Below are 144179 nucleotides of genomic sequence, written 5' to 3'. Positions count from 1 at the left end.
AACAGGAGAAGAGAGTTGCAGGTTGCCCGTGAGGCAGCAGCTGAGCCAGCAAGGTGGTAGCATGGTTGACAGTCAGCATGGCGACAGAAGTGGAAATTCTGGAGCCAAACGTGCCCAGTGGAGACCACCTGCTTCGCGGCAGCCTACTTTCCCAGGAGGTAGTAAAACAGGGCGGCAGTAGAGGTCAAGTTGTGCAGACTGTTTGCGAGAAAATCAGCTACTAGGCGGTTTGGCCGTTTTTCATCAAGCATCCGGAGGAGGTTCACATAGCCACATGCAAGATATGTCGGCAGAAGGTGAAGCGTGGCCAGGGCCCCAATGTTGGCACCACGGCCCTGCGTCAACATATGCTTCACCACCATAAAGCAGACGGGGAGAACCGTGGCTCTGATGTAGTGGTCCAGCCTGCTGCATCACCCAGTGGCACAACGCTCCATCTTTCAGACAGCCAAGGCTCCACCACCTCAGCCGAAGGGAGCCGTGTGTCATACCCTCCTTCTGTCGCTGCAGATTCTCCTGCTCCTCCTACTTTTAGTCATCAATTACGACAACAATCCATCAACGAAGCCATATCTAAGAGACAACAGTATGCGCCCACTCATCCAATGACGTAGAAGCTGAATATGCTCCTGTCCAAGTTGCTAGTGCTGCAGTCCCTCCTTTTTCAAGTGGTGGACTCTGCACCTTTCAGAGAACTGATGACTTGTGCCGAGCCGAGCTGGAGAGTGCCATGCCGTTATTTCTTTCGCGAAGAAGGCAGTACAATCCCTGCACAATTTTGTGGAAGAGAAGGTAGTCCAGTCCTTGAGCCTTTCAGTGTGTACCAAAGTGAACAGCAGCGCCGATGCCTGGAGCTGTAACTAACTGGAAATGGGAACCATGGTGTCTGACAACGGGAAGAAAATCTTGCATGAGCTGAGACTGGGAAGGCTGAGCCATGCGCCCTGCATGGCACATGTGTTCAATCTGGTTGTGAAGCAGTTCCTGAAGAGTTTTCCCCATTTGCAAGACATCCTAACAATGGGAAGGAAACTTTGCATGCACTTCAGCAACTTGTACACTGCAAAACACACCTTCCTTGAGCTGCAGCATCAGAACGGTATCCCCCAACATAGTCTGATTTGTGATGTTGCCACACGTTGGAATTCCCCCCCTCCATATGTTGGACCGACTGTACGAACATTTCTTGATGATCCAAGTGGATAGGGGTACTCCCCTGTGTAACTTCAATGTAAACCAGTGGCAGCTCATATATGACACCTGCCGTTTGCTCAGGCCCTTTGAGGAAGCCACATTATTAGTAAGTCGCCAGGATTATGAGATGAACAACGTCATTCCATTGCTTCATTTCTTACAACACGTGTTGCAAATGATGGCTGGTTGGGGGCACTGGAGACGTGGTGCCTACATCTCACGGCCACATGAGCTGTATGGGGGCTGAACTGGAGGAGGAGGGCGGGGGGCACAGTGGAGCACAGTTTAGGTTTTGCCAAATGGGCGGTTTTTCGAGTAATCTGACAGAAGAGGAGCAGGAGCAGCCAGAGGAGCTAGAGGGTTATGAGGAAGGCGAGACCGAGGACCCAGACACACCTTGGCAATATGCAGTGGAGATGGAGGCAGGGAGTCCCTCTGAGTCACTTGCACAAATGGCACGATGCATGCTCACTTGCTTGCGTAGTGACAGCTGTCACGATTCGGCTTCCAGGTAGTGGATCCTCTGTGTCAGCGAGGGATTGGCGTGGACTGTCACGATTCGGCTTCCAGGTAGTGGATCCTCTGTGTCAGCGAGGGATTGGCGTGGACCGTGCTAGTGGACCGGTTCTAAGAGGCTACTGGTATTCACCAGAGCCCGCCGCAAAGCGGGATGGTCTTGCTGCGGCAGTAGCAACCAGGTCGTATCCACTAGCAACGGCTCTACCTCGCTGACTGCTGAGAAGGCGTGGGACAGAAGGATTAGGCAGAGGCAAGGTCGGACGTAGCAGAAGGTCGGGGCAGGCAGCAAGGATCGTAGTCAGGGGCAACGGCAGAAGGTCTGGAAACACAGGCAAGGAACACACAAGGAACGCTTTCACTGGCACTAAGGCAACAAGATCCGGCAAGGGAGTGCAAGGGAGGAGACTAGATAAAGGCAGGGAGCAGGTGGGAGCCAATTAAGCTAATTGGGCCAGGCACCAATCATTGGTGCACTGGCCCTTTAAGTCTCAGAGAGCTGGCGCGCGCGCGCCCTAGAGAGCGGAGCCGCGCGCGCCAGCACATGACAGCAGGGGACCGGGACGGGTAAGTGACCTGGGATGCGATTCGCGAGCGGGCGCGTCCCGCTGTGCGAATCGCATCCCCAACGGCCAAAACAGTGCAGCGCTCCCGGTCAGCGGGACTGACCGGGGCGCTGCAGGGAGAAAGACGCCGTGAGCGCTCCGGGGAGGAGCGGGGACCCGGAGCGCTAGGCGTAACAGTACCCCCCCCCTTAGGTCTCCCCTTCTCTTTGTCCGGTAACTGCCTCCCCTGGGATGAGGACACCGGGAAAGAATGGAGGGTTTCCTCAACGGCAGGCAGTACAGCAGGAGTGGGAATGGGGAGGGAGGGCAGAGGGCGAGGCCTGGCACGGGGCAGTGTGACACCAGGACGGGGGCCATGGGGAGGCACAGAGGCTTGCCTGATGGGACTGGGAGGGGGGGAGAGGCACTTCCTGTGGCAGGCAGAGTCCCAGTTCCTGATCTCCCCGGTGGTCCAATCAATGGTGGGGGAATGAAGCCGGAGCCAAGGCAGACCGAGGAGGACCTCAGAGGTACAGTTGGGGAGAATGAAGAACTCAATCCTTTCGTGGTGGGGTCCGATAGACATCAGGAGGGGTTCTGTGCGGTAACGCACGGTGCAGTCCAATCTGGCTCCGTTGACCGCGGAAATGTAGAGCGGTTTGACGAGACGGGTCACCGGGATGCTGAATCTATTAACAAAGGACTCCAACATAAAATTCCCGGAGGCACCAGAGTCCAAGCAGGCCACGGCTGAGAGGGAGGAGTTGGTTGTAGGAGAAATCCGCACGGGCACCGTGAGACGTGGAGAAGAAGACTTAGAACCAAAAGATGCAACACCCACGTGAGCTGGGTGCGTGCGTGCGTTTCCCAGGCGTGGAGGACGGATAGGGCAATCCACCAAGAAATGTTCAGTACTGGCACAGTACAGACAGAGATTTTCTTCTCTACGGCGATTCCTCTCTTCCTGGGTCAGGCGAGACCGATCCACTTGCATGGCCTCCTCGGCGGGAGGCCCAGGCGAAGACTGCAAAGGATGCTGTGGGAGAGGTGCCCAGAGATCTAAGTCTTTTTCCTGGCGGAGCTCTTGGTGTCGTTCAGAAAAACGCATGTCAATGCGGGTAGCCAAATGGATGAGTTCTTGGAGGTTGGCAGGAATCTCTCGTGCGGCCAGCACATCCTTGATGCGACTGGATAGGCCTTTTTTAAAGGTCGCGCAGAGAGCCTCATTATTCCAGGATAGTTCAGAAGCAAAAGTACGGAATTGTATGGCGTACTCGCCAACGGAAGAATTACCCTGGACCAGGTTCAACAGGGCAGTCTCGGCAGAAGAAGCTCGGGCTGGCTCCTCGAAGACACTCCGGAGTTCAGCGAAGAAGGCCTGGACTGTGGCTGTGGCAGGATCATTGCGGTCCCAGAGCGGTGTGGCCCAAGACAAGGCCTTTCCTGAAAGAAGGCTCACTACGAACGCCACCTTAGACCGTTCTGAAGGAAACAAGTCCGACAACATCTCCATATGCAGGGAACACTGAGACAAAAATCCACGGCAGAGTTTAGAGTCCCCATCAAATTTGTCCGGCAGGGACAAGCGGAGGTTAGGAGCGGCCACTCGCTGCGGAGGAGGTGCAGGAGCTGGCGGAGGAGATGGTTGCTGCTGTAGCAGAGGCAGAAGTTGCTGTAACATGGCGGTCAACTGCGACAGCTGCTGTCCTTGTTGGGCAATCTGCTGCGATTGCTGAGCGACCACCGTGGGAAGATCAGCGAGACTTGGCAGCGGCACCTCAGCGGGATCCATGGCCGGATCTACTGTCACGATTCGGCTTCCAGGTAGTGGATCCTCTGTGTCAGCGAGGGATTGGCGTGGACTGTCACGATTCGGCTTCCAGGTAGTGGATCCTCTGTGTCAGCGAGGGATTGGCGTGGACCGTGCTAGTGGACCGGTTCTAAGAGGCTACTGGTATTCACCAGAGCCCGCCGCAAAGCGGGATGGTCTTGCTGCGGCAGTAGCAACCAGGTCGTATCCACTAGCAACGGCTCTACCTCGCTGACTGCTGAGAAGGCGTGGGACAGAAGGATTAGGCAGAGGCAAGGTCGGACGTAGCAGAAGGTCGGGGCAGGCAGCAAGGATCGTAGTCAGGGGCAACGGCAGAAGGTCTGGAAACACAGGCAAGGAACACACAAGGAACGCTTTCACTGGCACTAAGGCAACAAGATCCGGCAAGGGAGTGCAAGGGAGGAGACTAGATAAAGGCAGGGAGCAGGTGGGAGCCAATTAAGCTAATTGGGCCAGGCACCAATCATTGGTGCACTGGCCCTTTAAGTCTCAGAGAGCTGGCGCGCGCGCGCCCTAGAGAGCGGAGCCGCGCGCGCCAGCACATGACAGCAGGGGACCGGGACGGGTAAGTGACCTGGGATGCGATTCGCGAGCGGGCGCGTCCCGCTGTGCGAATCGCATCCCCAACGGCCAAAACAGTGCAGCGCTCCCGGTCAGCGGGACTGACCGGGGCGCTGCAGGGAGAAAGACGCCGTGAGCGCTCCGGGGAGGAGCGGGGACCCGGAGCGCTAGGCGTAACAACAGCCGAATTGTCACCATTCAGCAGTGGGATGACTTCTGGATCTCCTCCTTATTGCACCCTCGCTACCGCCACAAAATAGGGGACTTTTTTTTACACCCACTGAGAGGGAGGACAAAGTGACCTACTACAGAGGCATCCTATGTAGTCAGTTGGCCGATGCCTATTGGCTCAATCGTCCATCCTCTCGCAGGTCTGAATTGGGGGCACCCTGCACTTACCTTCCACTGCCATAGCTGCTGGGGAGGGGTGGCAGGAGCAGTACCAGCTCCATCAGCAGCAGCCTGAGTCTACAGTCGCTGATGAGTAGCTTTCTTTACCCACATAGTGAAGCAACTCATCAGCAGCAGGTACACCTGGAGCAGGAAATGAACCAGCAGGTGGTGGAATAACTTGACATGCCCATGCCAACACATCTTTAAAGGGGTACTCCCGTGGAAAACTTTTTTTTTTTAATCAACTGGTGCCAGAAAGTTAAACAGATTTGTAAATCATTTTTATTAAAAAATCTTAATCCTTCCAGTACTTTTTAGGGGCTGTATGCGAAAGAGAAATGCAAGAAAGAAATGCATTTCCTGTGATGTCCTGACCACAGTGCTCTCTGCTGACCTCTGCTGTCCGTTTTAGGAACTGTCCAGAGCAGCATATGTTTGCTATTGGGATTTTCTCCTGTTCTAGACAGTTCCTAAAATGGACAGCAGATGTCAGCAGAGAGCACTGTGGTCAGGACATCACAGGAAATGCATTTCTTTTTTGTATTTCTCTTTAGTATACAGCCCCTAAAAAGTACTGGAAGGATTAAGATTTTTTTATAAAAATGATTTACAAATCTCAGCTTCTCCAGAGAACAAAAAAAACGGAGCACTCACCTCCAATTTGCAGACACAGGTATGACTTTATTGGAAACTCACAGATTTAAAGGACACATCAGGAGGTCGGCAGGAGGGCAGATAGATGGAAGACACATGCGGGGGGAATCTCACATCACAGCGGGCGACAGCACTGTATCGCGCCTTAGCGCTTCGTCAGGCCCCTTGTGTGATCTCACCGGAACAGGTAAGTCTATATAGCTGAACAGGGCGTGTACAAAACCAGGGGAAACATTAACCCTTAATACACCAGAAAAAACATGAACACCTTCAAGTGCAAAAAATATAAGCTAAAAACTCTTACAAAACATTCTCTTGCAGGATATTTGGATGATATATAGAACAATAAAATGCGCATGAGGGATGGACAGGATAAGTTAAGATTTAAAGCAACGCTGCTAATTCATTCTTATCATTAAGCCCTAGAGGCCCGGTGGCATCCAGCCGGAGTATCCACCGGGCCACTTTGCGCATAAGAATAAAATGGCGTAGCACCGGGCGGCGACCACCACCGCCACGACACAGGCGCCCAAGGGGGGGGGGGGGGGGGGGGGAGCGACCCACTGGCAGAGCGGCCCCAATGCCTCTCAAACCAGTCTATGGGCCGCACCCGCCCACAGACACAGCGCCACGGCACCAACGGACGCCGCCCCGCACCACACCAGTGTGAACAAGGTGTAATGGCTCACTTACCTTGCTCTCCCAGTCAGACTGGGAGGCTGCTAGGAGTGAAATGGCCCTACTGTGGCTAATTACCACCTATATAGGTTTGGGCTGAGGGGGTTAGGAAGAGTGCAGCACATGTTCAAAAAAATAAAATAAAAGGAAAGATAGAAATCACAATATGAATTCGAGTAGAATACAGACATAGTGCACATCTACAATCTTGTATAATGATCTGATTGCTTCTCAGCACAATATCAAAGACTAACAGGTTGTTGGTATACATTTTTGATCAAAAAGTACAAGCCCACTCGCCACGTCAAGGCCACCTATTCAGAGTGGGTCCCTAACATCCCCAGCATAAAATGGTGTAGCACCAGGCGGCGACCACCACCGCTGCGACACAGGTGCCCACGGGGGGGGGAGCGACCCACTGGTAGAGCGGCCCCAATGCCTCTCAAACCAGTCTATGGGCCGCACCCGCCCGCAGACACAGCGCCACGGCAGCAATGGATGCTGCCCCGCACCACACCAGTGTGAACAAGGTGTAATGGCTTGCTCTCCCAGTCAGACTGGGAGGCTGCTAGGAGTGAAATGGCCCTAGTGTGGCTAATTACCACCTATATAGGTTTGGGCTGAGGGGGTGGGGAAGAGTGCAGCACATGTTCAAACAAAAAAAAAAAAAAGGAAGGATAGAAATCACAATATGAATTCGAGTAGAATACAGACATGGCGCACATCTACAATCTTGTATAATGATCTGATTGCTTCTCAGCACAATATCAAAAACTAACAGGTTGTTAGTATACATTTTTGATCAAAAAGTACAAGCTCACTCGCCACGTCAAGGCCACCTATTCAGAGTGGGTCCCTAACATCCCCAGCATAAAATGGCGTAGCACCGGGCGGCGACCACCACCGCCGCGACACAGGCGCCCACGGGGGGGGGGGGGGGGGGGGGGGAGTGACCCACTGGCATTATACAAGATTGTAGATGTGCACTATGTCTGTATTCTACTCGAATTCATATTGTGATTTCTATCTTCCCCCTTTTTTTTTTTTTTTTTGAACATGTGCTGCACTCTTCCCCACCCCCTCAGCCCAAACCTATATAGGTGGTAATTAGCCACACTAGGGCCATTTCACTCCTAGCTGCCTCCCAGTCTGACTGAGTGAGCAAGGTAAGTGAGCCATTACACCTTGTTCACACTGGTGTGGTGCGGGGCGGCGTCTGTTGCTGCCGTGGCGCTGTGTCTGCGGGCGGGTGCGGCCTATAGACTGGTTTGAGAGGCATTGGGGCCGCTCTGCCAGTGGGTCGCTCCCCCCCCCCGTGGGCACCTGTGTTGCGGCGGTGGTGGTCGCCGCCCAGTGCGACGCCATTTTATGCTAGGGACATTAGGGACCCACTCTGAATAGGTGGCCTTGACGTGGTGAGTGGGCTTGTACTTTTTGATCAAAAATGTCTACTAACAACCTGTTAGTCTTTGATATTGTGCTGAGAAGCAATCAGATCATTATACAAGATTGTAGATGTGCACTATGTCTGTATTCTACTCGAATTCATATTGTGATTTCTATCTTCCCCCCTTTTTTTTTTTGAACATGTGCTGCACTCTTCCCCACCCCCTCAGCCCAAACCTATATAGGTGGTAATTAGCCACACTAGGGCCATTTCACTCCTAGCTGCCTCCCAGTCTGACTGGGAGAGCAAGGTAAGTGAGCCATTACACCTTGTTCACACTGGTGTGGTGCGGGGCGGCGTCTGTTGCTGCCGTGGCGCTGTGTCTGCGGGCGGGTGCGGCCTATAGACTGGTTTGAGAGGCATTGGGGCCGCTCTGCCAGTTGGTCGCTCCCCCCCCCCCCCCCCCCCCCCCGTGGGCACCTATGTTGCGGCGGTGGTGGTCGCCGCCCAGTGCTACGCCATTTTATGCTAGGGACGTTAGGGACCCACTCTGAATAGGTGGCCTTGACGTGGCGAGTGGGCTTGTACTTTTTGATCAAAAATGTATACTAACAACCTGTTAGTCTTTGATATTGTGCTGAGAAGCAATCAGATCATTATACAAGATTGTAGATGTGCACTATGTCTGTATTCTACTCGAATTCAGATTTTTAAATTACGTCTATTTAAAAATCTTAATCCTTCCAGTACTTATCAGGTGCTGTTTTCTCCACAGGAAGTTCTTTTCTTTTTGATTTCCTTTCTGACTGACCACAGTGCTTTCTGCTAACACCTCTGTCCATGTCAGGAACTGTCCAGAGTAGGAGAAAATCCCCATAGCAAACCTCTCCTGCTCTGGCCAGTTCCTGATATGGACAGAGGTGTCAGCAGAGAGTACTGTGGTCAGACAGAAAGGAAATTCAAAAAGAAAAGAACTTCCTGTGGAGCATACAGCAGCTGAGAAGTACTGGAAGGCTTAAGATTTTTAAATAGAAGTAATTTACAAATCTGTTTAACTTTCTGGCACCAGTTGATTTAAAAAAAGAATTCCAGTGGAGTACCCCCTTTAACCCCTTAAGGCCATTTTGTATCTCTTTGCCCTAACAGCTATATAACAGTGTCAGCAGTTTGGAATGTGAACTGCTGCTGCCAGATTTCCTTTAAATCACACCCCTTACTTCAAAGCCACACACCCATTTACTTAGATCGCATGTCTTTTTTGAACAGGTATCTTAGACTCATTATAAATATGTTGCAAAGCAGTTTTTGGAGTAAATTGAATCTAGGCCTGCTTGTGACATCCTTTTTGTATTGAATGGGTGGCGTACAATTTACTGGACATTGTTAATTTTTTATTAGATTTGTCAAAATAAAGATTAAGCATATTTAAAACATGTGATTCTTCCTTCTAAGTAATAAGAGACTTGCTGTATGTGTGTAATGTTTAGTACTTTCGTGTACAATTTATTATAATTGGCTCATAGGCATTTATTTCAAGCAGTTCATTTCTCTTGGTTTTGTGGTGAAAAGCTTTTTAGAAGTGCTTAGCAAAAAAAAAAAAAAAAATCACTGATTAAACGCTTTCTACTATAATCCAAGTGGATGCTTAAGCTTTACAAAATTGCAGACAGCAAAAGCTTTTGTAATAGCGCAGCCATGTTGTTTTATAACATTTTAGGAGTTGCTTGTTATATGTAAGGAATAAATAAGTGAAGTATTACATTAAGCTGGACAAGGTTGAAAAACTATATTAATATTATATTTTCTTTAAGCAATGTCCAGCAACATTATTAGGGGTTTCTCGTGCATTTGCTTATAAATTAATTCATTCGATGAAAGTCTGTAGAACAGAAATTGTTGTTTTTTTAATAACTATTTATTCATTTATTTTTTGTGGTAGTATTTTTTTTTAACAAAAGGGGCCCTATGACAAGAGAATGGAGAGATTCACACAATGGGATTTTGGAGTTTGATGTCCCCGCTGCCAATGGAGTGACGATTCCAAGGAGGCTCAAATTAAAGATCCCAAGGATCAATGACCCAAGTGAGGGGTGGACAAACAATCATTTATTGTATACTGTAACTCAGTCCCAAAGGACTGAGTAAAAAAAGTCCACTTGTTTTCCCTCACTGAAAATTGTTTAAAACTTAACTTTTATTGACTAAAGAAACTATTTTTATGAGCTGAAAATGAATGAAAAGCCCAGCATCATAAGCACACTGTATGATCTATATACTGTTGTCCATTTGGACTAACATTCAAATTTGGTAATCAGCACACCTGCAGTGTGTGCTGATAATTGTTGCTGATGCTGATATTAAAATTCCTCACTCTGCCCCCCTTGCAGTGTGAGGAATTTTTATATCAGCATCAGCAACAATTATCAGCACACACTGCAGGTGTGCTGATTACCAAATTCGAATGTTAGTCCAAATGGACAACAGTATATAGCTCATACAGTGTGCTGATGATGCTGGGCTTTTCATTCATTTTCAGCTCATAAAAATTGTTCGTTTCTTTAGTCAATAAAAGTTAAGTTTTAAACAATTTTCAGTGAGGGACAACAAGTGGACTTTTTTACACAGTCCTTTTGGACTGAGTTGCAGTATACAATTCCAAGGAGGGACTCGACCAGGAGAGGGTAAGATTATATCTGTTTTATTAACACACAACGCGTTTCTGGGCCGGGCTTGCCCTTTCATCAGACACCTGATGAAAGGGCCAGCCCGGCCCAGAAACGTGTTGTGTGTAAATAAAACAGAAATTATCTTTCCCTTTCCTGGTGGAGTCCCTCCTTGGAATCATCACTCCATTGGCAGCACAGACATCAAGCTCCAAAATCCCATTGTGCGAATCTCTCTATTATCTACACACCAAGCCAGCGTGGGATGTCTGCTGCAGCCGTAATCTACCTCATTTGCTTTGCACAGCCACATAAGGTGAGCGTATACAGCACCACGATTCATTCATTGAAGAATTAATCGGAACTGCACATAGGAGTGTTTTGTGTTTTTTTTTTTTCTCCTTTTTTTTTCTCCTTTTTTTTTCTCCTTTTTTTTTTCTCTATTTCACTATGACAAGAGAAGGCTGCCCAGGGGCTCAACACCATACCAACTATTCACCACTGCAGTAAATTTCTTAGGTGTTGATTCATAAGTTACCTATATTAAAAGGGGTTATCCGGATTAGAAAAAGAGCTGACATCTTAAAAAAACTAAAGAAAAAAAAACAGCCCCACGTCTTTCCTCAGGTCATGTGTGGTATTACAGCTCTGTTTCAATTAAGTGAATGGAGCCAAGTTATAATACCACACACAACCAAAGGACAAGTACGGTGCTGTTTTTGGAAAAAAAAATCACCTCTTTTTTTCTATTCCTAACGCCTTTAATTTATAATCTGTAGACCTTATAAATGGGTGCACAATGATAGCAACAGACATTACACTGGAATTAAAACTGGATGTGCACATGATCTGTAGGGGCGGGGGGGAATGGGCTAGAAGAGCAACTTCCCCTGGTGGGCCCATAGGACCCCAGTCCAACACTTATGTCACATAACAATATATTACATTACAATGAAGCAAAAAGCACACATTTTGATTCATATCCACGATTACTCTGACATACATGCAGTAATAGGGATAACACAAAACACATGGTAAAACTGAATACCATTCTTTAGTAAAAATATTTTATGTATTGCACTATTATTCATACTTCTCTTTTCAGTTTCAATAAATTGGCACACTTATATACAATTCCAAGGAGTGACTCGACCAGGAGAGGGTAAGATAATATCTGTTTTATTACCACACAACACGTTTCTGGGCCGGGCTTGCCCATTCATCAGACACCTGATGAAAGGGCCAGCCCGGCCCAGAAACGCTTTGTGTGTAAATAAAACAAATATTATCTTTCCCTTTCCTGGTGGAGTCCCTTCTTGGAATCGTCACTCCATTGGCAGCGCGGACATCAAGCTCCAAAATCCCATTGTGCGAATCTCTCCATTATCTGCATGCCAAGCCAGCAAGGGAAGTCTGCTGCAGTCTTAATCTATCTCATGGTGTTCTGCCTTGTACGAGTGTTGTGCCTTGCACAACCACATAAGGTGAGCATATACAGCACCACGATTCCTTCATTGAAGAATTAATCGGACCTGCACATTTTTTTTCTCGTTTTTTTTTCTGTATTTCACTATGACAAAAGAAGGCTCCCCAGAGGCCAAACACCATGCCACCTATTCACCACTGCAGTAAATTTCTTAGGGGTTGATTCATAAGTTACTTATATTAAAAGGGGTTATCCGGATTAGAAAAAGAGAGCTGACCTCTTAAAAAAAAAAAACAACAACAACAAAAAAAACAGCCCCACACCTGTCCTCGGGTCATGTGTGGTATTACAGCTCTGTTTCAATGAAGTGAATGGAGCCAAGTTATAATACCACACACAACCAAAGGACAAGTACGGTGCTGTTTTTGGAAAAAAAAATTACCTCTGTTTTTCTTTTCCAAACGCCTTTAATTTATAATCTTTAGACCTAATCAATGGGTGCACAATGATAGCTACAGACATTACACTGGAATTAAAAGTGGATGTGCACATGTTCTGTAGGGGGGTGGGCTAGAAGAGCAACTTCCCCTGGTGGGCCCATAGAACCCCAGTCCAACACTTATGTCACATAACAATATATTACATTACAATGAAGCAAAAAGCACACATTTTGATTCATATCTACGATTACTCTGACATACATGCAGTAATAGGGATAACACAAAACACATGGTAAAACTGAAGACCATTCTTTAGTAAAAATATTTTATGTATTGCACTATTATTCATACTTCTCTTTTCAGTTTCAATAAATTGGCACACTTTTCTAAATATTATTCTTTCCCAATTCGCATGTGAGCTCTAAGATAAACTATAATTGTACACTTGAATTGCTCATGAGTAAATTTTATCACCCAAGTCCATTTTGAAATCAATAGCAAGACTGGGAAAAAAAAAAAAACAACTTTACTTAGTCAAAGCAGATATCAATACATAATTTGTCATTTTATTATGCCATGTGGTTTTCATTCAGCCTAAGACCTCAGAAACCAGAACCAATATCCTCACACAAAAGCTGTTTCAAATTATGTGCAGCAAGTTTTTAAGCACATTAGCAACAAGAACAAGCTGTCCTCATGCTAACTGGCTGCGCTTTGTTCTTCATTGTGGAAAATCTTGCTTTAACTGTTCACTAATTTGATGCAGATCGCTACTGCACCGGCAGCTGCCTTGGCATGTGATAAAACACACAAGAAAACATTATTTTTCCATATAAAATATTAACAGTGCCAAAAGCCACAAAATCCCCTTTGGAAAATTCTTTTCAAATAAGCCAAAATAATAGATGTCTGCACAAAATTACACCTTTCCCTTTCCCTCCATACAATACGCTTTACAAGTGATTGTATTCATGTTTTTGATGAAAGGCTTTAGATGAAGACCAACTTTGAATTTCATTAGAATTTTCTGGGGTGAAAAAAATAAAAATAGAGTTACGACTCAAGGGAACGTTAAATGGGGATTCACCAATGCAACGTGTTACCGTTTAACTTTTAATACCATGAGTGGGTTACATATGAAAACAGCTTTTCAGGCGACGTTTAAATGATTTATATAAATCTTAGCCGTTCTTTGAAATGGGAAATATCAAAGATTGGAGGGAGGAAGATGTGAAGAGCGTTGCGTCTTTGAATTGGAGAATGCAGCCCTTTTTAAGTATTATTATTTATACCTTGTCAAAAGGAAACTTGATAAATCCGTGTGTGTCTTGATTCAACCCAGACATGGAAGATTCATTTGGGGATGGAGAAGTAATGGTGAAATATACTGGAGTTTTGAGAAGAGAGACTGAAGGCTGGAAAGTTATTAGTTTGTAAAAAAGTCAAAAGACCTTCTAACTTGATGTAATATTATCGGACAATTGTGGGTTCTTCATACATGTAGTATAGACAACCTGGTCATCTCTAAGTAGAAATATACAAGCCAGGCAGTAAAAAGTACCAGTACCAGCTTTGTTATCTCTTGCTGTGATAACCAGACACAGTTTAATGTACGGATAGGATCATCCTAGTCTATCACATTAGTAGAACATTTAGGAGGGGATTTATCAATGTAAACAAATCCCCCACCAGTGCACAGACTCGCTGGATTTATATAGAGGCAAACACCTGTACATAAATCCCTGTGCATTGAAGACTGTCTGTGCGTCCTTAAAGGGGTACTCCAGCCCTAATACATCTTATCCCCTATCCAAAGGATAGGGGATAAGATGTCTGATCGCTGGGGGTCCCGCCGCTGGGGACGCCCGCAATCTGTCATTCAGCAACCACCTCTGCGAGCTCTGTGCAGCGCTGGAGGCTCTGAGTGTTCAGCGTGATAACCACGGGGCCGGAGTATCGTGACAGCACAACTCCACCCCTGTGTGATGTCACGCCCCGACCCCTCAATGGAAATCTATGTGACGGGGCGTGACGGGCGTGGTCGTCAGGCTGCACACTCAGAGCCTCCAGCGCTGCAGAGAGCTTGCAAAGGTAGGTGCTGAATGACAGATTGTGGGGGTCCCCAGCAGCAGAACCCCCGCTATCATACATCTTATCCCCTATCCTTTGGTTAGGGGATAAGATGTATTAGGGCTGGAGTACCCCTTTAACCCCTTAAAGGGGTACTCTGCCCCTAGACATCTTAACCACTATCCAAAGAATAGGGGATAAGATGTCTTATCGCGGGGCTGCACCAGGTGTTTGTTTAGAATGCCAGGTGCAACGCAGAGGCTTGTGAAACTTCCTCCCATAGACTTGCATTGAGGGGGCATGGCCGAGACGTCAAGAGCGGGGTGTGACATCACGCGCCTCTTCCCCGCACCGCCAGTCATCCGACATGGAGCAAACTTCCCTCTGTGCACCGGATGTCTTGGGTGCCACAGCTGAGATATAGATAGAGGATAAGATATCTAGGGGCGAAGTAGCTCTTTAAGGACAAAGCTCCTTTTGGCCTTGAGGACACAGTGAATTTTCATTTTTGTGTTTTGGTTTATACATAAATTTGGCATTGTTTATTATTTATTTTGTTAAATGGAAATAGAAGGTCATTTTATTTAGGGGAGGGGATTTTTTATAATAAAAAAAAAAGTTAAACAGATTTGTAAATTACTTATATTTATCTATTTAAAATTCTTAATCCTTTCCAGTACTTATCAGCTGCTGTATATTACAGAGGAAGTTCTTTTCTTTTTGAATTTCCTTTCTGTCTGACCACAGTGCTCTCTGCTGACACCTCTGTCCATGTCAGGAACTGTCCAGAGCAGGATAGGTTTGTTATGGGGATTTGCTACTACTCTGGACAGTTCCTAAAATGGACAGAGGTGTCAGCAGAGAGCACTGTGGTAAGACAGAAAGGAAATTAAAAAAGAAAAGAACTTACTCTGTAGCATACAGCAGCTGATAAGCACTGGAAGGATTAAGATTTTTTTTAAATAGAAGTAATTTAAAGATCAGTTTAACTTTCTGCCACCAGTTGATTAAAAAGAAAAAGTACTCATCAATAAACTGCGTATACTGTATAATGCTATGCCTATTGCATAGCATTATACAGTGTGATCAATGCTCCACTGATACAGCCTTGCTGAGCCTGGCTTCATCATTGGATCAGCAATCCAGCGGCTGAAGGCAGGTAAGGGGACCCTTCATTGCCCTTGTAGCACATTGGCCCAAAATGATAACGTTGCGGGCTTCCGATGAGCTCCCTGGGTTAACCGAAATTAAGGATTTAATACTTTAGATGCCATGAATGGTACTGACCAAGCCATCTAAAAGGTTAATGATAGGCAGCTCCTGCCCTAACTAGCTTCATGGTCACTTAACGCTCCAGGGCTTACATTTTCACTTTGGTGCATTACATCCCAGACAGTATTTATGCCAGATGTCTTATATGGGATAAACTGTATTTAATTTGCCACATAAAATCACACCTTCTCCCTCATAAGCCCTGTCCATTCAGTGAGCACAGTGAAGAAAATGATGTGACATTTTATATTTTTTTCCTATTGTCTCTTACCAATAAATGCCCCCCCCCCCCCAATTAGCTGTAACTGCTTCTCACTCCCTTGCACGACTTTCCCAATGTTTGTAAGTGTGTCTCATTAATAAAAAATAGCAGAAGGCATCTATCGGTGAGTGCTCTGTTATTCTTATCTATTGGCTAGTCCGAATAGCTGTGAATTTGCTAAGTGTAGCACTGCCATATGTCCAATAGGGATTATATGACCAAGGCTGAAATACCATTTCTGAGAGGTAACCTAAGATGTAGAAATGACCTAAGATGCAGTACTCCCAAAAATTATGCAAAATGAGAAATGGGGGAGGAAGTGAAAAGTAACACTCAAAGTGATGTGGTAGCATCCGGCAATATTGCGCGGCTCCCCGCCACTGCGGGTACACACTGGAGAATTGACATGATGCCAGAATTGATTGACCAGGTTCTGGATGAGGAACAACTCTGTAATTATCACCTAGGTCTATTATGACTGCTAGGTGGTATTTATCAAGATTTCCTCATTCATGTTAATGGCTGTGACAGTATTGGCAGCCCTTAAACGCATTTGAAGTTATCTATGCTATATACTGACATCATGTGATTGTTGTTGGACACACAGGCTGACATTTAACATTGTCTTTAGACTGTTTTTTGTGTCTAAAAAAACTGACTCAACAGCTCCACCCCCCTACACTACTTAAAGGCCAATTTTAGGGGCTCCGATTGCGGCATCAGGGTCACCTGGTCACTCTGCAGCAGTCCCTTAAAGGGGTACTCTGGTGAAAAACTTTTTTTTTTTTTTATGAACTGGAGCCAGAAAGTTAAACAGATTTGTAAATTAGAAGAAAAGGAAAAAAGGGGTGCAAGTGCAGCTCACAATTAATGTGTAGACACTGCCCGAGGTCAACAGGGCATGCAACTATACCACAGCTGCAAAAAATAACAAAATATGTATAGAAAAATATTGCCCGGACCTTCCAAGGTAGTGTGATTTGATTGAATAAACAATAGATAACTGGGTCGTACTCCAATAATAATTCAATGGTTATTTATTTAAAATGTATAGTGCATTACTCCTCACAGGGCCCTTGTGAGAAAAAACACATATAATAGATATACAAAATTAGATATACAAGATTAGACGATCTTGAAATGTAAAAATATTATAAAAATATATCACTGGCATATAAAATAGCTCTATATAGACAAATTCATATAACGTCTTTAGGGTATTGTAAAGGTATGGTATAAATGTCCTTTTATGTGGCAATTATAAATCAAAGTGGATACTCTGTTACCGGTCCTGAATGATGTGGCTCTGTCAGCTCCCGTGCCCAGATAGCGGTCAGCGATCTTAGATAGTGCTGTGGCTTTAACTCTCAAGGTCCAGGTGTTATGCGGTAGTGGTCGTCCCAGGCTGGTGGCACTGGCAGGCGCCGATGGTGAATTCGCCGGGAGGCCGTGCGCTAGCGAGCGCCGATGGAAGATTTGTCAGGAGACCAAGCGCTGGCAGGCGCTGGTGGTATCGATCTCCTCACCGCTGGACTTGGAAGCCGGAGACTACACGCTGGGTAGATGGAGTTTGCCTCGTGTAGATGGCGTGTGACGTCAATTTGAGCCGGAGCTGACCAGGTAAAATCAGGACCGGACACTAGTCAAGATCGACTAATGCGTAGGAGATCCACAATGTGATGTATTTGCTCCGTGAGCTAGAGCTTAAGTTCATGGGGAGCATAAATGCCAGTGAGCAAGATTAGTGCATAAGACTAGACGCGTTTCAGGGTTCTCAAATACGACCCTTTCCTCAGTAGTCATGATGGTTAAAAGCAATGCTTGTCAATTTATAGGAGTACGAATCCCATGATTCAACAGTATTCTAAGTGATAACAAAAACATGAAATGGATAATCAAAAGGAATTACCTAGAGAGCAAAAGTATATGTGAATACCGTCAGAAGACGGGAAATGGACATATTGGATTACGTGTATGGGTGAAACTGACTAAACTATTTGTAGAATTGCAATTGAATATCTTTCGCACAATTGCAATGAAAGTAAACGTTATTAATAGAATGGAAATGTAAATAAAATATAAAAATAAAAGTGAGGGAAAAATTAAAAATAAAAATAAAAATAAAATAAAAATAAAAATAAAAATAAAAAATAGAAAAGAAATTAGATAAAATTAAATGAAAACTAAAAGATAAATAAATGAATCAATGATAATAAAATAAATATAAAAATGGAAATAAAAAATAATAGAAAATAATAATAAAAAATAAATAAAAATATAAGTGCGAAATAAAAAGAAAATGTGATGAAGTGAAAATTAAAATGTATAGGTAAGGTGTCATTGTAGAGGATGGAGTCAGTCCATGGGGCACCCCCCCAAAAACTACAGGGGTGATCCCATGGGCCAAGTGCATCCCCTACAGAAATCCAAATAGTTAAAACTGGAGTTGAGTCCCCCTGGTTCTAAAGTTGCAAATTCAAAGATCTTCTTACTTTCAGCCTTGGACATCTTAAGCAGATAACTGCCACCACGCCAATCTTGTTTGACTAGTTGGAAACCAGTGAAGGAGAGAGAAGACATATCGCTGTTATGGATGGTAGAAAAGTGAGCTGATAACGGATGTTTTAAGTTTTTATTTTTGATGTTATTGAGGTGTTCAGCTATCCTCATCTTAAGGGCCCTTTTGGTACGACCCACATATTGCTTTTTACAGCCGCATTCGATTATATATAGTACACCTTTTGAATTACAGGTAATTAGCTCTTCTATTTTCCATTTGAACGTGTTAATTTTAGAACAAATCTCTAGAACTTTTTTAGGGCCCTTAATTTTTATACAATTAGCACATGTTCCACACCTCACAAATCCCTTTGTGTTTAACCAGGTAGTGTTCTGTTTCCTTGGGGGAGCTTTTATGGATGGTGCAACGGTAAGGCCCAAATTTGGGGCCCGAGTATATACTATCGGGGGACGTGATGGTAAGAGTGCCCCCACCTCACGGTCTTGTTGTAACAAATGCCAGTGTTTCCGTATTATTTTTTCTACTTTTTTATAGGAATTATTAAAGGGAATTACCAATTTTCCTCCAAAATCGGCTTCTTTTTTTTCCCTAGTATTTTCAAAAAAAGTGGTTCTGTCTAATAGTTTAATATTTTCAAGAGATTGTTCCAGGAGCTGATCGGGATAGTGTTTCTCCTTAAATTGATTTGTAAGGAGGTTGGCCTCGACCAAAAATTGGTCATCTGAGGTACAATTTCTTTTTAACCTTCGATATTGTCCCTTTGGGACGTTCATTAGCCACCTAGGTAGGTGGCAACTCGAAAACCCTATATAGCTATTTTTAGCCGTTGGTTTATAATAAGTCTTGCAAGTAAGACCATCCCGATCAGCGCTGATAACAATATCCAAAAAATTGATAGATTCCCTGCTAATTGTGGATGTGAAGTGTAAATTATAATCTTGTGTGTTTAAACCTAAGATAAAGTGCTCTAAACTAATCTTGTCACCCTCCCAAATTAAAATAATATCATCAATGTACCGCTTCCAGAGCACCAGGCCTGCGCCAAGATGGGGTATGATGTTACTTTCCTCCCAAGCTGCCATAAAGAGATTGGCATAACTTGGCGCAAACCTGGTGCCCATAGCGGTACCAATTAATTGTAAATAATGATCCCCTTCAAAATAAAAATAATTATGCGTCAAAATAAATCGGATGGCTGAAGTGATAAAATTAATCTGTGATAATTTAATGTGCCCATGTTTCAAAAAGTGTTCGACTGCTGCTATTCCTAAGTCATGTCGAATAATCGTATAAAGTGAAGAAACGTCCAAAGTGGCTAATATGTATTTATTGGACCACTCAAATTTTTCAATGATGTCAACAACTTGAGTGGTGTCCTTAAGATATGTGTGAGTTTTTTGCACAAATGGTTGAAGGAATCTGTCTACATATTGGGACAGGTTCGAGTTGATTGAGCCTATCCCTGACACAATGGGACGCCCAGGGGGATTGATCAGGCACTTATGTGTCTTCGGGAGACAGTAAAAAATCGGCAAACGGTCTAGGGTCCCTATTATAAATTGATGTTCCTTCTCATTGAGGATACCATCTTCCACTGCCTCCTTACAAAGTGACTGTAGTTGTTGACTAAATTCCTGAGTGGGATCGTGTTTTAGTTTTTGGTATGTGCTAGAGTCATTTAACTGTTTTTTACATTCTCGTATGTAATCTGTAGTATTGAGAATGACAACTGCACCCCCTTTGTCGGCGGGGCGGATTGTAACTGTGTCTAATGATTGTAATTCTTTCAAAGCTACTCTTTCTTTCTGAGTAATATTATCCTTCGGGTATTTAGTCTTTTGTATTTTTCTCAAATCATTTTCTACTAATTTTTTAAAAGTGGTAACATCGGGGTCCATAAGGTGTTTAGGATAGAACCATGATTTAGGTCTACACTCGGTATGTATATACTCTGTCTCAGTCGTTAATCGTTGTAGTGGTGTTTTTAGAAAATGTTTTTTTAAACAAATGTTACGAATGTATTTTTCCAAACCAATATAGGTCTGGAACTTGTCCAGTGTGTGGGATGGGGCATATTTCAATCCTTTGTTCAAAAGGGTTTCTTGTGCCGAAGTTAATGTATGGTTACTCAGATTTATAATGGGTGTATTCCCTGATGGGGTTTGACTATTTTTTGTGGAGGTAGAATGGCATGGTCTAGCTCTATATCTTCTACGTAGCCTCTTTTTTTGTTTGGGGTCCCTAGTGTTTGTTGTGTGGGAGGGGCTTGATGCACTTCTACTGATACTGTATGAGTCTTTAATGGAACTTTGATTGGTTGAGTTTCCCTGTGTGTTATTTGATGTTTTTGTTGGTACCTGTTTTGATATGATTGGTGTTTGTAATAATTTGGACGGAAATTGTAAGGACTGTTTGTGTGATTTGTATATGGTCTGTAGTTGTTTCCCTGAGGGGGATTCCTGTAATATGATTCTTCCCTTGTATGGTGTGGTTTCTTGTAATGTGGGTTTGCCTCTAAAAAATCACCACTCTCCAATAGAGGAGCGTAGTGGTTCCTCACAGGCACGTTATATTGATCATTATATGTGGTAGCATTTTGTTTTTGAGTCTGCCAATGTAATTTCTTATTTTTTCTATTCATTATTTCCATCTCTAATTTGTCTAATTTTTTGCAAATATATTCCTGTTGTTTGAAATACTCTGCGTTCTGCTCGAACTTGTCTATTTCAATTTTTAACTGGCTTATTTGTAAGTCACAGTTGTTTAAAAGTTCGTGTCTTCGCTCTATGACAAGTTGGACCAGACCTCTAGAGTATTCCTTTAGGGTTTTATTCCATTTATTGTTAAAAGTCTCTCCTTCAAGGTCACCTGCGGGAGTTTTTGATAAAGTAAGTCCTTTAGGAACAATGCCTAATTCTAACAAATGAGACAAACTTTTAATCTCCCATTGGTTCCTTAAACGCTTGGACATGATCACCTCCAATTTTTTGAACATCTGGATTAATGCTAAATCATTTTGTTCACTTGGTGATTCAAATTGTGAATTATTAAAATTATATCTATCAATGGATTCTTTTTTGCTCTCTAGGTGTGTCCATATATTCATACTGAGAATTATGATTGGAGCACGTTCACTATTTTGGTATATAAAATCAGAAGAAAAGGAAAAAAGGGGTGCAAGTGCAGCTCACAATTAATGTGTAGACACTGCCCGAGGTCAACAGGGCATGCAACTATACCACAGCTGCAAAAAATAACAAAATATGTATAGAAAAATATTGCCCGGACCTTCCAAGGTAGTGTGATTTGATTGAATAAACAATAGATAACTGGGTCGTACTCCAATAATAATTCAATGGTTATTTATTTAAAATGTATAGTGCATTACTCCTCACAGGGCCCTTGTGAGAAAAAACACATATAATAGATATACAAAATTAGATATACAAGATTAGACGATCTTGAAATGTAAAAATATTATAAAAATATATCACTGGCATATAAAATAGCTCTATATAGACAAATTCATATAACGTCTTTAGGGTATTGTAAAGGTATGGTATAAATGTCCTTTTATGTGGCAATTATAAATCAAAGTGGATACTCTGTTACCGGTCCTGAATGATGTGGCTCTGTCAGCTCCCGTGCCCAGATAGCGGTCAGCGATCTTAGATAGTGCTGTGGCTTTAACTCTCAAGGTCCAGGTGTTATGCGGTAGTGGTCGTCCCAGGCTGGTGGCACTGGCAGGCGCCGATGGTGAATTCGCCGGGAGGCCGTGCGCTAGCGAGCGCCGATGGAAGATTTGTCAGGAGACCAAGCGCTGGCAGGCGCTGGTGGTATCGATCTCCTCACCGCTGGACTTGGAAGCCGGAGACTACACGCTGGGTAGATGGAGTTTGCCTCGTGTAGATGGCGTGTGACGTCAATTTGAGCCGGAGCTGACCAGGTAAAATCAGGACCGGACACTAGTCAAGATCGACTAATGCGTAGGAGATCCACAATGTGATGTATTTGCTCCGTGAGCTAGAGCTTAAGTTCATGGGGAGCATAAATGCCAGTGAGCAAGATTAGTGCATAAGACTAGACGCGTTTCAGGGTTCTCAAATACGACCCTTTCCTCAGTAGTCATGATGGTTAAAAGCAATGCTTGTCAATTTATAGGAGTACGAATCCCATGATTCAACAGTATTCTAAGTGATAACAAAAACATGAAATGGATAATCAAAAGGAATTACCTAGAGAGCAAAAGTATATGTGAATACCGTCAGAAGATGGGAAATGGACATATTGGATTACGTGTATGGGTGAAACTGACTAAACTATTTGTAGAATTGCAATTGAATATCTTTCCCACAATTGCAATGAAAGTAAACGTTATTAATAGAATGGAAATGTAAATAAAATATAAAAATAAAAATAAAAGTGAGGGTAAAATTAAAAATAAAAATAAAAATAAAAATAAAATAAAAATAAAAATAAAAAATAGAAAAGAAATTAGATAAAATTAAATGAAAGCTAAAAGATGAATAAATGAATCAATGATAATAAAATAAATATAAAAATGGAAATAAAAAATAATAGAAAATAATAATAAAAAATAAATAAAAATATAAGTGCGAAATAAAAAGAAAATGTGATGAAGTGAAAATTAAAATACCTATACATTTTAATTTTCACTTCATCACATTTTCTTTTTATTTCGCACTTATATTTTTATTTATTTTTTATTATTATTTTCTATTATTTTTTATTTCCATTTTTATATTTATTTTATTATCATTGATTCATTTATTTATCTTTTAGTTTTCATTTAATTTTATCTAATTTCTTTTCTATTTTTTATTTTTATTTTTATTTTTATTTTATTTTTATTTTTATTTTTAATTTTACCCTCACTTTTATTTTTATTTTTATATTTTATTTACATTTCCATTCTATTAATAACGTTTACTTTCATTGCAATTGTGGGAAAGATATTCAATTGCAATTCTACAAATAGTTTAGTCAGTTTCACCCATACACGTAATCCAATATGTCCATTTCCCGTCTTCTGACGGTATTCACATATACTTTTGCTCTCTAGGTAATTCCTTTTGATTATCCATTTCATGTTTTTGTTATCACTTAGAATACTGTTGAATCATGGGATTCGTACTCCTATAAATTGACAAGCATTGCTTTTAACCATCATGACTACTGAGGAAAGGGTCGTATTTGAGAACCCTGAAACGCGTCTAGTCTTATGCACTAATCTTGCTCACTGGCATTTATGCTCCCCATGAACTTAAGCTCTAGCTCACGGAGCAAATACATCACATTGTGGATCTCCTACGCATTAGTCGATCTTGACTAGTGTCCGGTCCTGATTTTACCTGGTCAGCTCCGGCTCAAATTGACGTCACACGCCATCTACATGAGGCAAACTCCATCTACCCAGCGTGTAGTCTCCGGCTTCCAAGTCCAGCGGTGAGGAGATCGATACCACCAGCGCCTGCCAGCGCTTGGTCTCCTGACAAATCTTCCATCGGCGCTCGCTAGCGCACGGCCTCCCGGCGAATTCACCATCGGCGCCTGCCAGTGCCACCAGCCTGGGACGACCACTACCGCATAACACCTGGACCTTGAGAGTTAAAGCCACAGCACTATCTAAGATCGCTGACCGCTATCTGGGCACGGGAGCTGACAGAGCCACATCATTCAGGACCGGTAACAGAGTATCCACTTTGATTTATAATTGCCACATAAAAGGACATTTATACCATACCTTTACAATACCCTAAAGACGTTATATGAATTTGTCTATATAGAGCTATTTTATATGCCAGTGATATATTTTTATAATATTTTTACATTTCAAGATCGTCTAATCTTGTATATCTAATTTTGTATATCTATTATATGTGTTTTTTCTCACAAGGGCCCTGTGAGGAGTAATGCACTATACATTTTAAATAAATAACCATTGAATTATTATTGGAGTACGACCCAGTTATCTATTGTTTATTCAATCAAATCACACTACCTTGGAAGGTCCGGGCAATATTTTTCTATACATATTTTGTTATTTTTTGCAGCTGTGGTATAGTTGCATGCCCTGTTGACCTCGGGCAGTGTCTACACATTAATTGTGAGCTGCACTTGCACCCCTTTTTTCCTTTTCTTCTGATTTTATATACCAAAATAGTGAACGTGCTCCAATCATAATTCTCAGTATGAATATATGGACACACCTAGAGAGCAAAAAAGAATCCATTGATAGATATAATTTTAATAATTCACAATTTGAATCACCAAGTGAACAAAATGATTTAGCATTAATCCAGATGTTCAAAAAATTGGAGTTGATCATGTCCAAGCGTTTAAGGAACCAATGGGAGATTAAAAGTTTGTCTCATTTGTTAGAATTAGGCATTGTTCCTAAAGGACTTACTTTATCAAAAACTCCCGCAGGTGACATTGAAGGAGAGACTTTTAACAATAAATGGAATAAAACCCTAAAGGAATACTCTAGAGGTCTGGTCCAACTTGTCATAGAACGAAGACACGAACTTTTAAACAACTGTGACTTACAAATAAGTTAAAAATTGAAATAGACAAGTTCGAGCAGAACGCAGAGTATTTCAAACAACAGGAATATATTTGCAAAAAATTAGACAAATTAGAGATGGAAATAATGAATAGAAAAAATAAGAAATTACATTGGCAGACTCAAAAACAAAATGCTACCACATATAATGATCAATATAACGTGCCTGTGAGGAACCACTACGCTCCTCTATTGGAGAGTGGTGATTTTTTAGAGGCAAACCCACATTACAAGAAACCACACCATACAAGGGAAGAATCATATTACAGGAATCCCCCTCAGGGAAACAACTACAGACCATATACAAATCACACAAACAGTCCTTACAATTTCCGTCCAAATTATTACAAACACCAATCATATCAAAACAGGTACCAACAAAAACATCAAATAACACACAGGGAAACTCAACCAATCAAAGTTCCATTAAAGACTCATACAGTATCAGTAGAAGTGCATCAAGCCCCTCCCACACAACAAACACTAGGGACCCCAAACAAAAAAAGAGGCTACGTAGAAGATATAGAGCTAGACCATGCCATTCTACCTCCACAAAAAATAGTCAAACCCCATCAGGGAATACACCCATTATAAATCTGAGTAACCATACATTAACTTCGGCACAAGAAACCCTTTTGAACAAAGGATTGAAATATGCCCCATCCCACACACTGGACAAGTTCCAGACCTATATTGGTTTGGAAAAATACATTCGTAACATTTGTTTAAAAAAACATTTTCTAAAAACACCACTACAACGATTAACGACTGAGACAGAGTATATACATACCGAGTGTAGACCTAAATCATGGTTCTATCCTAAACACCTTATGGGCCCCGATGTTACCACTTTTAAAAAATTAGTAGAAAATGATTTGAGAAAAATACAAAAGACTAAATACCCGAAGGATAATATTACTCAGAAAGAAAGAGTAGCTTTGAAAGAATTACAATCATTAGACACAGTTACAATCCGCCCCGCCGACAAAGGGGGTGCAGTTGTCATTCTCAATACTACAGATTACATACGAGAATGTAAAAAACAGTTAAATGACTCTAGCACATACCAAAAACTAAAACACGATCCCACTCAGGAATTTAGTCAACAACTACAGTCACTTTGTAAGGAGGCAGTGGAAGATGGTATCCTCAATGAGAAGGAACATCAATTTATAATAGGGACCCTAGACCGTTTGCCGATTTTTTACTGTCTCCCGAAGACACATAAGTGCCTGATCAATCCCCCTGGGCGTCCCATTGTGTCAGGGATAGGCTCAATCACCTCGAACCTGTCCCAATATGTAGACCGATTCCTTCAACCATTTGTGCAAAAAACTCACACATATCTTAAGGACACCACTCAAGTTGTTGACATCATTGAAAAATTTGAGTGGTCCAATAAATACATATTAGCCACTTTGGACGTTTCTTCACTTTATACGATTATTCGACATGACTTAGGAATAGCAGCAGTCGAACACTTTTTGAAACATGGGCACATTAAATTATCACAGATTAATTTTATCACTTCAGCCATCCGATTTATTTTGACACATAATTATTTTTATTTTGAAGGGGATCATTATTTACAATTAATTGGTACCGCTATGGGCACCAGGTTTGCGCCAAGTTATGCCAATCTCTTTATGGCAGCTTGGGAGGAAAGTAACATCATACCCCATCTTGGCGCAGGCCTGGTGCTCTGGAAGCGGTACATTGATGATATTATTTTAATTTGGGAGGGTGACAAGATTAGTTTAGAGCACTTTATCTTAGGTTTAAACACACAAGATTATAATTTACACTTCACATCCACAATTAGCAGGGAATCTATCAATTTTTTGGATATTGTTATCAGCGCTGATCGGGATGGTCTTACTTGCAAGACTTATTATAAACCAACGGCTAAAAATAGCTATATAGGGTTTTCGAGTTGCCACCTACCTAGGTGGCTAATGAACGTCCCAAAGGGACAATATCGAAGGTTAAAAAGAAATTGTACCTCAGATGACCAATTTTTGGTCGAGGCCAACCTCCTTACAAATCAATTTAAGGAGAAACACTATCCCGATCAGCTCCTGGAACAATCTCTTGAAAATATTAAACTATTAGACAGAACCACTTTTTTTGAAAATACTAGGGAAAAAAAAGAAGCCGATTTTGGAGGAAAATTGGTAATTCCCTTTAATAATTCCTATAAAAAAGTAGAAAAAATAATACGGAAACACTGGCATTTGTTACAACAAGACCGTGAGGTGGGGGCACTCTTACCATCACGTCCCCCGATAGTATATACTCGGGCCCCAAATTTGGGCCTTACCGTTGCACCATCCATAAAAGCTCCCCCAAGGAAACAGAACACTACCTGGTTAAACACAAAGGGATTTGTGAGGTGTGGAACATGTGCTAATTGTATAAATATTAAGGGCCCTAAAAAAGTTCTAGAGATTTGTTCTAAAATTAACACGTTCAAATGGAAAATAGAAGAGCTAATTACCTGTAATTCAAAAGGTGTACTATATATAATCGAATGCGGCTGTAAAAAGCAATATGTGGGTCGTACCAAAAGGGCCCTTAAGATGAGGATAGCTGAACACCTCAATAACATCAAAAATAAAAACTTAAAACATCCGTTATCAGCTCACTTTTCTACCATCCATAACAGCGATATGTCTTCTCTCTCCTTCACTGGTTTCCAACTAGTCAAACAAGATTGGCGTGGTGGCAGTTATCTGCTTAAGATGTCCAAGGCTGAAAGTAAGAAGATCTTTGAATTTGCAACTTTAGAACCAGGGGGACTCAACTCCAGTTTTGAACTATTTGGATTTCTGTAGGGGATGCACTTGGCCCATGGGATCACCCCTGTAGTTTTTGGGGGGGTGCCCCATGGACTGACTCCATCCTCTACAATGACACCTTACCTATACATTTTAATTTTCACTTCATCACATTTTCTTTTTATTTCGCACTTATATTTTTATTTATTTTTTATTATTATTTTCTATTATTTTTTATTTCCATTTTTATATTTATTTTATTATCATTGATTCATTTATTTATCTTTTAGTTTTCATTTAATTTTATCTAATTTCTTTTCTATTTTTTATTTTTATTTTTATTTTATTTTTATTTTTATTTTTAATTTTACCCTCACTTTTATTTTTATTTTTATATTTTATTTACATTTCCATTCTATTAATAACGTTTACTTTCATTGCAATTGTGGGAAAGATATTCAATTGCAATTCTACAAATAGTTTAGTCAGTTTCACCCATACACGTAATCCAATATGTCCATTTCCCGTCTTCTGACGGTATTCACATATACTTTTGCTCTCTAGGTAATTCCTTTTGATTATCCATTTCATGTTTTTGTTATCACTTAGAATACTGTTGAATCATGGGATTCGTACTCCTATAAATTGACAAGCATTGCTTTTAACCATCATGACTACTGAGGAAAGGGTCGTATTTGAGAACCCTGAAACGCGTCTAGTCTTATGCACTAATCTTGCTCACTGGCATTTATGCTCCCCATGAACTTAAGCTCTAGCTCACGGAGCAAATACATCACATTGTGGATCTCCTACGCATTAGTCGATCTTGACTAGTGTCCGGTCCTGATTTTACCTGGTCAGCTCCGGCTCAAATTGACGTCACACGCCATCTACACGAGGCAAACTCCATCTACCCAGCGTGTAGTCTCCGGCTTCCAAGTCCAGCGGTGAGGAGATCGATACCACCAGCGCCTGCCAGCGCTTGGTCTCCTGACAAATCTTCCATCGGCGCTCGCTAGCGCACGGCCTCCCGGCGAATTCACCATCGGCGCCTGCCAGTGCCACCAGCCTGGGACGACCACTACCGCATAACACCTGGACCTTGAGAGTTAAAGCCACAGCACTATCTAAGATCGCTGACCGCTATCTGGGCACGGGAGCTGACAGAGCCACATCATTCAGGACCGGTAACAGAGTATCCACTTTGATTTATAATTGCCACATAAAAGGACATTTATACCATACCTTTACAATACCCTAAAGACGTTATATGAATTTGTCTATATAGAGCTATTTTATATGCCAGTGATATATTTTTATAATATTTTTACATTTCAAGATCGTCTAATCTTGTATATCTAATTTTGTATATCTATTATATGTGTTTTTTCTCACAAGGGCCCTGTGAGGAATACTAAACATTTTAAATAAATAACCATTGAATTATTATTGGAGTACGACCCAGTTATCTATTGTTTATTCAATCAAATCACACTACCTTGGAAGGTCCGGGCAATATTTTTCTATACAGATTTGTAAATTACTTCCATTAAAAAATCTTAATCCTTTTAGTACTTTTTAGCAGCTGTATGCTACAGAGGAAATTCTTTACTTTTTGAGTTTCTTTTTTGTGTTGACCACAGTGCTCTCTTCTGACACCTCTGTCCGTGTCAGGAACTGTTCAGAGCAGCATAGGTTTGCTATGCTTTAGACAGTTCCTGATATGGGCATTAGGTGGCAGTAGAGAGCACTATGGAAAAGACAAAAAAAGATTCAAATAAAAAAGATTTTCCACTGTAGCAAACAGCTGCTAAAAAGTACTGAAAGGATTAAGATTTTTTAATAGAAGTAATTTACAAATCTAAAAATGTAGCCAACCCCTCTAGGCTAGCATCAGTTGCCTGATACAGTGATGTAATGGTAAAAATGATGACTGGATCGTGCTTCAATTATAATATGAAAGTGCAAATTTATTACACAATAAAATACATATAAAATATAAACAATAACTCCTCGAAACACAAGGGCCCTTGTGCCGAGGAAAAAATTACAATATAAAACTTATAAAACTTATACACACACCAATAGCTAGCATTGAGAATTTTTTTTTTTTTTTTTGAGAATTTTTTAACAATGCAATAATACTTTAAATCCGGCCTCCGATATTTCAAATGGGTTAAATGTCCCTTAAAGGTATGGATTCCAATTATACGTAAGGTAAAGTCCCATATAGGATATAGATTCCAAATTTTAAACGTAGAATGGGTAAATTATAGTTACCAGTCTGCAATACATCCCGATAGAAAGTCACCTTGAGTTGAAATGTGGAGTCCACACGATTAGGTGGTACCAGACGCTGGCATGCGTCCTCGCGGCGGTCTGCCTGCCACAGACCAGCTGTAATAATAACCACTTGCTGATGTTTCGCTGCAGATGGTAACCACACGATAAAGCAGGTGCGGACTTCTAGGTAACTCGATGGTGGGTGACGTCACAGGCGCTTGGGCAATGCTGCCTGGAAGATGATTCCGGGAATGGTGTACTGCTTAGCAGAACTGGATCGGAGTTCGCCTTTGAACAGTCAGGTAGCGGTGATGTATAATAATCTTATACCTAGACGCGTTTCTGGGCTCACATGTGCTTTATACACGGCCCTTTCCTCAGTAGGTTTGCATATGCAGGCAGGCAGACCGCCGCGAGGACGCATGCCAGCGTCTGGTACCACCTAATCGTGCGGACTCCACATTTCAACATTTCATTTCAAGGTGACTTTCTATCGGGATGTATTGCAGACTGGTAACTATAATTTACCCATTCTACGTTTAAAATTTGGAATCTATATCCTATATGGGACTTTACCTTACGTATAATTGGAATCCATACCTTTAAGGGACATTTAACCCATTTGAAATATCGGAGGCCGGATTTAAAGTATTATTGCATTGTTAAAAAATTCTCAAAAAAAAAACAAAAATTCTCAATGCTAGCTATTGGTGTGTGTGTATAAGTTTTATAAGTTTTATATTGTAATTTTTTCCTCGGCACAAGGGCCCTTGTGTTTCGAGGAGTTATTGTTTATATTTTATATGTATTTTATTGTGTAATAAATTTGCACTTTCATATTATAATTGAAGCACGATCCAGTCATCATTTTTACCATTACATCACTGTATCAGGCAACTGATGCTAGCCTAGAGGGGTTGGCTACTTTTTTAGTTTTGTTTCCCTTATCACAACACCAGGTGTAGGTGTACAGCCCTCTTACCTCGGCTAGTTAATTGTGAGCTGCACATCCCCAGTTTTTTAACTAATTTACAAATCTGTTTAACTTTCTGGCACCAGTTCATTTAAAAACTCTGCCCAACACAGAGACAGCAAGGATGCCGGAGACAATCTTTAGCCAAAAGGACGACATCCTGTGCCGGGACACTGAATGTCCAATAAGGATTATATATCCAAGGATGAAATACCATTTCTGAGAGGTTATATGCTCTGTGACCTGTATAGCAGTGCTGGAAACTGTACTCTGTATCTGTGGATTACAACATGTTTGCCTCCCATTTCATATAAAAAGCATGAAACATACTAAAAGGAAATAGAAAATCCATATTTTGTGTAGCATGTCTGTGACCTGACCTGGATTATACTATTGCAAAAATAGACAGACATATTGTATATTCAAAACTTAAAATTAGGTGCAGCTCACAACAGAAAGACCGAGGCAATCAAAGCTAAAGCCGGACCCCACAGGCAACAATAATGAATATCAATTGAAATCTATAGCTTATGCCTCTAGGACCTCACCAATGGTGCATAGTGATGTGGGCAATAATAGATTATGACAGCGTTACTCAAAAATTGTTTTTTAATTCAGATTATAAAATATAAAAATATAAAACAATAACAAAATATCATATTACACTGGCACTGTCTAATGGAAATCCCACTGGGCCCTAGTGGGATATCCGATATAGAATATAAAATAAATATAAAAATAAATTAGCGTTCCAATAAGTCCATGAATCTGCAGATGAAAAAATGATAAAATCCGCAAAAGGTGTAGATAGATATTCGGTTTTGTGGCAGAATAAATTTGTAACATAAAGTCAAATGTAACAAAAAGTCAAATGTAACAAAAAGTCAGTGATCAAAATGAATGAATGATACAGATTATCTCTCACCACTGCTTCTGGCTTGATGGATTTTGATGGATGAATCGCAGCCTTATGTTCCTCGTGTGCCCCAATATGGTGAAGGAGGGCACTGGTTGATACATCTCCCTTAGCAGCCCCGTTGGCAGGGGGGCGCAAATAGATATTGCGTACCGTGGGCTCCGATGCCGGAGGAGCATGGCTTCAGCGCTGGGGACCTCGTTTGCTAGCCGGCTTACTACAGATGGCACTGGTCTGGCACTCCTGCCTGGCTGCAACCACGCCATCAATTACATCGCACAGCCTTACCTCCTGCTTCCACGTGGGACGCCATCCCCGGATCTTCCACCGCTCCCGGCGTACCATCACCGCCAGACCCGTTGTCGCTCCCGAGGCGACTGCCACTCCTGCCGGAGTGCCAGACCAGTGCCATTTGTAGTAAGCCGGCTAGCGAACGAGGTCCCAAGCGCTGAAGCCTGCTGCATGCTCCTCCGCCATCGGAGCCCACGGTACGCAATATCTATTTGCGACCCCCTGCCAACGGGGCTGCTAAGGGAGACGTATCAACCAGTGCCCCCTTTCCCCATATTGGGGCACACGAGGAACATAAGGCTGCGATTCATCCATCAAAATCCATCAAGCCAGAAGCAGTGGTGAGAGATACTCTGTATCATTCATTCATTTTGATCACTGACTTTTTGTTACATTTGACTTTTTGTTACATTTGACTTTATGTTACAAATTTATTCTGCCACAAAACCGAATTTCTATCTACACCTTTTGCGGATTTTATCATTTTTTCATCTGCAGATTCATGGACTTATTGGAACACTAATTTATTTTTATATTTATTTTATATTCTCTATCGGATATACCACTAGGGCCCAGTGGGATTTCCATTAGACAGTGCCAGTGTAATGTGATATTTTGTTATTGTTTTATATATTTATATTTTATAATCTGAATTAAAAAACAATTTTTGAGTAACACTGTCATAATCTATTATTGCCCACATCACTATGCACCATTGGTGAGGTCCTAGAGGCATAAGCTATAGATTTCAATTGATATTGTATATTCATATCAGATTTCCTATCACAGACATTACATAGTCATGATCATCAGAAATGCCATATGACAAATATATTTTCCCTCATTCTGTTTTTGAGTCACCTTCTGATCCTGCAGAATGGAGTTGCAGAGACTCCATCTGCCTCTACTCACTTGATCATGTGTCTTACAAAGAAACGGTTAATGTAAATTAAGCTAAAAAGCATTGCCTCTAAAGCAAAATTTCTCCTTATACAGTGTCAAATAAAGACACTATGGCTGGCATTTATCACTGTAGGTGTAAGTGAAGCATTTTTCTGCACTTTTTTGTGTGCTGGTAATGTGTAGTAATGTGTGGTACTTACTTAAGTATTAAATGGTCACAGAGCATTTAATACATTTTGTGCAGGTCACATTTTCTGAAATTTCACTCTTCACATACACCAAAAAGCTAAGCTAAGTCTGGGCTGGTGTAGTTTTAGAGTCTTTGGGGGACATGTATCAATAATGGTGTAGCAATGTTTGATTTTATGTATGTTTTTTGGGGTCAAATGGAGCATATTTGCGCTAAAATTATCACTTGTCGTACACAAGTTTGTAATTTTAGCACAAATGTAGTCCTACAAAAGGCGCAGACCCGAGAATTCCAGGCAGTAAATCTGACTTTGAGACATTCTGTTGTTGTAGCTATTTTATTCATGGTGTAGATTTGCGCCTAAATGAAGGTATTTGCGCCTAAACTTGCGCCAAATCGAAAAGTCGCAATTAATGAATTCCAGACCAAAGAATGATTGTAACTGAAATCACGACTAACAAAGTGAAATCAGGGATTTTGTTCTAAACCATTTGGTGCAATTGTTTGTTGCAAAAAAATGACATAAAGGAAAAATTGCGACAAATCACAGACAAAAAAATCAGGGTAAAAAGCTTCATACATACCCCCCTTTGTGCCTTTTTTGCACCTTTTCACAAAAAGGCGCAGTTCATAAAACCCTTCCATATGATGTGTATTGCCAAAATCAGTGGATTACAACTCAAATTCAGCAGAAATGTGTAAACCAAAAGGCACACTATTCTGATACTATCAGATCATGAAGGATTTGTTATTAGGCAGGAGTCTTTTAAAAGCAGAAGTTATGATTATATCAGTGTGAACATGGCCTTAAAGAAAACACTGTCACACTAGGCAGCGCACCTGTCATACCAAGGAGAGGCACAACTGATCCTGTAAGTTCTTCACAGAGCGATCTTTCTCACATCTGCCCGCCCCGTGCCAGTTGGGTTACTGAGCGGGCGCAGCTTCAGTTTTACACTGAGCGATATATATATATTATTAATTGCCCATGAAAAACAAATAAACCTTCAGCAATGTTCTGAAATTGCAGTAAAAATTGTGTTTGCATAATAAATGCAGATTTTCGTTCTACATTGGCCATTTGTGCAATGTTTACATGCGCACAGATGTTGATAAATGCTGCCCTATATACTCTATTTAACATAAAATTAAATTTTCATAATTTATCTGATTGTCACATTTGCTCATGTATTGACCCCTTGCTTCACACTATTTTATTTGTGTACATGTTCTGGGTACATGAGGCCCTGAGCTTGTTAAAATGTATATCTAAGTAAAGGTTATACAGTATGTGTTTAGTAATAGTGATGAGCGGCAAAGGCCATATTCGAATTCACAATATTTTGCGAATATATGGACGAATATTCGTCCTATATTCGTGAATTTAGCATATTCGTTCACTTTTTTAATGCAAAATTTGTAATGAAATTTGCAAAATGCGCATGCGCAATTATATCTTTCAACTTAATACTTTCCTATTGGTTGCTAGGGATGTTGCTGACCTCTGAAAACTGTATTTGCATGCTTCTCATTGGCCCACAAGCTAAAAGAAGGGAGGGATCAGTGTCCTCTGGAAGTGCCGATATTCGCTAGTTGTCATCTATTCGCTTTCTTTGGACCACAAGCTGGAAGCAGGGAGGGATGATCACTTTTTATTTACACAGTACACATCATTGTGATCTGTACTGTGAAAAAAAAAATATATATTCGTCATAACAAATGTATTTAGCTATATTTTAACTATTCGTGAAATCGCCGATATTCGCAATAAAATTTTTGCTATTCAAATATTCATGCTCAACACTATATATTAACTTGTGATTCAATGCTACTTATTTGCTCTTAAACAATCTATATCGGGTGTATGCTTTCTATGACAAGTTATGATTTACTACCTTAAAATGTTTGCGGGAGTCTGGTAGAAAATGAGAATGTTTAAAATATTTAAAACGTAAAATAAACAATGCTACAATTCAGATATAAAAAACTATTTTTTATTATACTGTACTGACCATAATTACCTAGCAGAAGTAACAAAATGAAGTACCTAAAATAATGGATAGGGGGTGGAAGTCTCTATTATGCAGTTGTGAATCGCCCTGTATAGGACACTCACATATATTCTAGTTTCTTGCTGCTAGAGGATGCTTATTGTTGACAGATTTGTACTACTCACATTCAGTGTTTCTTATACTTACGTTATACCAAGATACAAAAATATATCACTGTGGTTACCAAGTTTCAGGTCCTTTGTGATGTTATCTCTGACATTTGTTTATTTTATTATTATAACTCATTTTATATTATATTTAGAAAGCTTTTAGTAGAGATATCTAGTTAAATCTGACTCATCTAGTTGGTCAAGCCGACCTCTATCACTGATGAATTCTATTTTACCCCAATTCCTTTGTCACTGTATGACTTATTTCTCATTTCAGGAATAACATTAAAAAAATTTAATTTTCTTTTGTACCTTTTGTGGACGATTGTCATTTACAAAAAAAAAACAACATGTCATTTTGAGATATACAGGATGATTGGGAGCTGTAGAACTTGAGAATTTACTCTATTGCCGTATAATTTTTTAAAATTTTTCTATCAAACTTAAAGGAGTACCTCGGGTTAGGGAAATTTCTCCTCTGTCCTTAAGATAAGTGTCTGGTCGCGGGGGTTTGACTGCTGGGACCCCTCAATCTCTTGTATGGCATCCTGGCTCTCTGCATGAAAAGAGCTGTGTCAACCACCGCACAAAGCGCCCCCTCCATGTATCTCTATGAGAGAGCCAGAGTACTGTATTCGGTTATCTCCTGCTCTCCCATAGAGAAGAGAAGGGGTGTGGTTCAGTAGATCGAAGGGGGTTCCAGAAGTCTGACCCCCCGCGATCAGACACTTATCTCCTATCTGATTAAAACTGTGTAATTCTTATACAGTGTAAAATAAGATGGGCAGACTTCAATTGTGGCAGATAAATCACATCTGTAGACAGTCTTTTCTTATTATTGCACCAAAAGGATGTTGCATTAGTTTACGCCGAAGTCATCAAAGCCATGCCCAGACAAAGCCTCTGGTACAGGAAACCCACATCGGGTGTGGGCGGTGTCTCTGCTGGACTTCATGCCTACTGAGGCTTCTATGGTTTGACTATGTTGTAGCTATAGGGAATGTGTCCTGTGTTATTCACATATGTCATACTTACCTTATGCATGCATATCTCTTTCTATGGGACTGGCTATTTAACCATTTATGCATTTATTTTTTTATTTCAGTATTATCTGATCCCTTGTACAGGCCTCTTTTTGTGTATTTTTTCAAATCTGCTGTAGGAATCTTTTGTCTGTCATGTTCAGACTATGTTTTTCATTTTTTTTTTTACATTTGCATTAGTTGTACAAATTGTTTTCTTTATAATTAAGTATTGCTATATATTCAGTTCTATATGAACATTTTTTCCAAATTTTTTGGTGTATATAATGGCGTAGGAACGGTTTCTTGGTGGAGACATCAGGTGGTACTCACGGTGAAGATGCATGTAACTAAATCTGTTTCACGAGAATTCACTAGTGATGAGCAGCAGGGGCCATATTCGAATTAGCAATATTTCACGAATATAAGGACAAATATTTGTCCTATGTTTGTGAAATTCGCATATTCGCTATGTTCGTTCTCTTTTTTTTTTCATGCGAAAATTCGTAATGAAATTCACATAATGTGCATGCACAATTATATCTTTCACCTAAAAGAAGGGAAGGATCAGTGTCCAGTCTGGAAGTGCCGATATTCACATAAATATTCACATAAATATTATTTGCATAAAAACAAATATTCGTCATTTCAAGCATTTCGAATATTTGCGCTCAACACTTGTATTCAGTCACTAGTATTCACATGCAAACTTGTTGCAAAACTTTCTGTAACTCTTCCTCCATATACATGCTGCAGACACATCAACATTCCATGAGTGTTTCAGTCACAGAAATGTCTGCTCTGGTTCTTTTGCATGTACATATACCCTAGATGCTGTACACGGGCACCATGAAAAAAGATATGTGCTGTGATATCTCTTTTCTGTTACAATTGAAGCTGATAGGCAGACACATGCAGATGTGTGTTTAAGGTCTGTAAATGTCTGTTAGGTGATGTATAATGGCCAACTACCTACTCACTTTCCATTTACACTTGAAATTTCCATCAAGCGGTATTGTTTTTTTTGTTTTTTTAGCTCCCACCTTTACAAATGTGTTAATAACCATATGCAAGAAAAGAGTCTAGGTTCTGAGAATCTGCAAACAATGGCACATGATGCTCTAGACTTGTCAAAACCACAACAACCAAGTGTCAGAGCATCATATTTATATCTTTGCAGTAACAAGAGACCAACAATTGAACTAACTTATTAAGCAGATCATGAAACACTACAGTGGGGCAAAAAAGTATTTAGTCAGCCACCAATTGTGCAAGTTCTCCCACTTAAAAAGATGAGAGTCCTGTAATTTTCATCATAGCTATATCTCAACTATGAGAGACATAATGAGAAAAAAAATCCATAAAATAAAAGGAAAATTGTATCTAAACTCTGATCAATATGCTGCCTACCATGTCCGGATCCGTCCCGCCGTTCACCCGTTATCTTCATTATTCTTGATATGCAAATGATCTTCTAACCGTCACGAGTGGGGTTACAAGGCTCCATCTGTCACTGTGACATCAACGCCGCTTGTCCGTAGCACCGCCCGGCTTCTGAATATTCATCCCCTCCCTCCGCCTCTCCCTCTCCTCCCCGCTCTGTAAAGGACTTCACTGCACTGAGGTTGCTTCCAGGTGTACACAGGAATCGGCACATGCAAAGTGGAGTCCTGTACAGAGCGGGGAGGAGAGGAAGAGGTAGAGGCGGAGGGAGGGGATGAATATTCATAAGCCGGGCGGTGCTGCGGACAAGCGGCGCTGACGTCACAGTGCCAGATGGAGCCCTGTAACCCCGCTGATGCCAGTTAGAAGATCATTTGCATATCAAGAATAATGAAGATAAAGGGTGAATGGCGGAACGGATCTGGGCATGGTAGGCAGCATATTGATCAGCGTCCCCCGCACTACCAGCCAGTACCTCTGGTTAGTGCGGAGGGGGGGAAGGCGGAGTTTAGTAGGCATCTTCCTTTAAAGAATTTATTTGCAAATTATGGTGGAAAATAAGTATTTGGTTAATAACAAAAGTTAATCTCAATACTTTGTTATATACCCTTTGTTGGCAATGACAGAGGTTAAACATTTTCTGTAAGTCTTCACAAGGTTTTCACACACTGCTGCTGGTATTTTGGCCCATTCCTCCATGCAGATGATCTCTAGAGCAGTGATGTTTTGGAGCTGTCGCTGGGCAACACAGACTTTCAACTCCCTCCAAAGGTTTTCTATGGGGTTGAGACCTGGAGACTGGCTAGGCCACTCCAGGACCTCGAAATGCTTCTTAAGAAACCATTCCTTCATTGCCCGGGCAGTGTGTTTGGGATCATTGTCATGCTGAAAGACCCAGCCACATTTCATCTTCAATGCCTTTGCTGATGGAAGGAGGTTTTCACTCAAAATACCACGATACATGGCCCCATTCATTCTTTCCTTTACACTGATCAGTCGTCCTGGTCCCTTAGCAGAAAAAAAGCCCCAAAGCATGATGTTTCCACCCCATGCTTCACACTAGGTATGGTGTTCTTTGGATGCATCTCAGCATTCTTTCTCGTCCAATCTCGACGAGTTGAGTTTTTACCAAAAGGTTGTACTTTGGTTTCATCTGACCATATGACATACTCTTCTGGATCATCCAAATGCTATCTAGCAAACTTCAGATGGGCATGTACTGGCTTAAGCAGGGGGACATGTCTGGCACTGCATGATTTGAGTCCCTGGTGGTGCAGTGTGTTACTGATGGTAGCCTCTGTTACTTTGGTCCCATCTCTCTGCAGGTAATTTATTAGGTCCCCCCGTTTGGTTCTGGGATTTTTGATCACTGTGATCATTTTAACATCACAGGGTGAGATCTTGCGTGAAGCCCCAGATCGAGGGAGATTTTAAGTGGTCTTGTATGTCTTCCATTTTCTAATAATTGCTCCCACAGTTGATTTCTTCACACCAAGCTGCTTGCCTATTGCAGATTCAGTTTTCCCAGCCTGGTGCAGGTCTACAATTTTGTTTCTGGTGTCCTTCGACAGCTCTTTGGTCTTGGCCATAGTGGAGTTTGGAGTGTGACTGTTTGAGGTTGTGGACAGGTGTCTTTTATACTGATTACAAGTTCAAACAGGTGCCATTAATACAGGTAACGAGTGGAGGACAGAGGAGACTCTTAAAGAAGAAGTTACAGGTCTGTGAGAGCCAGAAATCATGCATGTTCGTAGGTGACCAAATACTTATTTTCCACCATAATTTGCAAATAAATTCTTTAAAAATCAGAATGTGATTTTATGATTTTTTTTTTCTCATTATGTCTCTCATAGTTGCGGGCAATTCTTTCTGGGAAACATGTGCATCTCCAGGAGGAAGGAAACTGTCTCTTCAGTGTCATACGCAGGTGACTACTCTAGGTCGCTGTCTGATGTGTCAGACAGCAGAACTAGAAACACCTGTGTCACGATGCCGGCTGGCAGGTAGTGGATCCTCTGTGCCAGAGAGGGATAGCGAGGACCGTGCTAGTGGATCGGTTCTAAGACACTACTGGTTTTCACCAGAGCCCGCCGCAAAGCGGGATGGTCTTGCTGCGGCGGTAGTGACCAGGTCGTATCCACTAGCAACGGCTCACCTCTCTGACTGCTGAAGATACTGAAGATAGGCGAGGTACAAGGGAGTAGGCAGAAGCAAGGTCGGACGTAGCAGAAGGTCGAGGCAGGCAGCAAGGATCGTAGTCAGGGGCAACGGCAGGAGGTCAGGAACACGGGCTAGGAACAGACAAGGGAACGCTTTCACTAGGCACTAAGGCAACAAGATCCGGCAAGGGAGTGCAGGGGAAGTGAGGTAATATAGGGAAGTACACAGGTGATCACACTAATTGGAAATTGGGAAGATTGGGCCAGGCACCAACATTGGTGCACTGGCCCTTTAAATTGCAGAGACCCGGCGCGCGCGCGCCCTAGGGAGCGGGGCCGCGCGCGCCGGGACAGGACCGCCGGAGAGCGAGTCAGGTACGGGGACCGGGGTGCGCATCGCGAGCGGGCGCAACCCGCATCGCGAATCGCATCCCGGCTGGAGGCGGTACCGCAGCGCACCCGGTCAGTGGATCTGACCGGGGCGCTGCAGCAACGAGGATGAGGCGAGCGCTCCGGGGAGGAACGGGGACCCGGAGCGCTCGGCGTAACAGTACCCCCCCCCCTTGGGTCTCCCCCTCTTCTTGGGGCCAAAGAACCAGAAGAAAAAAAAGTCAATTTTTCCGTGATGAGGTCCGATGCACATTAGGAGGGGTTCTGTGCGAAAACGCATGAGACAGTCCAATCTTTTATTGTTAATACAATAGATGTAGAGGGGTCTGGCGAGACTGGTCACAGGGACGTAGAACCTGTTGATAAGAGAGGCCAAAAAAATTTTTCCTGCAGATCCGGAATCCAAGGAGACCATAGTAGAGAAGGAGAAGGTAGAGGCAGATATCCGCACAGGCACAGTAAGGCGTGGAGAAGCAGAGTTGACATCAAGAACTGTGTCACCTTTGTGCGGAGTCGGCGTACGTCTTTCCAGGCGGGGAGGACGGATAGGACAATCCTTCAGGAAGTGTTCGGTACCGGCATAGTACAGGCAAAGATTCTCCATGCGGCGTCGTGTCCTCTCTAGAGGTGTCAAGCGAGACCGGTCAACTTGCATAGCCTCCGCGGCGGGAAGCACAGGAACGGATTGCAGAGGACCAGAGGAGAGAGGAGCCGGGGAGAAAAAACGCTTCATGCGAACAAAGTCCATATCCAGGCGGAGCTCCAGACGCCATCCGGAAGAACGCATGTCAATGCGAGTGGCAAGATGAATGAGTTCATGTAGGTCAGCAGGAGTCTCTCGTGCGGCCAGAACATCTTTAATGTTGCTGGATAGGCCTTTTTTAAAGGTCGCGCAGAGAACCTCACTATTCCAGGACAATTCGTAAGCAAGAGCACGGAACTGAATGGCGTACTCGCCAACGGAAGAAACACCCTGTTCCAGGTTCAGCAGGGCAATCTCGGCAGAAGAAGCTCGGGCAGGCTCCTCGAAGACACCACGGACCTCAGCGAAGAAGGACTGGACTGTGGCTGTGGCAGAATCATTGCGGTCCCCATCAAACTTGTCCGGCAGGGACAAGCAGGGGTTAAGAACGGCCGGTTGCTGCGGAGGAGTTGCAGGAGCCGGCGGAGGAGATGGTTGTTGCAGCTGTAGCTGTGACTGAAGTTGCTGTATCTGCGGCAGCAGCTGCTGTGACTGAAGTTGCTGTATCTGCGGCAGCAGCTGCTGTAACTGTGACTGAAGACGCTGTGTCTCGGAGATCAAGTATGCCAGCTGTTGATCTCGTTGGGCGATCTTTACGCCAAATTTGTCCGGCAGGGACAAGCAGGGGTTAGGAAAGACCGGTTGCTGCGGAGGAGTTGCAGGAGCCGGCGGAGGAGATGGTAGTTGCAGCTGTAGCTGTTGCTGTATCTGCGGCTGCAGCTGCTGTATCTGTGACTGAATACGCAGTGCCTCGGAGGTCAAGTATGCCAGCTGTTGATCTCGTTGCGCTATCTGTTGCGACTGCTGGGCGATCTGACGAGCTTGCTGGGCGACCAGCGTAGGGAGGTCAGCGACAACTGGCAGAGGAACTTCAGCGGGATCCATGGCCGGATCTACTGTCACGATGCCGGCTGGCAGGTAGTGGATCCTCTGTGCCAGAGAGGGATAGCGAGGACCGTGCTAGTGGATCGGTTCTAAGACACTACTGGTTTTCACCAGAGCCCGCCGCAAAGCGGGATGGTCTTGCTGCGGCGGTAGTGACCAGGTCGTATCCACTAGCAACGGCTCACCTCTCTGACTGCTGAAGATACTGAAGATAGGCGAGGTACAAGGGAGTAGGCAGAAGCAAGGTCGGACGTAGCAGAAGGTCGAGGCAGGCAGCAAGGATCGTAGTCAGGGGCAACGGCAGGAGGTCAGGAACACGGGCTAGGAACAGACAAGGGAACGCTTTCACTAGGCACTAAGGCAACAAGATCCGGCAAGGGAGTGCAGGGGAAGTGAGGTAATATAGGGAAGTACACAGGTGATCACACTAATTGGAAATTGGGAAGATTGGGCCAGGCACCAACATTGGTGCACTGGCCCTTTAAATTGCAGAGACCCGGCGCGCGCGCGCCCTAGGGAGCGGGGCCGCGCGCGCCGGGACAGGACCGCCGGAGAGCGAGTCAGGTACGGGGACCGGGGTGCGCATCGCGAGCGGGCGCAACCCGCATCGCGAATCGCATCCCGGCTGGAGGCGGTACCGCAGCGCACCCGGTCAGTGGATCTGACCGGGGCGCTGCAGCAACGAGGATGAGGCGAGCGCTCCGGGGAGGAACGGGGACCCGGAGCGCTCGGCGTAACAACCTGTCTGTAGACAGCACTGGTTTAAAGTTTTTGCTCCTTAGCTGTGCAAAATAAGCTTCTGTCTTTGCAAATACTGAGACCAAAATGACCCAGGAGGTCCCCCCCATAGATGACATAACCAGAAATATTAAGTTATTAGAAGGACAGATGGGTAAAAAGTAATTGACAATATCAATAACCATTCATATTTTACCTGTCGCTTTAAAAAAAAAAAAATTGACATGTCCTAGAATCAAACGTGTTGATCATCAATCACTGACCCAGACAATCCCATAGATTGTTGAAAGGGGTTATCCAGCATAAGGGGATTTTAGTAAGTACCTGGAAGACAGTAATGGACATGCTTAGGAAGGATCTGCGCTTGTCTTGGGGCTAAATGGCTATGTTGTGAGATTACCATAACACTGTGGCTAGCTGTTTGTGAACTAGTATTTCCTGTTTGACTTTTCTTTTTTTGACTACAAATCCCACAATGCCATCTTCCTCCCTCCCACACATCAGCCACCCCACCCATTGAAACATAAATGAGCTGCATACATTCAAATCAGTGTGGTTTTCAATCAGGGTGCCTCCTGCTCTTGCATTAGTTGCAGATTGATCCCTCCACCCATTGAAGCAGACAGGCTCCCTGTCATCAGCTGACCAGTGAGTCAGGTCTCGGCCGCATTGCAAGCTGTGAAAAATCTGAGAAAACAGTCATTTTGTATAAATATTGGGGTGAAAATCAAAGAAGAATTTTGAGAAAACCGTCACACACAGGTACAGACACTATATTATGAACTACACTAACTTTACAGCCCCTGTAGCATAGTCAAATAAAACTTTAAATGTAAAGTTTGTCTCTTAGCCAGCACTTTTCTTGGCTTGTTCTAGTGATCGGTTGGGGTCCAGGCACTCAGACCCCTATGGGTCAAAAGTTCTAACACATCAGTACAACTTGTCAAAAGTTTTGTTTTCAAAGTGACAGTGCTCATTTAAGTTTAGAAAGAACCCTAGGGATATCCCTGATAGAAAAGAAACTAAACATTTATTAAATATCATCATAGGCATGCACAGCCTATTGCATAAGAGTGTGCACCCAAAAGTCACACCCCTAACCATACCTAGCCTTCTTTACATATTCCATATTCTTTAACTGCTGTTCATTAAAGGGGTACTCCGGTGGAAAACAATATTTTTTAAATTTAACAGATTTGATCTTAATCCTTTCAGCACTTATTAGCTGTAGTATGCTCCACAGTGAAGTACCCGTTTAACTCACAATGCACATGCAAGGTAAACACTGTTTCATTGTTTGTGGAGTATTGCTTCTCAGTAGAGAATGAATGGAACCCTGATCCATTCCCTTCATTTTGGATGACATTTTACAACCATTCGGATGATTGTGAGGGTCCCAGGGATTAGACCCCCAGTGATCACCTAGTTATCCCCCTATCCTGTGGTTAGAGGATCGTTTTAAAAATGTGGGAATACCTCTTTAAAAGGAACCTGTAATCAGTTTTATGCTGCCAAACCACAGGTTGCAAAGGAATGATGCAGGAATCGCCAGTCCAGGACACTACAAATTATTTTGATATGCTTGGGCATCTTAGAGTGTTTATAGTTTAAAGAGCCACCAGGACCTCGGTAACTGGTCCACAGGGTGGGTCCCAATGGCTGCTTCCTGCTCAGCCAGCTTGAGTGACGCATCTCTTTGTACACAGATATACCATACAGTGCTAGGGAGAGACTTGTCATTCATGCCGAACCGGTGAGAAGCAGCCGCCAGGAACTTCCCTGAGGACCAGTTGCCCAGGTCCGGTCGATAATTTTAAATTATGGTTATTCTGAGATGCCCAAGTGAATCAGAATAATTCATAGTTTCCTGGACTGGCGAAGCCTGCATCTTTTTTATGCATCAGTTTTATGTCCGTGGTTTTGACAGCATAAAACTGATGACAGGTTCCCTTAAACAGTAATAATGATGTCAGCCATTTATCTGAATTTAGGAGGACCTCCTATACTGACAGACTTACAAAAACCACTGTCATTACCACCACAGACCATATAAGTGATTAAAGTGCATTTATATCCCCTATATGTCTAAATCATACCACCACACCATAACTACTATCATTACCATTGCAAACTATAAAAGTGAGTATATTGCAGTTACAGTGCATCATGATAATTTCTTTAATCCACAACTCGTCTCTGCAGAATCTGCTAGATAAGCCTTTTAGGCTCTGCATTTTTGCAGTGCCTTTAGTGCCCCAAATCATAATAATTCCCCCTTGGTGTCCCACTCAGTAGTGGAAAGATTAGTGGGTAGGGGAAGACTAGGTAGGTCTCCCACATTAGGTAGCTGCCTCTATAGGTAATTTTCCTTATAGATTGTTTGTTTCTCCCTGTAATTAGAGCCCCGGGAGATAGTTGCTGTTACGCCGAGCGCTCCGGGTCCCCGCTCCTCCCCGGAGCGCTCGCTACACTTCCCTCACTGCAGCGCCCCGGTCGGTTCCACGGACCCGGGGCGCTGCGTTACCACCTCCGGCCGGGATGCGATTCGCGATGCGGGTAGCGCCCGCTCGCGATGCGCACCCCGGCTCCCGTACCTGACTCGCTCCCCGTCAGTTCTGTCCCGGCGCGCGCGGCCCCGCTCCCTAGGGCGCGCGCGCGCCGGGTCTTTGCGATTTAAAGGGCCACTGCACCGCTGATTGGTGCAGTGGTTCCAATTAGTGTTTACACCTGTGCACTTCCCTATATCACCTCACTTCCCCTTCACTCCCTCGCCGGATCTTGTTGCCCTAGTGCCAGTGAAAGCGTTCCTTGTGTGTTCCTTGCCTGTGATTCCAGACCTTCTGCCGTTGCCCCTGACTACGATCCTTGCTGCCTGCCCCGACCTTCTGCTACGTCCGACCTTGCTTCTGTCTACTCCCTTGTACCGCGCCTATCTTCAGCAGCCAGAGAGGTTGAGCCGTTGCTAGGGGATACGACCTGGTCACTACCGCCGCAGCAAGACCATCCCGCTTTGCGGCGGGCTCTGGTGAAAACCAGTAGTGACTTAGAACCGATCCTCTAGCACGGTCCACGCCAATCCCTCTCTGGCACAGAGGATCCACCACCTGCCAGCCGGCATCGTGACAGTAGATCCGGCCATGGATCCCGCTGAAGCTCCTCTGCCAGTTGTCGCTGACCTCACCACGGTGGTCGCCCAGCAGTCACAACAGATTACGCAACAAGGCCAACAGCTGTCTCAACTGACTGTTATGCTACAACAGTTACTACCACAGCTCCAGCAATCATCTCCTCCGCCAGCTCCTGTACCTCCTCCGCAGCGAGTGGCCGCTTCTGGAATACGACTATCCTTGCCGGATAAATTTGATGGGGACTCTAAGTTTTGCCGTGGCTTTCTTTCCCAATGTTCATTACACTTGGAGATGATGTCGGACCAGTTCCCCACTGAAAGGTCTAAGGTGGCTTTCGTAGTCAGCCTGCTGTCTGGAAAAGCCCTGGCTTGGGCCACACCGCTCTGGGACCGCAATGACCCCGTCACTGCCTCTGTACACTCCTTCTTCTCGGAAATTCGAAATGTCTTTGAGGAACCTGCCCGAGCCTCTTCTGCTGAGACTGCCCTGTTGAACCTGGTCCAGGGTAATTCTTCCGTTGGCGAGTATGCCGTACAGTTCCGTACCCTTGCTTCAGAATTATCCTGGAATAATGAGGCACTCTGCGCGACCTTTAAAAAAGGCCTATCCAGCAACATTAAAGATGTTCTGGCCGCACGAGAAATCCCTGCTAACCTACATGAACTCATCCATCTTGCCACTCGTATTGACATGCGTTTTTCCGAACGGCGTCAGGAGCTCCGCCAGGATATGGACTCTGTTCGCACGAGGCGTTTCTTCTCCCCGGCTCCTCTCTCCTCTGGTCCCCTGCAACCTGTTCCTGTGCCTCCCGCCGTGGAGGCTATGCAGGTCGACCGGTCTCGCCTGACACCCCAAGAGAGGACACGACGCCGCATGGAGAATCTCTGCCTGTACTGTGCTAGTACCGAACACTTCCTGAAGGATTGTCCTATCCGTCCTCCCCGCCTGGAAAGACGTCCGCTGACTCCGCACAAACGTGAGACAGTCCTTGATGTCTACTCTGCTTCTCCACGTCTTACTGTGCCTGTGCGGATGTCTGCCTCTGCCTTCTCCTTCTCTGCTGTGGCCTTCTTGGACTCTGGATCTGCAGGAAATTTTATCTTGGCCTCTCTCGTCAACAGGTTCAACATCCCGGTGACCAGTCTCGCCAGACCCCTCTACATCAATTGTGTAAACAATGAAAGATTGGACTGTACTATACGTTTCCGCACGGAGCCCCTTCTAATGTGCATCGGATCTCATCACGAGAGGATTGAACTGTTGGTCCTCCCCAATTGCACTTCTGAAATCCTTCTTGGACTTCCCTGGCTTCAACTCCATTCCCCAATCCTGGATTGGTCCACTGGGGAGATCAAGAGTTGGGGGCCCTCTTGTTCCAAGGACTGCTTAAAACCGGTTCCCAGTAAACCTTGCCGTGTCCCTGTGCTTCCTCATGTAACCGGTCTCCCTAAGGCCTATATGGACTTTGCGGACGTTTTTTGCAAAAAACAAGCTGAGACTCTACCTCCTCACAGGCCTTATGATTGTCCCATTGACCTCCTCCCGGGCACTACTCCACCCCGGGGCAGAATCTATCCTCTGTCCGTCCCAGAGACTCTTGCCATGTCTGAATACGTCCAAGAAAATTTAAAGAAGGGCTTTATCCGTAAATCCTCCTCTCCTGCCGGAGCCGGATTTTTCTTTGTGTCCAAAAAAGATGGCTCTCTACGTCCTTGCATTGACTACCGCGGTCTTAATAAAATCACGGTTAAGAACCGCTACCCCCTACCCCTCATCTCTGAACTCTTTGATCGTCTCCAAGGTGCCCATATTTTTACCAAACTGGACTTAAGAGGTGCTTATAATCTCATCCGCATCAGAGAGGGGGATGAATGGAAAACGGCATTTAACACCAGAGATGGACACTTTGAGTATCTGGTCATGCCCTTTGGTCTATGCAACGCCCCTGCCGTCTTCCAAGACTTTGTTAATGAAATTTTTCGTGATCTCCTATACTCCTGTGTTGTTGTATATCTGGACGATATCCTGATTTTTTCTGCCAATCTTGAAGAACACCGCCAGCATGTCCGTATGGTTCTTCAGAGACTTCGTGATAATCAACTCTATGCCAAAATAGAGAAATGTCTGTTTGAATGCCAATCTCTTCCTTTTCTAGGATACTTGGTCTCTGGCCAGGGACTACAAATGGACCCAGATAAACTCTCTGCCGTCTTAGATTGGCCACGCCCCTCCGGACTCCGTGCCATCCAACGTTTTTTGGGGTTCGCCAATTATTACAGGCAATTTATTCCACATTTTTCTACCATTGTGGCTCCTATTGTGGCTTTAACAAAAAAAAATGCCGATCCCAAGTCTTGGCCTCCTCAAGCGGAAGACGCCTTTAAACGACTCAAGTCTGCCTTTTCTTCGGCTCCCGTGCTCTCCAGACCTGACCCATCTAAACCCTTCCTATTGGAGGTTGATGCCTCCTCAGTGGGAGCTGGAGCTGTCCTTCTACAAAAAAACTCTTCCGGGCATGCTGTTACTTGTGGTTTTTTTTCCAGGACCTTCTCTCCGGCGGAGAGGAACTACTCCATCGGGGATCGAGAGCTTCTAGCCATTAAATTAGCACTTGAGGAATGGAGGCATCTGCTGGAGGGATCAAGATTTCCAGTTATTATTTACACCGATCACAAGAATCTCTCCTACCTCCAGTCTGCCCAACGGCTGAATCCTCGTCAGGCCAGGTGGTCTCTGTTCTTTGCCCGATTTAATTTTGAAATTCACTTTCGGCCTGCTGATAAGAACATTAGGGCCGATGCTCTCTCTCGTTCCTCAGATGCCTCTGAAATTGAACTCTCTCCTCAACACATCATTCCTCCTGACTGCCTGATTTCCACTTCTCCAGCCTCCATCAGGCAAACTCCTCCAGGAAAGACCTTTGTTTCTCCACGCCAACGCCTTGGGATCCTCAAATGGGGTCACTCCTCCCATCTCGCAGGTCATGCGGGCATTAAGAAATCTGTGCAACTCATCTCTCGCTTCTATTGGTGGCCGACTCTAGAGACTGATGTGGTGGACTTTGTGCGAGCCTGCACTATCTGTGCCCGGGATAAGACTCCTCGCCAGAAGCCCGCTGGTTTTCTTCATCCTCTACCTGTCCCCGAACAACCTTGGTCTCTGATTGGTATGGATTTTATTACTGACTTACCCCCATCCCATGGCAACACTGTTATTTGGGTGGTCGTTGATCGATTCTCCAAAATGGCACATTTCATCCCTCTTCCTGGTCTTCCTTCAGCGCCTCAGTTGGCTAAACAATTTTTTGTACACATTTTTCGTCTTCACGGGTTGCCTACACAGATCGTCTCGGATAGAGGCGTCCAATTTGTGTCTAAATTCTGGAGGGCTCTCTGTAAACAACTCAAGATTAAATTAAATTTTTCTTCTGCATACCATCCTCAATCCAATGGACAAGTAGAGAGAATTAACCAGATCTTGGGTGACTATTTACGACATTTTGTTTCCTCCCGCCAGGATGACTGGGCAGATCTTCTACCTTGGGCCGAATTCTCGTATAATTTCAGAATCTCTGAATCTTCCTCCAAATCTCCGTTTTTCGTGGTGTACGGCCGTCACCCTCTTCCCCCCCTCCCTACCCCCTTGCCCTCTGGTCTGCCCGCTGTGGATGAAATTTCTCGTGATCTTTCCACCATATGGAAAGAGACCCAAAATTCTCTCTTACAGGCTTCTTCTCGCATGAAGAGATTCGCAGATAAGAAAAGAAGAGCTCCCCCCATTTTTTCCCCTGGAGACAAGGTATGGCTCTCCGCTAAATATGTCCGTTTCCGTGTCCCGAGCTATAAGTTGGGACCACGCTATCTTGGTCCTTTTAAAGTTTTGTGTCAAATTAATCCTGTCTCTTACAAACTTCTTCTTCCTCCTTCTCTTCGTATCCCTAATGCCTTTCACGTCTCTCTTCTTAAACCTCTCATCCTCAACCGTTTTTCTCCTAAATCTGTTCCTCCCACTCCTGTTTCCGGCTCCTCGGACATCTTCTCTGTCAAAGAGATCTTAGCCTCTAAAAAGGTCAGAGGAAAAACTTTTTTTTTAGTGGATTGGGAGGGTTGTGGTCCAGAAGAGAGGTCCTGGGAACCTGAGGACAATATCCTGGACAAAAGTCTGATCCTCAGGTTCTCAGGCCCCAAGAAGAGGGGGAGACCCAAGGGGGGGGGTACTGTTACGCCGAGCGCTCCGGGTCCCCGCTCCTCCCCGGAGCGCTCGCTACACTTCCCTCACTGCAGCGCCCCGGTCGGTTCCACGGACCCGGGGCGCTGCGTTACCACCTCCGGCCGGGATGCGATTCGCGATGCGGGTAGCGCCCGCTCGCGATGCGCACCCCGGCTCCCGTACCTGACTCGCTCCCCGTCAGTTCTGTCCCGGCGCGCGCGGCCCCGCTCCCTAGGGCGCGCGCGCGCCGGGTCTTTGCGATTTAAAGGGCCACTGCACCGCTGATTGGTGCAGTGGTTCCAATTAGTGTTTACACCTGTGCACTTCCCTATATCACCTCACTTCCCCTTCACTCCCTCGCCGGATCTTGTTGCCCTAGTGCCAGTGAAAGCGTTCCTTGTGTGTTCCTTGCCTGTGATTCCAGACCTTCTGCCGTTGCCCCTGACTACGATCCTTGCTGCCTGCCCCGACCTTCTGCTACGTCCGACCTTGCTTCTGTCTACTCCCTTGTACCGCGCCTATCTTCAGCAGCCAGAGAGGTTGAGCCGTTGCTAGGGGATACGACCTGGTCACTACCGCCGCAGCAAGACCATCCCGCTTTGCGGCGGGCTCTGGTGAAAACCAGTAGTGACTTAGAACCGATCCTCTAGCACGGTCCACGCCAATCCCTCTCTGGCACAGAGGATCCACCACCTGCCAGCCGGCATCGTGACAGTTGCCCCCTGAAGGTAGATCCTTTGGAGTTTCCCCTGTAGGTAGGTCACCTTCTGTAGGTTTTTTGCCCCTATATACAGGATCCCCTGTAGTTAGTATACCCCTGGTATGTAGGATCATCTGTAGGTAGTTTTCACCTTGTTTGTAGGACCTACCTGTAGGTCTTTAACCCCCTATGTATAAGGCCTACCTATAGGCAGTATTCCCTTCTCTAACTAAGATTAATTTAAAAATAAATAAATAAACCACACCCACCAAGGCTTCTGGGTCCAGTGACTCTTCTATCTCTCCTTGCTCTGCAAGCGCACGATGATGACATCATCATATGCCGGATAACAGAGGAAGACAGGTTTCGGACTTCTATTGAAAGACGGTGGAGCCAGGGGCTCCTCAATCTGTTGGAGCTTTGAACGCCTCTTTTTTAAGCAAAAAGGGACTTATGGATGTGCTTAATGTGTTTATAGCTAAACACAGTGTGGCCAGGGGCGCTTTCGATGTTGTGCTCAGGCACACCCTGAGTGCACACCTATGGATATTATTAAAATTTCAATCCACCAGGAAGGAAATACATTTTGTGTGAATTGTATATTTGTTGAAATCTAATAATATGTATAGAGGTTGTAAATATTTATTCTGTTGTCCACATCTTAAGTCAGTATTTTATTGGGGAAGCTATGATTTTAGATAGGAAGTAACAACTTCATAATGCAAGCAGTTTTGCGGCATAATGAAAGGCACATGCGTGAAGATTTCAATCTAAAACGCTATAGTGAGACATGAACTAATTCTAATTGATAACATTAAACCCACCATCTAGCTTATCCGATTCAGTCAACCCTAGTAATGAATTGCAGAGCTTCAAATTACCCTTTGCTTTTCTTAGCATTTTATACCAGGAGAAGCTCAATTAGTCCACTTGGATGAGTGAGCAGAGGGGTCGCCGCAGCCCCGAGTACTGAAGGAAAATGCTTTATCTGATTGTCTAAAATTACATCCAAACTGCAATTACGGAACAAGTGGACAACTCACAGCTTTCCAGCTTTCGACCTTGCTCTTTCTCGTACACTTGACTGATTTCAGCTCCAGATAATAATACTGGTTAACGATGAGCTATTATAAAATTAAAAATAATCATCCACAAATAACAATTAAATATGGAATACCGCATAATACAGATTACTGCAGGCACATTACTCATGATAAAGGGACACAGGATACTTTCGATATAATAATATATTATATTGCAAGGCAGTGAGCATTTAATATTATGAAAAAATCCGTATTGAAAATATGTTAAAAATGTTTTCTGTTTTACAACTACAATTTATACATTGGGAAATAGTGATGAATTACAAAGAAATAAAATCACATAATGACTGGATGGAACATGTTTTCTACAAGGAGATAAGTGCTATGATCCAAATTAGAGATGAGCGAATTTTTGAGAAATTTGTTTCGGCCAATTTGACGAATTTTCCTAAAATTTTTTGGTTCAGTCCGAATTTATTTGTGGCAAATCTATTAAAAACAACTATTTCTGGCCTACAGAGCCTCAATAGGGGGTGTAGAATACTTTGCCTTACTGTAACACGCATAGGGTGTGTTCTGGGTTAGTGAAATAATACGGTTATTCAGTATGACATGCAGATTAGAGGCGTCACTATTAGAATCACTGAGGAGACCATATGGTGGCTGAATGACACAGCGTGGAGGTGGTGGCAGCATGAGCAGACCATATAGTGCCTGAATGACACAGCAAGGAGGTGTTGGCAGCATGAGGAGACCATTTAGTGGATGAATGACACAGCGTGGAGGTGGCGGCAGCATGAGGAGACCATAGGGCCTCACAATTGAAAAGATTAAAGATATTTTTAACATTTAAATTGAAGATTTCAAATAGATGAACCTAAAAAGTTTTAATGAATTAATGTGCCAACAACATGAGGAGACCACATGGTGGTACATTGACACATCCTGGAGGTGGCGGAAGCATGAGGAGACCATATAATGGCTGAATGACACAGCCTGGAGTTGGCAGCAGCATGAAGAGACCATATAGTGTCTGAATGACCCAGCCTGTAGTTGGCAACAGCCCGGCAAGACCATAGGGCCTCACAATTGAAAAGATTAAAGATATTTTTTAACATTTAAATATAAGCTTTCAAATAGATGAACCTGGCAGTACATTGACACAGCCTGGGGGTGGCGGAAGCATGAGGAGACCATATAGTGGCTGAATGACACAACCTGTAGTTGGCGGCAGCATGAGGAGACCATATAGTGGCTGAATGAAACAGACTGGAGTTGGTGGCAGCAAGAGCAGACCATTTAGTGGCTGAATGACACAGCCTGGAGTTGGCAGCAGCATGAGGAAACATATAGTGGCTGAATAACACAGCCTGGAGGTGGTGGAAGCATGAGGAGACCATATAGTCGCTGAATGACACAGCCTGTAGTTGGTGGCAGCAAGAGCAGACCATATAGTGGCTGAATGACACAGCCTGGAGTTGGCAGCAGCATGAGGAAACCATATAGTGGCTGAATGACACAGCCTGGAGGTGGCGGAAGCATGATGAGACCATATAATTGCAGAATGAGACAGCCTGGAGGTGGCTGGATACTTTAACAGGAACAAAATGGTACACCACTTAGATGTACGTATGTGGTATGCACTCTACTATGCTTAACCCCTTAAGGACACATGACGTTCTCATACGTCTCCATTTCCGAGTCCTTAAGGACACATGACGTATGAGAACGTCATGTGTTTTACCGGCCCCCCGCAACCATCTGGAGCGGAGCCGGTGCCCGATGCCTGCTGAAATCGTTCAGCAGGCATCGGGGCATATCGCCCAGGGGGGTCATTATGACCCCCCATGTCGGCGATGGCCGCAGATCGCTGGACAATTCAGTCCAGCGATCTGCGGCGGATTCCGGGTCAATCGGGTCTCCAGTGACCCGGTGACCCGGAATTATTGGCTGATCGGGGCCGTCAGAGACGGCCCCGAACAGCCAGAGCCAGCAGGGGTGAGGTGGCACTGGAGCCACCTCACGATCGCCCTGATTCGTCGGCCGGATTACCGGCCGACCAATCAGGGCGCCTGCTGCGGGTGTCACTCCCGCAACCCGCTCCGCCCCTCTTCCGGAGGACGTGAGCGGGTGCAGGACGTGCACCCCGGGTGCTGGGGACCCCGATCCCCGGCGCCCCTGTTGGGATCGGGGCCCCAGGAGTAGCGGCGGCGGCAGAGACGACGAGGGACTGACCTGGTGCAGCAAGGATCGTTGGAGGTGAGTGACAGCCTCCTGCTGTTGCTTAGCAACAGCTCCCAGCATGCAAAAAGGGCATGCTGGGAGCTGTAGTTATGCAACAGCAGGAGGCAGACCACCACAACTCCCAGCATGCCCTTATGGGCATGCTGGGACTTGTAGTTTTGCAACAGCTGGAGGCACATTCTTTCTATGGAAAAGTGTACCTTCAGCTGTTGTGTAACTACAACTCCCAGCTTGCACAATCAGCTAAAGTGCATGCTGGGAGTTGTAGTAGTGCATCTGGTGGTTGCATAACTACAACTCCCAGCATGCCCGTTGGCTGTCGGTGACTGCTGAGAGTTGTAGTTTTGCAACAGCTGAAGGCACACTGAGTTAAGTAGCAAACCAGTGTGTCTCCAGCTGTTGCATAACTACAATCCCCAGCATCCCCAGCCAAAGTAGTATGCCTCCAGCTGTTGCATAACTACAACACCCAGCATGCCCTTCCGCTGTCCGTACATGCTGGGGGTTGTAGCTTTTGCAACAGCTGAAGGCACACTGATTGCAAAACACTGAGTTTGTTACCAAACTCGGTGTTTCACAACCAGTGTGCCTCCAGCTGTTGCAAAACTACAACTCCCAGCATGCACTGATAGACCGTACATGCTGGGAGTTGTAGTTTTGCAACAGCTGGATGTTCCCCCCCCCCCCCAATGTGAACGTACAGGGTACACTCACATGGGCGGAGGATTACAGTAAGTATCCGGCTGCAAGTTTGAGGTGCGGCAAAATTTCTGCCGCAGCTCAAACTGCCAGCGAGAAACTACTGTGAACCCCCCGCCCGTGTGACTGTACCCTAAAAACACTACACTACACTAACACACAATAAAATAAAAAGTAAAAAACACTACATATACACATACCCCTACACAGCCCCCCTCCCCTCCCCAATAAAAATGAAAAACGTCTGGTACGCCACTGTTTCCAAAACGGAGCCTCCAGCGGTTGCAAAACTACAACTCCCAGCATGCACTGATAGACCGTACATGCTGGGAGTTGTAGTTTTGCAACAGCTGGATTCCCCCCCCCCCCCCAATGTGAACGTACAGGGTACCCTCACATGGGCGGAGGATTACAGTAAGTATCCGGCTGCAAGTTTGAGCTGCGTCAAATTTTCTGCCGTAGCTCAAACTGCCAGCGAGAAACTACTGTGAACCCCCGCCCGTGCGACTGTACCCTAAAAACACTACACTACACTAACACAAAATAAAATAAAAAGTAAAAAACACTACATATACACATACCCCTATACAACCCCCCTCCCCAATAAAAATGAAAAACGTCTGGTACGCCACTGTTTCCAAAACGGAGCCTCCAGCTGTTGCAAAACAACTACTCCCAGTATTGCCAGATAGCCGTTGACTGTCCAGGCATGCTGGGAATTTTACAACAGCTGGAGGCACCCTGTTTGGGAATCACTGGCGTAGAATACCCCTATGTCCACCCATATGCAAGTCCCAAATTTAGGCCTCAAATGCGTATGGCGCTCTCACTTTGGAGCCCTGTCGTATTTCAAGGCAACAGTTTAGGGCCACATATGGGGTATCGCCGTACTCGGGAGAAATTGCGTTACAAATTTTGGGGGGTATTTTCTGCTATTACCCTTTTAAAAAATGTAAAATTTTTGGGAAAACAAGCATTTTAGGTAAAAAAAATATATATTTCTTTACATATGCAAAAGTCGTGAAACACCTGTAGGGTATTAAGGTTCAAATTACCCCTTGTTACGTTCCCCGAGGGGTGTAGTTTCCAAAATGGTATGCCATGTGTTTTTTTTTTTGCTGTCCTGGCACCATAAGGGCTTCCTAAATGCGGCATGCCCCCAGAGCAAAATTCGCTTTCAAAAAGCCAAATGTGACTCCTTCTCTTCTGAGACCTGTAGTGCGCCAGCAGAGCACTTTTCACACCCATATGGGGTGTTTTCTGAATCGGGAGTAATTGGGCTTCAAATTTTGGGGGGTATTTTCTGCTATTACCCTTTTTAAAATTGTAAAAATTTTGGGAAACCAAGCATTTTAGGTAAAAAAAATATATATTTTTTTACATATGCAAAAGTCGTGAAACACCTGTAGGGTATTAAGGTTCACATTACCCCTTGTTACGTTCCCCGAGGGGTCTAGTTTCCAAAATGGTATGCCATGTGTTTTTTTTTTTTTTTGCTGTTCTGGCACCATAGGGGCTTCCTAAATGCGGCATGCCCCCAGAGCAAAATTTGCTTTCAAAAAGCCAAATGTTACTCCTTCTCTTCTGAGACCTGTAGTGCGCCAGCAGAGCACTTTTCATCCCCATATGGGGTGTTTTCTGAATCGGGAGAAATTGGGCTTCAAATTTTGGGGGGTATTTTCCGCTATTACCCTTTTTAAAAATGTGAACATTTTGGGAAAACAAGCATTTTAGGTAAAAAAAAAATTTTTTTTTTACATATGCAAAAGTCGTGAAACACCTGTAGGGCATTAAGGTTCACATTACCTTTGTTACGTTCCCCGAGGGGTCTAGTTTCCAAAATGGTATGCCATGTGTTTTTTTTTTTGCTGTTCTGGCACCATAGGGGCTTCCTAAATGCGGCATGCCCCCAGAGCAAAATTTGCTTTCAAAAAGCCAAATGTTACTCCTTCTCTTCTGAGACCTGTAGTGCGCCAGCAGAGCACTTTTCATCCCCATATGGGGTGTTTTCTGAATCGGGAGAAATTGGGCTTCAAATTTTGGGGGGTATTTTCCGCTATTACCCTTTTTAAAAATGTGAACATTTTGGGAAAACAAGCATTTTAGGTAAAAAAAAAATTTTTTTTTTACATATGCAAAAGTCGTGAAACACCTGTAGGGCATTAAGGTTCACATTACCTTTGTTACGTTCCCCGAGGGGTCTAGTTTCCAAAATGGTATGCCATGTGGTTTTTTTTTTGCTGTTCTGGCACCATAGGGGCTTCCTAAATGCGGCATGCCCCCAGAGCAAAATTTGCTTTCAAAAAGCCAAATGTGACTCCTTCTCTTCTGAGACCTGTAGTGCGCCAGCACAGCACTTTTCACCCCCATGCGAGGTGTTTTCTGTATCGGGAGGTATTGGGCTTCAAATTTTGGGGGGTATTTTCTGCTATTACCCTTTTTAAAAACGTAAAATTTTTGGGAAACCAAGTATTTTAGGTAAAAAATATATATATATTTTTTTACATATGCAAAAGTCGTGAATCACCTGTAGGGTATTAAGGTTCACTTTACCCCTTGTTACGTTGCCTGAGGGGTCTAGTTTCCAAAATGGTATGCCATGTGTTTTTTTTTGCTGTCCTGGCACCATAGGGGCTTCCTAAATGCGGCATGCCCCCCAAAAACCATTTGTCGCTCCTTCCCTTCTGAGCCCTCTACTGCGCCCGCCGAACAATTAACATAGACATATGAGGTATGTGCTTACTCGAGAGAAATTGGGTTTCAAATACAAGTAAAAATTTTCTCCTTTTTACCCCTTGCAAAAATTCAAAAATTGGGTCTACAAGAACATGCGAGTGTAAAAAATGAAGATTTAGAATTTTCTCCTTCACTTTGCTGCTATTCCTGTGAAACACCTAAAGGGTTAATACACTTACTGAATGTTTTTTTGAATACTTTAGGGGGTGTACTTTTTATAATGGGGTCTTTTATGGGGTATTTCTAATATGAAGACCCTTCAAATCCACTTCAAAACTGAACTGGGCCCTGAAAAATAGTGAGTTTGAAAATTTTGTGAAAAATTTCAAAATTGCTGCTGAACTTTGAAGCCCTCTGGTGTCTTCCAAAAGTAAAAACTCATACATTTTATGATGCAGACATAAAGTAGACATATTGTATATGTGAACCCAAAAAAAATATATTTTGAATATCTATTTTCCTTACAAGCAGAGAGCTTCAAAGTTAGAAAAATGCAAAATTTTCATTTTTTTCATCAAATTTGGGGATTTTTCACCAAGAAAGGATGCAAGTTACCATAAAATTTTACCACTAAGTTAAAGTAGAATATGTCACGAAAAAACAATCTCGGAATCAGAATGATAACTAAAAGCATTCCAGAGTTATTAATGTTTAAAGTGACAGTGGTCAGAATTGCAAAAAAACGCTCCGGTCCTTAAGGTATAAAATGGCCTGGTCCTTACGGGGTTAAAACAGTATTTGTCTACAACACCAGCAGGTGTGTACTTTTGGCTGGCCTTTCACAGTATCTAGGCCCTTAAGTCTTTAACAGGAACAAAAAGGTACACCACTTAGATGTAGAGATGTGGTATGCACTTATAAGGGGAGGACAATAGCTCCAATACACTTAAAATCAGTATGTGTCTAAAACACCAGCAGGTGTGTACTTTTGACTGGCCTTTCTCAATATCGAGGCCCACAAGACTTTAACAGGAATAAAATGGTACTCAACTTAGATGTACGCACAGGTTACACTTAATAGAGGGCAATACGCATTTAGTGCTCTGTTCACCCTAACTGGCTGGCTACTATTAGCTTTTCAGTTGTTGTACACAACAGTGCTGCAGCACACAGTCGCTGTGTACTACACCCAAAATTGCACTCTTTCTCTCAATCTCATTCCCTTCCCTATCAGTGCTTCTAGGCTGGATTTGGGCTTGAGGTGAATCTCTTCTGTAATAAAGCTTTTCTGTGCAACACACTGCTCTCTGTCCCTTTCTCTCTCTGCAATAGAACACTGATGTGCCTGGGAGGTGAATCGCTGCTGTAAAAATGTTTTTCTGTGCAACACACAGTGCTGTCTGTCTCTTACTCTCTGTAATAGAACACTGATGTGACTGGCCGCAAGATGGCTGACGATTATATAGGGCTGTGACATCTCAGGGGTTTCTGGAGTCTGACCGGTTGCATGCTTCATGTGATTCAGGGTCATCCCGCAGACCCTTGTTCCCGCCTTCCCAGGATTCCTTGCCCCATGTCCTCACATGTAGATCTGCCATTTTAGATGCCTGCCCCTAGAGCCTGGACCGCACTAAATGGAGTTTAATGAAGCGCTTCACGCGAAGGAATCACGGCAATATTAGCATTCATTACAAATCCTTATTTTTAGTTGTTTTTCCTGAAATTCGTAACGAATTTGGATTCGTCAGATTCGATTCGCTCATCCCTAATCCAAATAGTGATGGTCACACCACATATACAGTAATATCAGTAAGTATAGACAGAAGAAATTGGCATGAGGTTGACTTTAATAATAGTGGTAAAAACTGCCAGGTTTATCCTTAAAGGGGTACTCCGGTGGAAAACAATTTTTATTTTTTTTTTAAATCAACTTGCTCCAGTAAGTTAAACAGATTTGTAAATTGCTTCTATTTAAAAATCTTAATCCTTCCAGTACTTATCAGCTTCTGTATGCTGCAGAGGAAGTACTTTTCTTTTTTAATTTATTTTCTGTCTGACCACAATGCTCTCTGCTGCCACCTCTGTCCATGTCAAGAACTGTCCAGAGCAGGATAGGTTCGCTATTGGGATTTGCTTCTACTCTGGACAGTTCCTGAGACAAACAGAGGTGTCAGCAGAGAAAGTAAAATATAGCAATGAGAAGTGTATGTCCGGCACTGCTAGGTAAATGTAAGCCCACTATAGACGGGTATATGTGTGAAGTATGTTGCTGTGAAGAATATAGGTGGTGCTCTGACTCTGTTATGTGAACATCCAAAACAATTCACAAAGAGATAAGGTCGGCGACTCACCGGTGATGATCTTCAATCTTTTCTTTATTGATTAATACTCACATCATGGGCCTATCTAGGCCAGATGAAGCACTAATCCGTGCAAAACGCTACCGTTGCCTTCTGTACCCCCCTTCACTGACCCTCTCCTGTAACACATGATGTGAGTATTAATCAATAAAGAAAAGATTGAAGATCATCACTGGTGAGTCGCCGACCTTCATTATCTCTTTGTGATTTGTAGAGAAAGTAAAATGTTCTTACATATAAAATAAGAAAAAGCTGTTGTAAATCACTGTGTATGTAGAGGACAGAAGCTTCTACGGGATCCTGTACTGTACACACAATGTCCCAAAAAAGTAAAATGGAGCTGTCCTACCAAGTGTCCAAAGGAGCAGCTAATTGAAAATGTAAGTCGGGGGACCACTGTATGACCAGGAAAATCACCCCATACAAACATAAGCATAATCACAATTTCCTGCTTATAAAACACAGTAACTAAATCTGTCTCATATGTCCCAGCCTGTTTCCCCCATATATCGTTGCTCACTAAAAGGGTTAATCAGGGGACCCAAAGAGCAGACTCCTGGTTTGTCAATCAGTCTGCTCTGTGAGCCAGGGGCGTGTCAAAGAGCCTCAGTGCACAGAGCCTTGCTTGTCTGTCCACACTTCCTGTATTATGCAAAGAAAGCATAATTTTCACCCAATGCATATTACAAATATACATATAGGGGGAGATTTATGAAAAAATGTCTAGAGGAAAAGTTGCTGAGTTGCCCATAGCAACCAGTTAGATCGCTTCTTTCATTTTACAGAGGCCTTTTCAAAAATGAAAGAATCAATCTGATTGGTTGCTATGGGCAACTCAGCAACTTTCTCTCTGGACATGTTTTGATAAATCTTCCCTATAATGTTATTCTCTACAAAATATAAAATGTTTTGACAGTGACAGTGTAAATGACAGAGGGTACTCCTCTGGAAAACATATATTTTTAACTCCTTAATGACTCAGGACGTATATTTACATCCTGCGCCGCTCCCGCTATATAACATGGGGTCAGCGGGTCGGCCTCGGCGGCCATCTACGGCCGGGACCTGCGGCTAATACCGGACATCACCGATCGTGATCAAGGTTTACCGCTGCGTCTGAAGTGAAATTGAAAGAATCCCGGCAGCTGGTGAAATCACAGCATCCTGAACAGCTTACAAGACACCAGGAGGATCCCTACCTGCCTCCTGCATGTCCAATCGCTGTATGACTGCTCCGTGCCTGAGATCCAGGCCGGAGCAGTTGAGCGGCGATAACACTGATCAATGCCATGTTAAGCATGGAGCTTGCTCTTTCTGAGTGTTACTGTGTAAGAGGGGGCGTGAAAGAGCAGTTTCAAAAACTGTGATTATCTGTTGTGCGGAGTGAATCTGTGGAGTGGGTGCGACTGCCTATAGCCCACATTCATATTTTGGGTAAGTTTTTCTCTTTTGCACATAGTGGGATAACTGTTAGAGTTTAAACACCCTTTTTTTTTTTTTTTTTTTTCTCTGTTCCACCTCTAGGGGGAGGAGGAGTAGATTGGGCACAGGTGTATAAATCTTAGCTTGGGACTCTAATTGAGAGCTTGCTCTTTCTGAGTGTTGCTGTGTAAGAGGGGGCGTGAAAGAGGAGTTTCAAAAACTGGAGTTTGAAAGCAGGAGGTTGAGATCGCTGTGAGTGTTAATTTCTGAACGCACAAGGTCTACAAAAAATTTTTAAGTGTAATTTTGACTGTCTGTTTTTTCCTATACATTTGTGAAATCCCCATTACTAGATGGCCTCTGTTACCCCGAGCGCTCCGGGTCCCCGCTCCTCCCCGGAGCGCTCGCAACATCCTCGCTACTGCAGCGCCCCGGTCAGATCTACTGACCGGGTGCGCTGCGATACCGCCCCCAGCCGGGATGCGATTCGCGATGCGGGTGGCGCCCGCTCGCGATGCGCACCCCGGCTCCCGTACCTGACTCGCTCTCCATCGGTCCTGTCCCGGCGCGCGCGGCCCCGCTCCCTAGGGCGCGCGCGCGCCGGGTCTCTGCGATTTAAAGGGCCACTGCGCCGCTGATTGGCGCAGTGGGTCTAATCAGTCATTCACCTGTGCACTTCCCTATTTAACCTCACTTCCCCTTCCCTTCCTTGTCGGATCTTGTTGCCATCGTGCCAGTGAAAGCGTTCCCTTGTGTGTTCCTAGCCTGTGTTCCAGACCTCCTGCCGTTGCCCCTGACTACGATCCTTGCTGCCTGCCCCGACCTTCTGCTACGTCCGACCTTGCTCTTGTCTACTCCCTTGTACCGCGCCTATCTTCAGCAGTCAGAGAGGTTGAGCCGTTGCTAGTGGATACGACCTGGTTACTACCGCCGCTGCAAGACCATCCCGCTTTGCGGCGGGCTCTGGTGAAAACCAGTAGTAACTTAGAACCGGTCCACTAGCACGGTCCACGCCAATCCCTCTCTGGCACAGAGGATCCACCTCCTGCCAGCCGAATCGTGACAGCCTCCATGTTGGAAAATGCAGTCCAATGTACATCCTGTTCAATGTATGCAATCCTTGAACAACAGTTTGAGGGTGCATATTGTTGTGCGAGATGTGTGCTAGTTGTCCGTTTGGAAGCCCAGATCCTGCATCTAGAGGGGCGACTGGCAACAATGAGAAGCATTAACAACATGGAGAGGAGTCTCCTGCTCACTGAGCAGGCACTCTCGGGAGTAGAGGTGGGGGAGGACAGTGGGACGGAGTTGCAGGACAGTCAGGCAGTTAGCTGGGTTACAGTTAGAAAGAGGGGTAGGGGAAAAAGTGTCAGGGAGGCTAGTCCTGAACTGGCACACCCCAACAAGTTTGCCCGCTTGGCAGATGAGGGGGATGCCATTACAGAGCTAGGAGAACTGCAGCAGGATACCACCTCTGACCGCCAGGGGGGTGTCTGCTCCAGTAAGGAGGGAGGGAGGAGTACAGGGCAGGCCAGACAGGTACTAGTGGTGGGGGACTCAATTATTAGGGGGACAGACAGGGCAATCTGTCACAAAGACCGGGATCGCCGAACAGTGTGTTGTCTGCCTGGCGCACGAGTTCGGCACATCGCGGATCGGGTTGACAGGTTGTTGGGCGGGGCTGGAGAGGACCCAGCAGTCATGGTACATATTGGCACCAATGACAAAGTAAGAGGTAGGTGGAGTGTCCTTAAAAATGATTTCAGGGACTTAGGCCGCAAGCTTAAGGCAAGGACCTCCAAGGTAGTCTTTTCTGAAATACTACCAGTACCACGAGCCGCACCAGAGAGGCAGCGGGAGATCAGGGAGGTAAACAAGTGGCTCAGAAGCTGGTGTAGGAAGGAAGGGTTTGGGTTCATGGAGAACTGGGCTGACTTCGCTGTCGGTTACCGGCTCTACCGTAGGGACGGGCTGCACCTCAATGGGAAGGGTGCAGCTTTGCTTGGGGAGAAGATGGCTAGAAGGGTGGAGGAGTGTTTAAACTAGGGACTTGGGGGGAGGGAACCTACAGCAAAGAGGGGGAAGATAGTGTAGATAGAGAGGTGGGAATTATAAATGTACCTGGGGGTGGAGCGGAGGGAGGGGTTAGAATAGTTAATAGGAATAGGCTTCATAGGAAAATAAAACTTACACCCTTGAATCCCATTAACCCCAATAACATAAAGGATGGAAATGTAAAGTGTATGTTCACAAATGCCAGAAGCCTAGCAAATAAAATGGGGGAGCTTGAGGCCTTGATACTGGAGAAACATATTGATATAGTTGGGGTCACTGAGACATGGCTGGACTCCTCGCATGACTGGGCTGTCAATCTGCAGGGGTTTACATTGTTTCGCAAGGATAGAATGAACAGAAAAGGTGGTGGAGTCTGTCTGTATGTAAAAAGTGGTATGAAAGTCAGTGTGAACGATGCCATAGTGTGTGATGATTCTGAGGATGTGGAATCATTGTGGGTAGAATTACAAAAGGAGGGAAATACTGAAAAAATAGTATTTGGTGTAATCTACAGACCCCCTAATATCACTGAAGAGATAGAAGTTCAGCTTCATAAACAAATAGAGAGGGCCGCCCGGGCAGGTACAGTGGTAATAATGGGAGATTTTAACTATCCAGATATAGATTGGGGTCCGGGGTTGGCTAAAACTACAAAGGGGCGACAATTCCTAAATTTATTGCAGGATAATTTTATGGGCCAGTTTGTGGAGGACCCAACAAGAAGTGATGCCTTGTTGGATCTGATCGTTTCCAACAACGCAGAGCTGGTTGGTAATGTAACTGTGCGGGAAAACCTTGGGAATAGCGACCACAATATAGTTACTTTTGACTTAAAATGTAGAAAACAAAGACAGGCGGGGAAGGCAAAAACATATAACTTTAAAAAGGCAAATTTCCCTGGGCTGAGATCTGCACTACAGGACATAGACTGGGGGGAGGTGTTCTCAAATACTGATACAGAAGGTAAATGGGACATCTTTAAATCAACTCTAAATAACTATACAGCTAAATATATACCAAAGGGGAACAAATATAAACGATTAAAACTAAATCCTACATGGCTGACACATGATGTTAAAAGAGCAATAAACAACAAAAAAATAGCCTTCAAAAATTACAAATCTGATGGGTCAGCTATAACATTTAAACAGTACAAGGAGCTTAATAAAATCTGTAAAAATGTAATAAAAACAGCAAAAATTCAAAATGAGAGACAGGTGGCCAAAGAAAGCAAAACTAATCCTAAATATTTTTTTAGACATATAAATGCAAAAAAACCAAGGACAGAGCATGTAGGATCCCTTAATAATGATAATGGGGAGGTTGTCACAGGCGATCAAGAGAAGGCGGAGCTACTGAATGGGTTCTTTAGTTCTGTATACACTATGGAAGAAGGCGCTGACATTGGCCAGGTCAGTGCTGGTAACACATCATGTAATGTACTGAACTGGCTTAATGTAGAGATGGTACAAGGTAAGTTAAGTGATATAAATGTAGGCAAATCCCCAGGACCGGATGGACTACACCCAAGAGTTCTTAGAGAGGTAAGTTCAGTAATATCTGTACCCCTGTTCATGATATTTAGAGATTCTCTGGTGTCTGGTATTGTGCCAAGGGACTGGCGCAAGGCGAATGTGGTGCCAATCTTCAAAAAGGGCTCTAGGTCTTCCCCAGGAAACTATAGACCGGTAAGTTTAACGTGCATTGTGGGTAAATTGTTTGAAGGACTTATAAGGGATTACATACAGGAATACATAGGGGATAATTGTATTATAAGTGATAGCCAGCATGGGTTTACTAAGGATAGATGTTGTCAAACCAATCTAATTTGCTTTTATGAAGAGGTGAGTAGAAGCCTTGACAGAGGAATGGCTGTGGATATAGTGTTTCTGGATTTTGCTAAAGCATTTGATACTGTCCCTCATAGACATCTGACAGGTAAGTTAAGGTCTTTGGGTTTGGAAATTTTAGTTTGTAACTGGATTGAACACTGGCTCATGGATCGTACCCAGAGAGTGGTGGTCAATGATTCATACTCTGATTGGTCCCCGGTTATTAGTGGTGTACCCCAAGGTTCTGTACTGGGCCCGCTGTTGTTTAATTTATTTATTAATGATATAGAGGATGGTATTAACAGCTCTGTTTCTATCTTTGCAGATGACACCAAGCTTTGTAGCACAGTACAGTCTATAGAGGATGTGCATAAGTTACAAGATGACTTGGATAGACTAAGTGTCTGGGCATCCACTTGGCAAATGAGGTTCAATGTGGATAAATGTAAAGTTATGCATCTGGGTACTAATAACCTGCATGCATCGTATGTCTTAGGGGGGATTAAACTGACAGAGTCACTGGTAGAGAAGGATCTGGGTGTACTTGTAGATCACAGACTACAGAATAGCATGCAATGTCAGGCTGCTGCTTCCAAAGCCGGCAGGATCTTGTCATGTATCAAAAGAGGCATGGACTCAAGGGACAGGGACATAATACTCCCCCTTTATAAATCATTGGTACGGCCTTACCTGGAATATGCTGTTCAGTTTTGGGCACCTGTCCATAAAAGGGACACTGCGGAGTTGGAAAGGGTGCAGAGACGCGCGACTAAACTAGTATGGGGAATGGAACATCTTAGCTATGAGGAGCGATTAAAGGAGTTACAATTGTTTAGTCTTGAGAAGAGACGTTTAAGGGGGGATATGATAAACGTATATAAGTATATTAATGGCCCATACAAAAAATATGGAGAAAAACTGTTCCAGGTTAAACCCCCCCAAAGGACGAGGGGGCACTCCCTCCGTCTGGAGAAGAAAAAGTTTAGTCTCAAGGGGCGACACGCCTTCTTTACCATGAGAGCTGTGAACTTATGGAACAGTCTACCTCAGGAACTGGTCACAGCAGGAACAATTAACAGCTTTAAAACAGGATTAGATACATTCCTGGAACAAAATAAGATTAATGCTTATGAAGAAATATAAAATCTCATCCCTTCCCCAATATCGCGCCACACCCCTACCCCTTAATTCCCTGGTTGAACTTGATGGACATATGTCTTTTTTCGACCGTACTAACTATGTAACTATGTAACTATGTAACTATGTAATGCATGGCAGTGAACAGTGTAAGAGATCAGTGTATGCAATGTCCCTTATGGGGGCTATAAAATTGCAAAAACAAAAAACAAAAAAGTGAAAAAAAAGTGTTAATAAATGTGATCTAACCCATTCCCCAATAAAAGTCAGAATCACCCCCCCCCCTTTTCCCATAAAAAAAAACTATGTAAATAAAAAGAATTATAAACATATGTGGTATCGCCACGTGCATAAATGTCCAAACAATAAAAATATAGAATTAATTAAACCGCATGGTCAATGGCGTACACTTAAAAAAAATTACAAAGTTCAAAAAGCTTATTTTTGGTCACTTTTTATACCATAAAAAAATGAATATAAAGCGATCAAAAAGTCCAATCAAAACAAAAATAGTACCAATAAAAACCAGATAATGGAGCAAAAAATGAGCCCTCATACATCCCCATATGCGGAAAAAATTAAAAGATATAGGGGTCAGAAGAGGACATTTTTTAATGTATACATTTTCCTGCATTTAGTTATTATTTTTTTCCAGAAGTACAACAAAATAAAACCTATCCTTTTAACTGTATGGACCTACAGAATAATACTAAGATGTCATTTTTACCAAAAAAAGGCACTGCATAGAAACAGAAGCCCCCAAAAAGTACAAAATGGCGTTTTTTCTTCAATTTTGTCACAAAATGATTTTTTTTTGCCGTGAATTGTTGGGTAAAATGACTAATGTCATTGGTGGAGCAAAAAATAAGACATAAATTGGATTTGTAGGTGGAAAATTGAAAGAGTTATGATTTTTAAAAGGTAAGGAGGAAAAAACAAAAATGAAAAAACTGAAAAATGGGGTTAAATGGGGTTAAATGAACTGGTGCCAGAAAGTTAAACAGATTTGTAAACTACTGTATTTATACGAAGAATAAAGAAGTCGCACTCACCATCTGGTAGCAGTATATAAATTCTTGTCCTTTATTCACACCGGCAAAGTGGAACATAAAATACGGTCACTTCACGTGGGGAGCGAGAGCAGCCGCTCTCAAAACACGAGGGCACACCCCCAGAGACGACTAGTTTCGCGTCACGGCTTGACGCTTCTTCCGTCCAATAAGGTGTGGCCGGAAGAAGCGTCAAGCCGTGACGCTAAACTAGTTGCCTCTGGTGGTGTACCCCCGCGTCTTGAGAGTGGCTGCTCTCGCTTCCCACGTTAAGTGACCATATTTTATGTTCCACTTTGCCGGTGTGAATAAAGGACAAGAATTTATATGCTGCTACCGGATGGTGAGTGCGACTTCTTTATTCTTCGTATAAATACAGTGATATAAGTTATCTTGGATATAGTCAGCACCTCCACATAGCAGTACATGTCAGCATCGAAGGTCACAGCAGCACTTGTTACACCGTGCATCCTCTGGGCTATTTGGCAACGGTAGTGCCTGGTGCTACACCTGCACTTGCAAATCTTAGATTTGTAAATTACTTCTATAACTTTTTTTTTAATCCTTCTAGTAATTATACGCTTCTGTATGCTCTGTAAGTTCTTTTCTCTTTGAATTTCCTTTCTGTCTGACCATAGTGCTCTCTGCTGACACCTCTGTCCAATATTTTTTTATAGAAGTAATTTACAAATATGTTTAATTTTCTGGCACCAGTTCATTTAACCCCTTAAGGACTTTTTCAGTTTTTTCATTTTCATCAGTTGATTTAAAGAAAAATGTTTTCCAGTGGAGTACCCCTTTAAGTACCTAACTCTGTGCTATAACAAAAAATCAATTAGTAAACAGGGTACTTCGCCTCTAGACATCTCCTCCCTTACCCACATGCATCGAGCGAACTCCGGTCTGTGTCAGATTACAAGCGACCACAGCCGTCATGTCCCCTCCATATATCTCCCTCAGACATTAATTGAGAAGGCCTGACGACCACAGCCGCTCAAAGCCAAGCCCAGACAGCGCTCTGAACATAAGCGTTCAGAACGCCGGGGTGCCAGGCCAGAGATCGAGGGGGGAACCAGCTGCCAGATTCACTGCGTGCAATCAGACATCTTATCCCCTTTTGGATAGGGGATAAAATGTCCGGGGTGAAGTATTCATTTAAGTATATCTATATTTAGTATATTCAATTAAAAGTTAAAGGTTATGTTTAAATTCAGGTTTCTTTGTCCCATTGTCGGCCTCATTTTGGGCAGTATTTTTTATTTTATTCTTACCAAAATCAGGAGTAGAACCAACATAGAAAAAGATGAAAATCTTTCCATTGTAATATATCTCTGTGTCAGTTCGAACCCTGGTTTTGGTAAAAAATAAAAAAATAAGGTCAAAATACTTTGAATAAACACAGCCTAAGGCTAGAGAGGCAATCCATTTATATGTGGCCTTTGAAGTTTAAAATCAAACACCATATTGATTGGGTACTGAGTAACTACTTTAATTCCATGGACTACAAAAAAGTCTATTAGAAGGTAATAAAGCTTGATTCACTATCATTAACTAAATGGTTTTACTGGTTACCCAAACATGAAACAAAGTAGCCAAACCATCTAACAAATCCACCATTAGTAGCGGATTTCCTTTAACGCTTAAATAATTAAAGTGCTAGGTGTTTAAAATAATATATATTTAAATGGAATCATAGTGGGATTAAGCTCTGCGTGGTATTGACAAAACCTCTGAAATTATAATGATTGCGGATGACACTAGAAGGAAATAAAATCACTAAGGTACAGGCTCACTACCATGATTACTAATTGTTTCAATTTACAAGAGAGCAACGTCTACCAAATGGCAAGTCAAAAAGTCATAAATAATGGATGCACAACTAAAAATAAATCTGCTGAAAATAAAATGAAAGCCCTAACTAATTAATGTATGCTAATTGTGTTCTTTATTCCGTCAAATCTACATTGATTAAAAACTGTCATATACTACTAACAGAGGAAAATGTGCAATACATCTATTAACATGCATAAAAATGTGAGCTTAGCTATGATGCATATCAACTAAATGGTTTGCATGCAAAAATATGCCTCCACATGACTACTTTCAGGTAAAAATAGTCTGCATACCAGATTTAAAAAAAAATAAAAAAAATACAAAATTTGGAGATGTTTCAATGTTTAAAGGAAAACTGTCAGATATTTTCTCCTGCACTGTCCACAGTACTGGTGGATAGTGCGGGAGACGCTAATTCCTATGAGCCCTACCTTACCCGGATCCGCCCGTCCGTTCACCCGCAATTGTAGTTTTATTCTATGTGTTTATCTTGCTGTAACTGGCACGGGCGGGGCTTCTGCAGCATAACTGGCACTGACGTCAGCGCTGCTTATGAATATTCATCCCCCAGTTAGGAGCAGTGAAGAGAGGGAGAGCTGGAGGTAGGGGGATGAATATTCATAAGCGGCGCTGATGTCAGTGCAGAAGCCCCGCCCGTGCCAGTTACAGCAAGATGTACACATAGAATAAAACTACAATTGCGGGCGAATGGCCGGGCAGAGTGGCTGGGTAAGGTAGGGCTCGTTTTAATCAGGGTCTCCCGCACTTTCCACCAGTACTGTGGATAGTGCGGGAGAAAATATCTGACAGTTTTGCTTTAAAAGGTTGTCTCCCCCTTTCCCTAGAAAGCCACTAACAATAAGGCCATGTTCACACATCAGAATATCCATGCAGGATTCCACATTGGAATTCTGAACGGAGATTGCACTGCAGCCTGAGCCCTTTTGAATTCAACAGGATTCAGCTGCACATAACTCATAATTTCTGTGCCAGATGTTTTTGATACAGAATTTCTGATTCCGGTGTCGGCAGAAAGATTTAACCTGTCCATTCTTTCTTCAGACTCCGCACAGAATACATAGCCATCTATGAGACGGCGCATTCCCGTGCGGTCCTTGCATCGGCGACACGCCCCCGCTCGCAGTCTTCATAATGTCCACACAGAGATTTTCCATGATGACATTCCGAACATAGCCTTAGTGCTATGGTGGACCTAGCTTGTCCATGCTTTACACCAGTGGCCTCCAAGAAGTGGACGTCCTGATGTCACAAAACTACAACTCCCTGGATGCCCAGACAGCCGTTGGTTGTCCGGGAATACTGTAAGTTGTAATTCTGCAACAGCTGGAGGCACACAATTTGGAGATCACTGCTTTAAACCATGTAATAATACATTTCTGCTGTTATAGGGGAAATGTGTGGTCAGCCATAACTCCCCCTCAGATTCCTGATAGTCTTTCCCTTATACATGTCCTCAATTTATCCCCTATTTATTATCATCTGTTTTTGGCTTTGTATTAAATAATTGCAATTTAACCCGATAACGACCATGGACGTCTATACTCGTCCAATGGTCGTTACCGGGGTATGACGCGGGCTCCCGACTCGAGCCCGCGTCATACCGGCCAGCCCCCAGCTGATTCCTGTAGCTGGGGGCCGGCGTTAATAGCCGACATGCGGCGATCGCCGCAGTCGGCTATTAACCCTTTAGATCGCTGCTGTCAAAGTTGACAGCGGCATCTAAAGGTGCCTGTATCTAAGGGGACTAAAAGTGTAAAAAAAAAAAAAGTTTAAAAAAAGTATAAATACACACACATTAACCCCTTCCTTATTAAAAGTTTAAATCACCCCCCTTTTCCCAAATTCCATATTAAAAATATGTAACCATAATAAAAATAAACATATGTAGTATCGCCGCGTGCCTAAATGTCTGAATTATAAAAATATATCATTAATTAAACCGCACGGTCAATGGCGTACACGCAAAAAAATTCCAAAGTCCAAAATAGCGTATTTTTGGTCACTTTTCATACCATAAAAAAAGGAATAAAAAGCGATCAAGAAGTCCAATCAAAATAAAAATGGTACCGATTAAAACTTCAGATCACGGCGCAAAAACTGAGCCCCAAACCACCCTGTGTGTGGAAAAATAAAAAAGTTATAGGGGTCAGAAAAGGACAATTTTAAATGTATAAATTTTCCGGCATGTAGTTATGATTTTTTCCAGAAGTACGACGAAATCAAACCTATATAAGTAGGCTATCATTTTAATCATATGGACATACAGAATAAAGATAAAGTGTCATTTTTACCGAAAAATGTACTGCCTAGAAACAGAAGCCCCCAAAATTTACAAAATGGTGTTTTTTCTTAAATTTTGTCGCACAATGATTTTTTTTTCCATTTCGCCATAAATGTTTGTGTAAAATGACTGATGTCATTCCAAAGTAGAATTGGTGGCGCAAAAAATAAGCCCTCATATGGATTTTTAGGTGCAAAATTAAAAGGGTTATGATTTTTAAAAGGTAAGGAGGAAAAAACGAAAGTGTAAAAACAGAAAAATGCTTGGTCCTTAAGGGGTTAAAGGGGTATTTCTGTTTAGCCTCTAAACCCTTGATGAAAAGTTATCATACTGTGTAAAATGTTTCTAGCACCTCCGTGTGCCGCCTTGTCCAGTTTTAATGCACAGGATCCACACACATAAGCAGAGGTGTAACTTGTAGCATCTAGGCTTCAATGCAAAGTCTGCAACAGGGCCCCATGTGCCAATTATAATACTGGTCTCTTATGGGGCAGATGTGCTTTGGGACCCCCTTAGGCACCAAGGGCCCTGGGGTGACTGCTAGCTCTGCACCCCCTGTAGCTAAGTCCCTGACAAGAAGTGACATAGTGCAAGTTTTTTTAATTTACTGTTGTCTATGACCTTTTCGAGCATTCCATGCAGCTAAGAGAATAACCCTGATTTACTGTTGTAAAACTGACCTGTTTTGTCGGGTTGTTCGCCAGAATTTGGCGTACTGAACCACAAATGTTTCTGTGCAGAATGTGCGCTAAAAAAGTGTAAAAAGCTGACCAACTCTCCATTTTACTTAGAAAACCTGGAAAAGGGGCATGGCCGATGGTAAAGGGGCGTGGTAGATGAAAAGGGGGCATATCCCAACATTTTTTTTAAATCCCAACATATTTACTAAGGTTCCCAGATAAATGTGGTGGATTTGAGCTCTGGAAAACCCAACAGATCAGAGCAAGTGTAAAAAAAATGAAAATGTAGAGAAAAGAGCAAAACATAGGGAAACATTAGTAAATAGTGTGGAAAAATACATGTAGGGAAATAAAACCCACAAGGAAAACTCCACTCCACTCCAAGATGTCACATGGTCCACAGGAGGGTGTGGCTATGTGGCAGTTTGTGGGTGTTATCCACCTATGACCTGCAGCATAGTCACACACCCCTGGAGACTATCGGGGACATTTATCATTGTTGCTTTGGTAAGTTCTGTAGTCATTTTTTTCTTGCTATTTTTGTGCTTATATATGACATATTTATCATACTATCACAGGGGGTTGATAAATTTGGCTTACATGAGCAAAAACCAAAAAATCACTTTTAAATACCGTTTTTTTAGCACACATAAGCAAAACCCAAATAATGACTACAGAACACCACTATGCAGCTTTGAAAAAAAATGTGTGTGTGTGTGTGTGTGTGTATGTATGTATGTATATATACAGCAACAGAAGAATGCAGCAGCACACTGCCAGCACAAGGATATAGGTGAAACATGAATATGCAGTTAAAACATGGAGAGCTATACAGCTATGGTGTAATAGATGCAAATGTGAAGCTTAGTGTTGAGCGGCATAGGCCATATTCGAATTCGTGAATATTCGCGAATATATGGACGAATATTCGTCATATATTCGCGAATATTCGCATATTCGTTATATTCTCGTTTTATTTTTGCATATGCGAATATTCGCGTATGCGAAAATTAACGTATGTGAAAATTAGCATATACGAAATTAACATACGCGAAAATTCGCATATGCGAAAATTTGCATATGCTAATTTTCGCATATGCGAATGTTTGCACGCCAGTCTCACACAGTAGTATTACAGCCTTCTTTACACCACACAAGCTGGAAGCAGAGAGGGGTGATCACTGTGATGTGTACTGTGAAGGAAAAAAAAAGAATATTCGTAATTACGAATATATAGCGCTATATTCGCGAAATTCGCAAATTCGCGAATATGCGATATTCGCGAATAATATTAGAATTGCGAATATTCGCGAGCAACACTAGTGAAGCTATGAAATAGTGAGGCACTTAGCTCGCAAATTTGTCCCCGCCGGCGGTCAAATAGCTTGGACCGTCCCACCGCGATAAGGTGGCCTCATTGGGACAGACCCTACACTGTGAATATGCCTCTGTGGGAACAGTTCAGTAAGCATGGCAGGGTCTGGAACATCCAAGACACCTTATATACACACCTGATAGAGGTGGGTGGGGTGCAAGGCCAACATGGAGGTAACCACTAGTGTTGCTCGCGAATATTCGCAATTCGAATTTTATTCGCGAATATCGCATATTCGCAAATTCACGAATATAGCGCTATATATTCGTAATTACGAATATTCGTTTTTATTTTTTTTTTATTTTTTCACAGTACACATCACAGTGATCATCCCTCTCTGCTTATTCACATATGCGAAAATAAAACGAGAATATTACGAATATGCGAATATTCGCGAATATGACGAATATTCGTCCATATATTCGCGAATATTCGCGAATTCGAATATGGCTGTCACGATGCCGGCTGGCAGGTGGTGGATCCTCTGTGCCAGAGAGGGATTGGCGTGGACCGTGCTAGAGGATCGGTTCTAAGTCACTACTGGTTTTCACCAGAGCCCGCCGCAAAGCGGGATGGTCTTGCTGCGGCGGTAGTGACCAGGTCGTATCCCCTAGCAACGGCTCAACCTCTCTGGCTGCTGAAGATAGGCGCGGTACAAGGGAGTAGACAGAAGCAAGGTCGGACGTAGCAGAAGGTCGGGGCAGGCAGCAAGGATCGTAGTCAGGGGCAACGGCAGAAGGTCTGGAATCACAGGCAAGGAACACACAAGGAACGCTTTCACTGGCACTAGGGCAACAAGATCCGGCGAGGGAGTGAAGGGGAAGTGAGGTGATATAGGGAAGTGCACAGGTGTAAACACTAATTGGAACCACTGCACCAATCAGCGGTGCAGTGGCCCTTTAAATCGCAAAGACCCGGCGCGCGCGCGCCCTAGGGAGCGGGGCCGCGCGCGCCGGGACAGAACTGACGGGGAGCGAGTCAGGTACGGGAGCCGGGGTGCGCATCGCGAGCGGGCGCTACCCGCATCGCGAATCGCATCCCGGCCGGAGGTGGTAACGCAGCGCCCCGGGTCCGTGGAACCGACCGGGGCGCTGCAGTGAGGGAAGTGTAGCGAGCGCTCCGGGGAGGAGCGGGGACCCGGAGCGCTCGGCGTAACAGTACCCCCCCCCTTGGGTCTCCCCCTCTTCTTGGGGCCTGAGAACCTGAGGATCAGACTTTTGTCCAGGATATTGTCCTCAGGTTCCCAGGACCTCTCTTCTGGACCACAACCCTCCCAATCCACTAAAAAAAAAGTTTTTCCTCTGACCTTTTTAGAGGCTAAGATCTCTTTGACAGAGAAGATGTCCGAGGAGCCGGAAACAGGAGTGGGAGGAACAGATTTAGGAGAAAAACGGTTGAGGATGAGAGGTTTAAGAAGAGAGACGTGAAAGGCATTAGGGATACGAAGAGAAGGAGGAAGAAGAAGTTTGTAAGAGACAGGATTAATTTGACACAAAACTTTAAAAGGACCAAGATAGCGTGGTCCCAACTTATAGCTCGGGACACGGAAACGGACATATTTAGCGGAGAGCCATACCTTGTCTCCAGGGGAAAAAATGGGAGGAGCTCTTCTTTTCTTATCTGCGAATCTCTTCATGCGAGAAGAAGCCTGTAAGAGAGAATTTTGGGTCTCTTTCCATATGGTGGAAAGATCACGAGAAATTTCATCCACAGCGGGCAGACCAGAGGGCAAGGGGGTAGGGAGGGGGGGAAGAGGGTGACGGCCGTACACCACGAAAAACGGAGATTTGGAGGAAGATTCAGAGATTCTGAAATTATACGAGAATTCGGCCCAAGGTAGAAGATCTGCCCAGTCATCCTGGCGGGAGGAAACAAAATGTCGTAAATAGTCACCCAAGATCTGGTTAATTCTCTCTACTTGTCCATTGGATTGAGGATGGTATGCAGAAGAAAAATTTAATTTAATCTTGAGTTGTTTACAGAGAGCCCTCCAGAATTTAGACACAAATTGGACGCCTCTATCCGAGACGATCTGTGTAGGCAACCCGTGAAGACGAAAAATGTGTACAAAAAATTGTTTAGCCAACTGAGGCGCTGAAGGAAGACCAGGAAGAGGGATGAAATGTGCCATTTTGGAGAATCGATCAACGACCACCCAAATAACAGTGTTGCCATGGGATGGGGGTAAGTCAGTAATAAAATCCATACCAATCAGAGACCAAGGTTGTTCGGGGACAGGTAGAGGATGAAGAAAACCAGCGGGCTTCTGGCGAGGAGTCTTATCCCGGGCACAGATAGTGCAGGCTCGCACAAAGTCCACCACATCAGTCTCTAGAGTCGGCCACCAATAGAAGCGAGAGATGAGTTGCACAGATTTCTTAATGCCCGCATGACCTGCGAGATGGGAGGAGTGACCCCATTTGAGGATCCCAAGGCGTTGGCGTGGAGAAACAAAGGTCTTTCCTGGAGGAGTTTGCCTGATGGAGGCTGGAGAAGTGGAAATCAGGCAGTCAGGAGGAATGATGTGTTGAGGAGAGAGTTCAATTTCAGAGGCATCTGAGGAACGAGAGAGAGCATCGGCCCTAATGTTCTTATCAGCAGGCCGAAAGTGAATTTCAAAATTAAATCGGGCAAAGAACAGAGACCACCTGGCCTGACGAGGATTCAGCCGTTGGGCAGACTGGAGGTAGGAGAGGTTCTTGTGATCGGTGTAAATAATAACTGGAAATCTTGATCCCTCCAGCAGATGCCTCCATTCCTCAAGTGCTAATTTAATGGCTAGAAGCTCTCGATCCCCGATGGAGTAGTTCCTCTCCGCCGGAGAGAAGGTCCTGGAAAAAAAACCACAAGTAACAGCATGCCCGGAAGAGTTTTTTTGTAGAAGGACAGCTCCAGCTCCCACTGAGGAGGCATCAACCTCCAATAGGAAGGGTTTAGATGGGTCAGGTCTGGAGAGCACGGGAGCCGAAGAAAAGGCAGACTTGAGTCGTTTAAAGGCGTCTTCCGCTTGAGGAGGCCAAGACTTGGGATCGGCATTTTTTTTTGTTAAAGCCACAATAGGAGCCACAATGGTAGAAAAATGTGGAATAAATTGCCTGTAATAATTGGCGAACCCCAAAAAACGTTGGATGGCACGGAGTCCGGAGGGGCGTGGCCAATCTAAGACGGCAGAGAGTTTATCTGGGTCCATTTGTAGTCCCTGGCCAGAGACCAAGTATCCTAGAAAAGGAAGAGATTGGCATTCAAACAGACATTTCTCTATTTTGGCATAGAGTTGATTATCACGAAGTCTCTGAAGAACCATACGGACATGCTGGCGGTGTTCTTCAAGATTGGCAGAAAAAATCAGGATATCGTCCAGATATACAACAACACAGGAGTATAGGAGATCACGAAAAATTTCATTAACAAAGTCTTGGAAGACGGCAGGGGCGTTGCATAGACCAAAGGGCATGACCAGATACTCAAAGTGTCCATCTCTGGTGTTAAATGCCGTTTTCCATTCATCCCCCTCTCTGATGCGGATGAGATTATAAGCACCTCTTAAGTCCAGTTTGGTAAAAATATGGGCACCTTGGAGACGATCAAAGAGTTCAGAGATGAGGGGTAGGGGGTAGCGGTTCTTAACCGTGATTTTATTAAGACCGCGGTAGTCAATGCAAGGACGTAGAGAGCCATCTTTTTTGGACACAAAGAAAAATCCGGCTCCGGCAGGAGAGGAGGATTTACGGATAAAGCCCTTTTTTAAATTTTCTTGGACGTATTCAGACATGGCAAGAGTCTCTGGGACGGACAGAGGATAGATTCTGCCCCGGGGTGGAGTAGTGCCCGGGAGGAGGTCAATGGGACAATCATAAGGCCTGTGAGGAGGTAGAGTCTCAGCTTGTTTTTTGCAAAAAACGTCCGCAAAGTCCATATAGGCCTTAGGGAGACCGGTTACATGAGGAAGCACAGGGACACGGCAAGGTTTACTGGGAACCGGTTTTAAGCAGTCCTTGGAACAAGAGGGCCCCCAACTCTTGATCTCCCCAGTGGACCAATCCAGGATTGGGGAATGGAGTTGAAGCCAGGGAAGTCCAAGAAGGATTTCAGAAGTGCAATTGGGGAGGACCAACAGTTCAATCCTCTCGTGATGAGATCCGATGCACATTAGAAGGGGCTCCGTGCGGAAACGTATAGTACAGTCCAATCTTTCATTGTTTACACAATTGATGTAGAGGGGTCTGGCGAGACTGGTCACCGGGATGTTGAACCTGTTGACGAGAGAGGCCAAGATAAAATTTCCTGCAGATCCAGAGTCCAAGAAGGCCACAGCAGAGAAGGAGAAGGCAGAGGCAGACATCCGCACAGGCACAGTAAGACGTGGAGAAGCAGAGTAGACATCAAGGACTGTCTCACCTTTGTGCGGAGTCAGCGGACGTCTTTCCAGGCGGGGAGGACGGATAGGACAATCCTTCAGGAAGTGTTCGGTACTAGCACAGTACAGGCAGAGATTCTCCATGCGGCGTCGTGTCCTCTCTTGGGGTGTCAGGCGAGACCGGTCGACCTGCATAGCCTCCACGGCGGGAGGCACAGGAACAGGTTGCAGGGGACCAGAGGAGAGAGGAGCCGGGGAGAAGAAACGCCTCGTGCGAACAGAGTCCATATCCTGGCGGAGCTCCTGACGCCGTTCGGAAAAACGCATGTCAATGCGAGTGGCAAGATGGATGAGTTCATGTAGGTTAGCAGGGATTTCTCGTGCGGCCAGAACATCTTTAATGTTGCTGGATAGGCCTTTTTTAAAGGTCGCGCAGAGTGCCTCATTATTCCAGGATAATTCTGAAGCAAGGGTACGGAACTGTACGGCATACTCGCCAACGGAAGAATTACCCTGGACCAGGTTCAACAGGGCAGTCTCAGCAGAAGAGGCTCGGGCAGGTTCCTCAAAGACACTTCGAATTTCCGAGAAGAAGGAGTGTACAGAGGCAGTGACGGGGTCATTGCGGTCCCAGAGCGGTGTGGCCCAAGCCAGGGCTTTTCCAGACAGCAGGCTGACTACGAAAGCCACCTTAGACCTTTCAGTGGGGAACTGGTCCGACATCATCTCCAAGTGTAATGAACATTGGGAAAGAAAGCCACGGCAAAACTTAGAGTCCCCATCAAATTTATCCGGCAAGGATAGTCGTATTCCAGAAGCGGCCACTCGCTGCGGAGGAGGTACAGGAGCTGGCGGAGGAGATGATTGCTGGAGCTGTGGTAGTAACTGTTGTAGCATAACAGTCAGTTGAGACAGCTGTTGGCCTTGTTGCGCAATCTGTTGTGACTGCTGGGCGACCACCGTGGTGAGGTCAGCGACAACTGGCAGAGGAACTTCAGCGGGATCCATGGCCGGATCTACTGTCACGATGCCGGCTGGCAGGTGGTGGATCCTCTGTGCCAGAGAGGGATTGGCGTGGACCGTGCTAGAGGATCGGTTCTAAGTCACTACTGGTTTTCACCAGAGCCCGCCGCAAAGCGGGATGGTCTTGCTGCGGCGGTAGTGACCAGGTCGTATCCCCTAGCAACGGCTCAACCTCTCTGGCTGCTGAAGATAGGCGCGGTACAAGGGAGTAGACAGAAGCAAGGTCGGACGTAGCAGAAGGTCGGGGCAGGCAGCAAGGATCGTAGTCAGGGGCAACGGCAGAAGGTCTGGAATCACAGGCAAGGAACACACAAGGAACGCTTTCACTGGCACTAGGGCAACAAGATCCGGCGAGGGAGTGAAGGGGAAGTGAGGTGATATAGGGAAGTGCACAGGTGTAAACACTAATTGGAACCACTGCACCAATCAGCGGTGCAGTGGCCCTTTAAATCGCAAAGACCCGGCGCGCGCGCGCCCTAGGGAGCGGGGCCGCGCGCGCCGGGACAGAACTGACGGGGAGCGAGTCAGGTACGGGAGCCGGGGTGCGCATCGCGAGCGGGCGCTACCCGCATCGCGAATCGCATCCCGGCCGGAGGTGGTAACGCAGCGCCCCGGGTCCGTGGAACCGACCGGGGCGCTGCAGTGAGGGAAGTGTAGCGAGCGCTCCGGGGAGGAGCGGGGACCCGGAGCGCTCGGCGTAACAATGGCCTATGCCGCTCAACACTAGTAGCCACTCCCCTGTATGTGCAATACAGACAAAGAATAAGTCAGCCAGCACTTTAGGTGATACCAAACTATTATATGGACCTGGCCTACAGGTGCTCGCTACTAGGCTAAATATACAGCAACAGAAGAATGCAGCAGCACACTGCCAGCACAAGGATATAGGTGAAACATGAATATGCAGTTAAAACATGGATACAGCTATGGTGTAATAGATGCAAATGTGAAACTATGAAATAGTGAGGCATTTAGCTCGCAAATTTGTCTCCGCCGGCGATCAAATAGCTTGGACCGTCCCACCGCGAGTGGGACGGTTCAAGCTATTTGACCGCCGGCGGAGACAAATTTGCGAGCTAATTGCCTCACTATTTCATAGTTTCACATTTGCATCTATTACACCATAGCTGTATCCATGTTTTAACTGCATATTCATACAGATCCGTGTATCCTGTGGACTCCTTCGGATTCGGTTGACTACTTCGACGACCAGCTTTTTTCTTTGCTTGATGTTAATAAAATGGTTAACGAGGGCTTGTGGGGGAGTGTTTTTCGTAATAAATTTTTTTTTTAAACCTGTTGTGTTTTTTTTTTACTTACTGGACAGTCTTAGTAGTGGAAGCTGTCTTACAGATGGAGTCCATTACTAAGCCGGGCTTAGTGTTTGCCACAAAAACAGCTAGCGCTAACCCCCAATTGTTACCTCGGTACCCAACACCACAGGAGTGCCGGGAAGAGCCGGTACCAACAGGCCCGGAGCATCAAAAATGGCGCTCCTTGGCCTAGGCGGTAACAGGCTGGCATTATTTAGGCTGGGGAGGGCCAGTAACAATGGTCCTCGCCCATCCTGGTAACGTCAGGCTGTTACTGTTTGGTTGGTATTTGGCTGAGAATAAAAATAGGGGGGGACCCTATGTGTTTTTTTTTTATATTTAATTATTTATTTTAAAAAAAAACGCATAGGGTCTACAACTCCCAGCATGCCTTTACAGTAAGGACATGCTGGGAGTTTTAGTCCTACAGCTGGGGCAGGGGACAAGCTTGTCATTCGCCTGCCCTGCACAACTACAACTCCAAGCATGTCCTTACAGTAAGGGCATGCTGGAAGCTGTAGTCCTGCAAAGGGAGCCCGGGCACACACACACAGAGAGTCACACATACACACAGTCACACACACAGAGTCACACACAGTCACACACAGACAGAGATAGAGACACACACACTCACCCATCCAGCGCAGCGATCCTTCTCTTCAGGAGCCCTGCGAGTGACGTCACTGACGGAGGGACGTGGGAGCGGAGGCTGGTGCAACTGAAGACGTGGGAGCGGATGCCGGGCACAGTGCAGGTGAAGGCAAGGGAGGGGGTTACTTCGGACGGGCACAGCGCAGGAGAAGGCCGGGGGGGCGGTTACGGGCGGGCACAGCACAGGTGAAGGCCGGTGGGGGGAAGGGGGGGTTGTATGCTGACGGACCCCCCCCCTGACAGACTCCTACATCCCCTAATCATGTCACTGTTACAGCGGGAGATGTGAAATGACAGCAGGAGATTTAGGAGTCTGCAGCACCCGGTATATGTAAGGAGCCCGGGCTGACATTACAGTGCAACCGCCGGGCTCCTCATCCGGCCTCCCCGCTACCCTCAAGGGGACACTGATATCCCCCCCCCCCCTTGTCTCCCGTCCGTGCCACTCAGCTCCCGCTGCTACAGGACTACAACTCCCAGTGTGTCTTCACTGTAAGGGCATGCTGGGACTTGTAGTCTTGCAACAGTTAGCAGACAGGTGGGAGTTGTGTGGCGCTGACCGGTGACAGGGGGGGATGTAAATCCCTGCAGTGTCACTGTAGCCAAGTGAGGGTAGCGGGGAGAAAGTATGTCGGAGCATGGGTGGCAGAAGCTTTTCCTGCTCCATGTTGGAGCTGGAGTAAATTTAGTCAATTTTTACGACTGTCGCAGTTAATAAATACCTGACTAAACCAAGTAAAGTTTTCAAACCCGCGTACCGTAGTCAAAAAAACAAAACTTGCTCTTCTTGCTCGCATAGATGATTGTCGCATGAAAAGTCACGGTGTCGCAGTAGCGACTTTTTTGCGACAAATTTACACAGAAAAACTCGGGTAAAAGGGTTGATAAATGCCCCTCTATGTGACTTTTGAAATATTGTCTCTGGCCACATTGAATGCTGGGAAAGGTCAGAGACAAGAATAAAAAGACTTGCGTTACAGCACATCTGCGTGTGGGTCCCATACATGAAAATGGCACAAAGCGTCACAAAGAGGTAATAGAAGTATATTGCACTGTATTATAATTTGGCATCATGGGCTCAAAGGTTGAAGAAAGAAAATCGTGGGATACCGCTTTAAAACCAGAACATGTGAATACACCCTTAGTCTTGCAAAAACAAATGCTAGGCCTATTACACAGGACAATTTTGGTATATTCAGAGGATAATCAGCCTGTGTAAGGGTGGGTTCACACCACGTTTTTGCAATACAGTTTTGTATCAGGTTTTTTATTAAAAAAAAAACGGATTCCTCAAAACCTGACTAAACTGTATCAAAACGTGTGTACAAAGTTTTATCTGTATACGGTTTGAAAAATGATGTCCGGTTGCATCCGTTTTTTAAGAAAAAAAACGTATAGGTTTTGAACTTTTCACTCCATTATGAATAAAGTTACACTTGTTTGATTGAAAATCCAAGAAAAAAAAATGTGCAAATCAAAAACCATATGGTAAAAACTGGATGGAACCGTACACACATACAGGTCTGTACGGTTCCCATTGACTCCCATGTAAAAAAAAAAAACTTATACGGGTCAATACGGTTTTTCACCCAGACCAAAAACCGTGGTAGGCCACGGTTTTCTGTCCAGAAAAAAAAAAGGAAAAAAATGTGTGGTGTGCAAAACGTAGACAACCGTATACAATATGGTGCATACGGTTTTGAATGGAAAGTCTATGGCCACGGTTTGCTGTACGGTTGCATAGGTTTTTATTTTTTTTAAACTTAACCAAAAACTGTATAGAAAAATCGTGGTGTGAACCCACCCTAAAAGGGCTTTCTTGTGCAGGAAAACAAAAACAAGTCCAAGACTCTATGGGTCAAATCCACGTTAGAATGTTGACATGCCGCTTTGACATAGAATTTTGTTAGAACAGGACATGGTTCTAATAATCCATTCTTTGTCTTCTTTTATTATTCCTTTAAGCATCAACTTTAGAAGAAGTTTCCTTCTGAAAGCTATGCAGGCCAATTTCATGCAGTGTGCAGCGTATGGTCTGATCACTGACATGCTGACCCATCCCCCCCCCCCCCCCCAACCTCTGCAGCAGTGCTGGCAGCACTCATACGTCTATTTCCCAAATACAATATCTAGATATGATGTTGAACATGTTCACTCAACTTCTTTGGCCAACCATGACAAGGCCTGCTCTGAGTAGAACCTGTGTCGTATAACCCCTTCCTGGAGATTAATCCTAGCTGTCATCTTTAAAGTCTAATAAACTTTGGCATTGCAGTATTTTTCAGAAAAGTCTGCGAGTCAAACTAGTTGTAGGCTGGTATTACACATAGCATTTTCAAGAAAAGTTATTTTTCTCTTATTTCTTGGGTCAGTACTGGTAAAAAAAATAATAAAGTCAGAAAGAAATGGGCCAATATATGTATGTACTAAAACTTCTCTTTAAAAAGGGCACTGAATTTGTCAGAAAAACACATGTAATATCCCCAAAAATGTAAGTGTTGCTAAAGAAATTTTTCAAGCCAAAAACCACCACTAAAAGTGTGAATTATGCTATTGCCTAATTTTGTTGGTGTTAATTACCGTACATTTTTAATATACATTTAAACCCCTATAGAGAAAAACATAACAAGAAAAGCCCTTAAAAAATAACAAAGAAAAAGCAGCTGACAAACATTTTAGCATACCATTTTGGAATAAACTAAGCCAACTAATAGTTGGTCTAAATTTAGATAGAGTAAGGCTTTGTTTACACAGTGTAAAATGTACCATAAATCAGTGCTTCAGCAAACCAAGTACAAATCACACCCGTGATAAATAATCCTCTAAGAGTATGTACACGGGTGGATCTTCTGTGAGATTTCTGCTCCGGAAAAGTTGCAGGTATAGTGGCAGTGGATTTTGTGCATTAAAAAAATGACAGCAGGCCGTATTGAAGTCAACAAAGTCTGCTATAGATTTTCTGCAGTGGAAAATCCTCAGCAGGCCCCATTGAAGTCTGCTGTGTATTTTACGTTGATGAAATTCTGCAGTTGCTAAACCTGCAGCTATTCCAGAACAGAAATATTGCAAAAACTACCAGAGACAAAAAGGTCAGGTTCATACTATGGAATTTCGGATCGGAATCCTTCTTAGGAATTTCAGTCGGAAATTCCGGTGCAGCAGAATCCCATTGCTGTCAATGGGATTCCGCTGCACAGTGCTCTGCAGAAATTGTGGCCTATGGGTACAACAATGTCTGCATGGTCCTAGCGCCAACTCATTTCAGTTGGCGCTGGCCGCACTAGGAATCTCCGGCCAGAGATTTTCATTGTGAGCCCAGCCAAGCTGTCCGATTTGCCCATATCAACCAATCACAGTTGAACTTTTATTTTACCAGCACAAATAGGGAAATGAGAGCTAAGCTGTGATTGGTTGCTGGGCCTTAAAGTGGTACTCCAGTTAAAAACAATTTTTACTCTGGAACTTTCCAGAGCAGGAGCAAATCCCCATAGTAAACCTCTCCTGCTCTGGACAGTTCCTGAGACAGACAGAGGTGTCAGCAGAGAACACTGTGGTCAGACAGAAAAGAACAACTCAACTTCAGCAGCTGATAAGTACTGGAAGAAATAAGATTTTTTTTTAATAGAAGTCATTTACAAATAGGTTTAACTTTCTGGAGCCAGTTTATATGAAAAAAAAATGTTTAAATGTTTTTTACTGCAATACCCCCTTTAAAAGTGCACTTCAGATTTCAATATACAAAGTCCTGAGTCCACTCCCTCTTGTATTCCTCAGGCTCAGGTTTTTAACCCTGCAGGTCTGTGCGTTCTGTAGATCCTTCGGTGCCTGTGTCTGAAGTGCAATATGCGCATATAAATTCTTAGAAGAAAACAAATTACACGGCACCCAAACCTCTACTTCAAACTTGCTGCTTTATTGCCACTGGCAAGGCATACAATGAGGATATACTACTGTTGGTGTAGTGCTGCTGCATCCTCATTGTACGCCTTGCCAGTGGCAATAAAGCAGCAAGTTTGAAGTAGAGGTTTAGGTGCCGTGTAATTTGTTTTCTTCTAAGAATTTATATTTCAATATACATTTTCAGAGTTTTTGAGCAGGACAAAGTACCTGCATGTAAAGCCACTCTAGGGCATTTTAGACTTTGCACCATGAACAAGACTAGTGTGCAATGCACATCTACCTACGTCTTAACTTAAAAATAGCCCACATCAGAAAAAAATTGCCAACTTCCCTGAATGAAAAATTCATATGATGAATAATTACAGCCAATGTTAGTCTCCGATTCCTATGCAAGTCTTTTAATGCGTATACAGCATAGCTTTACAAAACTGGCTGCATAAAGTGAGTGATTAGTTGATTTGTGCATGAATGAATAGACAAACCCTGTCATTACTTTCATCCGCTTATCATAATCCTCCTGGTAAGTAGTGTATAGGTATCAGCTCTGCACATCACTTCAGCAAGAAGTGATTATTTGACTTTCAGCGATAGCAGAAATAAAGTAATGTGATAAATAAAGGCCCCACGTTGCTTCAAATTAGGTGTTACATGTGTAGGAAGGAGACTGTAGATGGTGCATTTCACATTTACATTTTCTCGCCTAGTTCTGGCTTTATAGGATTCCTACACAAATGATTGGCAGAGTTTTAATAGCTTTGTGATGTATAAATATGCAAAAAAGTGAAGTTGATTTGCTTAAAGGGGTACTCCGGCCCTAATACATCTTATCCCTTATCCAAAGATAGGGGATAAGATTAGAGATGAACATACTTTTGAAAAATTTGATTCGCCCGATTTCCCAAATTTTTTTAAAAAAATTACGTTTGATCCAAATTTATTTGCGGCGATTCTACATTAAAAACGGCTATTTCTGGACTACAGAGAGCCTCAATGGGGTGTAGAAAACTTTGCTTTGTTCTAACACGCATATGGAGTGTGCTGGGGTAGTGAAATAATACTGTTATTCAGTACGCAGATTACAGACATCACTTTTAGAATCGCTGCTACAGAGTGGCACAATAACAGAGCCTGGAGGTGGCATCAGTAGGAGGAGACCATATAGTGGCTGAATGACATAGCATGGAGGTCTCTGTCTCGCCTTCCTCATAACCCTCTAGCTCCTCTGGCTGCTCCTGCTCCTCCTCTCCTGTCAGATTACCAGAAAAACCACCCATTTGGCGAAACCTAAACTGTGCTCCACTTTGCCCCTCCCCCTCCTCCTCCAGTTCAGCCCCCACAGGGCTCATGTGGCTGTGAGATGTAGGCACCACGTCTCCAGTGCCCTGCCAGCCATCGTTTCCAACAGGTGTTGTAGGAAATGAAGCAGTGGAATGATGTAGTTCATCCCGTAATCCTGGTGACTTACTAATAATGTGGCTTCCGCAAAGGGCCTGAGCAAACGGCAGGTGTCACGTATGAGCTGCCATTCGTTCACATTGAAGTTACACAGGGAAGTACCCCTATCCGCTTGGATCATCAAGAAATCGGTGATGGATTTTCTCTTTTCGTACAGTCGGTCCAACATATGGAGGGTGGAATTCCAACGTGTGCAACGTCACAAATCAGATTATGTTGGGGGATACCGTTCTGACGCTGCAGCTCAAGGAGGGTGTGCTTTCCGGTGCACGAATGGCTGAAGTGCACCGGAACACTGGCTGAACACTTCAGGAACTGCTTCACAACCAAATACGTATGCCATGGCTCAGCCTTCCCAGTCGCAGTGCATGCAAGATGTTCTTCGCGTTGTCAGTCACCATGGTTCCCATTTCCAATTTTCATGAAGTAAGCCATGCTCTGTTTTCTTTATGAATTACTTTTAGCAGTTCCTCCCCTGTGTGACTCTTTTCGCCAAGGCAAACCATGTGAAGAACAGCGTGACACCGCTGTGCCCTGCACACATGATATGCTGAAGGGCCACTGAGACTTGTCTGGGCAGTGGAGGCTGATGACAAGGTCGTGGATGAGGAGGCAGAGTCTCACACTGTCACAGGACCATCGGCCTGAGAGTGTGGAGGAGTAAGCAGCGTGACCTGTACAAGTTGGTGTTGTGGCTTTGCAGGAACCACATTCACCCAATGAGCCGTGAAGGACATGTATTGTCCCTGACCATAGTTACAGCTCCAGACATCAGCACTACCGTGCCCTTTGGTACACACCGACAAGCTCAAAGAATGGCCCACCTTCTTGTCCACAAAATTGTGAAGGGCTGGTACTGCCCTTTTCTCAAAGAAAATGACGGCTTGGCACTCTCCACCTCGGCTTGGCACAAGCCATCAGTTTTCTGAAAGGTGCAGAGTCCACGACTTGAAAAGGGAGGGACTGCAGCACCACCATTGGGACCCTGGCAACACTTCAACTTCTGCTAACAAAACTTGCATGTGGCTGTGTGAACCTCCTCCGGATACTTGATGAAAAACTGCCACACCACGAGTAGCTGATTTTTCCACCAAAATTCCGCACTAATTGACTGCTACTGCTGCCGTCTCCTTTTCCACTACCTCCTGGGAAGGTAGGCTACCGCAAAGCAGGTTGTCTCCCCTGGGCACATTTGGCTCCAGAATTTCCACTTCTGCCACCATGCTGACTGCCATCCATGCTACCACCTTGATGGCTCAGCTGGGGCCTCACGTGCAACCTGAAACTCTCTTCTCCTGATGTTGATGAAGCACCTTCTGCACCCTGCTCCAAATTGTGATCGGCTTCATCATCATCAACATGTGTCTGGACGTCACTAATGTCCTCCTCAGGTTCCTCAACAGTGTCTTCTTCAGGAGCCTGAACCCTGGTAACACCGCCTCCCACGTCACTCTCCTCATCACTACTTGCCCGCCTAGTGGACGAAGCGGCGGATGGCTCCTCCACTTGTTGGCTGGGCAGTAGCTGCTGACTGTCCTCTATTAGATCGTCCTCAGTGAATAGTGAAGCTGAACCCACAGAATAAGATACTTCTGTAGAAGAGGGAACAGCATAGGAAAGAGGCAATGGGAGGACAGGGACTGCTCCTGGGCCATGCCAACTGAGGGTTGTGTCTGAGGAATTCACCGACTGTTGACTGGGGGTATCAGATGTCACTTGTGATGAAGTGGATGACAGTGTTAACCAATCAAGGATGACAGATGGGTTGCTGGTCGAGACATGACCGCTAGCTGATATCGGGAGCTCTGGCCATTCGCTGCGACTCCTGCTGACACTTGCCCCTAGTCTGCTGCCACCTCTGCCTGATGAATTTAGGCCTCTGCCACTCCTCTGTGCATGTCCTGGCACTTCTCTGCCTGACATACTCAGTGCGTATATGAGGGGAATACAATACGCTTCACTACGCTTAAAACAGTATTTGTCTAGAACAGCAGCAGGTGTGTACTTTTGCCTGGACTTTCACAGTATCTTGGCCCTTGACAGATTAACAGGTTTAAAAGAGTACACTACTTAGATGTAGGTATGTGGCATGCACTTTTGAGGGCAGAAAAATGTACTACAGTACACTTGAAAAAGTATCTGAATAAAAACACCATCTGGTGAATACTTTTGCCTGGACTTTCACAGTATCTAGGCCCTGAACAGATAAACCGGTTTAAAATAGTACACTACTTATATGTAGGTATGTGGTATGCACTTATGAGGGAAGAAAAATCGCTACTGTACGCTTCAAAAAGATATGTGAGTAAAACACCTGCCGGTGATTACTTTTTGCTGTCCTTTCACAGTATGTTGTCCCTTGACAGATTAACAGGTACAAAATAGTACACTATTTATAAGTAGGTTAGTGGTATGCACTTATGAGGGCAGAAAAATGCCGTACAGTACGCTTAAAAAAAGTATTTCAGTAAAACAGCAACCGGTGATTACTTTTGCCTGGACTTTCACAGTATCTAGGCATTTGACAGATTAACAGGTACAAAATAGTACACTACTTATATGTAGGTATGTCGTATGCACTTATGAGGGCAGAAAAATGTGCTACTGTATGCTTCATAAATTATTTGAGTAAAACACCAGCCGGTGATTACTTTTGGCTGTCCTTTCACAGTATGTAGGCCCTTGACAGATTAACAGGCACAAAATAGTACACCACTTAGATTTAGGTATGTGGTATGCACTTATGAGGGCAGAACAATGCGTTACAGTACGCTTAAAAAAAGAAAAATTTTTGCACAACACCAGCAGTACACAACAGTGCTGCAGCACAAAAAAGCTGTGTACTAAACACAAAATTGCACTCCGTCAAAGACTATTAGGAATGGACTGCTGGGTATTATACCGTCTACAGACTAGTATAACCAGCAGATGATTTGTTGTGGAACAAAGACACAGAATTGTGATGAAAAATGATTCCTGCGTACTCTGCTAAGATTTAAGAAGTTGAGGCAGCTTGTTGAAATGTATGAGGCAACACCAGGGGCGGATCCAGAGTCGAGTCTCGGGAGGGGCACTATTAGAGTATTTTGTGTTGGCAGACAGAAAATAAGATGTTGCTTACGGAACTTACAATATTATTAAATGTATCATACAGTCCTAACCTTGTTTAAGACTCTTAGGCCATGTTCACATGTCAGAATAATTATCAAATATACCAATTGCCACAGAATGGAAAAGTGCTAAAGAAGTTTTTACCATTTAAAACTACAGCTCCCAGTATGACCTAAGTAGTGGTAAGGGGATGCTGGGACTTGTTGTTTCACCCATCATTACTGCAGAACTTCTTCAGTGACTACAGCTCTGATGGGACACACACAGGATGATACAGAATGACATCAGTGACTACAGGTGACGTCTTCTCTATAGTCTTTCCTTATCTAATTCAGATGTACATACCACCGGGACTTGTTTCAGCTAAATGTTCTCCCTGCAGAACTTGATGCCCAGACGTCTCCTCACTATGTCAGCGGATTCTGATCCTCTATATGAAAACAATAATTATTATAATACTGCCAAACACTGTATTCTTTGAATATAATACTCGCACATACCTTCTGAATATAATTCTGACACACTGTACCTCCTGAATATACAACACACTGTACCCTCTGAATATAATACTGCCACACACCGTACCCTCTGAATATAATACTATCACACACCGTACCCTCTGAATATAATACTACCACACACTGCGCCATCTAAATATAACACTACCACACTGTGCCCTCTAAATTTAATACTAACAAACACTGCACTCTCTGAATATAATACTACCACACACTGCACTCTCTGAATATAATACTACCACACTGTGCCCTCTAAATTTAATACTACCACACACTGCACTCTCTGAATAGAATACTACCACACACTGCACTCTCTGAATATAATACTACAACACACTGTGCCCTCTAAATTTAATACTACTACACACTGCACTCTCTGAATAGAATACCACCACACACTGTACCCTCTGTACATAATACTACCACACACTGCACTCTCTGAATATAATACTACCACACACTGTACCCTCTAAATTTAATACTACCACACACTGCACTCTCTGAATATAACTTGCTGTGCAGTGCACCCTCTGAATAAAATACCCAAATGTATTGTGGCCCATAAAAAAATGTACCACCCCAGAAATTCCTCATAATCTACAATATACTTCTGAAATGCAAAACACTCTGTGCCTTCACATATAGTAATAATGCCCCATCTTGTGCCCCTACATATAATAATTATGATCCGTCCTGTTCCCCCCACATAATAATGCCCTGTGCCCCTAACATATATTGCCCCCTGTGCTGTGCCCTTCACATATAATTCCCCGTTCTTTGCCCCTCACATATAATGCCCCCATCATGCATCCCTCACATATAATGCCCCCTGTGCTGTGCCCCTCACATATAATGCCCCCGTGCTGTGCCCCTCACATATAATGTCCCCTGTGCTGTTCCCCTCACATATAATGCCCCCTGTGCTTTGCCCCTCACATATAATGCCCCCCATGCTGTACCCCTCACATATAATGCTCCTGTCATATGCCCCACACATATAATGCCCCCTGTGCTGTGCCCTTCACATATAATGCCCCCGTTCTTTGCCCCTCACATATAATGCCCTCATCATGCGCCCCTCACATATAATGCCCCCTGTCCTGTCCAGTCAGGAGGCATTATATGTGAGGGGCACAGCACAGGGGGCATTATATGTTTGGGGCACATGACAGGAGCATTATATGTGAGAGGCACAGGACAGGGGGCATTATATGTGAGGGGCGCATGATGGCGCATTATATATGAGGGGCACAGGATGGGGGCATTATATATGAGGGGCGCATGATGGGGGCATTATTTGTGAGGGGCACAGCACAGGGGGCATTATATGTGTGGGGCACAGCACAGTGGGCATTATATGTGATGGGCACAGAACAAGGGGCATTATATGTGTGGGGCACAGCACGGGCATTATATGTGAGGGGAACAGCACAGGGGACATTATGTGTGGGGCACAGCACAGTGGGCATTATATGTGTGGGGCACAGCACAGGGGGCATTATATGTGTGGGGCACAGCACAGGGTGCATTATGTGTGGGGCACATGACAGGGGGCATTATATGATATAATGCCCCCTGTGCTGTGCCCCACACATAATGCCCCCTGTGCTGTGCCCCACACATATAATGCCCCCTGTGCTGTGCCCCTCACATATAATGCCCCCTGTGCTGTGCCCACACATATAAATTATATGTGTGGGGGGCACAGCACAGGGGGCATTATATGTGTGGGGCACAGCACAGGGGGTATTATATGTGTGGGGCACAGGACAGGGGGCAATATATCATATAATGCCCCCTGTGCTGTGCCCCACACATATAATACCCCCTGTGCTGTGCCCCACACATATAATGCCCCCTGTGCTGTGCCCCCCACACATATAATTTATATGTTTGGGCACAGCACAGGGGGCATTATATGTGAGGGGCACAGCACAGGGGCCCCCCCTGTAATGTGCTCTTAACATATAGTGCCCCAGTGCTTTGCCCTGCAGCACCTCACATTAAAAATTCCCCTTTCTCTCCCCCCCCTAAGTTTTTAAATCCCCATCCCCCTCCGATACAGTGCCCTTAACAGTGGCACATATTCCAAATCCCCTGGGCCCTGAGCATACTCTTCTTACTTACTGTATGCTGGCCGCGGGGACGGGATTTCCGGGCGCCGGCGCGATGATGTGATGTCATCGCGCCGGCCTGCAGAGGATCGCGTCCCCGCAGCTCACACGCTGTGTACTCACAGCGTGTGAGACTGCCTAGGTTAGTGAATGGTGGAGCGGAAGCTTACAGCTTCGGCTCCACCATTCTAGGGGGCGGGGGACAGCAATCTCGGGGGGGGGGGGGGGGTTGGGGGGCAATTACCCCGTTGCTCCCCCCTGGATCCGCCACTGGGCAACACACAGCTATCTGCCCCTCTCTGTAATACAATGCTGAAAAAAGTGACTGGGAGGTTAATGGCTGCAGTAAAAATCATTTTCAGTGAAAAAAACACTGCTCTCTGTCCACCAGAACGTTGATGTGACTAGGATGTGAAATGCTGCTGAAATGAGCTTTTCTGTGTAACACACACACAGCGATGTCCGTCTATCTGTATGCAGTGTAATGAATGCTATCACGAGCCGAAAAATGGCTGCCGAATATATAGGGTTGTGACATCACAGCCCTATATATTCGGCAGCCATTTTGCGGTTCGTCATATCATTCATTACACTACATAGAGATAGGACAGACATCGCTGTGTGTGTGTTACACAGGGTGACTGGCTGCTGATAGGCTGCATCCTGCATGTTATTCAGGGTCATCCCGCCGAATTCCCTTCCTGCCTTGCCTTCCCATCGTTCCTTGCCCCATGTACTGACATGTGGAGCCACCATTTTAGATGCCCTGGAGCCTGGACTGCAGTAAATGGTGTATAATGAAGCAATTTTTCACAATAGAATCGAAACGATATTTGCATTCCTTGCGAATTGAATATTTCATCAAATTCATTACGAATTCGGGTTCGTCAGCTTTGATTAGCTCATCTCTAGATAAGATGTATGATCGCGGGGGGTCCGGCCGCTGGGGACCCCCGCAATCTGTTATTGCGCACTCACCTTTGTGAACTCTCTGCAGTGCTAGAGGCTCTGAGTGTGTAGCGTGATGACCACGGGGCTGGAGTATCATGACGTCACGACTCTGCCCCGTGTGACATTATGCCCAACCCCCTGAATGCAAGTCTATGGGAGGGGGGCATGATGGCCATCATACCCCCTCCCATAGACTTGCATTGAGGGGGCCGAGCGTGACATCACACGGGGGCGGAGTTACGATACTCCGGCCCGTGGTCGTCACGCTACAAACTCAGAGCCTCCAGCACTGCAGAGAGTTTACAAAGGTGAGTGCACAATGACAGATTGCGGAGGTCCCAAGCGGCCGGACCCCCACAGTCATATATCTTATCCCCTATCCTTTGGATAGGGAATAAGATGTATTAGGGCCGGAGTACCCCTTTAATAAAATAACTGAATGTCAATGGCAAGTAGGTTTGCAAGTCAGTGTTTACATACTAAAATTATTATTTGGCTATAAGACTAAAGACAAATGATGAAATAATGTGAGCCTGAGAAATGCTTTTAATGGCTAAGTTATTGCATACATACATATTCAACAAGATTGGAGATGGGAGCTCTATATAGAAATTGTCTACGTAATTCTTAAGCGTTAATAAAAATGCATGAGAAACGGCGGCACTGTCACAGACAGTATGAATATCATAATAAGCCTTGGCTGAGCCTTACCAAAGAGGCATCAATAAATAAACATCATTCTGACGCCTCTGAAGAGGCAAACAATCGAGCACTAGTTAAATTAGGTGACAAAAACAACAATGATGCTGCCGTGATGAAAGGTAGACGGCAGATAAAAGACCTGTCATCGTTAGGTAAAAGGTTATAAAATAGGCCTGCTCATCTCATTTCCATGTCCTCAGCAGAGAAAGAGATGTTTGAACAGAAGGTAGGAAGTATCACTCCAATTAGCCCACAATATGTCGGGATGGTAAATCGCAGGTGATGACACGCCGCCGGCTAAAAAGCCAGAGAAATATTTGCTCAAGTCAACGTGTCCTCCTTGTCATTGTGTAGGACGCGGTTGACCTAACAAGGAGTGATGGTTATATTCCACACTTGTTATTCAATAGCTCTTCTTCCTGTCCTTCTAGTGGTTTCTGCTTATTAGTTGGGAGTTACAGCACCTATTACAAACCCTGCCACTTTTCTTTAGGTGTCACACCCATTGTGCATTCATTGGTTTAGAACAGAAGGTGCCAGGAAATTTACATTGCGAATGTAGAAAGGTGTCTTGCCTCAGGCACTCTCTGAATGAAAAAGACAAAGTAATCTGTTCTCAGGCAACGCAGACATGACAGTCATCCAGCCCATGCCTTTGAGCCTTTCAGCTGGGAATTTACAACACCGTGTAGCCTGTTTATTTTGGGTAGATTTTTTCTTTTTCTTCTTTTTTCTCAGCAGGGTGGTGGAGGAGGAAGCCACTAGAAACCTCATCTATCTATATATGGGTCATGGTGACAGATCTCTTGTCCTATATCCCACTTATCCACTAATAAAGGGAGGACAAGCTGTTGAGATTTAGAATTAGTCTGGATCAACATTGCAGGGTTTGATTAAGTGATTAGTATGCGCTGTATAAACAAGCAAGCGCAAATATCATCGGCCAGCTCTGTGTTTACCGATGGAACAAGAAGAACAATTCCCATTCACATATTCTTTTCTGTTTGATGTTATGCCTGGGCTTTTCCTTTTCCTTTATATATTTATCATATGGAGTTACTTTTCTCAGTTATCAGATCTTCTTGAAGGGACCCCTAAGGGTCTATTCACACTGCAGAACTTACACTTGCGGAATTCCGCCTCAAATTAAATCCCAAAGACTTCTATGGGATTCCGCACTCCCATTCACACTTCTGAATTTCTGCAAATGGAAATTCAGAAGTGTGAATGGGAGTGCGGAATCCTATAGAAGTCTATGGGCTTTAATTTGAGGCAGAATACCGCAAGCGGAAATTCTGCCATGTGAATAGACCCTTAGGTAGGTTCAGACTGCGGAATCTCCAGACGGAAAAATTTCCATCTAGAGATTCCAAGTGTGGTGGAATCAGTTGGCGCTAGGACCGTACGGACATTGCAGTCCCAAATAGACTGCAATGCAGTCCCAAATAGACTGCATTGCAGTCCCAAATAGACCACCATTCTTCAGGCGGATAATGTAAGGCTGGGTTCACACTACGTTCTTGCCATACTGTTTTCAATCTGTTTTTCTAAAGAAATAAAACGGATGGAACAGTATGGGAAAAAAGTAAACCGTATGCGTTTTTAAACAGTATACTGTTTTTAAAAGTGCATACAGTTCCGTCAGTTTTTATAGAAAAAAAATCCATACGTTTTTGAAAATTTTGTCCATTTTTAATCGGAGGGGTCTTGGGTGGGGACTTTAGGATTCAAATGCGCATGTGCAAAGTAAAAACGTATACGTTTTTCCCATATGGAACTGTATACATGTGCGTTTCCCATTGACGTCCATGTTAAAAAAAACGTATGCGGTTTCAGTACGGTTTTTAAACCGGATACAAAATCGTGGTCAACCACGGTTTTGACTCCGGTTTAAAAACCGTACTGCAACCACATACGTTTTTTTTTTTACATGGACGTCAATGGGAAACGCACATGTATACGGTTCCATACAGGAAAAACGTATACGTTTTTACTTTGCACATGCGCATTTGCCATACGGTTTTCTTTCGAAAAACGGATTGAAAACAGTATGGCAAAAACGTAGTGTGAACCCAGCCTACAGCAGATTTTCCATTCACAAATTCCGCTTCAAAAATTCCAAAGTGTGAATTGGTGAACAAAAAACCCATTCACTAGCTTGTACATTTTAGCAACCGGAATTTCTGCCTGCAATTTCCAAGCAGAATTGAAGGCAGAAATTCCGTAGACTGAACCTAGCCTTAGGGTGTGTTCACACGCTATTACTAGCAGCGGGTTTCACGCTGCAGGAAACCTGCTGTGAATTACGCTACCATTGATTTGAATGGGTTCACAGACAGTCCACAATAGTGTCAGATTTGTGGACTGTCCACGGACCCATTTAAATCAATGGTAGCGTGACTCGCAGCGTGCTCACACTGCAAAATCTCCGGCAGAATTTCTGCTGGAGATGGAGCCAGCGGCACTAGGACTGCGGACTGCGTTGCCATCCCCATAGATGGCAATGCATTTCTGGATGGATCTTTTGGGAGTTCTGCTTAGAAATGCATTGACATCTATGGGCACGGCAATGCAGTCCGAGCGGTCCTAGTGCCGCCGGCTTGATCTCCAACAGAAATTCTGCCCAAACATTCCACAGTGTGAACCCAGCCTAAGGGTACGTTCACACGAGCGGATCCCCAGCATGTATTACGCTGCGGATCCGCTGCTGAAGGACCGCTGTATGCTGCCTTTACAGGTGTCTGCTCCCAGCGGCAATCTGCCGCTACGAGCAGACACACTGCGATGTGCGAGTTGCCGTGCGCATGCGCAGTATACTCGCACATCACTGCAGTTCTTGGCCTAGCTCATAGAGCTGGTGGAGTGGCCATGATGTGTGCGAGTACACCGCGCATGCGCAGCGACTCGCACATTGCTTCAGTGATTCTGCTAGTAGCGGCATATTGCCACTCCGAGCAGGCACCTGTAAAGGCAGCATACAGCGGTCCTTCAGCGGTGGATCCACAGCATAATACGTGCTGGGGATCCATTCGTGTGAACATACCCTATGGGTCTATTCATACTGCAGAATTTCTGCACATCCGCACCAATTCCGCTTCCGCATTCATTTGAGTGGTTTCTGGCTTGTGCTGAATTGGTGCGGAATCCACATGAGGAAATTCAGAAGTGTGAATGGGAGTGCGGAATGCCATAGAAGTCTATTGGGCTTTAATTTGAGGTGGAATCTGCATGCGGAAATTCTTTGCGCTTTATTCTTCAAGCTGAATCCGAGAGCAGAATTCCATAGAAGTCAATGTTAAAAAATGTTTCCGCCCGACATAGTTTTCACTCGAAATTCCACGTGAAAAGTTGAGAAAAGCCAGCCCATGAAAAAGGGATGACACCCATTCTCCACCCATTTTTTACTCGGCAGCCATTTTGTCTGCAAACCAGAAGCACATAACACATTCTCGTGTTATTTTACCCTAAAAAAGTGCAAAAAAACCCAACCTGAAAACATTGGAGCTCCTCATGATGTAGGCACCTCTGCCGTGGTGGAACTGCGCATCACCCTACACCCACCGCAACTGCGTCTCATGGTTAATCCATTGTTGCAGGCGCTGTATGGTAAGCAAGTGTTGCATATGTATTAAGTTAATGTGTTAATGTGCAGACTTTGGCTTTTTTTTTATCTTTAAATTATTCTGCTCTTTTGTATATGGAGTCACACCAGGCGTAGGAGGTACTGGATGCACCCAATCAATAGCCTTCGTGATTCCCGTGGCCACGTCGGTGAACTTTATGATGAGCTTAGAAGGTACGTGTATATGAATTTAAGAGAGTTGTAGTTTTGGGACAGCTGCAAAGCCACAAGCCGTGTCAAAGGTTGCTGGGAATTGCACTGACTAAATGAAACATCCAGTATGCCTTGATGCAGCCCATACCTCTGCAGCTGACCCTAAACTGCATGCATTCTGGATTTCCATGCAGTTGCTGTGGTATGGATGAGTCTTGACTCACGATAGTGGGCAAAACTAGACCTGGAAAAAAGTAAATGCAAACATTACCCCAAAAATGGTGTGTATGCTGTGGAAGCACAACAACACCCAGCATACCCATTGACTAGAACACCCAGCATGCCCAGTGACTAGAACATCCAGCATGCCCAGTGAATGGAACATCCAACATGCCCAGTGACTAAAACACCCAGCATGCCCAGTGACTTGGCAACACAACCAAGCGGGGACTAATGTTTGCTGAGGGCTCACTATTTTGAACATGTGCTCAAACAAACATTAGGAGCATATGGTAACTAAAGAGGTTGAAAAAAGTTATGAAAGATATATATTACACATACCTCCATTATTAGGACATCCAGATCTACAGTCGTTTTCTTGGCTGGGCGTTTCTTGGGCATGGTGCACGGCTTTTTATAGGAGAGATCCCATAGATGGCTATGGTATGCTGCTATGGGATTCAAAAAAGGGATGATTTGTCCCTCCCACACCATTGTACCACTCCTCCTCCTTCATTATGTTATATTCCACGCAAAATCGTCTTTTTCACAGACGTAACATTTTCTGCTTCAATTACTCGTGCTTTATTCTGAATATTCTTTGCAGTGACAAGATTCGAAAACATTTTGGTCATGTCAAAGTAAACTACTGATGGTAAGAATGTTTCCGTAACACAAACCACTCATGGGGGGTGGTGGTCTCCGTGCCAATCTAGTTTAGTTTTCATGACTTTTTTCTAGTCCAGTATTTTCCACAGCTGGACTGCACTGTATATCACATTGGTCGGTTCCGTTGTTACATTGAAGTGATTTTATGGTGGCTTTTAGGCCATTCTGCATTTTATAAACCACAGTCATCCTTATTGCTGGTAGTGTGTGTTATTCTACTGTATTTTTTTGTATGTGGTTTCCATAGACTCGTTTTAGAGAAAGTGAGGGAAATTCATCAAAAACTGTGCTGAAGGAAAGTTGCCCAGTTGCCCATAGCAACCAATCAGATTATTTATTTCATTTTCAAAGGTCTCTTCAAAACTTAAAGAAGTGATCTGATTGGTTTCTATGGGCAACTGGTCAACTTTTCCTCAGCACAAGTCTTGATGAATCTCCCTGTCCCTATAAAGAAAAGTTCCTTCTATAAGACTGGTCATGGTAAAGCTGCACAATTACTACTTAGCCTATGTACACATGGTGGATTTCCGCAGAAATATTCCACTTGTAAATTATACTGAATCAGAGTCCCATTTATTTTAATGTGCACATGGTGGAATTGCGGAAATCCTGATTCTGGCATCTGCAGAAAGAATAGACTTGTCTATAAATGCATTGCCATCTATTTGACAGCACATTTCAGAGCGATCCTAGCGCTCTGTGTTTTCTGGGCAGACATTCCACATATTTTCGGCGATGTAAACATGGCTTTAGTTTGAATGTGTCCCAAATTTTGCAAATGCCTATTTTGTTTAACAATTTTCAACTTTTTTGTGTTTTAGTCACTTTTGCACCTCTTCCAACAAAGGACTGTGGCTTCAGTATAAAAGAGATGTGGTTTAAAGGGGTATTCCAGGCAAAAACTTTTATATATCAATTGGCACCGGAAAGTTAAACAGATTTGTAAATTACTTCTATTAAATAATCTTAATCCTTCCAATAGTTATTAGCTTCTGAAGTTTTCTGTCTAACTGCTCAATGATGATGTCACGTCCCGGGAGCTGTGCATGATGGGAGAATATCCCCATAGGAGCTGGACAGCTCCCGGGACGTGAGTCATCAGAAAGCAGTTAGACAGAAAACAGCAACTCAACTTCAGAAGCTAATAACTATTGGAAGGATTAAGATTTTTTTTATAGAAGTAATTTACAAATCTGTTTAACTTTCCGGAGCCATTTGATATATAAAAAAAAAAGTTTTGGCCTGGAATACCCCTTTAACTGTAGTGAGTTTTTAGCCAAATGTATCATATATCACTTTTTAAAAGTCTCAACATTTTTGCACAACTCCACTTCACTCAATAGATGGTGTACAAATCACAGGTCAAAATTTGCAATGAAAAAAACTGCAAATTCATCATAAATTGGTCGACGATATGATAAATTCCACCCAATAGAAACTGATAAAAAGTTGTGAAAAAGTCACAAATGATAAATTCTCCAGCCGTAGTGCAACACAGTTTTTGTACAAAGTAAGAATAATTTGACTTTTATAGGGGATGTTTGGGGCTTCTAGTCTACCTCTATATGCCTCCAGTTTCATACTAAGCCATACTAAGTTATTTTCACTAGACTTCTGTTTGAATTTTGTCAAAATTGTGGCATGCTCCATGGGGACTCTATGGGGGACATTTATCAAAGCATTTATTTATTTTTTTGCTTAAAATTGTCGCAAAAAAGTTGCATGTGCGACTACTCTATTTTTTGTGCGACCAGTTGATAAATAAGTCGCACATAAGCAAAAAAATTGTTTTTTGATAAATAAGTCGCACATAAGCAAAAAAAATAAAATAAAATAAAAAAAAGGAATAAATAAGCAAACATTGATAAATGTCCAGAACGAAGACAAGAAAGTGGGGAGAGCACACAAGGGGCTATATCACCTATCAATATGCGCAGCAAGGTTCTCGGTGACCTCCGGTCAAAGTCTCCTGCGGGGTGCACGTACACAGATGTGAAACATCAAATGAAACACACAAGAAACATGTAGGTGCACTCACCGCAGGGCAGAGACAGTCAGGTCCAGGAGTCCAGTAACGGGTAGCCGGGTCACGGAATAGGAGCTGATGAAGTGTAGCGCTCGGAGGCTAAAGAATCCACCTAACAAAATAGGAGAAAGCTATAAACTTTTCTAACCACCTTCTAAAAAAAGCATTAATGTAGAAAAAAACTTTTATAGAAAGGTCTTACATTTTGGATGGATTCATAACAGCAAAATAAATTGGTATTTATTATATATTATTTAGGAATAAATAACTGTCAATTGTATAAATGTAAAAACATAATCTCTGCTTTTTACTATTACAGTTTTTTTGTACTCTTAGTTGTATTGTACAGTTTTCAAAGTGGAATTCTGAATTAGCATTATGTTACATTGTAATTTTTCCTTTTGTCTTTTTGTTTTTTCTGCTGTGAAAAATAATTTAGAAACTCTGTTTATGTCATAATGCCCAGTTCCCACACTGGCAAGTGGCAAGAAATGTGCTCAGTCAGCTATTCTTGTTACAATGCACAAAAAAAAACCTATGCACCAACAATATAAACACTTTTTCTAACCAAAAAAATTAATTACGAAAAAATAAATGTAACCAACCAAAAGTTACAAAACACCATTATTAGTACATCAGGGCCACAGGGTATGATCGGCCTTGTACAGTCTGTGTTTATTTTTATTTTTTTTCCAAAACACAGCACAAGGTGTAACTTTATGGCATATATTTTTTTATAGACATGACTTTTTTATGGCATACATTTTTTCATTGACATGAGCAGGCTTTTCAATACAACTTTCAACATTATCGAAACAAAAATGCCATGGATTAAAACTATTCAGACATAGATAACTGCAGACATTTCTGTGGATGTTTTACCTGGTATAAAAGAAACACTATCCAAACCCAGCTTTAGGCTAGGGCTAGGTGATGTCTTGCTATGCATTACCTGCCTTAGAGGTATCACATGTAAAAATGAATTGAGTTAAACTGGCTATGCTGCTGTTTGCATTGCTAGAGATCAGTCAACTGTCAAAGTTGAAGGTCCCATTCCCCGATAAGGGGCCCTATGACTTCTAGTTACAACCCTTGGTCTACACCTCATGACAACTTGGAATATGTAAATTCTATGAGAAATAGCTAATTTCTGAATGCTTCCTTTACTATCGGGAAAGATGCCCTAACAGTAGCAGTTTCAATTGACCTGTTATTTTTAATGTATAATTGGACTCTTCACATGGAAGGCAAGAAGCATATCATTTCATGGCCTTAAAGAGGTACTCTGCCCCTAGATATTCTATCCCCTATCCAAACATGTCTTGGGGTGGAGTACCCCTTTAAGCATCTCTCAGCCCAACAAAAAACTAAGTAAAGATGAAGAGAATGACTTAGTTGAAGAACATCAGTGTTACAGTTATTACAGGAGGCAAATCAATTTGCCAAGGTCAAAAAGAAGAAAATTAGAAAATGACCTTACAAACCTACCCCCAAGAGGTGACGAGAAGAAAGACACAATCACATACATTCACAATTGCACTGGTCCAACAAAAAAATGTTACCTCAGGCTTGTCAATCTGTTGACAAACTGAAAAGTATTCAGTCAATGTAAACTGAAAAGAAATCGATAGTAGGTGATTTGTGGTTACAGCACTGCCCAGGACTTGTCATTTGAATCTGTCAATTCTTTTAAAAGGCTTTCGATAACTGGTACAGCACGGAACAAAGAGTAATCTGAGAACACTAGAAAAGTATACATATTATTTAGGTCTTAAAATCGAAATAATCGCCAGCAGGGCCAGCTCTAGGTTTAAGTGGCTCTGGCCCCCCTTTAAAGGGATTCTGTCAAAAGATTTATGTTGCCCGAACCAAGGTTTATTAAAAATTTTCAACACTTTGGTTGGATGGTGTTTTATCATACATTTAAACCTGTTTTGTGAGGGAAGAAAGCTCCTTTTGGGGATTTTAAATGGGCATTGTCAGAATTAAAAAAACTGTTTATATGTTGTAAATCTTGGTAAAACTAGCACTTCTCTGTGCTCACTCCTGTCCTATCAGAATGCAGCATGAAAACAGAGAGGATGGTGTTACAGAGCAGCCTGCAGTGATTGGATGAATAGACCCAGCAAAGCACAGCAGACTCAGGGAGGAAAATGAGTTTATGCAGAATGAGGACACGCCCCCTCCAAAGCACAGAATGACAAACCAAGTGATCAACAGATATAGTGAGAGAAATATTTGTGCTAGTCACATAAAAATATATGTACAAGATCAGGATTAGGTATTAACTGACATATATGACAGGTACTCTTTCAGGCTGTCTTCTTCAATCTTTAAAAATTGGGTGGTAATTAGTAAAAAGGAAGCAGGGCCTCACATGCCTAGCAGATTCACTAAAACTTATGTCTGCCCATAGGGGGAAGCTCTAGCTAAATTTTACACCAGTTTTGAGCTTGTGCTGACTTTACTGAGGAGCATGGGGCAGCCAAAGATACACCAAGATGTATTACACTGGTGGGGTTTTACTTAAAGTGGTACTCCGGTGGTCAACGTGTTTTTCCGTTTTTGACTTACCCTATTTGTTTTGTTTCATTTCTATTCTTGTTGTTTAGGCTACTCCGTTCTTTGTTGTCTTTTTATCCCCCACTTTGTTTTCCTACATTTGCTTCTATTTCCTGTTTCTTGCTGTGCTGAAAACTACAAATCCCAGCATGCCACATGCCTTGCTGGTTTGGGGCGGCTCCTTTTTTTTGTTTGTTTGCTCCGCCCTTTAACCATCCCACTATTTTCCCGGATCAGCCCCCTTATACACAGAACACTAATATAATCAGCCCTGGTTGGGATACACTGGCATACACACACACACACACACACACACAAAAGGGACTATAACTCTCAGCATGTGTCATTCAGGAGTCTTCAGTCTGTGGTATAACACCAGCATGCTGCCTCTGTAGTCTCCTGGGGGTTGTAGTTCACCACACCTCTGTAGGGCATACACCAGTGTTTCCCAACCAGGGTGCCTCCAGGTGTTGCAAAACTACAACTCCCAGCATGCCCTGACAGCCTTTGGGCATGCTAGGAGTTGTAGTTTTGCAACAGCTGGAGGCACACTGGTTGGAAAACACTGGTGTAACATGATGTGTATGCTGAATAGGCTAGAACAGTGTTCCCCAACCAGTGTACCTCCAGCTGTTGCAAATCTACAACTCTCAGCATGCCCAAAGTCTGTGAGGGCATACTGGGAGTTGTAGTTTTGCAACAGCTGGAGGCACACTGGTTTGTAAACACTAGCATACACACACATAACAGGGACTACAACTCTCAGCATGTGTCATTCAGGAGTCCCCCCCTCCCCCTTCACATATAGAGGGAGATTTATCAAAACCTGTGCAGAGGAAAACTTGCCCAGTTGCCCATAGCAACCAATCAGCTTGCTGCTTTCATTTTCATGAATGTCTATGAAATAGGTTGTTATTTTACACACATCATAACTATACATATAGGTGTTTTAATATGGAGATATTTAATTACATAGGGTAGCCAGCTGGAAAGTCCTCAGTCTACCAAAATACTATACACCATCACCTTCTTCACCTTCTTGTGAGTCATTTCCATACAACATGAAAAGTGAAAAACACACCCATCCACATTTGCCACATATATATATATATATATATATATATATATATATACAGCACTTCTTGTTTCACTTGGAAATATTGTGTTACCTACAGGATGTGGTTTTGGTGTTGGCATTCTACATAGACTTTTGTGGTTTCAGTTAAACAATTTCCCTCTTGTACATGATACAGGTTATGTAGACATAGAGGTATATGACAATCACACAGTCTGGTTTTCTCAGGCAGGAACATGAGTCATGCCACTAATAATATTTTGATAAATATGTTGAAATCACCTTTCCACAGCATAACACAAGGAAAGAAAAGGTTATAATAATCTTATAAAACCCATGTACCTCTCACCACATTGAATGCTACAATTGACTGTGATGATCCCCTTCCAAGTTTCACATATAATAGGTTTTTATTTCAGTAAAATTCATTCTTCAATAGGCTCATTTGGGAGGATTTAAAGGAACTTTATCTGGCATTTAATAGAAGCTTTACCAATGAATTCCAAACCTTCCATGATTCCATCAATATTAATGTGTACACAGAACAAGAAGGTGTGTGCGATCTATGACAGCTACAATGAATGGATGTTAATACACATAAATATTTCCATGACACATGACCAGAATGCAGAAAAGTTTCTATTTTCCAGGTAAAAATGTAGTTTTGCAACCTCCACAGTAATGAGGGAATGACAGAATAGCTACATACAGCCCCTTTGTCAGATACTTACCCATCCTCACCCCTGGATACACTGTGATATTACTGTTGCCTGACCATGACTATTAAAGGGGTACTCCGGCGCTTAGGCATCTTATTCCCTATCCATGTGACGTTACACGCCGCCGGCCCTGTGGTTGCCAATAATCAGACCGGGAGCGAACATGCTCCGGGGACTGATTTTAACTGGGGTGCTGCATGCAAGATCATGGGGGTCCCCAGCGGCGGGACCCCCGCGATCAGGCATCTTATCCCCCTTTGGATAGGGGATAAGATGTTTAAGCGCCGGAGTACCCCTTTAACTTGTAACTTGACTCGGCCCTCTGCCTGCTGTATTGAGATCTGACTCTGCTTCTCCTGGTTTGACCTCTGCTTGTTAATATTTTGTCTCTGGTTCTGATACTGTATTGCATATTCCTCCTAGTTCTTGTTTGACCATTTCTTACTCCCCAAGCACTTAGTTAGTGTAGGGACCATCACTCAGTTGGGGCTACTGTTTAAGGCAGGTAGGGACCCAGCAGGTAGGGACAGTAGTTTAGGGCTACACTGACCTACATTACCCTTTATGGCAACCTTATCTGTTATCACAGTGTTGCTATCCTGTCTTACAAGGCCTACATTCAGGAGGGGACCAGCATCTTTGTGGCCTCTATTCCAGAGGGACCAGTGTCATTGCGGCTTCTTAACTAAGAAGAAGACCAATGTCATTAAGACCTCCATTCCTAGGGACCAGCGTCATTGTGGCTTCTTTAAGTAAGGAGAAGATCAGCATCATAAGTATTGTGGGAAGAAGTTGTACAGTGGACCACATAGCTACTCTAGGGCCCCTTTAGGGACTCAGACTGGGCCTAATAACTTGTGTCGCAACATTGTAAAGAATCCTGCACCTTACAGAAGGAATTGAAGCTAAATATCTGTGTTGAGTAGTCTTCTGGGAGCCAAGCACCATTCACATTTACACAGCACATAATGTCTAGGATTAGTATATCATCTACAAGAGTACAAGAGACTCTTAGGGCATTGCCTTATTTTAGCCACTAACAGTCAATTCTTGGAATTTTATAAACCAGTTTTATGCCTTGAATATTGTGAAAGACTGGTCTTCCATTGACTTCAGTAATGAGACTTTATTTACATAAAGAAATGTTATTTTTTATCATCCAAGTTTGTTACCGTGCTTTCTGCACCTCACTATGAGGGCACCTTATTTACCAACCCACCTGACACTAGAACAGGTGTGCGCCGACGGACATCTCCACCAATACCCTCAGGAATCTCTTTGGCCAGCCTAACTGTGAACCATGACCACTCCAAGGCTCTGCCCTCTACACCCCGATCTTTGTATGTGAGACAAGGTCACAAGATTTCCCTTGACATTCTTCACTTAGACCGATTCATCTTATGTATGGTTTCTTTTTTTACATATATATATTCCTGTGGACTCCGTCCATATCCTTTTTGGACCTATTGGATACAATAACCTCACTGATTTTTATATTCATGGTTATAAATGTTCTATGTTTTATATTCTATATTTTTGCACATTATATCTTGTTTGTATTCTGCTGTTAGCTTCAGTCTAGTGGTTCTATTTGCATTTATCATCATCGGCATTCCTTAGCTCGTGGGGGCTGTGTATTTGTTTCTAATATTGACTATGTCTTATGCATTTTTTCACCTAATTTATCTATGACACTTGTTGTAATTTATACCTGTTCTAAAGGAAATACTTTATAAAGCATTTTAATGAATTATTGTGTATTTTATGAAGTGATACAGCAAATAGACTTTGTGACCTATGACCCAGTTATGTCATATGTTAAACTATCTGTAACTAATTTTATGCATGCACTTTCTGACAAAGGGACTGTATCTGTTCAAAAATGCATTGCCTGTACTTTTAAACCAAGCAAAAAAATATATATACCGTATTTTTTGCCGTATAAGACGCTCTTTTTCTTCCCCAAAACAGGGGCCATCAATGGCCAGGACCCGTGACTAATACAGGACATCACCGATCGCGGTGATGCCCTGTATTAACCCTTCAGACGCGGCGATCAAAGCTAAACGCCGCGTCTGAAGCGAAAATAACACTAACCCGGCTGTTCAGTCAGGCTGTTCGGGACCGGCGCGGTGAAATCGCGGCATCCTGAACAGCTTACAGGACACAGAGAGGGACCTAACCTGCCTCCTCGGTGTCTGCTCCATGCCGGGATCCCCTGCATGGCCGGCGCTCTCCTTCGACGTCATCACGTCATCGCACACACCGTCCCGTCATCCAATAGGAGCGGCGTGCGTAGCGACGTGATGACGGCGACGGAGAGCGTGGATCCTGGGGAAGAAGACATCCGGAGCATCGGGGACACCACGGGGACGCGGCGACAGCGATGGAGCGACATCCAGGGCAGCGGTGACGGGTCCAGAGCGGCGGGGACAAGTGAGTATTACCTCCTATCCAGTGGTCTTCAACCTGCGGACCTCCAGATGTTGCAAAACTACAACTCCCAGCATGCCCGGACAGCCAACGGCTGTCCGGGCATGCTGGGAGTTGTAGTTTTGCAGCATCTGGAGGTCAGCAGGTTGAAGATCACTGTTGGGTGCAGAATCTTTTTTTTCTAGATTTTGCACCTTTAAAATAGGGTGCGTCTTATATGCCGGTGCGTCCTATAGGGAGAAAAATACTATAGGGAGAAAAATACGGTAGAATATAAGTATTTATTAACTTCATGAAACTTCATCATGAAAAATGTTAAATGTACAGACTTCTTCAAGATGCACCAAACCTATCACAAAGTGTGCCCAACTGTGGCAAATGTGATGCATCTACATGGTCTAAAATATGCCCCACTGTATAAATATGTATCATCTTGATTTCCAATCCTTGTATGTATGTGGTTTTGAATGTGAACCCAATTTCTCTGTTAAATAAAAATATTGCTTTTATTATCCATATTGTGCATGACTGACAAAACAAAAATGACTGAGGGTATGACAAATAAATGTTAATATATAGTATAAATTTGTGCAAAATGTAAATTCACTAGACAAAAGAAGGTGTTTGGTTTAGAAAACCAATTTCACGTACCATATCCAGTAATTTTAAGGTTTTGTTCACGCAGTGGAATGTCCACGGAAAAATTCCACACGGACATTCCACAAATTTTATTGCACATTAACTTCAATGGGGATTCCGATGTCTCATTCAGACAGTGGAATTTCCGTGTCAGCCATTCCTCCGCGGAAATTCCACATTCCAGATTCTGCACAATTATAGGATGTTTCTTAAAATTTTTGGGAATTTCGTTCAGAGCCCCAATGAAGTTAATGGAACTCTGAATTCAACGAGATCCACTCAAATTCCTCTCAAGATCTGAAAAACTGTGAAAAAATCCACTGCCTGCTTTTCTGAGTGGAATTTGAGTTTAATTAAAGTAGTGTAGGGGAAACTACCTGTTCAGGACTCTCTATTATAAGGACAATTGCTTGCGATTTTTGCCGTGTGCACACGGGACTCTGTTGCTGCAGAATTTCCAAACAAAATATTCCCGCAGAATTACCCTCGGAAATTCTGGTGTAAACATAGCCTAAATGAGTGGCTACAAAAAGCATAATTGGCTCTAAAGGAAAAAGCCCATCCATTCATTAAAACAGTGTTTTCCTACCAGGGTGCCTCCAGCTGTTGCAGAACTACAACAGCTGGAGGCACTCTGGTTGGAAAACACTGCTTTAAAGGAAATTACATTAATCCCAATGCGACCAAATGCAATGCTCCATTTCTCCTTTAGTAGTGCAGCAATTAAACTAAACTATTGTCGCTAAATTCTACGGACATACCACAAGCAATTTCCAGGGTTTTCCTCTGACATAAATGGTTTCTAATGTCCTTTTTGTCACTGATCTTTGGCATCATAAATCTTAAAAGATAAGGCATGGCCGGAGGAAGCACGGTGGTCCGTGCGAAACGGAGTCTGTTGCCAGTTTGTCCCCCCACTGTACGTCCTGACCCCCCAAGTTTGTGAGTATTTGTCTATGCTTTGCTGACGCAAATAAAGAAGAAGAGAAACGTGGTGAGTCTGCCGGTCTGATCCTTTGTCTTCATTCCATTATCATAAATCTTAAGTCTAGTTCATGGTTCTGCTCATCCTGGCCTCAACGGAAGAAATTGAGCATAAAGGACGCTTTGCAGTTGCTACATGTACAGTATATGGAGGCACTACACCAGTCAGGTGTAGGTGGCACTCACACATTTATTTGTCACTAGCTGAGTACCCGGCCTTGCCCGGTTTTTCGTTCCAAATCCTTGTTGGGGAGGAAAATAAACAAAGGAGGAAGCTTTTGACTTCATATCTCGTCCTCATATATTGTTGCCATATCCCGACCTCCTATCCCGTCATCATATCCCGACCTCCTATCCCAGCCTCCTATCCCGACCTCCTATCCCAACCTCCTATCCCGTCCTCTTATCCAGTCCTCCTATCCCGTCCTCCTATCCTGTCCTCATATCTCGACCTCCTTTCCCGTCCTCCTATCTCGACCTCCTTTCCCGTCCTCCTTTCCCGTCCATCTATCCCGTCCTCCTATCCCGTCCTTCTATTCCGTCCTCCTTTCCCATCCTCCTTTCCCGTCCTCATATCTCGACCTCCTTTCCCGTCCTCCTTTTCTGTCCTCCTATCCCGTCCTCCTATCCAGTCCATCTATCCCGTCCTCCTATCCCATCCTCCTATCCCGACCTCCTATCCCGTCCACCTATCCCGTCCTCCTATCCCGTCCTCCTATCACAACCTCCTATCCCATCCTCCTATCACGACCTCCTATCCCGTCCTCATATCTCGACCTGCTATCCCGTCCTCCTATCCCGTCCTCCTATCACGACCTCCTATCACGACCTCCTATCACGACCTCCTATCCCATCCTCATATCTGAACCTCCTATCCAGTCCTCCTATATCGACCTCCTATACCGTCCTCCTATCCCGTCCTCCTATCCCGACCTCCTATCCTGTCCTCCTATTCCGTCCTCCTATCCAGTCCTCATATCCAGTCCTCCTATCCCATCCTCCTATCCCGACCTCCTATCCCGTCCTCCTATCACGACCTCCTATCCCGTCCTCCTATCTCGACCTCCTATCCCGACCTCCTACCCCGACCTCCTATCCAGTTCTCCTATCGTGACCTCCTATCCCGACCTCCTATCCCGGTCCTCCTAACCCGGTCCTCCTATCCCAGTCCTCCTATCCCGGTCCTCCTATCGCTTCCTCCTATCCCGTCCTCCCATCCCATCCTCCTATCCCGACCTCCTATCCCAACCTCCTATCCCGTCCTCCTATCCCGACCTCCTATTTCGACCTCCTATGTCAACCTCCTATGTCGACCTGTAATATGTGTACCAGGTATTGAAATATCTCCAGCTGTACGGAACTTATGTGGGAACATACATTTCCCATTGATTTGCATGGGACTTTAAACAAAAACCCAGACCCTCACAAATGGGGGTAGTTAAGGGTTAAATTAACTATCCTATATTTTAAGTGGACATATAAGTAAGATGTGACCAAGTATTATTGAAATATCTCCAGCCGTTTGGAAGTTATGCAGTAACATATATTTCCCATTGACTTGTATGGGACTTTAAACATAAACCCCGCCCCTGGCAAATGGGGGTGAGTAAGGGTTAAATCACCTATCCTATGTTTGTTGTTGACATATAAGTAACATGTGTGCCAAGTTCCATGTTAATATCTTTAGCCGTTTGGACGTGATGCTGGAACATACACACATACATACATACATACACACATACATACATACATACATACATACACTCATTCATACATACACACATACATACATACATACACACGTACACACACGTTGAGTTTTATATATATTGATGGATGAGGGCTTCACTTTTCATGTTCCAAATACCATCTTGGAAACAAATCCTTTCAGAAGGGAGCTAAGTACACTTTAGGCCAGACTACGGACTTAGTTGCCATTGAATGTACTTAAATATTTCTAATTGGAAAATGAAGTATTGTTCTCTTATTTTGCACATCTTTTAATAGTGCTTGGTAGGGAAAAATAATAGTGCTTGCTGGGAAATCTGAAACAATGTGGAGCGCTTTGATTAATGACTGCAGCGCCTAAAAGGACCCGTCTAGACAGCTAATTGTAGAATCCGTCCTGCCCCATGTTGTTTTCTGTTGTGTCTGTACTCATTGCCCATGCTTCATCCGAGCCCCTGAATAGTGTTTGCTGCTCTATGAATATGGATTTATTTTTACTGGTACCTCGTACATAGGCTTTTATTCTAAATGATAACTCGTAATAGTATTATTAATCCTTCTTATTGCAGTTGACCCCTTTTTAAGCTGGAAGCTTTTCAATGTCATATTGGCGGCATGTAAAGCATCTATGTCAGGACAAAAGTTGAGCTTGTCGAAATCAAACTTTTTTTCCCCAAGTTTGATGGGTGTCATTTTGATGGGGCGCAATGAGCAAGAGCAGGTCCCGATGGACTCCATTACAGTCAATGGGGTCCCTCAGGCGCTGCTGTTTTTCAACAGGTGTAGCGGGAGAAAAAGACGGTGCAAGCTGTATTTTTCTCCCGCTATTTCCCCCGTGGCCTTACGGCCGTTACACTACCATGTGATAAGGGGTCTTATTTAGTCAAAAAAACTTCACTGTTTTTAAAAGCAGTGCAATAATAGAAAAACATGTATAATTTTTATTGCTGTATTCGTATTGACCCATAGAATAAAAAGAAGATTCAGTTTTACTGTAAAGGGCACTACATAAAAATGAAATCATGTTTTAATTCCGTGGAAGGAGAAATTTGTGTTATGACTCTTGAAAGGAGAGGAAGACAAACAAGAATGCAAAAATGATACCTGGCTGTGTTCTTAAGGCCAAAAATACCTCTGATAAAAAAAACTAAAAACTTTTACTCACTCCTCTGGACTGTTATGCACCTTTGTTTGATATCCTGTTGCCTCAAGATGTGCCTTGGGCCATACCTACATGAATACCCTGTCAACACAAAATAACTCATCAATTTCCTTACTACCAGGATTTTTCAGTCAGTAAGATACAGTGAACCAGCATTTCGTCAAGCATTGTTGTACGACAGAAAGCAGGAAAAAGTTCATTCTGTTGAGAAATGTTGTGCTAGTTTAGACACTATACACAAACTAGTGAATAAAAAAGAGATACTGAGAAACGTAAGGCCCTTTACATGAGATGATTATCTGGCAAAATAAAAATCTACAAATACTTATTTCTGATAACTGGCCCATCAGTGATGGGCAAACACTCGTTCACTGACTAACTGAGCTTTTGGTGCTCCAATAAAATCATTGTTATTGGCCACATATCTCTAAACATGGGATAGGAGGCCAATAACAATTAATTTAAATGGGTCGAACAATTGATTGACCCCTGGGAAGGCTTTACAAATTAGTACCGATCTTGGGATTGGTGATTGTTTGCTGCCTTTGGTTAGTCCATCTAAAAGGACCCTTAGTTGTATTTGCAAGAAGTTCTATACTAAACTGATTATCAAATAAGGCTAAATTTACACTAGCCTTAAAATGGTTTTCTGGTCACAGTATATTGATGGCCTATCAACAGGCTATCAATATATGATCAGTTGGGTGCTGACAAGAGGTACTCCAACAATCAGCTGTTTGCCTGAAGCAGACATCACCATCCACTGTGTAGTGGCCATGCTGGGTTACTGCAGCTTTTCTTATATTGAAGTGACTGAAGGCTGAGCTACAGTAGGGCTACATTCACATCATGGATGCAGCCTACGATTGCCCGATCCAGCTAGGGTAGGGGAAAGCTGGGTGCTCCCGTACCCAGTTTTTGTATACTACAGTTTTAGGTCTGGTCACAAAACCAGATACAGACAGAAATGAGCCGACTGGAGTCACTGTTTGACTCCGGCCGGCTCATTAAAGTGAATGGATTTCAGTGCCAGTCTGACTGGGGTACGGAAGTGCCTGGTTTTCCCCTCCCCCAGCCGGAATCGGCAAGCAATCATGATGTGAAAGCAGTCTAACCCAGAATGGCCACTGTTCAGAAAATGGAGCTGTTTGCTTCTGGCTCTGTTATTCTGTGTACATCAGAGCCACAAATGAACAGTAGAGATGTCAGGTGGCGACACCCCACTAATCTGATAAACATCCTGAGAACATGTCATCAATATCAATCATTAATATGTTGACTTATTAATATTATTATAAGTATTTCCTGTATATGTAGTATGATCCATTCTAACATAACCCTGTTGCAGCAGCTTTTGTGTTCTCTATTAATCAACACTATTGTGGTATGTAGTCATGCCTAGTTGAATCCAGTCCCATATTTTTGTTTGTGCCTTCCCAGTATCTTGTGACGCTCCAATCATGGGTTTCATGAGGATTATAAAATGTTTGATGTTTTTATGTTTAAAATGCCATGTTTAAAGGGGTTATCCAGGAAAAAAAACTTTTTTATATATATATATATCAACTGGTTCCAGAAAGCTAAACAGATTTGTAAATTACTTCTATTAAAAAATCTTAATCCTTTCAGTACTTATGAGCTTCTGACGTTTAGGTTGTTCTTTTCTGTCTAAGTGCTCTGTGATGACACCTGTCTCGGGAACCTCCCAGTTTAGAAGCAAATCCCCATAGCAAACCTCTTCTGAACTGGGCGGTTCCTGAGACACATGTCATCAGAGAGCACTTAGACAGAAAAGAACAACCTTAACTTCAAAAGCTCATAAGTACTGAAAGGATTAAGATTTTTTATAGAAGTAATTTACGAATCTGTTTATCTTTCTGAAGCCAGTTGATATATATATATATATATATATATATATATATATAAAAAAAAAAGTTTTTCCCTGGATAACCCCTTTAAGGAACCGTGAGACTCGAAAAACAGCGGTGTATCCTGTCTGTCATTTGTATGTTGCTAAAAAGTTTTGAATAAAGTTTCCCATTTTTCTACATTCAAAGAGCTGGATTACCTTTCTTGCAGATGTGAATTTGTCCAGGTTTGGAGACGCTGCTGACCATTCTGTGCTCAGGTGTGATAGTACCAGGAGGTGTGAGCTGCTATTTTGTAATCAATATGTTGTGACCAGAAACCATCTTTTAAGATTATGTACAGCATTATTATGCTGATATGAATCTCAGGACTCCCATTGATATACTAAATGTCAGACACTGTAGTGCACCATACAACAACACCTATATGAGTGTGATAGTGTCTTGTATTAGGGAATCATAGTGGACCCCTTAGGCTCTGTCCATACACATCAGAAAAATGTATCCTCAAATCTTACTACTAATTTGTGTTAATTCTGCAATAAAAAATTTGTGTGTGAAATTCACAACATTTACACAACACAGCAGTAGCTTCTATGCTTGGCAACGTGGTAGTTGTGCCCATGATATTGGTCATGTTATATTTTTCTTAACTGACTTTCATTTTTATTTCTTTTACCTAATATGCTCCTGTGTTCTGCATATTCATGCGCTCATTTTTAGGCATTGGAAATAAAGAATTGATTTTCTTCTCTGCGTAGCAGGAACTAGTCTAAAATGAGTTTCCAAAGTTGTCGTATTATATATGATAAGAATGTCTAATGCAGAGGATGAGTGCATGTGCAATCAATTCTCCTTAGCTTTTATGAAATAGTCATTTAGAGGTATTTCAGGAGGTTTACAGGTACAACATTAACCCTTTTCTCACATTTGATGTACATTCATGTCAAATGTTGGGTTGGGCTTTATGGAACAGGCTTAGGAGCTCAGCTTGCTGAATACACGTTGGGTGGCGGTTGCTCTCTGCGGCTTTCTGCCAGCAGCCAGGATTGGAAATGAACAGATCCCAGCTGTTTAGCCACCTAGATGCCTCTGGCAGTAAAGACTGGGGCATCTAGTCGATTATAAGTTCTGCCAATCACTTGCCATATCAGCAAGTGACGTGCACAAACATTTTGGGTGAAGGGGGCTTAAGTAGAAAAAAGGGCACTTCTCATTATAAAAAAAAAAGTTTGTAAAAACCTTACATATGTTAATACAACACAATTCCTGAGATAAGGAACCTCCGGCAGTCATGTCAGCTGAATGAGACCCCGTCACTCCCAGGAGGTCCTAATCAGTGAGGGCATCAAAGGGCAAGCCCCCTTTTGAGTCTATGTGTGCATGTCCCTGATATCAGCTGAGGGCCTTGTGAAGACCTTCCAGCTGGCCATGTTTGTCTAAAAGACAGTAATCCAATGCTTGTATATTTGTACTGTATTATACAAATGAGCAAGTTTAAATCCATGCAAGCCCAGCTCATATCTTACACTGAATCCTACTCGGCTGCCTTTGCCACCTGTCAAACCGACCCTAATAAGATTGTCGACTGGTTAGAAAACTGCTCTGAACAGTTCCTGACACAGACAGAGGTGTCAGCACTGTGGACAGGACAAAAAAATAAATAAAAAAATAAAAGAATTTCCTCTGTAGCATACAGAGTACTGGAAGGGTAAAGATTTTTTTATAGAAGTCATTTACAAATCTGGTGAACCTAAAGGGATTATCCACCATAAGGTGATTTTAGTATGTACCTGGCAGACAGTAATGGACATGCTTAGGAAGGATTTGCGCTTGTCTTGGGGCTAAATGACTATGTTGTGAGATTACCATAACACTGTTGGTAGCTTTTTGTGAACTGGTATTTCCTGTTTCAGTTTTCTTTTTTTGACTACAAATCCCATAATTCCATTTTCCTCCCTTCCACACATCAGCCACCCCACCCATTGAAACATAAATGAGCTGCATCAATTCAAAAGACCTGTGGTTTTCAATCAGGATGCCTACAGCTGTTGCATTAGTTGCAGATTGATCTCTCTCCCACCATGCGATCGCTCCATCCATTGAAGCAGACAGGCTCCCTGTCATTAGCTGACTAGTGAGATAGGTCTCGGCCGCATTGCAACCTGGGAAAGATCTGAGACAACAGTCATTTTGTATGCTGTTAACCACTTAAGGACCAAGGGTGCACCTCTACGCCCATGGGAAATTCGGTCCCCGCCGCGTGCCGGGGGCGGGGACAGGACCGGGATGACTGCTGATATCTATCAGCAGGCATCCCATGCCAATGCCCAGGGGGGCCCTGAGACCCCCCCCCCCCCATGTCGGTGATCGCCGCAAATCGCTGGTGACCCGGTAACCCGAAAAATAAGGGGGATCAGGGTTGTTCAAGCCATTCCCAATCCCCCTGAAGGGATAGAAGTGAGGTGGCAGGGGTGCCACCCCTCCTATCTTAGTCAGTCAGAAGCGAGTGACCAATAGCATATCGGGGTCGGAGGAGGCTTAAAGTTTGGTTCCCCTGTTTTGCCCACCCACAGTAGTCTGGGCAGAGCGGAGAAACCGACAGTGACTGGCACCGGATGTCCACTTACCATCGGCGGCGGGCGGCAGAGGACGGCGATGCGGCTCCCTGGTGCGGCGATCCTACGAAAGCCAGTGAGTAGTTGTCTAGCAACATCTGGATGGCTACAGTTTTGAGACCACTATACAGTGGTCTCTAAACTGTAGCCCTCCAGATGTTGCAAAACTACAACTTCCAGCATGCCCAGACAGCTGTTTGCTGTTTGGGCATGCTGGGAGTTTTGCAACAGCTGGAGGGCTGCAGTTTGGAGATCACTGTGCAGTGGTCTCTAAACTGTGGCCCTCTAGATCTTGCAAAACTACAACTCCCAGAATGCCCAAACAGCAGTTTGCTGTCTGGGCATGCTGGGATTTGTAGTTTTGCAAAATCTGAAGGCCACAGTTTGGAGATCACTGTGCAGTGGTCTCTAAACTGTAGCCCTCCAGATGTTGCAAAACTGCAAATCCCAGCATGCCCAAACAGCAAACATCTGTCTCTGCATGCTGGGAGTTGTAGTTGCATACCTCAAGCTGTTGCATAAGTACATCTCCCAGCATCAGTACATGCGATCAGTACATGCTGGGAGTTGTAGTTTTGCAACAGCTGGAGGCACATTGGTTGGAAAATACTGAGTTAGGTAGCAGAACCTAACTGAAGGTTTTCCAACCAGTGTGCCTCCTGCTGTTACACAAGTACAACTCCCAGCATGCACGGTCTGTCGGATGGAGGTTTGCCCCCCCCCCCCCCCCCCCATGTGAATGTACAGTGAGTTTCTTGCTTCAAGTTTGAGCTGCGGCAAATTTTCCGCCGCAGTGCAAACTCCTAGCGGGAAACTCACCATAAACCCACCCGTGCGAATGTACCCTAAAAACACTACACTAACACATAATAAAGGGTAAAACACTACACATACACCCCCTTAAACTGTCCCCCCAATAAAAATAACAAAAGTATCGTACGGCAGTGTTTCCAAAACAGAGCCTCCAGCTGTTGGAAAACAACAACTCCCAGCATTTCCAGACAGCTACTGACTGTCCAGGCATGCTGGGAGTTTAGCAACAGCTGGAGGCACTCTGTTTGGGAATCACTGGCCTATGTCCACCCCTATGCAATCCCTAATTTAGTCCTCAAATGTGCATGGTGCTCTCTCACTTTGGAGCCCTATCGTATTTCAAGGAAACAGTTTAGCGCCACATATGGGGTATTTCCGTACTCAGGAACAATTGCACTACAAATTTTGGGGGGCTTTTTATCCTTTTACCCCTTATGAAAAGGAAAATTTGGGGTCTTCACTAGCCTGTTAGTGTAACAAAATAAAAAAATTTACACTAACATGCTGGTGTTGCCCCATACTTTTTATTTTCACAAGAGGTAAAAGGAAAAAAAGACCCCCCAAAATTTGTAACGCAATTTCTCCTGAGTACGGAAATACCCCATATGTGGGCGTCAAATGCTCTGCGGACGCACAACAAGGCTCAGGAGGGAGAGCACACTATGTACATTTGAGGTCTAAATTGGTGATTTGCACAGGGGTGGCTGATTTTATAGCGGTTCTGACATAAATGCAAAAAAATTTATACCACGTGTGACCCCATTTTAGAAACTACACCCTTCACCGAACGTAACAAGGGGTATAGTGAGCCTTAACAACCCACAGGTGTTTGACGAATATTCGTTAAAGTTGGATGGGAAAATGAAAAAATGCTGGTGTTACCCTAAATTTGTCATTTTCACAAGGGAAAATAGCCCACCAAAATTTGTAACCCCATTTGTGAAACAGCCCACTGTTCCAAAGATCTGTCAAATGCCAGTGGGGTGTAAATGCTCACTTCACCCCTTATTAAATTCTGTGAGGGGTGTAGTTTCCAAAATGGGGTCCACTGTTCTGGCACCACGGGGGGCTTTGTAAACGCACATGGCCCCTGACTTCCATTCGCAACAAATTCTCTCTCCAAAAGTTCAATGGCGCTCCTTCTCTTCTGAGCATTTTAGTGCGTCAGCAGAGCACTTGATGTCCACACATGGGGTATTTCCATACTCACATTTCCATACTTTGGGGCATTTTCTCCTATTACCCCTTAAAAAATGTAAAATTTGGGGAAAAACAGCATTTTACTGAAAAAAATTTTTTTTTTCATTTACACACCCGACTTTAACAAAAAGTTGTCAAACATGTGGGGTGTTAAAGCTAACTGTACCCCTTGTTACGTTTCTTGAGGGGTGTAGTTTCCAAAATAGTATACCATGTGGGCTTTTATTTTTGCTGTTCTGGCACAATAGGGGCTTCCTCAATGCGACATGCCCCCCAAAAACCATTTCAGCAAAAATTCACTCTCCAGAATTCCATTGTCGCTACTTCCCTTCTGAGCCCTCTACTGCTCCCGCCGAACACTTCACATACACATATGAGGTATTTCCTTACTCATGATAAATTGGGTTAGAAAATGTCTGGGGGCTTTTCCCCCTATTACCCCCTGTAAAAGTTCAAAAACTGGGTCTACAAGAAAATGCGAGTGTAAGAAATTAAGATTTGGAATTTTCTCCTTCACTTTGCTGCTATTCCTGTGAAACACCTAAAGGGTGTCCTTTTAAATACCTTGAGGGGTGCAGTTTCTATAATGGGGTCATTTATGGGGTATTTCTAATATGAAGGCCCTTCAAATCCACTTCAAAACTGAACTGGTCCCTGAAAAATTCAGATTTTGAAAATTTCTTGAAAAATTTGAAAATTGCTGCTGAACTTTGAAGTGCTCTGATTTCTTCCAAAAGTAAAAGCATGTCAACTTTATGATGCAAACATAAAGAAGAAATATTTTGTATGTGAATCAATATATCATTTATTTGGAATATCTATTTTCCTTACAAGCAGAGAGCTTCAAAGTTAGAGAAATTTCCAGAAAGAAAAGGAAAAGCATCCCAGAGTTATTAATGCTTAAAGTGACAGTCATCAGATGTGCAAAAAACTCTCTGGTCCTTAAGGTGAAACTGGGCTTGGTCCTTAAGGGGTTAAAAATAAATATTGCTGTGAAAATCACAGAAGAATTGTGAGAAAACCATTACACACAGGTACAGACATTATATTAAGAACTACACTAACTTTACAGCCCCTGTAGCATAGTCAATAAAAACATCCCTGGAATACCCCTTTAAGCATGCACATAGAACATTGAGGGTAAAACTAAGGTTATAGGGCTCCCCTAGAGATTTTATCTGCAAGCTTCTGAACAGTTTACTTCCTAGTTCCTAATATGTTTTTTTTTTTAGTTTGCTTTACCCTGGCCATATTTGTTGGCCCCCTTTTTACCAGACAGTTTACATAGCCTATGGCAAAATAGGTCACCCTCCCCCTTTCCATGTGAAACAACCTAACAATATTCTTTTATAATGTAAAAGGTTTCAACAAGTCCATCATACCTTCTCACACTGGTTCCACAGTGCCCATCCTACTTCAGCCTTTAAGGATAGGTTTCCAGAAGTTTTTTCTGGTGTTTTTTTTGGAAAACTGCCACTGCAGTTTTTGAGCCAAAGTCAGAAGGGAGACGAAGTATAATTCCTTCCTTTATATTTCTCATTCCTTTTGAATACACTTCAGGCTTTGGCTCAAAAACTGTGATGGCAGTTTAAAAAAAAACACCAGAAAAAAACCTGTGTGAAAACCTAGCCTTAAGGAGTAAGCAATGCTTTCGGAAAGCATGTTCAGTACCTCCATAAAGTGATTGTAGGTACATTGCCCTTTTGTACTCCCCACTACATTTGGACTCTATTAGACAGGCCTAAATTGAATACTTTGAAAGAAATAAGACTCCAGATGTTTCCTCTCTGATTGTGGAGAAAGCCCATAAACCCCTTTTGCATGGGGAACTTAGAGCCCAGGGCGCACAATGCAAAAAGCAGCAGACAGCAAATTTGAACTGACCCTTATTACAAATATCCACCATAAAGAATGCACAGAAATGCATAAGGGCTTTGGCTGTACAGGCAGACCTGCTGAAAACAAGGAGTGAACTCAAACATCTCTTCAACTTTAGGTCAAGGAGGGCATTTCAGGGGCATGGCCTGGATGCCGGAGCGAGCGGCCGCATAGAGTGAGGGCTCCCGCTTCCCCTGCTAAAAGTACCCTGAATACTCCCCCTGCCTAACCGGTAATAGCATCATTGGAGACCCGGTGCTGTGCACTCCTCAGGTGGTGGCCTGGGTGAGATCCGGTGTCTGTGGACGGTGCAGGCTGTTTCCGGTGCTGTGGTCCTGGCTGGGAGGAGGCTGGTGTCAGGCTACGGACTGGCGGAGGGGTCCCGGGCCCCTGGCTGCTGGAGGTGCTGAGTGAGGAGGCTCTTCCCGGCTGTAGTGGAGCCCTGAGTGTCCTGCATTGAAAGTCCGTGGTATGGCGCCATTGTAGGCTTTTGTGGGTGGGGCCTCCTCTTCTTAGTTGCTGTGGCAACTCCCACGGCCAGCGGAGTTCACTGATGAGCGAAGGAATGGACATATTGAGTGGCCTCTCCTACTTTCTGTGAGTGCTGTGGGGTCCCATGCTACCTGGACTTCCCCCCTCAAAATAATTAAGCAGCCCTGTGTGATAAAGGGACTGTCTGGGCAGCTGTGGCATCGTTCAGCCATGCACTCTGTTTGCTCTCCCATCCCTGCTGCTTGCTGTGGATTACAGTGCACCCTGTGGCGACCCCCTCAGGAGGTTTCTTCTGCTGTGTTGATTGCTGAGCTGCTTGCTGCCCTGCCTTCTATCAGTGAGTACTAGAGATGAGCGAATTGAAGCTGACGAACCTGAATTTGTTACGAATTTCAGGAAATATTTGATTTACAACAAATGCGAATATTGCCGCAATTCTATCGCATGAATCGCTTTATTAAACTCCATTTACTGTGGTCCAGGCTCCAGGGCATCTAAAATGGCAGATCCACAAGTCAGTACATGGGGCAAGGAATGCTGGCAAGGCGGGAAGGCAAGGCGGGAAGGGAAGTAGGCGAGATGACCCTGAATCATATGCAGGATACAGCCTATCAGCAGCCAGTCATCCCTGTGATGTCACATCCCTATATAATCGGCAGCCATAATTCTGGCTCCTCACTTCATCACAATACACTGCAGAAGGATCATAGGACGCAGAGCCTGTGTGTGCATGTTACAGCAGAGAAAAGCGCAGTCCAGCAGTATTTAACATCCTCCTAGTCACATCAGTGTTCTCGTGGACAGAGAGCAGTGTTTTTTTCACTGAAAAGGATTTTTACTGCAGCTGCAGGCATTAACCTTCCAGTCACTTTCTTCAGCATTGTATTACAGAGAGGGGCACATAGCTGTATGTTGCCTCATACATTTCAACAAGCTGCCTCAACTTCATAAAGGTAGGACGAATATTTCAACGCAATTCTGTTTCTTTGTTCCACAAAAAAATCATCTGCTGGTTATACTAGTCTGTAGACGGTATAATACACAGCACTCCATTCCTCATAGTCTTTGAAAGAGTGCAATTTTGTGTTTAGTACACAGCTTTTTTTTGGCTGCAGCACTGTTGTGTACTGCTGGTGTTTTACAAAAAAAACATTTTTTAAGGGTACTGTAGTGCATTTTTCTGCCCTCATAAGTGCATACCGCATACGTACATCTAAGTAGTGTACTATTTTGTACCTGTTAATCTGTCACGGGCCTACATACTGTAAAAGGACAGACAAAAGTAATCACTGGCTGGTCGTTTTACAAAAATACAGAGTTTTAGGCATACTGTAGTGCATTTTTCAGCCCTCATAAGTGCATACTGCATACCTACATCTAAGTAGTGTACTATTTTGTACCTGTTAACGGAGCTGGATGTGGATCCTCTAACCTGTGTGACTGATGACTCGGATCGTATCGGGGAGCGGAGTCTAAGGTGCCGCTGGTCTTCACCAGAGCCCGCCGCAAGGCAGGATGGGCTTACTGCGGCAGGCGACACCCAGGTCGCTACCCATAACATGGCTCGACCACACAGGTAGCTGGGCAAGGGGAGGTACTGAAGGATAAGGCAGTAGCGTAGTCAAACATAGCAGAAGGTCAAGGCAGGAGGCAAAGGTGCGGAGTTTAATTACCTAGCGGAAGATCTGGATACACGGGTAAGGCTAACAGGCTATAAGGGTCATTTAATCTCAGGCTAGGGGCACTGAAGATCCGGCAGGGAAGTTTGGGAGGTGCATTGACTTGTAGAATGGTGTCAAGTATATACAATAATTATGGGCGTTCTGGCCCCTCAAATTTTTGAGCTCGGGCACGCACGCCCTAAGGGATGGGGATGCGCGTGCCGGAGCTGAGACACAGGGGAGGCAGCAGGGGAGAGAGATGACTGACAGGCTGGGATTCGTATGTGGGCACATCCCGTGATGCGAATCTCAGCCCCGCTGGCAGCCGGGGACAAGGGAACAATGCACTTGTGGCCGGTGCAGGCGGCCGCAGCGCGGAGCGTGACAGTACCTCCCCCTTTGGTCTCCCCCTCTTTTTTGAGGTCAAGAACTTGTGGATAAGTTCACGGTCTAGAATGTTGTCCTGTGGCTCGGAAGATGTTTCCTTCCTGCCAAATCCTTCCCAATCTACATGGAAAAAACTTTTCCTTTTGACCAACTTGGAATCTAAAATTTCTTTGACTACATAAACATCGCAGGTACCATAGATGGCAGTAAGAGTGATTACTTTTTTAGAGAAGTGGTTATGGATAACAGGTTTTAAGTGGGATACATGAAAAGAATTTGAGATCCGGAGAGAGGAAGGCAGATGGAGAGAATAAGCTACAGGGTTTAAACTTTTTTTGATTTTGTAAGGACCCAATTAGCGAGGACCCAGCTTACAACATGGTACCTTAAAACGGATGAACTTGGAAGACAGCCACACTTTGTCCCCTGGAGAGAATTCGGGAGGAAGACATCTTTTCTTGTCCGCTTGCGATTTCATACGAGTGGCGGCATGCTGAAGAGAGTGATGAGTCTTTTGCCAGATAGAGATGAAGTTCTGCACTTGATCATTGGCCATGGGAACTCCAAAGGAAGTGGACAAGGGTAAAAGAGGACGAGGATGAAGTCCATAGACCACAAAGAAAGGAGAAGACCCAGAGGATTCAGAATCCTTATGGTTGTAGGAAAACTAGGCCCAGGGTAGCATATCGGCCCAGTCGTCTTGGCGAGAGGAAACAAAATGGCGGAGATAGTCTTCCATGACCTGATTTACACTTTCGACCTGTCCATTGGATTGAGGGTGGCAACCCGAAGAACAATCTAATAAAACTTGAAGGCGTGAACAGAGGGCTCTCCAAAACATAGAGACAAATTGGACTCCTCAGTCAGAGACAATATGGGAGGGCAATCCATGCAGGCGGAAGATATGGCAAAGGAACAACTTGGCAAGCTGTGGTGCAGAGGGTAATCCCCGTAATGGCACGAAACGAGCCATTTTAGTGAATCAATCCACAACAACCCAAATTACCATATTTCCGCCAGAAGAGGGAAGATCAGTAATAAAGTCCATTGCAATATCAGTCCAGGGTTGCTCTGGTACTTGCAAAGGATGCAGAAGACCAGCAGGCTTGAGGGGTCATGTTCGAGGCATGATCGGACAAAATCAACGACATCCTGCTTTAGAGTGGACCATGATACTGTCGGGCGATGAGCTGTATTCCAGCATGACCACCAAAGAGAAGAATGACCCCATTTCAGGACTCGGAGTCTTAAATAGGGAGGTACATAAGTATTCCCTGGTGGCAAGTGCTAAAGACACGCTGGCGCTGCTGAGATGAGATGATCAGGGGAAATAATAAGTTGAGAATGGGATTCCAGGCCTTGAACATCGGAGGATCTGGACAGAGTGTCAGCACAAAGATTCTTCTCTGCAGGACGGAAGTGGATTAAGAAGATAAATCTGGAGAAAAACTGAGACCAACGAGCCTGTTGGCGGTTGAGATGATGGGCACACTGGAGATAGAGCAAAATCTTGTGGTCGCAATAAATAGTAAGCGGATGTACAAAGCCTTCCAAGAGGTGACGCCATTCTACTAATGCCAACTTAATGGCCAAGAGGTTGCAATCTCTGATGGTATAATTTCTCTCCCCAGGGGAAAAGGTTTTCAAGAAAGATCTGCAGGTTAAAGTTCTCCCCTTCTGCGTCAACACTGCACCTTCTCGAACTGACGAAGCATCCACTTTCAAGATGAATGGCTTGCTAGGATCGGGTCTAGATAGAATAAGAGCCGAAGCGAAGGCACACTGTTTGAAAGCTTTTTCAGCCTCAGGAGTCCAAACTCTTGGATTAGCAGTCTTCTTGGTAGGCGAGAGGATGGGGCCTACCAGAGTGGAGTAGTTAGGAATAAATTGCTTATAGAAAGCCGAGAAAGCGTTGAATTGCTTTCTAGCCCAAGGGTTGAGGCCAGTCCAGTACTGCGCACAGCTTGTTGGGATCAATTTGAAGACCTTGACTGGTAATAATATACCCCAGAAATGGAAGGCAGTTTTTTTCAAAAGAACATTTCTCTTCTTTAGCGTAGCAATGATTTTTACGGAGACGCTGTAACACTTGGCGGAGGTGAGAGCGATGAGACTGGATATTGGTCGAGAAGATGAGTATGTCATCCAAGTATAGGAGGTCACGAAAAACATCATTGACAAACTCCTGGAAGACTGCTGGAGCGTTGCAGAGTCCGAATGGCATCACTAGATACTCAAAATGACCGTCACGAGTATTAAATGTGGTCTTCCATTGGTCCCTTCGTATATGAATCAATTTATAGGCCCCACGAAGATTCAATTTAGAGAAGATTTTGGCACCTCGCAGACGATCAAACAACTAAGAGATTAAAGGAAGTGGGTAGCGGTTCTTTACTGTAATTTTATTCAGACCTCAGTAGTCACAAAAACCCGTCTTTTTTTTTTCCATGAAGAAGAAACCCGCTCCAGAAGGGGAAGAGGACTTCCTGATGAATCCCTTCTGAAGGTTCTCCTGAATGTAATTAGACATGGCCAGAGTTTCATTAACAGATGAAGGGTAGATTCTGCAAGTCAATTGGACAATCGTAGGGATGCGCTGGTAACACTTCGGCTTGCTTTTCAATGAAGACATCAGCATAGTCCTGAAGAAAGAAAGGCAAACCGGGCAGTGGACGAGATGATGGTTCCAATTATGAGATACGTATGTGGATACAGTGGTTGTTGCAATGCGGACCCCAGCAAAAAACTTCTCCAGTTTTCCAATCCAGCTGCGGAGCATAGAGTTGCAACCACGGTAGGCCAAGCAAGAGAGGAAAAGTACAATGAGGGAGAACATAGAAGGATAAGTTCTCCCTATGTGAGACTCCGACCTGCAAAGACAATGGTTCTGTGTGATATAGCACAGTACAGTACAGTCTTTCACCATTCACTGTAGAGATGTACAGAGGCTTTAACAGGCAGAACACAGGCAGACTATGCCTATCTACTAGGGAAGCTTAAATAAAATTTCCCACGGAGCCAAAATTCAAAAAGGCAAGAACGGAGATGATCTCTTTGGAAGGTAGGAAAAGCTGGACTGTCATATTTAAGCATGGAGAGGTGATATTCTCACCTAGGGAGGCCTCTCCCACAAACCCTAGGTTCGAGCATTTCCCTGTGACTAAGGACACAGAGGCCAATCTTTTAGGAAGTGATCCGCACTGGCGCAGTATAGGCATATATTCTCAGTTCGTCGGCGAGTCCTTTCCTGCTGGGTCAGGCGAGACCGATCCACCTGCATAGCCTCCACTGCGGGAGGCAAGAGAGGAGGTTGCGGTGGTTGCTGGAAGACAGGTGCCAGATGAGGAAAGCACTGAGGTCGTGCAGAGTCCCTTTTGTAACACTCATGTTTCAGAAGACAGGAACTCCGATGGATGTGAATCTGCTGGACCGGTGTGGCAGATGACTCAGATCATACCAAGGAGCGGAGTCTAAAGATAAACAGCAAGGCAACTCTCAGGAATGCTTTCTCTCAGGCAAAAGGCAACAAAGATCCGGCAGGGAAGTGAGGATGGTGGAGGAATTTATCAATTAGTCACAGGTGAATTACATTAATGAGCGACCTGGCCCTTTAAATATTAAGGCTCCGGCACATGCCCTAGGGGACGGGGACACACACGCGCCAGAGCAGAGAGGCAGAGCCGGGGGTGGAGAAGCACTAAGTGAGTGACAGACTGGGGCTCGCATGCGGGCGCATCCCACGATGCGAGTCCCAGCCCCGCCGGCAGCAGCAGGTAATGGGACCATGCGCTCACGGCCAGCATATGCGGCCGGAGTGCATAACCTAACAGTACTCCCCCTTTTGTCTCCCCCTCCTTTTATGAGTCAGAAAACTCCTGAGAAGGTCACGGTCCAGGATATTCTCCTGAGGCTCCCAAGATCTCTCTTCAGGACCATAACTCTCCCAGTCGACCAAAAAAAATTGTTTACCTTGTAATTGTTTTTGTAGAAAGAATCTCTTTCACCTTGAAGATGTCAGAAGAGCTGGAAACAGGTGTGGGGACAAGATTCTTCGGAGAAAATCGGTTTATGACAAGAGGCTTGAGGAGAGAGATGTGGAAGGAATTGGGAATACGTAACGTAGTAGGTAGACAGAGTTTGTAGGAGACAGGGTTGATTTTTTTGTAGAATCTGGAAGCGACCAAGGTAGCAAGGACCGAGCTTGTAACAGGGGATCTTGAAGCGGATGTATTTGGATGAAAGGCACACCATGTCACCAGGAGAGAAGGACGGAGGAGGTCTTCTACTTTTATCAGAATGCTCCTTCATACATGAAGAAGCCTGGGATAACGACTGTCGGGTCTTTTGCCAGATTGTGGAGAAGTCAAGGACCAGCTCATCAACAGCAGGCACTCTGGAGGAAACTGGGAGAGGAAGAGGAGAACGGAGATGGAATCTGTAGACATCAAAAAAGGGAGAATACCTTTTGGACTCGGAATCCTTATGATTATAAGAGAATACAGCCCAGGGGAGAAGGTCGACCCAATCAACTTGGCGAGCTGAAACAAAATGCCGAAGATAAGTCTCAAGGATTTGATTAATCCTCTCCACCTTACCGTTGGATTGAGGGTGGTTGGCCGAGGAGAAGTCCAGCTTGATCTCCAGACGGTTACAAAGGGCTCGCCAGAACTTAGAGACAAACTGCACACCACGATCCAAAACAATATGCTGAGGAAGACCATGTAAACGAAAGACATGCAGCAAGAAGTACTTAGCCAGCTGTGGAGCAGAAGGAAGACCTGGTAGAGGAATGAAATGAGCCATCATGGAAAATTGATCTACAACGACCCAAATGACAGTGTTATTATGAGATGGTGGCAAATCGGTAATGAAATTCATGGCAACAGGGGACCAGGGAGTCTCCAGAATGGGAAAAGGCTGTAAGAGTCCTGCAGGTCTCTGTCGAGGGGTTTTGTCACGGGCACAAGTTTCACAGGAACAAACAAAGTCAGAAACATCACGTTCAAGATTTGGCCACCAGTAATGCCGGGAGATTAGAAGTAGAGTCTTGCATATTCCAGGATGTCCTGCTGTCAAGGAAGAATTACCCCATTTCAGTACCTTGCAATTCAATCTGGCGGGCACAAAGGATTTTCCCGGAGGAACTTGCTTAATTTCAGCAGGAATCAAACAGTCAGGAGGAATAATATGTGTTGGCGTGGCGTTTCTGTTGGCGTGGCGTTTCAGAGTGGATGCTGACCGGATGAGAAGAACCTTCCAATAAATTTCGCCATTCCTCCAAAGCTAGCTTCATAGCAAGGAGTTCACTATCTCCAATGGAGTAATTCCTCTCAACAGGAGAGAAGGTCTTGGAGAAGAACCCACAAGTTACAGTCTTGCCCTTGGCGTTTTTCTGAGCAAGAATGGCACCCGCTCAAATAGATGAGGCATCAACCTCCAAAGCATAGGGCCTCTCCGGATCAAGTCTTGTAAGCAATGGGAGCAGAGGCAAATGCAGACTTTAAATGGGAGAAGGCCTCTTCAGCCTCTTGAGGCCAAGCCTTAGGATTAGATGCCTTCTGCGTGAGAGCCACAATTGGAGCAACCAAGGACGAAAAAATGTGGGATAAATTGACGATAATAGTTAGCAAATCCCAGAAAACGTTGAATACCACGTAGGCCCGAAGGACAAGGCCAATCCAACACTGCAGACAATTTATCTGGATCCATCTCCAGGCCCTGATGAGAGACAATGTAGCCAAGAAACGGAAGACTAGACTTCTTAGACAGACTTTTCTACAGTATGGCGTAGAGATGATTCTTCCGTAGTCGCTGAAGAACCAGACGAACATGAGTACGATGCTCCTCTAAGTTGGGAGAGAAGATCAGGATGTCATCTAGGTATACGACAACACAGGTGTAGAGAAGATCACGGAAGATATAACTGACAAACTCTTGAAAAACGGCTGGAGCATTGGAGAGACCAAAAGGCATTTCGAGATACTCAAAATGTCCGTTACACGCTCCACGTAAGTCCAACTTGGAGAAGACCTTGGCACCACGTAGAGGGTCAAAAAGTTCTGAGATAAAAGGTAGTGGGTAACGGTTCTTGACCGTGATTTTGTTAAGTCCCCTGTAGTCAATGCATGGACAGAGTGAGCCATCCTTCTTCCCTACAAAGAAGAAACCAGCTCCAGCAGGAAAAGAGGACTTACGGATAAATCCCTTTTGGAGATTCTCCTGGATATACTCAGCCATGGCTTTCGTCTCAGGAACCGATAGAGGGTATATCCTTCCACGAGGAGGCATGGTACTAGGCAGAAGATCTATAGGGCAGTCGTAAGGATCATGTGGAGGCAGAGGTACGGCCTGTTTCTTGCAGAATACGTCAGAGAAATCTTGGTAAGGTGGAGGCAGACCAGGCAAAGGAGGAGGACGAGAAACAACTTTAGGATGGACTGAGACAAAGATTTTGACAGAACTGTCCCCAGCGAATAATTCCTCCAGTGAGGCAGTACATAGAATTAAATATTTTCTTTATGCAAGACAACCACTTGCATGACGAGAGGCTCAGTACAGAATAGCACATTACAGTCCAAATTTTGTCCATTGACAGAGGAGATGAACAAAGGCTTGGCAAGCCGAGTAACAGGAACATTATATTTGTGGACAAAAGAAGCATCAATAAAGTCACCTGCAGATCCAGAATCCAAAAATGTTGTAGCTCTAAAGGAAGATTTGACAGAAGCGAACACTTGTACAGATATGGTCAAGCGGGTAGAGGTGGTATTCACACCTAGGGATGCCTCTCCTACATGCCCTAGGTGCGAGTGTTTCTCGGATACTGTGGACCAACAGAACCGTCTTTGAGGAAGTGCTCCGGAGCAGCACAATACAAACACAAATTCTCACTGCGTAGTCGTGATCTCTCCAGTTGCGTACAACGGGAACGATCTACTTGCATAGCCTCTTCGGCAAGAGGAGCAGAAAACTGTAGAGGTGGTTGTTGAAACATGGGTGCCAGGCGAGGATATCTCCGTGTTCGAGCAGGTTCCCATCAATACGTGTGGCCAGGTGGATAAGTTCAGTAAGAGAAGAAGGAGGATCACGTGCAGCCAGGGAATCTTTAATCCTGCTTGACAGTCCTTTTTTGAATGTGGCACACAAGGCCTCATCATTCCATGCAAGTTTTGAGGCTAGAGTGCGGAACTGAAACGCGTAGTCACCAACGGAAGAATTCCCTTGACAGAGGTTCAGCAAAGCCATCTCAGCAGAAGAGGCACGTGGGGGTTCCTCAAAGACACAGCAAATTTCTGCCAGAAAAGCTGTCAAGTTGGAAGCTACCACATCGCCCCGGTCCCAAAGGGGTGTAGCCCAGGACAGGGCTTTTCCGGACAGTAGGTTGATAACAAAGGCCACCTTAGCACACTCCGTCAGAAACAGTTCAGACATGAGCTCCAAATGCATGGAGCACTGTGTAACAAAGCCTCTGCATGACTTGAAATCCCCGTCATATTTAGAGGGTAATGGTAGACATAGCTGGGAGAAAGAAGACACTGCAGGAGCTGGAGGAGGGAGTGGGACAGGATGCGGGTGCTACTGCTGTTGCAAGGCCAAAAGCAGTTGTATCATAGCAGACAGTTGGGTAAGTTACTGCGCCTGTCGCGCCAATTGCAGAGACTGATGTACCACAATGGAGGGAAGATCCGTGACTTCAGGCAGGGGTATTTCATCGGGATCCATGGCTGGATCTTACTGTAACACTCACATTTCAGAAGACAGGAACTCCGGTTGATGTGGATCCGCTGGACCGGTGTGGCAGATGACTCAGACCATACCAAAGAGCGGAGTTTTCACCAGAGCCCGCCGCAAAGCGGGATGGACTTACTGTGGCAGGTGGCACCCAGGTCACTACCCCTAGCACGGCTCGACCACACAGGCGGCTGAGGAGATGCGAGGCACAGGAGAGATAAGGTAGCTCGTAGTCAGGATAGCAGAAGTTCAAGGCCAGTGGCACAGTAGCATAGTCAGGACGTAGCAGGAGGTCAATAGGCAAGTGGCAGAGGAGCAAGGTCAGGTCACAGAGCAAAGGATCACATACACGGCAAGGCAACTCTCAGGAATGCTTTCTCTCAGGCAAAAGGCAACAAAAATCTGGCAAGGAAGTGAGTCGGGTAGAGGAATTTATCAATGAGCCACAGGTGAATTACATTATTGAGTGCACTGGCCCTTTAAATCTTAAAGCTCCGGTGCACGCCCTAGGGGAGGGGGACATATGCACCGGAGCAGAGAGGCAGAGGTGGGGGCAGGAGAAGCACCAGGTGAGTGACAGACTGGGTCTCGCATGCCAGGCGTATCCCGCGATGCGAGTCCCAGCCCCGACGGCAGCAGCAGGTAACGGGACTATGCGCTCACGGCCAGCGTGTGCGGCCGGAGCACATAACGTAACACCTTTCTTGGCGTAGTTCCTCACGTCACTCTGAGAAACGGATATCATTTCGGGATGCCAACTATATAAGCTCATTCAAATTAGATGGCAATTACCGGGCACCGAGGACATCTTTGATTTGACTTGATAATCCTCTCTTGAAGGTGGCGAAAAGAGCTTCATCATTCCATGATAACTCCTATGCCAGGGTATGAAAACCGAATTGCATACTCGCCCACAGAGGAGTTGTCCTGAGTAAGACTCAGCAATGCCATCTTAGTGGAGGAAGCTCGAGCAGGCTCTTCGAAGACACGCGGAAATTCCGGCAGGAACGCCTGAAGATTGGTAGTGAGAGCATCACTGCGATCCCAGAGCAGAGCTGCCCAAGCCAAAGCCCTTCCAGTTAAAAGACTGATAATGAAGGCCACCTTTGCTGGTTCTGTAGAGAACCTATCCGCCATAAGTTCAATGTGCATGGAGCACTGAGTCACAAAATCATGACAGGACTTGGGATCCCCTCATATTTCTCGGGAAGAGACAGGTGGAGTCTTGAGACAACTGCAGGAGCGGGACGTGCCACCGGAGCAGGAGGAGGCTGTGGTTGTCACACAGGGGAGGAACTGCTAAAAGTCATTCGTAAAGAAATCGGAGCATGGTTTTCTCCACAAAAAACTGAAAATGGGAGCCATGGTGATTAACAACGGGAAGAACATCTTGCATGCGCTGCGACTGGGAAGGCTGAGCCATGTGCCCTGCATGGCACACATTTTCAATCTGGTTGTGAAGCAGTTCCTGAAGTGTGGCCCCCATTTGCAAGACATCCTAACAATGGGAAGGAAACTTTGCATGCACTTCAGCCACTTGTACACCGCAAAGCATACCCTCCTTGTGCTGCAGCGTTAGAGTGGTATCCCTCAACATAGTCTGATTTGTGACATTGCCACACGTTGGAATTCCACCATCCATATCATGGACCGACTGTGTGAACAGAGAAAAGCCATCAACGATTTCTTGATGATCCAAGCGGATAGGGGTACTCCCCTGTGTAAATTCAATGTGAACCAGTGGCAGCTCATACGTGACACCTGCCATCTGCTCAGGCCCTTTGAGGAAGCCACATTATTAGCAAGTTGCCAGGATTACGGGATGAACAACGTTATTCCACTGCTTCATTTTTTACAACACGTGTTGGAGGAAATGATGGCTGGTCAGGGCACTGTAGACGTGGCGTCTACATCTCACGGCCACATGAGCCCTGTGGGGGCTTAACTGGAGGAGGAGGAGGGGAGGGGCACAGTGGAGCACAGTTTAGGTTTTGCCAAATGGGCAGTTTTTCTAGCAATCTGACAGGAGAGGAGGAGCAGCCAGAGGAGCTAGAGGGTTATGAGGAAGGCGAGACAGAGGACCCAGACACACCGTGGCAGTATGCAGTGGAGATGGAGGCAGGGAGTCCCTCCGAGTCACTTGCACAAATGGCACGATGCATGCTCACTTGCTTGCGTGGTGACAGACGAATTGTCACCATTTGGCAGCAGGATGACTTCTGGATTTCCACCTTATTGAACCCTGGCTACCGCCACAAAATAGGGGCTTTTTTACACCCACTGAAAAGGAGGACAAAATGTCCTACAACAGAGGCATCCTATGTAGTCAGTTGGCCGATGCCTATCGGCGCCATCATCCATCCTCTCGCAGGTCTGAGTCGGGGAGCACCCTGCGCTCACCTTCCACTGCCATGGCTGCTGGGGAGGGGTGGGGTGGCAGGAGCAGTACCAGCTCCATCAGCAGCAGCCTGAGTCTACAGTCACTGATGAGTAGCTTTCTTCACCCGCATAGTGAAGCAACTCATCAGCAGCAGGTACACCTGGAGAAGGACCTGAAAAAGCAGGTGGTGGCATACCAAAACATGCCCATGCCAACACACCTTAAAGATCCGCAACCAAACTTGATTTGTGGCCGCAACTAGCAGAGTTTGCCCTGGAAAAGTTGTCCTGCCCGGCCAGTAGTGTGCCATCAGAGTGGGTGTTTAGTGCTGCCAGGGCCATAATTACCCCAAGGAGAACTTGTCTGTTCACGAAAAATGTGGAGAGACTGACCTTTGTGAAGGTGAATCAAGCATGGATAAGCCAGGATTTCCAACCACCAATGCCTGATGCATCAGAGTAGATTGACCATGGGGCCACACCAACACTTCACAAATATGAATAGTGCCAAACAGATTTAAGGCACTGCTCCCCAGTTACAAACTTTCCTCCACATCAGACTTTTTTCAACCCATCTTTGTTGGCTGGAGTTGACTGTGTCATTTTGGAAATATATGGTTTACTGATGTTGCTGGGCCTGGGTCTGAGAACCAAAAAATAGTTTTGTTAGCATTAGCTACCAAAAATCTTCAGTTTAAATTTCAGAATTCATCTTTTAATCTTAGGGATTGTGAAGCCTAGCATCTACTCTTGCTGCTGCCAACTCCAGGCTGCGCCATTCAGACACTATATGGTCTCCTGATGCTTCAGCCAACTCCAGGCTGTGTCATTCAGCCAATATAGTGTTTACTGATGCTGTTGGGTCTGGGCCTAAAAATTTTTTATGGTATCACTAGCTAGCCAAAATCTTCAATTTAAATTTCAAAATTTGTTTTTTATTCTTAGGGATTGTGAAGCCCTGGTGTCTACTCATGCTGCTGACAATTCCAGGATGTGCCATTCAGCCAATATATGATTTACTGATGCTGCTGGGCCTGGGTCTGGGCCTAAAAAAAATGTATGGTAGCACTAGCTACCCTAAATCTTCAATTTATATTTCAAAATTCATCTTTTATTCTTAGAGATTGTGAAGCCCTGGTGTCTACTCATGCTACTGCCAACTCCAGGCTGTGCCACTCAGACACTATATGGTCTCCTCTTGCTTCAGTCAACTCCAGGCTGTGTCATTCCGCCAATATACGGTTTACTAATGCTGCTGAGTTTGGGCCTAAAAATCTTTTATGGTAGCACTAGCTACCCTAAATCTTTAAATTTCAAAATTCATCTTTTATTCTTAGGGATTGTGAAGCCCTTGTGTCTACTCATGCTGCCAACACCAGGCTGTGCAATTCAGACACTATATGGTTTACTGATGCTACTGGGCCTGGGTCTGGGCCTAAAAATGTTTTTTGGTAGCACTAGCTAGCCTAAATCTTCAATTTAAACTTTAAAATTCATCTTTTATTCTTAGGGATTGTGAAGCTCTGGTGTCTACTCATGCTGCCAACTCCAGGCTGTGCCATTCAGACACTATATGGTCTCCTCATACTTCAGCCACTTCCAGGCTGTGTCATTCGGCCAATAGATGGTTTACTGATGCTGCTTGGCATGGGCCTGGACCTAAAAAAAAAAAATATGGTAGCACTAGCTACCATAAATCTTCAATTTAAATTTCAAAATTAATCTTTGAATCTTAGGGTTGTGAAGCCCTAGTGTCTACTCATGCGGCTGACAGCTCCAAGCTGTGTCATTCAGCCACTATATGGTGTCCTCATGCTGCCAACACCTCCACACTGTGTCATTCAGCCACTATATGGTGTCCTCATCCTGCCAACACATCCATGCTGTGTCATTCAGCCACTACATGGTCTCCTCATACTGATGCCACCTCCAGGCTCTGTCATTGTGCCTCTCTGTGGCAGTGATTCTAAAAGGGATGCCTATACAGTAATCTGCATGTCATACTGAATAACAGTATTATTTCACTACCCCAGCACACTCCATATGCGTGTTGGAACATAGTAAAGTGTTCTACACCCTTATTGAGGCTCTCTGTAGGCCAGAAATAGCCATTTTTAATATAGATTTGCAGCAAATAAATTAGGATTGAACCAAATACTTTAGAAAAATTTGGCGAATCGTCCAAATCTAATTTTTCAAAAGTTTGCTCATCTCTAGTGAGTACACTTGTGGATTGCATCTGGGCTTGCTGGGACTTGTGGTGCTACGCACCTTTGATGAGGTCTGATTTCTTGCTGACTTGTTGGCCTTGGACTGTGATCCTAGTGACTTTCTACCTGCTCTCTGTGTGACCCTGTTAGCCATGGGTGGCCCCCGTGGTAGCAATAGGAATAAGAAAAACAAATTGAATGCTGTGGCCTCTCAGCCGACCTCTGATGAGGATTCCTCCTCTGATGATGCGTCTTCCCGCTCCTGTGGTCTGTCTCACCGGGACCCTGGTGCTCAGACCCTGCTTGCTGCTAAAGTCTCTGTGCAGGTGGCAGAAGTGCTGAGACAGTTCTCTTGAAACCTGGACTGTCCTAGGGGCGACACTCCTGACCCTCCGCTGTCATTGTTTGAGGGATCTCCGACTCCTCCACAACAACAGTCCACTGAGAGGCCGGCATATGATGTTGCCACAATGGATCAATGGTTCTCTGAACTTTTGGCTGCCTTTACCTCCTGTCAAGCGATTATGGTGTTCAAGGTGGATGAACTGCAGAAGGAGTTTGTCATCTTAAGGCATGAGACTCAAAAGATACGTGAATGCATTGAGGAGGTGGAGCGCAGGGTCTCCACTGTTGAGGATACTCTTCATCCTTTGCCAGATAAAATTGCTTATCTTCAGCGCCAATAGATGGGATTCCTGAGCTGTATGGATGATATGGAGAACCGCTTTTGGCGCAATAACATCTGCCTCGTAGGCCTTCCTGATAAGATGGAAGGGAATGACCCTGTGTTGTCCCTTGAATCGTGTCTGCAAGAGATTCTTCCAGCGGATACCTTCCCTCCTTATTTTTCTGTTGAAGGGGCCCACAGAGTACTGGCTCGGCCTCCTCCCCCTGAGGCTCCTCTGTGTCCTTTCCTGGTGAAACTTCTCCACTTCAGGGACAGAGATGCTATTCCGAATCAAGGGGGAGGTCATCTGTGGTGGAAGCAGAATATCTTTTTATCCAGACTTCTCAGGGAAGTTATGCAAGCAGCGGGTTCAGTTCACCGAAGTCCGGTCAAAGCTACGTGCTAAAGGCTACCGCTACTCGTTGCTCTATCCTGCTCGCCTGAAGGTGGTGGATGGGGCCTCCAGTAAATTCTTCATCTCTCCGACTGAGGCTCTTCACTGGGTTGATGCAGCCCCAGCTGTCAGACCTCCAACCTGAACTGTACTGGACTATCCTACCCGGGATCACTCTCTCCTCCTTTGCCCCTTAGTTAGTGGTTAGGGAGTTAGTTTACCCGTATTTTCCCGAGGTTCTGGTTCTCCTTAGAGATTCTCTCGGGGTCATCTTCCTTACTTACCGGCCATTTTAGTGTTAACGGTGGGGTGGTGGGAGGGTTCTGAGTTAGTTGATTAGTTTGCTAGGCGTTCTTCTAACACCCCGTAGTAGTTGTATTTCGGGTCTAGGTCTGCACTGTGTTAGGGCATTGAGTTTTTTCTTTGTCTGTTTAGTACTAGAGAGGGAAGTTTGGGGAATGTTTTGTTTATGCTTATTCAAATTAGTTTTTGTGTCTTTTGCTTGTGCCCTGTCTGTGTTTGTGTTGCTTGAGTCTGGTGTGTGTGGACCCGGTACCCTCTTTGCTCTGGACCTCCCTTGGTCCTGCCTGTTTTTGCACTTACTTGTCTGTAATGATGGGGACTCTCGAGGTGGTTAGCTGGAATGTGCAGGGGCTTAACTACAATTTTAAAAGGGCCTTGTGCTTAGACTTTTTTAAAGTCAGTCTCCTCACGTTATATGTCTGCAGGAAACTCATATCATGGGCCAAAAGGTTCATGCCCTTATAAAGGGCCTGGATAGCGTGGGGTTATCATGCCTCCTACTCTAACTATGCCCGGGTTGTCTCTGTGCTGATTACTAAATCTTTGGCGTTGGTGGTTTCCCAGGTGGCTTGTGACCACTTTGGGAAGTTTGTGGTATTGCACTGTTCTCTGGGTTCTTTTTCCTTTTTTCTAGACTCTGTCTATGTGCCCCCTCCTTTTCAAGTCTCTGTGTTGGAGTTGATTACTAATACACTGTTGTCTTTTCCTTCTGACCCAGTCCTTTTTATAGGTGACTTTAATGTGGTTCCTGATCCCCAGCTCGACCGCACAACTGCCGCTGACCCTGACCCTACTTCCTTTACTAATTGGCGCTTGGTGCTGGCCCTGACCGACCTCTGGAAATGAAAGTACCTGAATGGGACTGTCTTTTCATTTTATTTTGCAGCCCATAGGTCCTTTTCTCGCATAGACCTTGCCCTGGCCTCTGAGGATCTCCGTCAAGAGGTAAGAGATGTTTCCTACACCACTAGGGGGATCTCAGACCACTCAGCTGTCCTTGGAGTCCTTAATTTGGGCCCTAGTCCCCCTTCCCGTCTTTGGTGCATGCACCAGGGTTGGTTGAGGGCGGAGGCAGTGGTGGAGGTGCTGGGGGTAGCTCATGCTGAATATTGGGAGCATAATGCTTCTCATCCTGACCCCTTAGTACAGTGGGATGCGTATACAGCCACCATAAGGGGAGCTTTTTTAGCGGGTGTAGCGGGTCAGCGGAAGCTGAGGTCAGCTATGGAGTTGGGGCTGCAGGCGGAGGTTAATGCTTTGGAAGCGGAGTATGTCATGGATCCCTCCCCTGATAATGAGAGGGCGTGGGCTAAGGCCCAGAGGTCACTTTTGGTGGTTCAGCGGGACAGGATCCAGTTGCAGTTGAATGATAGGGAGGCAGCCCTCTTTGAGTTCGGGGACAAGAATGGGAAGTTGCTTGCTTTTTTAGCGGGAGCTAGTAGGCCGGCTGCCTCTATTCCTTGTATCAGGGGTGGTGATGGGGCTGTGGTGTCAGACCCTCAAAGGATTAATGCAGTATTTAGAGACTTCTATGCCTTTTTATATTCTGCTCCTGTCCAGCCTTGTTAGGGGGAGATCCTGTTTTTCCTACAACACTTGTCCCTTTCCATGCTTAGTCGGGCGCAGACGGAGGCAATAGATGCTCCCTTTACACCTGAGAAGGTGAGCCAGGCTATTTGTGACCTTGCCTCTGGGAAGACCCCGAGTCTAGATGGGATGATAGGTGACTGGTATAGGATGAATGAGGAGAGGTTGGCCCCTATTCTTCTTAAATTGTTTCACTCGATAGCTATTGTGGACTCTCTTCCAGACTCTATGAGGGAGGCTTTAATTGTTGTGCTTCTTAAGCCTGGTAAGGATCCTTTGCTACCTGACTCTTATAGACCTATTTCCTTTCTTAATGTGGATATTAAAATTTAAGCTAGAGTACTGGTTATGCGTCTGCATGGCGTCATTACCTCTGTCATTCATCCTGACCAAACTGGGTTTATGCAGGGTACAGCCACTGATGTTAATGTTAAGCACCTACAACTTAATATTGCAGTGGTGGGGGCAGGATTTCCTTCTGGTATTGTGGTTAGTTTAGATGTATACAAAGCCTTTGATTCTGCGGTATGGCCCTATCTCTGGGAGATTCTGGGAGCCCTAGTGTTTGGCCCCCCGATTTTGTGCTTGAGTCCGCTTGTTATATGATAACCCTAGAGCCCGCATTCGCACTAATCTGGATGTTTCTACAACCTTTCCTCTAGGTCATGGGACGAGACAAGGATGTCTGCTGTCCCCTTTCCTATTTGCGCTTGCGGTAGAGCCTTTAGCGGCGGCCATACGTATGGATCCCACTATTTGTGGTATTCCCCGGGGTTCTATTGTTGAAAAAGTATCCTTATATGCAGATGATACTTTAGTGTATTTGGAGGATGTGGAGGCTTCTCTTCTGTCTTTAATTTACCTACTTGATCAGTTTGGCTTGATTTCGGCTTACAGGTCAACTGGGCAAAGTCTTCCCTCCTGGGTTTCCCCTTCTCTCAGCTCTTCCAGCGGATTTGCAGGTGGTTCCTTGCTTTAGATATCTTGGGGTAGAGGATACTGCTTCCCTTGATGAGTATATGTCCCTGAATTTGAATCCACTTTTGAGCTCTGCTGTGGAACGGTTGAATGCCTGGTCCTCGCGCCCCTTGTCCCTAGCTGGCAGGATTAGTATATTTATGGTACGTTCACACGAGTGGATTTTCGCAGCGTATTTAGCTGTGGATCTGCTGGTGAAGGCCCACTCTATGCTGTCTTTACATGTGCCTGCTCATAGCGGCAATACGCTGCTACGAGCAGACACACTGCGATGTGCGAGTCGCAGTATACTCGCACATCGCGAGAGCTCTCTGCCTAGCTCAGAGTAGGCCGCGCACATCGCTGCAGTGTGTCTGCTCGTCGCGGCGTATTGCCGCTGTGAGCAGGCAAATGTAAAGACAGCATAGAGAGGTCCTTCACCAGCGGATCTACAGCGTAAAATATGCTGTAAATCCGCTCGTGTGAACGTACCCTTAAAATGATTTACCTTCCTAAGTTTCTTTATCTGTTTCACTTAGCTCCTCTCATTCCTCCTAATAAATATTTTAGCACGCTATGTGGTGCTCTGGGATCCTTCTATTGTCAGGGCAGGTCTCCCAGACTTGGTTGGGCTTTCCTCCAGACCCCTAAAAACCATGGCAGCCTTGCCGCCCCTGATGTCTGTAACTATTTTCTTGCTTCCCAACTGGTTTATGCTGCGTGGTGGATTGACCTGGATCTTTCGAATTCTGCTACTGCCTTGGCTGGTGCACTTATGGACTCCTATGAAGCTCTTACCAACTCACTCTACAGGTACCATACTCACTCCTCATTTCTCCTTCAGACAATAGCTAAGGTGTGGTTCATGGTGTAGAGTAAATTTCCACAACCTCTGGTATCTCCTAGGGCACTCTTGTGGGGGAATGTGCATTTTTCACACCTGCATGGGTTACAAGAAGCCGGTTTCTGGGGAACTCATGGAGTCAAATTTGTGATCCACCTGTTTGGAGAGGATCAGGTTTTCCTATCCTTTTCAGACATGAAGGAACATTATGGCATCCCTGTAAATGCCTTTTATAGGTATCTTCAGCTTAGTCATGCGTTTTAGACAGTTTGGCTCCTTGACATTTACTCCTGCATTTTCTGAGGTGGAGCTTCTCCTGGGCACCACGGACCTTTCCAAAACTCTTACTCAGTCCTGTGGTCTCCTTCAATCGTTGTAGCCTAGTCCTTTCTTGGAGGCTTATCATAATTGGGTGGTTGATATCCCCAACTTGACTGAGTGTCAGTGGGTGGAAGTGGAAGGTTCTTATTACTCCACTGTAGTTAGTAGTAGAGATTTGTTGATTCAATCTAGATATGTACTTAGACTGTATCCTATCTTTCCAAAAATGGTAAAAATTGAAGAGAATGGCACAGCTATCACCCTACATCTCATATTCTTAATTCTGATGAATTAATTTAAACTATTGCAGGGGCGGAGGCTAGCCGTGGACTGAGATGGAAGCGTGAGCCTACTGCTCTCCTCCTTGGCACGCTCTCAGTACCTAAACCTGCACTCTTATCTGCTTGAAAATGGGCAAAATAGGTAGGGGAACTTACTGTGACCCTTCTGAACCCCCTGGTCCGGGGGAAAACCAAGCTGACATGGCTAAATTCTTAAAAAAGGTGAACGGCAACTCTCCCGCCAGGCCACCCAAGATGGCACCTCTCAGCAAGCGTTTGAGGACGCCGAGAGTTCAGATGACGAAGGCTCAGGAGCTGCACCAGCAGTCGTCACCTAACGGTAGCTCAAATCTTTCATGAAAAAGGTACTCGTAGACGCTCTGAAACCTGTTATTTCCAACCTCACAGAAATTAAAACGGAGGTCCGTTTCATAGGCTTTCGGACCGAGGCACTGGAGACGGCGTGTTCCGGCATAGTTGAGCACTCGGAGGTTCTCGCTAACAGGCAGGCTAGCCTGGAAACCCACATGAATGAAGCCCTGGCCCAAATAGAGGACCAGGAAAATAGAAGCCACAGAAGAAATGTGCGTATCAAATGTCTCCCGGAAACTTGGGGACCAGAATCCCTGCGCAAGGTTGCGGCAGATTTCTTTGCCAGCCTGCTTGGACCAGAGAGGGCCGCGCAGATCTTTGTGGAGAGAATACACAGACCTCTGTGGCCTAAACCGAAACCCTATGAGCCACCCAGGGATGTGATCTGTGGACTTTTATCATTTGTGGACACTGCCTGCATACTCCAAGCGGCCCGTGAGCGGAGACTGCTCATGTTTGAAGATGCCGAGCTAGCTCTTTTCCAGGACATTTCTCCTACCCTTCTGGCCAAGAGACGCCTGCTCAAACCCCTATTGGAGAGACTAAGGGATAAGAATATAAATTACGCCTGGTTATTCCCTTTTGGTCTCTCTATCAACCAAAATGGCAGGAGACTAACTGTGCGCACCCTGGAGGATCTGGAGGCTGTCTGGGTGGTATTGGACATGGCTCCTGTGAATGTCCCTAACTGGTTACCTGTCAAAGACCTACAGTGTCTTCCACCGAGATGCGACGACTGGTAACTTGTCTCCAAGCAAAAGCCGAATAAGACAAAGAGAACACCGGAGAAAGGACACTTACAGCCCCGCTGAGCATATATTACCAGGCTGCTTAACCCTTAATCTGCTGACTGCTCACAGGACTTGGTTGTAGTGGAGTGACTGTAAGATCGTACTGATTCTACTGCTTTGCTTACTGTTTGTCTTTAGCACTATTTTGACTCTCCTTATTAGTCTATCTCCCTTGACACCAGCAGTGTTTTCTTTTATGCACAGTTATAGCTGTACCGATGTTGCACCTCCAGGAGTTAACATTCAGTTTTTTATTTAGTTGGCCTTAAGCCGTTCACATTGCTACGCATAATGTTGTCAGGGTTTTCATTACTTAATAGTTGTAAGCATGCTCTCATAGACAATATGAAATAGGGCCCTAATGTTCAGAATGTTGTACTATTGCACTAGATGCTGCCTATTTTCTTATTCATCCCTTCGCTTTCTAGTATGGGCACCTTCATGTCCAGCACTAGATGTTTTACACAACACCTGGAGTGTATATCTCCAGGTGCACTCTCCTTGTCTCTCTTGCTCCTCTAATCCTCTGGGCCCTGTCTTACCCTTTCCTCTTGTCTATTTCTTTCAGTCCTTATAACTTGATTTCCACATTTAGTCACTAGGGACCCTCCAATTGCTCTCATTGCCTTATGGTCTATCTGCCTTTATCTCTTTGACCCCTTATGTCCTTCCCTATCTCCTCCACTCTCTCCTTTGGTACACTTTGTTGCTTGCTTTCTGCCCCCCCCCCCCCCCCCGCTTGAACATGTTGAGTTCTGCTCCGCTTTTTCATTTTCTACACCCCGGACTTCTTGCCCTTTTCGATCTACAGCTAGGTACTAAGCCTGTGCCTCACAGATGAGGATCGACTGGTTGAAAACCGCTCACCTCTCCACCCCAGGTTTCTCCCTCACTGGAAATTCAAGTATTGCTCCTGTCTTTAGAGGGATCCTTTCGCTGTTGTAAGAGGTTCCATCCTGCTTGTTCACTTGCTTAGTTTTCATACCTTTTCCTCTCCTTTCTAATACTTTTTCACTCTCCTTCCTATCTCCTTACCTTCCCCCCATCTACCCTCTCCTTTCATCTATTACCTTACCTGTATATCACTCTATCCTCCCCGCTCTCTCACCTCCCCCCTCCTCCCCCCCCCCTCCAACCCATCCGCCTTCATATTTCAGCCTCCGTTGCACATTTGTGGTAACTCATCCAAACCACTTCCACCGTAGCTAGATGTCGGAATTTAAGCTATTGTCATTTAATGTCAGGGGCTTCAATTCTCCCAACAAGCGTGGGCAGATCTTTGATGTCATCAGGAAAGTGGGGAACAATATATTGCAACTACAAGAAACGCATTTTAGGGACAACAAAATTCCACGATTGCCATTAAAACAATTTGACATTCCACACATGTGTCTTCAGCCTCTAAGGGAGTGTCCATAGCGGTGCATCGCACTCTCCTTCTACGGGTGATAGATACGTACAGTGACCCTCAGGGGGCGAGCACTGTTCCTGAAAGTTCAGCTACAGATGGCTAAATTCACAATAGCCAATGTGTACGCCCCTAACCAGGGACAGGTCCCTTGGCTGCTGGAGACATTGGACACTTTGTAATTTTTTGCTGATGGCTGCTTAATTTTAGGCGGTGATTTAAAAGTCACCTTAAATCCTTTAGTGGATACCACCACTGGGAAGTCGCACATCTCCTATAGGGAGCTAGCTAAACTTCACTTGAAATTTTCTGACTTATCTATTTCAGATGCTTGGCGTCCTCTCCACCCCGGGGCTAAGGACTACTCGTACTTCTCCACAGTACATAATTCCTATCAAAGACTAGATTACTTCCTTGTCCATTCAACATTCCTCCCAATGCTCAAGACTGCAGGTATTGATGCTATCACGATATCAGATCACGCCCCAATCACTCTGTCCCTCTCCCTCCCTGATCACCTTCACCCACAAACATGTTGGGGTCTTAACGAGAGTTTGCTAGAGCATGGTAGAGTAAGGGAGAGTGTCCTAAAACACATTCAGATGTACTTTGACTTTAATGCTAACTCGGGACCCTCTAAAACTATAGTCTGGGAGGCGCACAAATCCTACATAAGGGGCATCCTGATATCTTGGGGCACTAGGCTTAAAAAATTGAGAAACAACGCTATATCTTCTTTATTGTCTCAGATATGAAAAGGTCCACAAACGCACTAGAGCTGTTGCTACCCAAACAGAACTTTGTTCACTTAGGGAGAAGCTCAGGGACTTCCTCCAGCAGAAACAGTCTAAAGCGTATATATGCACTACAGACATAAATTATATGCCCATGGGAACAAAGGAGGCAAACTTGTCTTCACTACTTAAGAAAGCCAGATTGAAGGACCACATACATTCGATCATTCGATCAAATCGCCAATGGGGACCTCTCATAGCACCTCTACTGAGATCGCTAAACTTTTCCGTGATTATTATGCCCAACTTTATAATCTGGGAGAGGGAGACACATCAAGTTGCGGACAAGTCGAGTTTGATGGAGGAGTTTCTCTGTGAACTGCGCTTGCCGACTCTCACTGATAGTATGACTCAGGATCTTCTGAGACCAGTAGACACGATGGAGGTTACTAAAATTCTTTCCTCCTTCCCCCCGGGAAAAAGCCCAGGACCGGACAGTCCACCTCTCTCATATTATAAGACCTTTAAAACAGCTCTTCTACCAAGACTAACTGATTTTTGCTCCTCTGCCCTCCAGGGCT

At 44.4% G+C, this 144179-nt stretch overlaps 1 long non-coding RNA gene across 1 annotated transcript; it reads right to left on the bottom strand.

Annotated features, from left to right (window-relative positions):
- Nucleotides 1-43109: 43109 nt before the first annotated feature.
- Nucleotides 43110-103403, bottom strand: LOC130275592 (uncharacterized). Its single transcript, XR_008844834.1, has 3 exons — nucleotides 102975-103403; nucleotides 100413-100512; nucleotides 43110-43196 (listed from the first exon to the last, which is right to left on the bottom strand). It is a non-coding gene; the product is annotated as an uncharacterized LOC130275592 (long non-coding RNA).
- Between the last annotated feature and the right edge of the window lie 40776 nt (nucleotides 103404-144179).

Source organism: Hyla sarda, chromosome 1 (genome assembly GCF_029499605.1).
Source record: "Hyla sarda isolate aHylSar1 chromosome 1, aHylSar1.hap1, whole genome shotgun sequence".
Taxonomy (NCBI): Eukaryota; Metazoa; Chordata; class Amphibia; order Anura; family Hylidae; genus Hyla; species Hyla sarda.
Note: the sequence above shows the minus strand (reverse complement) of the source record. Positions and strands in the feature narration are given on the sequence as shown.